General features: G+C 36.5%; 1 protein-coding gene and 1 pseudogene across 3 annotated transcripts; one reads left to right on the top strand and one right to left on the bottom strand.

Moving 5' to 3' along the window:
- Positions 1–62,826: 62,826 nt before the first annotated feature.
- On the bottom strand, positions 62,827–135,455 carry MTX2 (metaxin 2). Of its 2 annotated transcripts, NM_001261122.1 has the most exon segments (10): positions 62,834–63,263; positions 73,109–73,185; positions 74,549–74,674; positions 75,036–75,074; positions 75,568–75,660; positions 77,060–77,136; positions 80,482–80,554; positions 106,338–106,384; positions 107,329–107,376; positions 135,232–135,409. In NM_001261122.1, coding segments are annotated over 10 exon segments (792 nt in total). In that variant the 5' UTR covers positions 135,272–135,409; the 3' UTR covers positions 62,834–63,091.
- LOC144333316 (small ribosomal subunit protein eS17 pseudogene) lies at positions 128,455–129,756 on the top strand (annotated as a pseudogene). Its single transcript, XR_013401884.1, has one exon. The product of XR_013401884.1 is annotated as a small ribosomal subunit protein eS17 pseudogene (transcript).
- Positions 135,456–144,179: the final 8,724 nt, after the last annotated feature.

Genomic DNA, 144,179 nt, shown 5'->3' with positions numbered 1-144,179 from the left:
GGCAAGTGACTTAACCTCTCTGTTGCTCTGTTTTCCTATATGTAAACAACAATAGTAACCTAACTCAGAGGCAGTGAGATGAAATGATGCTGTATATGTAAAACACTTATAACAGCATCTGTCCTGATATAATTGTTCAAATATCCACCATTTTATTGTCTATAAGCAATAGGATTAAATGATATACTTTCTAAAGTCCCTTTTGACTCTAAAGCCGAGATAGCAATGTTGCTCTTCGATTTTATGACACTCAAAGTTGCTACCTGGTAATTACATGGCAACATTAGTAGACATTATATCACCTTAGGAGTAAATTTACTTCATCCCATTTGCAATTACCTGGTTTTTTATACTATAGAGCACCAAATGGATTGAGTTATTCTATCCATCACATTCTCAGGGCATCCTGAAATACTTTTGTATCAGTTCTTCCTAAAATACCTATGGTATTATACTGTGGAGGCTATACCACTCAAGCTAAGATATACACAGTGTAACATAGTTTGCCCTAAAGCACAGGTAAGGTGTTTTCATATTGTTTTGTGCCGTGTTTCTATATTATACTATAAAAATATTTTTTCTTTTGTTCTTGTAATATCCAACGTTATATTCTGGTTAGAGGAAAATAATAATATATTTTGTGCTTCTATTAAGGAAACTAAGCATTCTATGATTCATAAATAACCAGAGCACCATGGAAGTCCCTTTCATTTAGAAAATCAAGCACTCAGAGACACTATCATCTCAATTACAAATACTTAATGAAAGTAGTTTGCAATAAAATTGGTGGTTAAGTAACATGACAGACAAATCATGGATTGGAGAGGTAAGAAACTGAAACTATCAGAAGGCATGACCTGAAAACTGCAATCACAGGGGATGCTTGCTAAAAATATAAATTCCCAGATTTTTCTTTGGAGATCTTGGATGGGGCCAAGGAATCTGTATTTTAGTGAGTTCTCCAGGCTATCCTTATAACCAGGCAGGTTTAGAAAACACGGCAATAGTCCAAGGACTAGATTATTGCAACCAACCTGCTATAATGTGAATGTGTCCCCCAAAGTTCATGTGTTGGAAACTTAGTCTTCAATGCAATGGTGTTGAAAGGTAGAACCTTTAAGAGGTGATTAGGTCATGAGGGTTCTGTCCTTATGAATGGATTAGTTTTTGCAGGAGCGAATTCCTGATAAAAACGTGAGTCCAGGCTCCTTCTCTCTCCTCCCCCTTCCCCTCCCCTTTGTCTTCCACCTTCCATCATGGAATGATAAGAAAAAAGACCCTCACCAGGTGTGGGTCACTTAATCTTGGACTATCCAGTCTCCGGAACTGTAAGAAATAAATCTCTATTCTTTATAAATTACTCAGTCTTAGGTTTTCTGTTATAATGGCACAAAATGGACTAAGACACAGCCCCAGAGAGTGGTAGAGAGGATGAAAAAGAGGCGGGTAGAGATCATTTACACTTAGACATTAGAATCGCTATGAGCATTGGTGATAACATTTATATTGCTATGTATTTTACTACAGTACCATTACTTTAAAAAGGGCTTAAAACATATGTAAAGGCCACTTTAGAAACACCGTAAATTCCTAATGAATGCTCTTTCATTAAAAAAGAAAAATAGTTTTATTTCCGGAATCCTTAAAAGGGGAAACTCCCTTGACTCATTTTAGAAATCTTTAATTTTATAGGAACAAAGCAATGGTACATTAAGTATCATTAATTGTCCAGAAAATTTAATTCAACAAATATTTTAAAGTATTTTTAAGAAACCATGTGATGTGCTGCTGGAAATACAAAGATGGAGTCCTCGGCTTCAATAAAATTTCAATCTAGCAGGAAAGAGAAGATAAAATCCCAAATAACTCTAAAGAAGAAACACATAGAAAAGAAATGGGAAAGAAAGACAGAAACTGCCATGGAGACTCAGAGAAGGGAGAAATTCTATATTGTTCCGATATTAAGAAAACTCCTGATCAGAAGGTATTATTTGAAATAGAAAGGAAAAAATACATATGGAGGGAAGACATTTCAGTAAAAACAAAATGCATGAAGAAAACCCAGGGGAAGGAAGGCATGGTGTGGACATGAGACATTATGACTTGTCCAGTCTGATAGAGAGCAGAACCCATACAGGATGGTAGCGAATTCCAGTGCTGGAGAGGAGGCTAGACCACTCAAGCTAAGATAGTTAGGCTTAACTCGAGGGCAGCAGAGAGTCAGTAAATGTGTCCCTGGGAGTGATATAATTGGAATTTTCTTTTTTGAAGGTACCTAATGATCACAAGGATGAATTGCAAGAAAAGAACCCAAGCTAGGGAGTTTCAACTTCACCAAAGAATTCATGTTTTCTCAATATTCAAGGGGATTCCTTTCATAAAATCGAAATTTGCAAATAGTTAAAGGCACTTGTTCCCAAACTTCAGCTTAATCAAAACCATCTGGAAAGCTTGTTCGAATACGTATTACCACAATTACAGTTAGAGACTTCATCACCCCTCTGAGCAACTGATAGAATCACTAGACAGAAAATCAGCAAAGATATAGGAGAACAGAAGAACACTATGAACCAAGAGGATCTAAACGATATTTCTATCAACAGCAGCAGGAACACATTCTTTTCAGAAGGCTGTGGAACATAGGCCAAGGTGGACCATATGCTGGGTCGTAACACAAACCTCAATGACTTCATAAAAATTGAAGTGATATATGTTCTATGACAATCATGAAATCAAATTGGAAACTAACAACAGAAAGACAACAGCTAAATCTCCAAACACTTGAAAATAAGACAACACAGTCCAAATAATCTATAGTGAAAGAGAAAAATCTCAAAAGAATTTTTAAAAATTCATAGAACTAAATTGAAAGTGAAAATATGACATAATAAAGTTGTAGAATGCAAATAAAGCAGTGCTGAGAAGGAAACACATGTTTATATTAGCAAATAGAAAAGTCTTGAATCAATAATCTAAGTTCCTATCTTAAAAAAACAGAAAAAGTTCTCCACTCCCAATGCTCCACTTGACTAGCCTAAAACAAAACAAAACAAAACAAAAAAACAGAAAAAGATCAAAATAAACCCAAAACAAGCAGAAGGAAGGAAATAATAAAGACAAGAAAATAATGAAATTGAAAACAGGAAAACAATAGAGCAAATCAATAAACAAACAGCTGTTTCTTTAAAAAAAAAAAAAAAAAAAAGCCATGAAGTTGATTAACTTCTAGCGAGACTATCAAGGACAAAGAGAAAACACAAATCACCCAACTCAGGAATAAAATAAGAGATTTCAGTATAGTTCCTGCAGAGGGTTTCAATACAGATAATAAGGGGATACTACAAACAACTTTACATTCATAATTTGACAACTTAGAAGAAATAGACCAAATCCTGGAAAATAACAAACTACTAAGTCTCAACCAAGATGAAATAAATAATCTGAATTGTCCTATAACCATTACAGAAATTGCACGTGTAATTTAAAAGTTTCCAGAAAAGAAATTTCTGGGCCTGGTTAGTTTCATCGGAGAATTCTACCTTAGATTTTTAAAATTCGCATTAATTTTATATCACCTTTTTCAGAGCATAGAAGAGGAGGGAACACCTCATTTTATGACACCAACATTAACCTAACACCAAAAGCAGACAAGTAGCAAAAAAAAAAAAAAAGCAACTTATGGATAAAAATCTCTCATGAACTTAGACACAAAATCAACAAAATTTTAGCAAATTGGATCCAGCAATATATTATTTAAATTGTGTATCACAAGGAGGTGAGATTTATTCCAAGTACGTAAGGCTAGTTCATTATTCAAAAATCAAACAATGTAATCCAACAAATCGACCAGCTAAAGAAGAAAAACACATGATCTTATCAATTTATGTAAAAAAAAAAAAAAGCATTTGACAAAATTCAACACCCATTTGTGACAAAAATTTAGCAAACTGAAAATAGAGGAGAAGTTTATCTATATCCCTTTTCATATAGACAAGTATCAGTTCAGATAAAATGTCTTTCAACTCCAGCACAAGGCTACTCAACCTGGTCCTAGAAAAAGAAAGAACAAAATAAAATAAAATTCACTTGTAAAGGGAGATATCTCCATCTTATCTATATCTTAAAATGAATCAACTCTTCTGAAACAGCAGGCAAAAAGCAGCCATTGTGAAAATCTCCTGCTTGACCAGTGCTTGGTGATGCAGAGCTTCATATTTTTCTATCTACCACCCAAAAGAAGGGCCCCCATACAATCTCATGGAGATAGAGGTTGACTGTAGTGCAATGAATAAAATGTTATTTTCTTTTTCAGTTCCTTGCTCAGTCACATTTCATGCCCTCTTCTCTGAATGTTTATCACCACCAAGAGTCATATTTCTGTTTGAGTATCTGGCAAGTGACTCCCTGCTGAACAGGGAGAAGAGAAGCCCCATAAATCAGAGTCCTGCAGTCCACATGCAGCCTTCCTGGCCAGTAGTGGGACCCCTGAATATTCTTCAAAACTAAGTACTTCAGAGCAGCACTCTTAAAAATAAAGATCCAATTACTCAGAGCTGGATGGCATTAGAAATGCCCCAAATCCCCAAATGAGCAGGATCTGAAGGGGCTGAGAAGTGCTCCCTTGGCTTCCTGAGAGCCCTGATCAGCTGCTGACCCACTGAGTTCAAAGAAAACTGGCCTGTCTGCAATGCCAGCCTTCTCCAATATGAGACAAGGCACCCCCTAGGCCACTAGGAGTTGGAAATAAAGGGCAAAATCGTGGGCCTATAATTACCAGTAAGAGATTGAGACAATTCAGACCAGTGCAGTGGCTCACGCCTGTAATCCCAGCACTTTGAGAGGCTGAGCGGGGGTGCGGGGGTGGATCACTTGAGGTCAGGAGTTCGAAACCAGCCTGGCCAACATGGTGAAACCCTGTCTCTACTAAAAATACAAAAAAAATTAGCCAGGTGTGGTGGTGGGCACCTGTAATCCCAGCTACTGAGGAGGTAGGAACATCACTTGAACCCAGGAGGCAGAGGTTGCAGTGAGCCAATAGCATGCCACTGCACTCCAGCCTGGGCGACAGGGCCAGGCTCTGTTCCAAAAAAAAAGGACAACGCAACATACAGAAACTTGGCAACCTGCCACACTTTTATTCTTAAAAAGAATACTTTGAAACATGAATACATTTTTCTGAATATTCCGAAGTCCTTACTATTCCGGGTGTGTTCCTTAGATAAGCAGCATTGGCCTCACGTGCGAGCTTTTGCAAAATGCAACTTTCTAGACCCACCCAGAACCAGATCCACCCTTCCAGATCCACCCAGAACCACCCAATCAGAATCTGTATGTATACAAAATCCCAGTGATTCCTAGGTACATAAAATTGGAGCAGCCTTGCTGTAAGGACAAAAGTAGTATATACCTGTTAATTATAGTCAGGAAGCTGCCGAGAAAAGAGTGAATGTAGAGATGGTATCTCATGACGACTGGATAATCACCACAAACACTGCAAGACCAAGCTGGATAATTAAATAGTGTGGAGTCCAGGCCTGAACAATTAGGAAAACAGCCATAATCTGTTGACTCTTCCCCATCGGGAAAATCTATTTCCTGATTCCCCACTAGGAAAATCTGTTTCCCCATTCGGAATATCTGTTGACTCTTCCACATTAGGAAAACAGCCATCATCTGTTGACTCTTCCCCATCAAATGTCCATGAAGGCCAGAAAGCTCTGAGACTCTGCCCTAAATTTAGATCCCACATATACCCAAAGAAGTGCTAATTCAACCCCATTTGCCAATTCCTAATTGAATTTCTCATTTCCCAAATAACTGGTAGTTTGATATTGTTGTTGGAATACCTGAACAAATTACTTGTTCAGGAATTCTGGAAAGACCAAAAATGTATTAGCACATTATCATGATTGTTCCTTGTTCTTCCTTGGCTTTTAAACTTATTGTTTTTAGTGATGAAACCATAGGCATTCACCAAGTTAAAAGGGAAGGAGGAGGGAAAGAAGCTGGGAAGTGGTAATGGGCTATTGAGACTTTATTGGGGTCAGTACATTCTATAAGGTTGAGCTTGGCAATGTTTAGAAAGTTTCTTGGTGTCTTATATTATATAAGCCTTTATGGAAAACACAGCCTTCTAATAATCATAGTAACAAGAGACATATTTTGAATAACTAAAGTTTAAGTGTTACAGACAGTTTCGGCACTCAGTTTTAAACATTTTATCTAATTGTACAAATATTTTAAAAATACATGCTGAATGATAATTCCCACCGGATTGGGGTAACCCTGCAACATCCTCTTCTTTGGAAACGATATATTTTGGTAAGAAGATAAATTAGTCCTTCTTTCTCATGGATAACTATCATGTAAAATATTGGAGGAGATTTTCTTGCTTGTTAAGGAGAATTTGGAAACCTGCTATTTGCTTAAAACTCTGCAAGAAGCCATATTCACATGTGCATCCTGCCTTTCAGGTGCTTACTCTCTAGGGGAGGAGGCAGACATACAAACATGAGATGGATTTTACAGGAAAAATTGATCGAACTTTAAATCAGAGTATCGGGAGCAGGTAAAGGAGATCCATGAATCTGGCTTAGAGATTAGAAGTGTCACTGACAGAAACTAGAATGATAGGTGAGAAAAGGAGAAGTGAGTTGTGAGTGGGAAGATGATGGACTTGGCTCTGGCCCAGTGAGTGGAAGATGGTCGTAAGGCATGGAATAGCACAAGTCAGCGTAAAATTAAGTGTGAAATGGACAATTAGTACCAGAGGAACTGAAAGGAGGAAACTAAACAGACTAGTCAGTGAAGGAATGAATAGTGACTCAAAGCTTCACGAAGGAGTTATGACTTGTATTGAACCTTAAAGAAAGATGAATTTGTTCAAGGTGAAGTAGAGTCGGGTAATGGAGGGCTTTGAAAGTCTAGTAGGCACGGTAGATTTGAATGGGGAGGAAGTGGACACAGGTTTCTAGGAGGGAGGTGATGAAAACAGTGTGTAGGAAATTTTAAAGCAGGGAAAGTTTCTGTTCAAGGCTTCCAGAGTTAAAATCTCTGTTGGAAGTAATTAGAAAAACCATGAAAAGGACAGAACAGATAAAAGACAGACTTTTTTGTTTGTTCGTTTGAGACAGGGTCTCACTCTGTTGCCCAGGTTGGATTGCAATGGCACGATCTCAGCTCACTGCAACCTCAGCCTCCTGGGTTCCAGCGATTCTCCCACCTCAGCCTCCCAAGTAGCTGGGACTACAGGCATGCGCTACCACACATGGCTAATTTTTGTGTTTTTCGTAGAGACAGGATTTCACCATTTGGGCCAGGCTGCTCTCAAACTCCTGACATTGAATGATCTGCCCACCTTGGCCTCCCAAAATGCTGGGATTACAGGCATGTGCCACTGCGCCCAGCCAAGACATACTTTAAAGGGAAAATAGGTAAAACTTAGAATTGGAATATCAGAACATTGGAAAAGGAGATAAATGAATCTGACAGGGAGAATGGCAATGCTATTGAAAACAACCAGAAATAGAGGTGGGGAAGAAAGGAAGAATTGTGAATAGAAAAATAGTGAAGTTGGTTTTAGACAATGACATGGTTTGGATCTGCATCCCCACCAAATCTCATGTCAAACTGTAATCCCCAGTGTTGGAGGCAGGGTCTGGTGGGAGGTGATTGGATCATGGGAGTGGATCCTACATGAGTGGTTTAGCACCATCCTCTTGTTGCTTATCATAAGTCAGTGAATTCTCACAAGATCTTGTTGTTTAAAAGTCTGTGTTACCTCCTCACTCTCTCCTGTTCCTGCTCCTGCCATGTCAAATGACCACTCCCCTTTCACCTTCTGCCATTATTGTAAGTTTTCTGAGGCTTCTCCAGAAGCCAAGCAGATGCTGCTATGCTTCTTGTATAGCCCGCAGAACCATGAAACAGTTTAACCTCTTTTCTTCAAATTACCCAGTCTCAGGTATTTCTTTATAGCAATGCAAGAATGGATTAATACAGACATAATGAATTGGAGGTGACATTGTGATAGCCAAAATGTGGCTATGTAGGAGGCAGCAGGACTGGGATTAGGGTGGGGAGGGTAAAAAGCCCAGGATGCCAAACTCAAGAAGGTGCTGACTCTCAGGGTCTCAGGGGGCACAGCCCTGAGAGAGGACCTCCTTAAACTTTGCCCCTGGGACCACAATTCTTTCCCCCTAGTCCCTGCACTACTGGGCAGATGGAAATATGGAACTTGAGGTTAGATGAAAAATAAGATTGAGGATACAGTCTTTAAAGAAGTAGCATAAGAAAGATTATTGTTATTTATGAGGTCTTCAAAGTAGACACCAAAGAGAAAGAAGTACAAAGGGCTGAGCTTTAAGGAAGTCTCCTTTGAAAACCTGAAAAGAAACAGGAACGAGCAAGTCTAACATAAAAAGGACAACCAAAGAGTTAGGAAAAAGGATGTTTCTGTTTAAACATGGTAGATGTAACAGATGCTGTCACTGATGCATTTATTTCCTCCAAATCACCACTTCAGTGTAATTAAATAATTTTTTAAAAAGTATTCACTCACACCTGGGCGACAGAGAGAGACTCTGTCTCAAAAAAAAAAAAAAAAGTATTCACTCACAAGGATTAAGAGAATAAGCGAGGAGATAACAGTAATAAAATTTTGGAAGCAAGTAGAGAAGTTATAACTCTCTAGGCAGAGTCAGAAAACAGAAACTGAAGCCAGCAGTGGGAGAAAGTCCGGGAGCAAATATAGTTGCACTACAGAACTCTAAAAGGCTTAGGAAATGGAGCAGTTGATACCTCTGGAGGTGGGGTTTTGGGGGAACTGAAAACAAATGGATTGGTTAAAAATTTATACAGAGTGTATTCTATGGCAGTTATATACAACAGATCTCCTTCTCCAGCCACCATGGTTAGGCAATATACTATCACTAACCTGGTAGAATTACAGAGATTTATTCTCTGGAAAGTTGAATTCGAGTGACTTTGGACACAAGAACACAAGTCACAGCTAAGCATAGGATTTCCTTACGAGAAACAGAAGGACTAACTGAAAGTCTACACACAGAACAGTACCCTTCCCCAGTGGAATGCAAGAATGCTGGGGAATGGTTCCCAGTAAGTATTTCTCTCTGAGAACAACTGACCAAGCTAAAGAAAAGACCAATACATACAAACAGCTTGGACATTCCCCTAATAGAAGAATACTGTTGGGTCACCCAAGAGTGAAGCCTAGTGGGAACTTGGGCACACACATGCACCTGCACACAGCTTCCAGATCACATGACAGAGACTCATCCCACAAATGGACAGACAGCCAAGGATCATTAGACATGTGAGAAATGCTTCTAACATATAAAAATAGAAAAGAAGGAAGGGAAGGGAAGGGAAGGGAAGGGAAGGGAAGGGAAGGGAAGGGAAGGGAAGGGAAGGGAAGGGAAGGGAAGGGAAGGGAAGGGAAGGGAAGGGAAGGGAAGGGAAGGGAGGGGAAGGGAAGGGAAGGGAAGGGAAGGGAAGGGAAAGGAAAGGAAAGGAAAGGAAAGGAAAGGAAAGGAAAGGAAAGGAAAGGAAAGGAAAGGAAAGGAAAGGAAAGGAAAGGAGGGAAAGAAGGAAGGAAGGAAGGAGGAAGGGAGGGAAGGAGGAAGGGAGGGAGGGAGGAAAGCGGGAAGGGAGGGAGGGGGAAGGAAGAAAGGGAAGGGCAGGGAAGGGAAGGCAAGAAGAAAGAAGGAGGAAGGAGGGAAGGGAGGGAGGGAAGATCAGACTTGGAGAAAACAGAAACAATGTATGATCAGAAAAGAAAATTAAAAATAAGAATCTCAAAATTATGCTATTTTAAAATATTCAAAGAACAGTAAAGAGTTCTTGGAAATTATGATCATAGAAAAAAATACACTGTTTGGAATATAAAGTTGAGAAAAAATCCCAGAAACCAAAATAAAAATGATAAATACATGAACATGAGAGAAATAAGATGAAAATTTTAAGTAATCTGTTTAGGAAGTCCAGCTTCTGAATGATAGATAGTACCTTTACAAAGGAAGACTAGGGCAAGAGGTGGAAAGGAAATCATCGAAGAAATAACACCAGAAAAGAATACTCAGAAGAAAATGACATGCTTTTATGTATTAAGAGGGCTCAAGTACCCAGCAAAGCAAATGAAAAAAGTCTAATACCAAAGCTCATGATCATGAAATTTCAAAACTCTGGAAACAAAGAGGAAATCCAGGAAGCTTTGTAACAGGTGCATACAAAGGAAAGCATAGGAAATCTTAATGACAAAATCAGAAACTGGAAGACAACGGAGCAATGCCTTCAAAATACTGAGGAAAAATTACTTACATAGTAGAATTCTATTCTCAGCCAAACTACTGATCAAATATTAGGATAGCATAACATCATTTTTGTAAATGCAAAGACAAAAAAAGTATCTTCTCTGCATTTTTTTATTTTGAAAGATAATAGAATAGAGGCTTACTATCCAAAAGGATGGAAAAACAAGAACCTGAAAGGTATGGGATCCAGGAAACAAAGGATCCAACGTAGAGAAAGGCAAATGGAATCTACAAGATGATAGTAAAAGAAGCTTCTAGGACAATAAACAGCACACAGCTTAGTCTAGACTAGAGCAAGGTGAAAAGAGATTCTGGAGGGATGTACCTAAGAACACAGTTACCTAGTTTGTTTAACTGAAATCAGAGAAAATGTACCACTCTGTCCAAGACTTGGGGATAAGCTAGAACAAAAACAGAAAACTAAGCCAATGAAAAAGAGGAGAGTTACCAATTCCAGGGAGAAGAATAAAGTATGCAATAAAGGAAATAGTATCATATTATATGGCTCAGCTGTGAAAAATATTTACATAGTCATAAACTTTGAATATTGGTCTAAGCAAAATGAAGATGGAGGGAGGAAGGATGTGGTAGAAAACTGACCCTCATCATCACAAGTAGGAAACTAATAGATGATACCTAAAGCTGAAAAGAAGGATTTTTAATAGTGGCGTAAGGATGTTTCTCAAAATAATGATCACAAATACTAGAAGAACAAGCTGGAAGAGCTAAAAGTGGTTTCCATTGAAAAGGACTCAGAGGAGGGGAAATTTGAGTCAGAGGCTATTGTTATTCATTGTAACCCTTAACCCTTTAAAATGATTTGCCTTGTAAATTGTACAAGGCAATTCATAAAAATTTTTTAAATAAAGGGACAAAAAATTAATAGAATCAATATATCAAAATAAATCAATATTTTAGAATCAACTACAGTTATGATAGCTAATGCATATTCCAAATTTAATGATAAAACTTATTAAACATTCAAGTTCTTTTGCTCTGACAACTAAACTTATTAAACAATATTTCAAGTTTTACAATTTCAAACTAATATACTTTTTTGAAGAAAAAAATCAGATGATTATGATGTGCCTACAATCTTAAGTATTTTCTGTTCTTCTTTATAACATGTATCATTCTTTACCAAGTTCATTCTTGCATCTGGAAACAACACTGGGCAGATGACATATAAATACAATACCCCCACTGCTCAGAGGTTAAAAAAATTCATTTCTCATGTTTTCCAGATGTCTATCTGGTAGAACCCTTCACTGATTTTTTTTTTTTCACTTCACTATTTGAATAGTTTTTCCCATGTGTAGATGCATCTCCAAACAGTGGCTCACAGCACATTTGACTTAAACACATAAACATTTCAGCGGGACAGAAAACTGCACTTTATTCAGACAACAGATTAGAGATGAAACAGTGGTTTTCACGTTGTTTTTGACATTTTAAAAGGGCTGAAGTATTTTTATCCCTTTGCTGTCTGTTCTTCCGCTAGATACCTAATAACTTTGAAGAGAAGATCCCAACATATTATATATACTGAAATGCTGTCCAATGCAAAGTGATATTTTCCTTTCTATTTTTCATTTCTGGATGCTGGCTCTAGTAACCAATATAATCATTTTCTTTTATTGGTTTTCTTATAAAATTTATCCTTGTTAGATTCATTGATGACTATATATTACTGAGGCATTTGATAAAATTTCATTGTGATATTACCACTGCATAGGAAATCCTTTTTGCTGGATGAAAATAACTAGTTTTCAAGGTGAAAATGAAACCAGATATGATGCAGAATTGCAGAGAATGGCGTCCTTATTTGAAAACTAATCATCAAGAACTCCCAACCCTCAAATCAATGTTATTCTGTGCTGAGAAGACGTACTCTAGATTGACTGCAGTTTTCCAATTAAAAAAAAAAAAAAGAGTTTTCCCACTTTCAACACTTCACAATTTAAAACTTTAGCTCTTTAAAAGAATTCTGATTCTCTCATGACTGGCCTGAGCAGTACATCTCCTAAATCCTTCTAGACAATCTTTGGTGGCCTAGATCTGATTAACGTGAATTAATTTGGACCAGAAGATTTGTTAAAACAATTTAAGTCAATTAGTGACTCTGCATTTGCAGGATTGTATGATTATATAGCCCCTAGCTATTTTTCCATTTTTATTTGAGGGTATTATAATAAAGTATAATATCACTGGATTCTCCTTCTTACTGAGAAATATTGAGCTGGTCTCTGTCATTTTACCTAAACTCCTAAAGCACCACACTGATTTAAAAAGCAACAAAGGACATAGTTTTAAAGTTTTTTCAAGGGTTTGGGATTATTCCTGGAATATCTAACTAAAAAGGACATAAGATGTTAAACCTATCACTTAAAGATTTGATACAGCCCATTCCTAGAAGATAATTTACTTTTCAGTTAAATGTTATCTTTGCCTGGGCTGCTTCTAATGACATGGCTCATGGAGATACAGTTTAAAAAATAAAGTTAAATCTTCCTCTTGGTGGAAAATGGTTTTTAAAAAGCAGTTTCCTACTTAAAGTTAGAATGATTGTTAATTTTAAATAATAAAAGTATTCCAAACCCCACAAATATTAAATGACAGCAAATTTATGAACAAAGCTAATTTTTAAAATTAGGACAAGCAGCAAAGAGTTCTTGCTACATGAACTTCATTCAGTCTAATCTGAATTAGAGAATGTTTTAAATCAATGTAGTTTCATTTCTGTAAACCATACATAACTCATACAGCTAGCAAGGCACTGCTTGTAACAGATAACTTAGGGATCTGGTTAACAAATAGAGAAATAATTCATAATTAGCATGCCAATTATACATGACTGGTTGCTTTCCTGGACTTAAAATAGCATATACACTAAACTTTCTTTCTTTGTGGATTATTAATTTGCTTGGCAAATCCTTCCCAGTCTAGAAGTAAGAGCCCACTTCTTGTCTTGCTGACCAGAGCTCTTCTAAGGAGATTTCACTATAGTTCATAAGCAACACAGTGGCTAGCTTTCCAAGTTACCTGTGTTCCTCATTGCCCCACTGCCTTTGGCTTACCCTGCAGCAAGTCATTTGCATATATGCAGACCTTAATTTCCCTATTTGAAAAGTGGGGCTGAAGGTCTGTACAAGTTCAAGTGAATCAATTGCTAAAATCCAATTTGATCCTAAGAAAGATGACCAGGCAGATAGCACTGTCCTTCATGAATCACTGTGAGGGAGTCTGACCACAATCGCATCTCTCTTGGCCTCTGCAGTGAATGTGTGCAAACAAAACTACTGTTTTAGCCATTCTAAAAAAAATATGCACATAGGGACTTATAAACAGCATATTTTTACTCAATAAGTCATTTTTAAAATAGGCTGTGAATGACAACTTAAAAGTGCTTAAGAAAATATTATTCATTCTGCAAAAGAGTTACTATGGCCTAGAAGGCAAACTGGTCATTTGGGACTATTTTAAAAGTACAAGCCAGAGGAGGCCCTCCTCCCTCTAAGAAGCCCAGTCTCCTGAGACTTGGCCCATTCACTCCAAAGCTGGGTTGGGCCATCATTGTTTGGAGCTTTTGCAGCATGGACATGAGCAAGATTTTTTATTTGAACAAGGCAGAAAATCACAAAACTTAAAACAAATTTGCAGTAAAGAAAAAGAGTGTGCTTTTTGTTCCAGATTTTATTTTAAAACATTTATTCAGGCATCTCTATGATTTCAAGCCTCTCAGCCCAGAGGCATTAAACTGTATTGAAGCTTAATGGCCTGAAAAGTTTCCTTTTGAATTAAAGCACATCCAGTTACAAAAGTGGGATGAGGAGAAGGAAGGGAGAACCTGCAACTAATCTGAAAATTCCGTCTTTGATCCTGAACTTTGAGAACATAAAAATAGCCAGCATAATACTTTCAAATCACATCGGGGAGAAACACATTTCTGGAAGCTGTTTCTATCCCAGTGTCTAATTAAAGGAATTTTCCATTAGTGAAGGATGATCTATAATACAGAGAGGACTCGATGGGTGTTGAGAAGGAAAAAAGATAATTTACATAAGCTTCTCCAGACCCGTTATTCTCATCAAGTGCTTCACTTGCTGTAAAGGCAAATTCTAGGACCTTTCATTTCATGGATGAAAATGGTACCTTCTTTCCAGACCAGTGGACTCCAGAATGGAATGATATACTTGGGTACAGATAGAAAATTTAAATTTTTTATTTATGGGTACTATTTAGATCATTGTTAATTTTCTGTTTGGTTTATGTAATGTACATGTGACATAAAGTAATAGTGTATATACAGCCCCTAAATAAATGAATGTACTTATGTTGGGGTATTCAATCATGGAAATCCAGAGACAACTTCTCTGGGAACTATACCTGAGTCATAGCTTAGACTGCCTGGCAAGATGAGGGGGCGCTGAAACTGGAAGTTGTCCTAACTCTTAGTCCATAAAGGAATCCCTTGGTTGCTGCAGGCATAGACGCCCCTCCCCCAGCCTAGAGAATCGGATCAACAGTAGTTCTACCCAGCTGGACTTTCTGTGATTGTGTCCCACTCTTTTTTCTTTTGTTTGTTTTTCATTTTTTAAGTGTAACTGTGCATTAGTAACAATGGGACTATAACAAAAGTACAGATAGCTTGGTCCTGTTTGAATCTTTATTGTCATCTCCCACTACAAAACATGCATATTTGTGTTGGTGCAAATCAGAGCAACTTGAACCTAATCATGTCCCATTCGATGCCCTATTTACTAGGTAATCTCATGCAAAGAGATACAGAAGTGCTCACTGTCAAGGTGCATATTTTTAACATCCACTTCAATCTGCTATTTTTTAAGACTGATTTTTTGTCTCTGTGCAAACAGGATATCAAGTTCAACTTTCTCTTGTTAATTAATTATCAGTGTTTCCTCTGTTGAGTGTATGTTCCCTGAATGGTTGTTCAGTGAAAGGAGGCCGTGGTGGTCTTTGAGAAATACAAATTCTGTGTCTAAGCTTCAGGATGTTTAAAGGAAGAAAAAGTAACACAAATTGCCATTTAAGAATTTGAGTGGCTCATGCCTGTCATCCCAGCACTTTGAGAGACTGGAGCATGAGGATCACTTGAGCCTGGGAGGTCAAGGCTGCAGTGAGCCGAGATCACGTCACTGCACTCCAGTCTGGGCAACACAGCAAGACTCTATTTGAAAACATAAAAATAAAAAATAAAAAAGGTATAGTATAGGTATTGAAATGGAAAGATATTAATGGCCTAGCAATAGTGGAAAAGGGCAGTTTTCGAACACTGTATGTTATGATTCTGTTTATGTAAATATATGTTTACATATGCATTAAAATGTGACGGATTTTCTTTAATAGTGGTTTTCTGTAGAAGGTAGAATTCTGAGGAAACTTTGATTCCTCCATTTTGTTAAATTTTTATCAAACATATCAGAAAACCGGCCGGGCGCGGTGGCTCAAGCCTGTAATCCCAGCACTTTGGGAGGCCGAGACGGGTGGATCACGAGGTCAGGAGATCGAGACCATCCTGGCTAACATGGTGAAACCCCGTCTCTACTAAAAAATACAAAAAACTAGCCGGGTGAGGTGGTGGGCGCCTGTAGTCCCAGTTACTCGGGAGGCTGAGGCGGGAGAATGGCATGAACCCGGGAGGCGGAGCTTGCTGTGAGCTGAGATCCGGCCACTGCACTCCAGCCTGGGCGACAGAGCGAGACTCCGTCTCAAAAAAAAACAAAAAACAAAACAAAAAAAAATATCAGAAAACCAAAGATAATTTCTACTTAGAAAATAAAATGTTACAGGTATTATAAATAATACGACCTTTTTTTCTTCTTCTTTTTTTAGAAGGAATCTCGCTCTGTCGCCCAGGCTGGATGCCACCATGCCTGGCTAATTTTTTATATTTTTTAGTAAAGACAGGGTTTCGTCATGTTAGCCAGGATAGTCTATCTCCTGACCTCGTGATCCTCCTGCCTCAGCCTCCCAAAGCACTGGGATTACAGGTGTGAGCCACCATGCCCGGCCCTTTTTCTTAATTATAATCTTATAGCACAGAAGTACCAGACATCTGAGGAACTTTTGTAATATAAAGGATAGAAATCTAGGTGGAGGGAGGAAAGGATCTTAGAGGTAAGAGAAACAATGCAAAGGGCAGAAGAAAACATCCCCCAAACCACAATTACTATTCTCAGCAGGATAAAAGAAAATATTGCATGAAATAAGAGGAAGCTCTAAAAAGGGAACAAGCAAATTCATTTGATCTTCATTGATCAAAATTTATTTGATCTTCATTGTTGGCACTTGTAAAGAGCAGATTTAATAAGGAACATGAAAAATTCCAAGAAGAAAAATTTGATAGCCAAAAAAAAAAAAAAAAAAAGATTGCAATAAAAGGATCTAAGAAAATCTCTTAAGGAAATAGACAATGAGAGAAAAATAAAGAGTCAAAAGAAACCCCCCAAAAATGAAAATTAGAGTATCAATCCAGGATATGGAATAGCTGATAAATAGATTGACAAAAAAAAAAAAAAAAAAGGAAAAGAGAAAATGGTTGGGAGAAAATGATCAAATAAATAATATAAGAAAGATTCCCAGAACAGAAATATGTATTTCTGAAGAATGAAAGTCCCTGTGAGAGCCTGGCATAATTAATGAAATATGTCCACATCAGGAAATTTTAGAACACTGGGGAGAAAGAGAAATTGTAATAACTTTTAAATGGGAGAATGGAAGACAGGGTACATATGAAGGATCAGGAATAAGAATGGCATTAGACTTCTCAGAAGCTACATTGGGACCTAGAAGACAATTAAGTTCATTTTCAGTTTGAATCCTGTAACCAAACTATCATTTCAATGTGAGGGAAGAATACAGATATTTTAAGAGATACAGAATACCAAAATAATTACCTCCCCTGCCCTTTTTTCTCAGGAGTGCTTTTTTTTTTCCCCCTCACAAAATAAGATAGTGAAACAAGAAAGGAAATAGGTGCTTCAAGAAAATAAGAGGTAAATGTAGGAAAGGGGCAAGGAAAGAAACCAGGACCACGAGCCTCCAGGGCAGCTGGGTCTGATTGGAGCAGGAAGACCCAGGATCCAGAGAGGTTTCCAGGGAGAAAAAACGCCAGGGGGACAGGCAGAGAGGGAGACTGATAGAGTATAAGATGGGTTATCATGAGGGAAATGGTACTGGGAGACCATTAGGAAGTATGCAAAGACATATTAATGGGCACAAAGCAAACAAATCCAATGAAACTCAAGGGAATGAGTCATTCCAAGGAAAGTGAAAGTGCCATGGCTAGAGGAAAGGTAATCGTGGGATACTGCCTGGCTCAGCCAACCATGTCGATAGTCACGATGTTATTAACTTTGAAATGCTGATTTAACCAACAATAATGGGGAAAGTCTGGAGAGTGGCATAAGAGAGCTACATCCTCTTAACCACAGTGGCTATGCAATAGGTTGTCAGTAAAACCGATGGCTCAAGAGTCGCATGCATTTACCTGGGAATATGGAAGTCATACCAGAAGAAACAATTGGAAGAGTTTGGAGCAGTTGAAGGATAAGGGGCAAAGTTTCCTTATATAGTGAATGAGAGAATCTCTCTTCACAGAAGACTTTTCTATTAATAGCTTTTGCCTATAGACGAATATGAGTTCTGATAATCTAGTACAAAATGCCTTAATTCTATACTTTAAAAAGTCAGTTATTATGTCCTTGTTAAACATTTAATGTCAAGAGGCAAAGAAATTCCTCCCACCCTTCCCCTTTCATCACAGGCCTGCAAAGTCCTCTATGAAGATGAATGGGGTCAGACTAGAGACTCCCTTGGCCTGAACAACGCGGACTGTCTGTAGAGAGTCTCCAATTTGCACATGGATTTGTTTCAGAAATTCCTGGGCCAGTTTGGAACATGGGAATGTTTTTCCTTCTCCTCTCCCATCCCAGGAGAAAGGTCTTAGATGATTACTCATCACAGAGTTCTAGATGATTACCTCCTCAGGGGGTGGAGCCAGGGTGAAAGAATGAGAGGAACCGTAAGTTAGGTGTAGGTTATTTTTTAAATCCGAGCTTTCCTGCTGAATGGTGGGTTCATCATTATATATTACTTCATAAAATTATATTAATAAACAAGTAAACAAAAAAACTATGAGAGTGTGTCATAAACCAAAAATTATCAATCCATTTCTATGTACCTGAAGCCAATGGAGGAAAAAACAGCTCAGAATCCTGTTTATCTGATGATACAACAGATGTTACATGTGCCCTTATATTCAGTAATTGCATGCAATAAATATATATATATTTTTTTGAGACAGAGACTCACTCTGTGGCCCAGGCTCAAGTGCGGTGGCATGATCTCAGTTCACTGCAAGCTCCACCTCCTGGGTCCACGCCATTCTCCTGCCTCCGCCTCCTGAGTAGCTGGTGCTACAGGCACGCACCACCACGCCCAGCTACTGTTTTTATATTTTTGGTAGAGTCAGGGTTTCACCGTGTTAGCCAGTATGGTCTCGATCTCCTGACCTCGTGATCTGCCTTCCTTGGCCTCCCAAAGTGTTGGGATTACAGGTGTGAGCCACCACGCCCAGCCTGCAATAAATATTTATTAAGCCTCTCCTAGAATAAGGCACTGAGCAAGTTCTATAGTTACAGTAATTAAGAGAAACAAGGTCCAAGATCTGTGGCTATTGGAAAATCATCTTGGTCTTTCAGAATTCAGAAATTTTATTTAAGTATATGGGCCATCTCAAAATGTTTTAAAAACATACACAGTAGTTTTCTCACGCATCCCATAACTAGTCACCAAATAAAAGTGACAGACGACAGTAAGATGGATTAGGAATAGCATATTTATTTGATCTTCATTGTTGGCACTTGTAAAGAGCAGATTTAATTAGGAACATGAAGAGTTCCAAGAAGGTCTGAGCAGGCTCTGTAAGGGATTCCGGGACACTGCAGAGCCCTGTAGGAGCTGGTGGTGCTGGCCCTTCTGTCTCATTGACACACACATCTTTAAGGACTGCTTTAAGCTTATTAGTCAAGATAGGGAAATGTTTGGGTCACAAATATAGTGAGTATGTGTTGCTAATACTGAGAAGGTTAACTAAGGTCTCTAAATTTCCTTCAAAACCAATTTTCCCTTTATTTATTGAGTGTTCCTGTCTTTCACAGATCTTATTTTCCAGTTTCTCTCTAGTTCCCTTGAGTTGCTCTCTCTCATTCTAAAAATATCTCTGTCTTGAATACAAAATGTTTTATCCCGGAGAAATTCCAGTTTACCACCATACCCCACACCTCACAGACCATGCACAGGCACTCAGCCCCCACACACCTCACAGCTCCCATAGTCAGCAGGGCCCTATGCTCGGTAGACCTAGACCCAAAGTTCACAGTGAGACTTCAGGGCCAAGGCTTTACAGGGGCTCATGGAGGGAAAATGTACTAATCCTGCAGTCACACCTTTGCCAGGGGCTGGGAACTGCAGGCAGCTGATGCTTATTTCCTGGCAAGGCATTTGAAGGGGAGAGATTTCTCATTATTTCAGTAACATTTACAGGGCAGTTACTCTACCTGGCCTGTTCTAAGTGCTTTACAACTATTAAGAGACTGAACCCTCACTGCAAACCTGCGAGGTAGACACCATATTCCCATTGAAAGATGAAAAAGTGGAGGCCATAGAGGTCAAGTAACTTATCTAACATCACACAGCTAAAAGCAATGGAGTTGGGATTTGACCTAAGTAGTCTTGTCCCAGGGTCTGTGGTTTTAATTATGACTCAGACAACCTCCTTAAAGCCTGAGATAAGAAGACTCCTCTCCAGCCTTCTAACCCCCAAAATTAGTAAGCTGTTGTTCCTATCAGAAGGTATGGAGAGTGTGGGTGGGAAAGTGCTGGGGATAAACCCAGACGTTACCTTTCCAGTGAAGCAGAGGGGCTGAAGCTGGAACACAGGAGTCAGGGAAGGCGGGTCCCCGAGAAGAATGACTTCAGACAGTGAAAATCAGGTACTTCCTGACCAGGACACAGATGGGGACAGAAAATGCTGGTGTCCATAGAAGGGACGCCAGGTCCAGAGGCCACTCAAAAATAGGAAATAAGCCAGAAATGTAGGTTGCAGGCTGCCTGGACTGGTAGGAGCACACGCTGGTTATCTGTGGATATAGCACTTTGGAAAATGAAGCCAAATAGCTTGTCAGGGAAGCATATAAATAGCATTTGCAGACCTTGGCTGCCTTTCCTATTCCCCTCAGTTACTGTTCACCAAAGATACGCTATGAGAAAAGAGTAGCATGCCACTGAGTGAAGTCAGGAAACAAGATGGACTTTTCTCATCCCTACAAAGTCATTCCATTTAACTTGGTTGTAGGCTTGGTACACTTGAGACGTTTGGTGGCGACCTCAGCACCAAGGGCCCCTTGAGGGCATCTGAGGGCACTGTCTGCAAGACCGAAAGCAGCAGGGCCTCTCGGAGGCACCACCAGTGGGAGCATAAATAAATAAATGAGGAGAAAACAGAAGAGTTTAGCCAAGATAAAAGAAATCCACAGGAGGAAGTTCAGCCACTCTAAGAATAACTGTCCTGCAAAACAAAACCAGGCCAAATATAACATCTCCTACCTCAACCAAAATCATCCTCCTTTTGAAGTCAGTGTTATGTTCCAGTCTTTTTTTCTCTTCTTTATTCCCTATAGGTTCCTCTAAGGTAGGCCATTTTCTGTGAGAGGATATATGTGAGCAAGGTTTCATTTGACATCTGTTTTGGAACTATTACTTTTGAGATGGTTATTTTTAGAACACATGATAGTTTAAGAAATAATTAGGTGTCTGTGATGCAGGCTAGATGGTAGCCAATGTTCTAATGATTATGTCTAAAAAATTCAAACTGACTAAAAAGTAGGGAAAAATCACATAGATTTAAAGTTCATTAAAAGGATCTCTTTTTTTTTTTTTTTTTTTTTGAGACAGAGTCTCGCTCTGTCGCCCAGGCTGGAGTGCAGTGGCGGGATCTCGGCTCACTGCAAGCTCCGCCTCCCGGGTTTACGCCATTCTCCTGCCTCAGCCTCCCGAGTAGCTGGGATTACAGGCGCCCGCCACCTCGCCCGGCTAGTTTTTTGTATTTTTTAGTAGAGATGGGGTTTCACCGGGTTAGCCACATTAAAAGGATCTTTAAAACAAAAATCCAGCAATATAATGTACCCGTACCTCAGTTTCCTCATTTGCATACCATGCTGTTGTTTGCAAATATTACTCCCTGGACCCCTCCCAGCCCTCAGTCTGTGAGGCTGGCATAATCGTTGGGTTTCCAGTAGTGGTGATGGATTTCCTCTAATCCACCCTCATCCTTTCACCCGTTTCCGCTTGTGATGAATGGACACCATTACAAAATGGTGACAGGGTGAGGAGTGCAGCCTGGGGGAGCTCACCCCCACAAAGGAATCCAACGCCGGACTGTGGCCTCTTCTGTGTGATGCTTTAACCTGCTGAACTAATAAGCCACAGTGAAATAAGGATGCTTGTCACCGATTTGCCAAATAGAAGTGCTGTGAGAATATGTTTTTTTTTTCTTAAGAAAAAAAAAAGGAAGAGAAAGATTTTAGAAGCTTTGCTTCCATAGTAAGACAGCTATTTAAATACCAACTAATATTATTATAAGTCAGGAACAGAAGCAGTAGCAATAAAACTGTTTCTCTAAGTCAACAACTGACTAGAGACTACATGTGATTATAAAATGAGTTTCATAAGACTGTGCTTATTTTAGAAACATCAATACTAAAACAGCAGTAACAGAAAGTGTTTTTCTCCTTAGTTTAAGCACTGCTTAGATATGCATTATATTCAGCCAAGTAATAACTGAACAAATTCCTCTCTTAAATTTCCCCAAGTTCAAGTATATGGCTTTGAGCATGCCACAGCTTTATGAAACAGCCTAGCTGTAAGTATGCAATAATCACTCATTTCCTGGCCATTAATTCAGACATCACGCAATCACCCAAAGGCATCCATTTTCCTTTGCTGCTATTTTGGGGACTGCTGTCCTATTGTCATCCCTGCCTCAGACCTCTGACTTAGGCGTCTTTTAATTAGAGCCAGTGAGAACGACAGGCAGTCAGCCCGCTGAGGTGATCCATCACACAGCTCTCTTTGCTCCCTGGCCTCTTAGATGACTGTTTATAAGCAGGACATCTTGGATATCAAGATAGCTGCTTAATGAAACAGAAGAATAAATGGTGACCATCTTGTAAGCTACTTTCCTGAGATTATAAACTCTAGGGCTGTATTTACTAACACGGTATGTAGGTTAAATACCCAAATAAACTTTTCCAGTGATCATTCTTTGGAAGATGTTTCATATCTGAGCTTGCCCTCAAATGAACTGATGCCATAATCTAAGAGTTGCCCAAGGTATTAACTGATACATTTACAATTTAACAGTCGGGACTATTTTTAATAGACCAGCATATTTTAGCTAAATCCTTTCCCAGTTCTGGAAAAGACAAAAAAATCAACTCAACCTTGGTAGGCTTGTTTCATTGTCATTACTGAAAGCACTGCAGAGTATTTACTATTTGCTATTATTTTTCTGGTCAACTAAAGGACTGATTTATGCCTGCTGAGATCTAAACCTATTATCTCAGGGAGAAGATGTATAAGATCCAAAGGTCTATGAGACTGTAACTCAAATCTAAAACTACATGGTAAGCTGGCACATGTGCAGGTGCAGGAGTTACAGACACTAGCCCCTGCCCTGAGATGCGTAGGAGATGGAGGGAGTGGTGCTAGTGAGACTGATGCGCACAGCACCGTGCAAGCAGAGGCAGTAGGCACAGTTTGGACAATGCTAAGGCAGAGCAGTTGGCTGAGATTTGACCCTCAGCTCCTTCACCACCAGCAGTGTGGCCTTGGGCAGTTCACTGAAACCATCTGCATCTCTGTTTCATTTTTATTTCAGCTTGTTTCTTTCCATTTCTTTCCAATCCTCCACAGTAAAGTTGAAATCATTTTTTTGCATATTTATATCATATTTATACACTTCGTACCTCAGAAGCATTTTCTCATAGTAAGATTATTTTTTCATGACTGTATAAGGCTATAATGTATGGATATATATTAGCTTATTAAGCAAATCTTAATTGTTGGACACCTGTATTATTTCCACTTTTCACCATAATAAATTGTGATGAATATTTTCCTTATCTCATAAAAGATCTTAATAACACTGAAATGAAATAGTCCATGAAAAACTTTGAAATCTCAATAGTGAAATTGTCTAGAACTCAATAGTTTAGGAGTTAATTATTCTGTAACTTTTTACTTTTCCTTAAGTACAATTTCATTTTTGTAATAATACAGATTTTACAAATACTATATGATAGAAATTAAATTCAATATTGAATGACAAATATTCATTGATCTCGTAGTCTGTTGCCAGATACTGGACTAAGTCCTGAAGATACAGAGTGAACAAGACAGACAAGCCTCAGCCTTTCTGGAGTTTACCTTCAAGTAGGGGAGACAGACAAAACAATCACAAATACACGGAACGTACCTCAGAAGGTGATGACTGCTTTAGAGAAAAATAAAGCCCGAGAGGGAGCTAGTGCCAGACAGGATGGGGGAGGTGGGTTTTATATAGCGTATCCAAAGGAAAACTCACTGAGAAGGTGATATTTCAGCAGAGATTGAAGGAAAACAGGTGGGAAAATTATTCAGGCTGAGTGAACAAGAAAGCACAGAGGCTCTTTTGGCTAGAGCCAAGTGGGCAAGAGGAATTTGGTGGGAGATGAGTTCAGAGAAGTAGCAAGGGTCAGACCACATAGGACCTAATAGGCCTTTAGAAGGACTTTGAGTTGAGTTGGCTGACATGTATTCTTAATAGACATTTTCATGCACATTGTGAAAGTATCCATTTCTTTTTAAAATATGGTTCTCGGCTGGGTGCAGTGACTCATGCCTGTAATCCCAGCACTGTGGGAGGCTGAGGCAGGTGGATCACTTGAGGCCAGGAGTTAGAAACCAACCTGGCCAACATGGTGAAACCCTGTCTCTACTAAGAAATACAAAAATTAGCGGGGCATGGTGGTACATGCCTGTAATTCCAGCTACTCAGGAGGCTGAGGCATGAGAATCACTTGAACCTCGGAGGCAGAGGTTGCAGGGAGCCAAAATCATGCCACTGCACTCCAGCCTGGGCGACAGAGCGAGACTCTGTCTCAATAAATACATTTAATTAATTAATTAATGTAATTAAAATAAAATAAAATATGGTTCCCAAAATAATGTTATTTGGTATGAGTCCCAGTCCGTATATTTTTATAGACTTTTCTCCCATTCCAATCCGACAAAATATGTCCTATTTGTAACCATTCATATCCAAATGGCTCTTAATGAATTTGAGGGCTCTATTCTTAAAAGCCTGTTGTTTTATCAAAGAAAGAGAAGAGCTAAAAACAAAAAGAAAATAGAAATAAACATCTTTCTTGGTAAAAAAAAAAAAAAAAAAAGTGAGTTTCCATAGAGATCAGAATTGGGGCCATCTGATGTTTCATAAGTATTCTACAAGAGAACAGAGAGAAAGCTCCCAGAATACAGATGGTGCCAAGACACCAACTATGTGAAGCACTGAAAGGGACAAAACAGGGGAAAGGTATCTCACAACTGTGATTTGATATAAGTTGGAAGATGAGTGTCAACATTTAGGAGAGGCCATACAAAATGTTCTTGTGAAACTGCAGGATCTGGGCTTTCAGCTGTGCTGGACTTCAAGGACTTTTTTTGAAGACATTACCCCTGCCATGTTCCTGCAAACAAAGAAGCACATGAATGTTGGATGACATCAGAAAATGTAACAAATAAACATTCATTCTTTCAACAAATGTGTACTGAGCACAGACTATGTGCCATGCACTATGCTTGCTGTTGGAAATACAAAGCTTATAGTTTAACAAGGTGACAAATAAATTGATGGAATGTGACAAATTCTCTTCTAGACATAACCACATGATGCCATATGGAAAAAGAACACATATCCAGATGATTGGGCTCAAGTAAGCTAAAAGAAGTGGTGGGATGGCCAAGTGCAATGACTCACACCTGTAGTCCCAGAACTTTAGGAGGCCGAGGTGGGCAGATCACTTGAGGTCAGGAGTTCAAGACCAGCCTGGCCAACATGGTGAAACCCCATCTCTACTAAAAATACAAAAATTAGCTGGATGTGGTGATGTGTGCCTGTAGTTGCAGCTAGTCAGGAAACTGAGGTAGGAGAATCGCTTGAACCCAGGAGGCCAAGGTTGAAGTGAGCCAAGATCACACCACTGCACCCCAGCCTGGGAGAAAAAGCAAGACTCCATCTCAAAAACAAAAACATACAACAAAAAAAGTGGTGGGAGTTTGGTAGATGTAGATAGGTTGAAAGGATTTGATGTTGCACAAAGGAAGAAAAAAAGACCTGTGGGCAGCCCATGGAGTGCTAAGGAGGCTGTTCCATGTGGTTGGAATGCAGAGATGAAGAGATGCAGTCTGGAAGTGGTGAAGGGAGAGAGGTGAAAACTTGTTCTTACCCTCCTGAACACAATGGTAAGTAATACATCAACATCTGAAAAACTGCATGCAATTCTGGTCCTCACACTCAATATCCAGATATGGCTGGAGACATGTGGGTGAAGCAGTTTTCACAGGAAGAAAGACTTAAAAGATTTGGACTCCCACCTAATAAGGGCTAAAAGGGAAATGTACCAAAGTCTATCAAATTAAGAAAAACAATAAACAAGGTAACGTAATGTACTTACTCTTTGAATCCTAGACATCAAATTCTGGGCAAAATCCAGCCAACCAGGGCATTTTATACATTAATCCCATCTAAAGTAAATGTCTCCTAAATTTGATGATCATAAAGATCTCCGGGTGAGGTGCTTGTTAAAAATACAGATCCTCAGACCTCATCCCACCACTCGCCACCCTGCCTCACTCTCCTACCAACCTCCTGAATCAGAATCTCCAAGAGACAGGCCTGCGAATTTGTATGTTAACAAATGACTCAGATGGTTCTTATGCTTTGGAAAAAATTTTGGAAACATTGTTCTAAAAGGATAGGTTGAAACTCCTGTAGTCGATAGTATTCTTACAAAAAGGTGCACCTAGCCAACAGTGGGTCTTGCACATACCTATTATCAGTTCCCCAGATAGCTTGGATCCCTTTGAAGGGTGATGTGGATAAAAACTACAGAAGATGTTCAATCAATTGGGATTTCCCATGATGGCCAGGGCTATTTGTAAGTTACATTACTCATCTCAGACCACTGGTGTCACCAGCCTGTGGAGAGTTTAAAAGAGTTTAAGTAACATTATGTATACGTATATATATATACACACACACACACGTATATATGTGTGTGTGTATATATGTGGCCAGCTCAGTATTCCAAGGGCCTATGCAAAACTGCAGCCTCCTTCAAATTGTCCCCTGCTGTATATATGTGTATATACATATGTGTGTATACACACACACACACACACACACACACAGAGTCTTGCTCCATTGCCCAGGCTGGAATGCAGTGGTACAATCACGGTTCACCGTAACCTCCACCTCCCGGGCTCAAGCGATTTTCCCACTTCAGCCTCCTGGGTAGCTGGGACCACAGCCACGTGCCATCACGCCTGGCTAATGTTTGTATCTTTTGTAGAGATGGGGCTTTGCCGTGCTGCCCAGGCTGGTCTCAAACTCCTGGGCTCAAGTGATCCTCCCACCTCGCCTTCCCAAATTGCTGGGATTACAGGTGTGAGCCACCATGTCCAGCCAGCATTACTATTTGATTGTGGCCAGCTCAGTATTCCAAGGGCCTATGCAAAACTGCAGCCTCCTTCAAATTGTCCCCTGCTGTCTCCTCAGTTTCTGCCACTAGAAACAAGTTTGTTCAAGGTCTTTCACTCAAGAATCATGCCAGAAGCTGGCAACTAGCAGCCATTCAAGAGAGTCACCACATGGTGGCTGCAGCTCCTGCTGTCCCCCTGCATCCTCTTCCTGTCTCCCTCCAAATCCCCTTCTCTAAAGCCTCTTCCTTCCTTCAGCCCTCACGACCATAAATAGCTAGAGGAAGGGATGGAAACTTGCACTGCATTCCCATTCCTGTCTTTAACTTACCCAGGACTTTGCTGATACAAGACAACCCCCCTAAAAAGGCATGATCTTCGCCTGCTTGCCTCAGAAATTGATTCTCACATTCCTGACTCTCATTTTAGATAGCATCCCAAGCACATCAAACAGAGAGTTTTAAAAAATTTGTCTAGAATAGAAATTGTTTTGCCAAAATTCAACTTGATGGCATTTGAAATACTTAACATCAGAATCAATAAAATTATGGGACTTCAGCATCCTAGGAACCACTACAAGTTCTGGGAAGGAGAATGCCTTCCCTGAATTTGCATAAGTCACTGGCATGTGGAAGACACATGCAGCTTAATAAATATAGTACACAGATGCTTCTAAAATGCACTTGCATTTCAATAGTGTGTAATAAGTGAAAGCATTCCAAGTAAGAGCTCAATTAACTAGATTCATAAATACAACTGTTTCACAACCCCAATCCAAACTCCAGAGGCTTAGGACAAGGGTAAGATTTTTATTAGTCTGAGTCAAATTTGATCCCGTGCTTTTTGGTCATTTTGCTGCTTGCTAAAACCTTCAACAAAAGGCAGAGAAAAGATCACAAATCAATCAATAACAGATGTTGATTCCCTATGTAGTCCACTGTCTGAAACATCTGGATGTGGAAGGACCTCTTTCTGGATGATATAGAAGACTAAGAGAATGTTCTTCTGGACAAAAATTTTTCATATGCTAAACAAGGGCGACAATTGTAGAAATTATGTTTGCAATTCAGTAAAGGTGACCAGCAGTTTGGTCAAGACCAAAATCAGCCTACTATAGCCAAGTGACCTCTTAGAATAATTATATGAATTTCACAGACCGGTATGAAGCCGCCACTAAGCAGAGGCACTCCTGTGCACAACTCGCCACTTTAAAAACACATATTGCCTTCATGTGATAAGTGTGTAGGCCTTTGACAATGGTAATTCTCCTACTCAGATGCTGGCCCAAGAATGGGATATGTTCACTCTATCATTTCTGTTTCCTCATGTTATTAAGGACTGACCACTTGTAGATGTGGACCCTTATTTGGAAAAAGGGATCGTGTTCTAGAGGACATGTCAGACTTATTTATAGATATCAACCTCTTTACATTATTTAACATTTTGTATTCCAAGCCTCTTTTCTTTTTTTCTTTTTTTCAAGCCTCTTTTCAAAATATATTATAAGCTAACATACTTGTTCATTGGGCATGTTTGTAGACCCTAGACACACATCAGTATTAGTTTCTTACTTCCCCTTCAATTCACTGGATAATAGATCTTAGTGCTGAAATGCTTCTTTCAATTAAACTTGCAGTAGATCTAAAGATTCGGATTGTAAGCTCATTACAATGGGAGCAACATAGGAGAACAATACCATTGCTGGTGGCCCTGGATGCCCAGACTTAAGGGGGAGAATTCCTCACAAGTTTCAGATTGAATCTTTGTGTGAGTGGATTTAATTCTTATGGAAGAGACAGAATCAGACATCAATATTCAATAAAAGGAAACTCTGGGCATGAAAAATCAGTAGTTATAAAATATTTAACAAAAGCCAAATATTGAACTTGGACTTACAACTTTGTTCCTATTGTGACCTGTTGGAGGTGAAATGGAAACACCCAGTCTCATGCTGAGCCAGACAACAGAAAGTGGCCCTGTAATCCAGCTCAGAGTGACTGACTCCCTATGGACTGGGGGCGACAGAAAGGAAAGCAGCCTGGGGGTGTTTTCATTCCCAGAATAGTTTCTCTTATTTCATTATTCCAAAGGTTCTAATGCTGAACAGGTACGATGTACCAAGGCCTCTAGTCAGGGTTTACCTATTGATGTGCTAAAACACTTGTCCTAAAACAAACACACAGGTTAGTACAGATTAGACATACTTCTGTACTAAACATCATAGGTATGTACACACATTGTGAGAATGTTCTCTTTCCAAGAAGTCAAACAACTAGGGTTGCTAGATTTAGGAAATAAAATTATAGAACATCTTCAGTTAGACAGGAGAAATGAGGGTTTTTTTTTTTTGAGGTCTATTTCACAGCATGATGACTACAGTTATTAATTGTTTGTTGTATATCTCAAAATTAATAAGAAAGTAAATGTCAAATGTTCTCACCACAAAAAATGATAAGTATTTAAGGCAATGGGTATGTTAATTAGCTTGATTTAATTATTCCACTTTTTATGCATATATCATAATATCACTTTTACCCCATAAATATATATGGTCATAACTTGTCAATTTATAATACAGTTTTTAATTTATAATTTACAATACAATTTAATTACAAAATAATTAAATTGTAATATAATTTACAATATAATTTTACAATATAATTTACAATATAATTTTTTATAATTATATTTTAGCTTATAATTTACAATATAATTTTTTTAGTTAGTTACAATAAAAAATACAGAACATCAGTTACATTTGAATTTCAGATAAAGAGTGAAGTTTTTTAGTATAAGTATGCCTCATGCAATACTTGGGATATACTTATACTAAAAATATATTCATCCTTTATCTAAAATTCAAATTTAACTGTGCATCTTATATTTTATCTGTTAACTCTACCAGCTCACATCATAAAGGGAGACCACAACTGAATCTACAGATGTAAAAACTAAATTTGAAATAATTCATCTGTTCAGTGTCACTGAGACCACTAGTGCTTAGGTAGACAGCAGTAGATCTGATACAGTGGGAAAAGCACAATGATAATCTTGCTCTTGCCTAAAGTAGAAAGACATTGCATGTGAATTGATGTTTTTATTTTTGTTAAATTCCCGAGTCAATATAATGCAAAACGATGATACTTCACATTTTGTAGTAACTTGTGTGAACCAGGAAGAAAGACACCTTTATGGGAATCTAGATGCATTTCTAACAAGACTACAATGACAAGGGGCTAAGTACACACCTTACTTATATTTAACATAGGGAAAGAAGAGATTGTCAATAAGGCTCTTATGCTTAAAGATGGAAAATTTTGAGTGGATTTATTTGCTGTGTGGTGTTTGGTGTTAGGTGTTTCTGTTAACATGTATGTTTGAGGGTTTTACTCCTCACAATAGAGTAAATCTCAGAAAGGCACGGAATATTGCACTGATCTGAACAAATTATTTTTAAAGCCATCAATTAAAATAATAAAATTATAAATAATTGGGGGAATGCAGAATATGTATATATCTTTTTATACATCGTTACCTCTGAAGGGCACAGAACACCTCTGGTTAAGCATTTCTTTAAATTAAGAAATTAATTTATAGTAAAAATGCCAAGAGGAATTAATAAAAAATTATCATGTATAATTCATTTCCAAATCATGGAATATCTTTGCAGCTAAGGAAATTATTTGGTTATCTACTATATTTCTTGGACATTCTGAGGGTTTTTAGTATACCTTGAATCCTATTATTTCCCATTATGCATCAGGAAATCAGAAACTGATTTCAAAATAAAATTGAGATTTAACTTCTAGTCTCCCCCTAATTATCTAGAAATCACATAACCACAAGAACTTCACTGGAATTGGTTTTTATATCCCTACAGTCTGGCAGTGCCTGACTCACACAATAGGTACTCAGAAAGCTGTGTTAAATTTGCCGGGCATGGTGGCAGGTGCCTGTAGTCCCAGTTACTTCGGAGGCTGAGGCAGAAGAATTGCTTGAACCCAGGAGGCGGAGGTTGCAGTGAGCCGAGATTGTGCCACTGCACTCCAGCCTGGGCAACAGAGTGAGACTGCACCTCAAAAAAAAAAAAAAAAACACGCCAAGACCACATCTGTGATTCCTGGATGTGTCAATTGGCATTAAAGACCAAAGAAAAATAGATAACAATGAGAGAAGAGAGAATACTACTGTTTATGTTACACTTAACCAGCTCAGCACCTCTGAGATAAACATTAGTATGTTCTTTATACAAACGAGGAAATTGACTTCCCCAAGTCATATGACTGGGAAGCAGTGGTGCTGAGATTTGAGCCCAGAACTGATTAATTTCAAAGGCTGAGCTTTTGCTAAGGCATTGTGATCCACCTCCATCCCCTGCCCCACCCACTACACCAAAGGCAGATGGCTTACAGCAGGCCATCACTGCTAGTGGCTACTCAGTCCAGTGCACATATCTGACTAAGACTGGATCAGGTGGGTCTTTTCCTGTATGAAAGGGCATCAGACAATCCTGTCCTTTTATGTGATAGAAAATGCCAAAGTTAGGAAAAATCAACTCTAAAAATTGCAATGGGGCACATAAAATCAGGTTAACACAAAAAGAATAAGATATATTATTATTTGTTTCCTTGTTATTTTTGGATTTCTGTTCTCCGTGTTTTTTCTAAGTAGTTTCCTAAAACATCAATGTCTCTGTCTGGTTCCAACTTCCCAAATGACTTTATCCCAATGACTCCTCCCTGCCACACCTGCTTCAGAAAACTTAATCTTCAAAATGCTCCTGAAATGGAACTTTCTCTATAGACTTTTACCCTCTGAATAATGAGTATCTCCCACTCATCCTCCACTCCTTTCTGGAGTTAAGCAAGTTGATTATAAAGTTCATTTTGAAAGAACAAATAAACCAAAATACCCAGGAAATCAAAGAGCAACAGTGAGGAGTCTAGTCCTGCCTGGTATAACACATACCATAGAGCCTCAGCTACCACAACAGTGCTTAATACACAGAACAATCAAACAAAATGTAAAACCCTGGAGCAGACCCAATTGCATATGGAAACCTAGTATATGATAAAGGCAGCATGTCAAGTCTGTGAAGAAAAAGATGGACATTTTAGCAAGTAGCATTGGAATAACTAGGGAGTTATATATAAAAAGATAAATGTGGGTGAAGTGGATGGATGTATTCCTCATGCTACGCATCAGAACAATTTCCAGGTAAATAGATTGTACATGTAAGAATTGAAGCTACCCAAGTACTAGAGGAAAACATGGATGAATTCCTCCATAATGTGGATGGGTTTGATTGGTAAAATTTTATTTTATATAAATGTATATATATTTGAACAAATATTTTCATGTTTGTTCACATGGCAAGCAATACCATACAAAAATAAAGATACAAATGACAAAGTGGAAAAAAGTAGACAGAGAGAAATGTTCGAAAACATAATTTTAAATGGGCTAGTTAAAAAAAACACCCAAAAGCAAATTACCCTTAACCATATGAAAAAGTATCAAATCTCACTAATAATAAAAGAAATAAAAATTAAAAGTACAATAAGGGAAGGACTTCTTGCTCCTGATCATAAGAGATGAATTGGTACCAGATGTGTCTTCCCACTATAAACAACTAGAAAACTGAATAAAATATATGAAACTACTGTTTTCAGATATTAGCCAACAAGCAGCACATGAATGTGATCATAGATAGAAGGGAGATAATAAGATAAGCCCTACAATCACAGTGTTTTGCCTGAGGGCACCTAGTGGACCATATTATAGGGAGGGGGAAGCCAAGCAAAGCAGATTGGTCTCACCAGGTTAAAACAAAAACTGAAGATCAGAAAGGATAAGGTGTCAAAAATTTGTGGTGTATAGTGCTACGAAGGAGAGAACTCTGCAGAGAAAGTTTCAAAATTTGCACAAGGGTTCCCTTGAATCTTTGGCTATATGCTAAGTACACATGAGAAGGGTAAAATATCCAAGCAAAAAACTAATAGAAAACTGTAAGCTAGATACGTGCTAGAATTTCAAAAGGGCTAAGAGATTCAAAATCTGACCAACAGAATTTAAAACCTTGTTAAAATTTCAGGTTGTTCAGTAAAAACTCCAAAGGATCACGCTTTAAGAGTAAGTCTAAACTAGCCATAGAGTAAAGACTATCTCTAGAACTACCCTAAGAAAGTTTAAAAACAAGACTCAAAGGATCAAGCTGATCTTGAAGTAACTTAGCTAACTGCAAAATCAAATTTTAATACTCCTTAAAGGTAGACAACAAAATCCAGACACTTAGTAATGTAATATTCAAAACATTCAACATTTTATCAAAATTTTAAGGAGGTGGAAAGAATCAGGAAAATCTGACCCATAACCAAAAGAAAAATCAGCCACTAGAAATAGATCGTTAAATAACAGAAATGGTGGAATTAGTTAAAAAAACTTTAAAGCACCTCTTATAAATATCTCAAAAATTTAAAGAAAGCCATTAAAATAATGAGGAAGAAAATAAAAAACTTTTTTTTAAAAAAGAGCCAGGTAAATGTCTAAAGCTTAAAAATATAATACCTGAAGTGAAAAATTAATTCGTAAGATGGGATAATTAGGAAATTAAACACTGAAAACATCAATGAACTTAAAGATGTGGCAATAGAAGCTATCCAAATTGAAGTATGGAAAGAAAAAAATGATTAAATAAAAGTTTAACACAGGGTCTTGCTGACATCTGGGACAATAACAAGCAATCCAGCATACATGTATTTGTATTTCCAGGGATTAAAGAGGGGAAAAACAGAAAATAGTATTTGAAGAAAAACAATGCCTACAAATTTTCCAAACTTGAAAAAAACTATAACTCCAGAGATTCCAGAAGTTTAACAAACCTAGCAAGAAAAAGAACACATACACATGTGCACACATGCACACACATGCACACACACACACACACAAAACACAATCCACAACAAGGCACATTATGAGCAAATTGCTGAAAACTAGGAAAAAAATAGAAAATCTTATACAGCCAGAGAAAAAAAAGACATTACAAAAATAGAAACAACAACAACAAAAGAATGAGCACAGATTTCACATCCAAAACCATATAACACGATGGTAAAACAGTATCCTTAAAATGTTTAAAGAAAGAATTGCCAAGTTAAAATTCTATACCTAAGAAAATATTGTTTAAAATGATAGCATACAGATACTTTTAGGGACAAATAAAAGCTAACATAATTTGTCATCAATACACCTGCCCTCCAAGAAGGGTTTAATGGAAGTTCCTCAGACTGAAATAATGAAAAACCTGAAATAAAAAATATGTGGATATATATGAAAGATTTTTTGCTCATTTATTAATTTTATTAAAAGATAAATGACTCTTCAATGCAAAAATAATAACAGCATATTGTGAGGTTTATAATATATGTATCAATAAAATGAATGACAATAAGAACCAAAAGACTGGATGGGGAAAGGGAAAATATACCATTGTAAGGTCCTTACATGAATCAGGAAGTGGTATATTATTATTTAAAGTTAGATTGTGACAAGATAAAGATGCTTATTGCAAAGCCTATATCAACCACTAAAAATATAACAATAATAAGAGACACTTAACTAAAAAGCCAATAGTAATATTCAATTGAAATATGAAAAAAATTCACTTAATCCCAAATGAGGAAGGGATAAAGGAAAAAGGAGCAAAGAACAGATATGATTAATATAAAACAAAAAGGAATATGGTAGACTTAAACCCAAACACATCAATGATTACATTAAATGTAAATGGAATAAAGACTCCAATTAAAAGTTAGAGATTTTCACATTGAATAATTTAAAAAGTAATATCCAACTATATGCTATTTAAATAAATATGCATTCAGTTAAAAAGAAAAGGATGAGGACAATATACCATGCAAACCGTAATTATAAGAAAAGTGTAATGGCTACATTAATATCAGACATCAGAACAAGGAGTATAACCAAGAGTAAAGAGAAACTTTCTTTTTTTCTTTTTTCTTTTTTTTTTTAGACAGAGTCTTACTCTGTCACCCAGGCTGGAGTACAGTGGCACGATCTCAGCTCACTGCAACCTCCGCCTCCTGGGTTCAAGCAATTCTTCTGCCTCAGCCTCCCAAGTAGCTGGGATTACAGGTGCCTGCCACTGTGCCTGGCTAATTTTTTGTATTTTTAGTAGAGACAGCATTTCACCATCTTGGCCAGGCTGGTCTTGAACTCCTGACCTCATGATCCACCCGCCTCAGCCTCCCAAAGTGCTGGGATTACAGGTGTGAGCCACCATGCCTGGCCTAAGAGAAACATTTTATAATGACAAAATGAAAAAGGTGAATGTATCAAGAAAATTTAACAATTTTAAATGTGCATTCACTTACTAATAAAGCTTCAAAATACAGAAAGCAAGAATTAGCAGATGTGAAAGGTGAATACGCAATCTATAATTATGGTTGGAGATTTTAATGCTCATCTCCTAGTAATCGATAGAATGATTAGATAGAAAATCATTAAGAATATTAAAGACTTGAACAACATTGTAACCAACTTGACCTGACACTTACAGAACACTCCAGACAGGAACAGTAGAATGCACATTTTTTCAAGGGCACACTCAACATTCACCAAGATAGACCTCATGCTAGACAATAAACAAGTCCTGATAAATGTAAAAGTAATAAAATAACACGGAGCATGTTCTCTGACTGTAATGACTTAAATTAGAACCAGTAACAAAAACATATGTAGAAAATCCTCAAGTATTTTAAAATAATACACTTCTAAATAACACATTGATATAAGAAGAAATTGCAGAGGAAATTATAAGATATTTTGAACTGAAGGCTACAGAAAAGATGACATAAAGATAAAAGCAGTGTCACAAAAGAAATTCAGTGCTTAGTATTTTTATATTGGTAAACAGATGCCTAAAAGTATCTGTGCTTGCACCTTAAGGAGGTAAAAAAAATAAGAATAAATTAAACCTGAAGTGAGTAAAGGGAAGGAAATAATAAAGATGACTCTGGAGACTATCTTGGAATAATGTATAAAAGAGCTACTGGTACTTATAAATGAACTTAGCAAAGTTGTAATAAACAAACACAACATATAAAACTTAATTAAATTTCTGTACACTAATAATGAATAATTGGAAAATAAAATTTTAAAACAATACCAATTACAATAGTATCAAAAACATGGAATACTTAGGGATTAAATTTAACAAATTATGTGAAAGAACTGTATTGCCAACAAAAGCCTTACTGAGGTTAGCAATAAGATAATATTTGATAAGACCTGTTTGGTAAGAAATAAATGAATAAATAAATAATAGGAATATAAGAAGACCAGGAGGTCCCTGGAGCAGGAAGAAGAAAGCAGCTCATGGGCCATGAGGAAACATGCACCCAGCTAGAGCAGAGGGCAAAAACAGGAGGCCTCAGTCTGGAGGGAACAATAAGCAAGATGTAAGAGAAGAATGTTGACAGTCTGAAACTAGGGAAATAGCAACAGAATGAAGATGAGGAGATGAATTCTAGAGATGACTTGAGAACTTGAGAACAATTGACAGTACATGATGAAATGCGGATGAAGAGGAAAAGAGAGCCAAAGATGATTCAATTTAATTCACCAGAAATTTACTGAGCATCTGTGTGCCTACAAAGTCTCAAAGACTCAACAGTTTCTTCGCAGAGATAAATAATTAAAACAATTAACTACAATGTATGCAAGTTTTTTATAACAGAAATTAGCATGAAAGTTGTAGGGGAATACAAAGAAGCAACTGATTTGATTTTAACAGAGTTGGGGAAACTACTGGAGGAGAAGTAGTTTAGAAAAGACTGGTAGAGTTTGAGGTACTTCTGAGACATCCAGTTAAACAGATTCCATAGGAGGTTAGACATAGAGGTATAGAGCTCATATCGGCAAGTAGGCAACAACTCCCAAAATAAAATGACTAGTTAAGTTTGTTGGAAGAAAGTAAAGAATGATTGCCTTTTTTTTTTTTTTTTTTTGAGACGGAGTCTCGCTCTGTCGCCCAGGCTGGAGAGCAGTGGCCGGATCTCAGCTCACTGCAAGCCCCGCCTCCCGGGTTTACGCCATTCTCCTGCCTCAGCCTCCCGAGTAGCTGGGACTACAGGCGCCGGCCACCTTGCCCGGCTAGTTTTTTGTATTTTTTAGTAGAGACGGGATTTCACCGTGTTAGCCAGGATGGTCTCGATCTCCTGACCTCGTGATCCACCCGTCTCGGCCTCCCAAAGTGCTGGGATTACAGGCTTGAGCCACCGCGCCCAGCCAGAATGATTGCCATTTTTACACGTTAGTCCTATAAATACAATATTTGATTTTATCAGTATCTTCATCAAATTTAAATTTTTATTTATTTAATTTTTTCCTTGGTGCTAAGTAAAGAATATCTTTATTTAATGCTACTATAAGGATTTTCTTGAAATCCTCTGCACCTAATATGCACCTAATGTGAAATCATCTGCAATGCCAAATCTCTGATGTACCATTTAAGTGCATCACGTAAGATAGATTAAAACAATCTATTTGTAAATGCTTGCCTCACTGCACTTATCAGTATAGATATAAAATAGCATAGTGATAATGGTCACCTTCAGTGAGAAAAGATGTTATTTCAAAGATGGAAATGTAATAAATCTTTGTTTTAAGGACTACATAATGACAGAAGGCAGATGCAGCTCTGTTAATAGAACTCAATGGAAGTAACTTTTTCAAATGAAAACAGATCATATTTCTCTTTTGAAATTTTTGTACTCAATTTCTAAATGCCCTGTTTTAGAATTTATTGTTTTCTTAGAAACTGGGAAATTGAGAAACTGTCTCTAAAGTCCATTTATCAATTGGTCCAAATATACGCGATACAGCAATGACTCAGAAGCATTTACAGCATTTGCTATGTATGGTTAAACTGTAAAACACAGCTTTCAACATCAATTGGCATCAAGAGCTCAATAAGTAAAATATGCCATATGGCATTAAGTTCATACACTAGAAACAGGGACAACACCATCTGCTATTTAATCACCATTTACAGTCATTTTCTGGGGGAATTGAGAAAGAAATCCAATAATACCATATATAAATTTTAAAAGTGTCTATATCATTGAACATTGCACATTAACTTCTTAAATTAGAAAATATACTTAAGAAAAATCCTTATCATAGATCATTTTCATCTTCTACACATTCTATATGGCTTTATAATGAGAAAGCAAACTTAAGATTCTCAGAAATGACCTCACTAACTTGAAAAGGGAACTAAAGTTGAGTGATGGTATAGATGGGGAATTTTGTTTATCACCTCACAGAGATATGTAATGGAAGATTGCCTCAAGATCTTCCACCCCATGGAATGTACTTTTTTATTTTTATCTAAGCAATGTGCATGATAGAGTATATGACTAAACATAATCCAATTTGATTTGTGTTGCAGCAGTTCTCCAATGAACAAATCTGTAAAATTACAACATGTGAAAGCTTAACACAGTGATATAAAATGGCAGTGGCACGGTTCATATCTTAAACTGACAGACTGATGGTGATTATTGCAAGGACAATGCCCTGCGTATGTCAAACGATTTGCAAATAATTTATGTCACCTTCTCCTCCATTATTGTTTTTGCAGAGGACATAAACTGTGTCACCAATATTAAACTATCTGCAAAAAGAGCCGAGCTCAGCTTTCTCCTCTCTGAGAATGCAGAGCCATCTGCAGCCAGACAAACATGCATATGGCCATCATTTGTCCAACATCTTACACAGTGTGAAGGTTTTTTACTTGAAATGCCAACCTGTGTGGCAGATGATGTATGTGTTTCCTCAGCCCCATGATTACCAGGCCGGCGCCACTGTGCTGCGCTCTCACCTCATCAGTTCCACAAGCCGCACTCCAAGGTGTGTGAAGCATTTGCAGCAATATGGCTTCTGACACGCAGGGAGGTGGAGGTGTTCCGGTGTGAATATCTGACTCCAGATTTTGTTCCAATCAGGGTCAAAGTCTGACCCACAGAAATTAGTGTGGGTAGAGATTTAGGACTCAAAAACAGCAATTTGAAAACTGGAATGAATATATTTTGATAAAGGGAAAAGCAAAGGGCACCCTTGCTGTCCCTGGTTGACTGCTGTGCCAAATGCCTTAGAAATGACCTGCATTTTATTCCTTTGGAAGAGAATGTAGTGTAAGGCATATTTGTCGTCACCAGTTGTAAACAGAAAAGGTTACACCTGCAACTAGGTATAATTAGTTTTAGGGATTTGCCATTAATACAGACCAGGGAACTGTGATCCCTGCAAAATCACATTACGAGGTAGCTCTTCTTTAGATCTGAAGTTTTAGGAATACTTAAATTGGATTTTTCTTATATATATCTATGCACACATAGATATATATATATATAGATATATGCATGCACACACATGCATACACACTCATAGGAGAGAAGAGGGAGATTCTAAAACATCATTTCTAAACTATTGAGATAGCATTTGTTTGTTGGTTGTTTTTAAGAGCTCTACAAAATCTAGACATTTGGTTCAAGCAGAGTACATTATAATGCACTCTTATTATTAAAGGAGAGGGAGCAATTGAGGATGATAACTACATTTAAAGATTTTCCCAAAGGGATCTTTTTAGACATCAAATAGCTTCTATAAAGCCCTACATTTTGATGAGTTAAGTGTAAATTCATCAGAAACATATGGGTTTGTTTTCCTATAAAATCCACATGGACATAAAAATATCTCCCCAATCTCCCTTTTTAAACTATGAGTGGGTTGGAGGCCTCAAAGAAGACATGTGATGTTGAGTTCTTGTCCTCTACCATTTGCCGTCTTCAGACAGAAACAAAACCTCTTCCAAACACAGACTTTGAAAATCTGACCAAAGTTACCTATTTTGAATAAAAAGCAATGTGTGAATTTTGAATAATTCCTCAAAATTACTTTAGAAAACTAAAGTGCATGAACTTACCAAAATGAAAATGTGTTCCATTTAGGCCCAGTTAATGCTTACGGGAATAAGCAAAACTGAACCTATCAAGCCCATCTTAGTAGTGACTCAACATGAGTTCCAGAAATGGAATACCCTCAATTGAAAATAACAGGTAGTTAACAGAATTTCCATAAATATTCACCACTTCTGATTACCTGTAATTCTTTCTATTAATGAAAAGAGGAAAGAAAATGGAAATATACATATGTTAATAATAAAATTACAGAAAAACAAACATGATGGATTTTGTGAATTTATAGTTGGAGAGTTTTTAAGATGTGGCCAGCAGCCCCATAGGGGTTTATCCTGACAAGTTTAATTTACATGTTTTTAAATGAGCATTGTCAAAGTTGGTAGAGCTAAATTACACTCAGTTTATTCCTCCCCAATTTCCAGGCTTTTTGTTCTCTTATACCCTAAAAATACAACAACATGGTTATTAAAGATCTCTCTTATGTCACAGAAGATTATTTGGGAGATTTATTAAATTAGATTGTGAAAATTCATGCCTTTTAAAACTGTCTACAGCAGAGGTCCCCAACCTTTTTGGCACCAGAGACTGGTTTCATGGAAGACAATTTTTCCATAGAGGGGGATGTGGGGGTGGTTAGAGAGGGATGGTTTGGGATGATTCAAGTGCATTACATTTATTGTGCACTTTATTTCTATTATTATTACATTAAAGATATAATGAAATAATTATACAACTTACCATAATGTAGAATCAGTAAGAGCCCTGAGCTTGTTTTCCTACAACTAGATGATCCCTTCTGGGAGTGATGGGAGACAGTGACAGATCATCGGGCATTAGATTTTCATAAGAAGTACACAACCTAGATTCCTTGCATGTGCAGTTCACAATAGGGTTCATGCTCCTATGAGAATCTAATGCCACTGCTGATCTGACAGGAGGTGGAGATCAGATGGTAATATGAGCAATGGGGAGTGGCTGTAAATACAAATGAAGCTTCCATCACTTGTGTGCTGCTAACTTCCTGCTGTGCAGCCTGGTTCCAAATAGGCCACAGACCAGTACTGGATCCGTTGGGGACCCGTGGTCTAATGGACACTTCCATTTGGATGTCCAACTCAATATGTCCAAAACTGGCCTCCACACTGTCAACCCCTCATCAATTTCCTTTTCTTCCAACTATACCTTTCAGCTGTTGAGGCTCAAGATCTTGGACCCTACCTTTTCATTCACCACACCCAATCTGCTCTCATTCATTAGCTTTTCCTTACAAATTTTCTCAGATCTGCCCCTCTGTTTCCTCTTTGTGACCTTCCTAATCCAGATACTCATTACATAAACTTAAATTAATGAAATGACCTTCCATTTTTTACTCCTAGCTACAGGAGGCATACTACACATCACTTCCTGATCAATTGCTCAACGGCCAATTTAATCATATCACACTCTTCTCTCCAGTGAAAATAACACGCGGGGTTTGTGGAATGCTTCATAATCTACAAAGCACTTTCACATTAATTAACTTGTTTGATCTTCACAGCAAACCTGTGAGGTGGGCAGAACAGGTACTAACATTTCCATTTTGTAAGTGAGGAAGCTCAGATTTGGAGAGGAGGTGACTTGCCTGAGACCATGTACACAGCCACAAACTGCAGTCAGGAGTCCAAGCCCAGAGCAGTTTTCATTGCACATTCCATCTATGATAACTGCATGTTGCCTAAATGTCCAAATTACTGATAAGCCCTCAAGGCCCCTTGTAATCTAGTTCAGATTTGTATTTAAAACTTTATCTTTCATGGCCATTCTACAGAAACCTTCTGATCCAATCACATTGATTTACCTACTGTCTATTAACTTGCTAGGCAATTTTAACTCATAGAGTGACCTCTAAAAGCCTTTCCCTGTTCAGACTACCTATCTACCTTTTAAATGCAGTTGTTTACCTTCTCCATGAAGATTTCTACAACCATTTCATTAAATGTCAGTAATTTTTCACATGTTTAAACTCAGCATCATTTTTTATGTGGCCTATGTTCCTTCTTGAATTGTTTTATTGAACTCTAATTTAAATATTTACATATTTTGGGGTATCTACCCATTATATATTGTGACTTCTTGAGAGTAGAGGCTTTATCTATCTTTGCATGCCTTTCAGAATCTAAGAAATGCAGTATAAAAGATATTCAGTAAATATTTGTTTGCAATGAATTCATTTTGATTGAGTTTTGTTAGTGGATGGCTTTTATATTTGAAATTTTCATTCTGGCCTTATAATAGAAGACCATATACAAATATCCTGACTACCCTCAATTGGGTGCTCTGAATATAATTTGATATGTATTATTTAACAAATTTGTAACTCTCTTTAAATACTATATATTATTAATTATTGTCAAAGGACGAGTTTAAGTAACCTTTTCTCTTGGACTGTTTTAGAAGTCAAGTTTTCATTTGGCACATTATTTTCTGATTAGGTGTATACAGAGATGATGTTCACTAACTCCTGTTAGAAAACCACTTGAAGCAGAAATGTCTCATTAATCAATAGTAATTATTAAAGATATTATGAAGCTTTGACAGCATACTAAATGAAAAGAATATAGACCTACGCTTTGTTTTTTCCTTTATATATACACATATATAAATATAAATTACCTTAAGATAATTTCTAACACAGCATAAATATAATACTCAGCATTTTTAATTCAGGATAATTCCCTTTTCCTATTTTTTGAAAATACAATGACAAATTTTTTCCCAAGCCTTTGTATACTTACTGAAATGCATCTTCTGAAAAGTTAATCATACTAATCCTGGCTTTTTTGCATTTATTCAGTCCTTAGCACACTTTCAAAGTTCCAGTAATATCAATATACCTAGAATAATTCTTTAGATAGCATTCCCTTGTCTACCTTCTTGAACATATGAAATATATTATATAATAGCTGTTTTAACATCCTTGTCTACTAATCTGTGTCATCTGTGTCATTTCTGGGTCTATTTCTACTGATTGATTTTTCTCTTCCTGCTTCTTTGCACACCTGATAATGTTGTCTTGGGTCCCAGACATTGTGAATTTTACATTAATAGGTGCTGGAGATTTTTGTGTTCCTTAACTATTTTAAGTTTTTTTTCTGGAAAGCAGTCTTGGAACTAATTCTATTGATTGATTGATTGATTGAGACAGAGTCTCACTCTGTTGCCCAGGCTGGAGTGCAGTGGCACCAGCCATCTTGGCTCACTGCAACCTCTCCCTCTGGTTTCAAGCGATTCTCCTGTCTCATCCTCCAGAGTAGCTGGGATTACATGCATGCACCACCATGCCTGGCTAATTTTTGTATTTTTAGTAGAGACAAGGTTTCACCATGTTGATTTTGATGCTTGCTTTTAAGCTTTGTTAGGTAGTTCTAGACAACCATTAGTCTAGGTCTAATTGGGCCCCAATACTGAGGGCATACCCTTCTGAGAACTTCCATACCACATGTATTAGATGGTCTTCTCACTCTAAGGAGAATACAAACTATTTTCAGCCCTCTCTGAACTCTGCTTGCTCTTTTCCAATAGTTCTTTCCCAGCCTTAGTCAAGTTTCTTCATAAGCATGTGATGATCAACACTCAGTTGAAGACTAGAACCTTCTACAGATCTCCAGAGTTCTGTCTCTCTGTGCAGTTATCTTCTCTTCAGTAGTCTGCTTTGTGAATTCTACCTACTGTGGCCTTCTTGGCCTGGAACTCTTGTATTCTCAACTCAGGGAGACTGCCGGGCTCTGCTTGGGTTCTCCTCTTTCCTGTGAGGCAGCCTAGAAATGCCTTCTAAGCAGAAGCTGGGCAATTGAAGGGCTTATTTTGTTTCTTTTCATGCAGGCATCACTGTCCTAAACTAACTGTTGTTTCATGTTTTAAACCATTGTTTTATATATTTGGTCTGATTTCTATAATTATTGAAAGTAGGAGGATACATCCAGTCCTTGTTCCTCTCCATCATGACTAGAAGTAGAAGTTCTTGGATAGCATTATGAAAGACAAAAATTGCTCTAAGGGTCGGAGTGAAAATGAGTTTTTCTTATTCAGAATTGCCAAAGAAAAAAAAATAGAAATGAAAATTTACCCTTTCTAAAACAAGCCCTTTGGCAATAGTATCCAATTCAAAATAGAAAAAGAAAAATACATTGACTCTTTAGAGTAAAAATTTTAATTTATATACATATGAGAAGATAATTCAACAAATTAAAGGTAACCTACTTGTCCTATTTCAAAATTACTTTAAATTCTTAAAGTCACTAAAAACATTGTTTCGATAGCCAGAAATATTTTCTGATGTAAAATATAAGGTATTTCTTCATTTCTATTTGGTAACAAAACAAAAAATTGTGTGACTGCAACACAAATCTGTGCAGTCAAAAAGAGAAAGAAAGAAAGAAAGGAATGAAATAAACAGAAAAATTGGCCTGAGCAAGCTGGGACTTTTCTTCTTACATGTCCCACTTTGTATTGGTAAGACCAGATAATGAGTAGCACTTTTTCTTTGTAACAATTCATTAATCAGAGAAATGATCCTTGCTAGTGTTTAGATGTTTTACTTAATTTGGTACCTCTGGCCTGCTGTCCCACTCATGCCAAAATTATTATTTCTCACCCAGCATGTGATAAATAACAACTTCAGTTGTGATTAATACCATGAATCCTTCAACCTGACGAATGCAAAAAAACTTGAGACCTACAGGACAAGTGGGTGATAATTGTTGTGAGAACTGTTGAAGCTCTGCTCAGCTTGTGAGGGAAGAAATCCACAGGAAATGAAGCATTTGCTAGCAGTCCAACTGATCCTAAGAGGCTTCATTAAGCCCATCTCAGCAACATTCACCATCTGAATACCAGTCCTAGCTTTTCTCCCTCCCAATACTAAGTTTCAAGTATCTTCAGAGAAAAGAAATCATGAACTCATTTTTGCATGCATTTAAATATTTATTGAATGTATGAATAAATGAATAATAAACGAGAAAACAGAATTTTCACCCAAGTACTAGACATTATAATGTGGGCCATTTGAGAGCTACATATGGTTATCTCTTGTCATTTCTCTAATAACGCAATTGTGCACAAGTGTAGTTTTGCTAAAATCCATAGCAAAATTAACATTCTCTGCTGGCAAAAAGAAAACTGTTAGCAATGGCCAGTAACTAAAGCCACATGGTGCCATCAACTTGATCATTATTATTTAGCTCTAGATACCAACATAGTATACCAGTGGTCCTCAATTAGGCAGATGGTAAAGGGATTGCGTGTTATTTGAAAAAGCTTCCCAAGATATTCCTTGCCTCCTCATTGAGAAAGTGCTTTAAATGGTGGTATATATATATATATATATTTTTTTTTTTTTTTTTTTTTTTTTGAGACGGAGTCTCGCTCTATCGCCCAGGCTGGGGTGCAGTGGCCAGATCTCAGCTCACTGCAAGCTCCGCCTCCCGGGTTCCCGCCATTCTCCTGCCTCAGCCTCCTGAGTAGCTGGGACTACAGGCGCCTGCCACCTCGCCCGGCTAGTTTTTTGTACCTTTTAGTAGAGACGGGGTTTCACCGTGTTAGCCAGGATGGTCTTGATCTCCTGACCTCGTGATCCGCCCGTCTCGGCCTCCCAAAGTGCTGGGATTACAGGCTTGAGCCACCGCACCCGGCCGTAAATGGTGGTATATATTTTAAGTCACAAGTCAATGAACGCATAATGATGGTCAACAAGTTGAATACTGCCTACAGACATTTTGGTTTGGCAGGCAAGTTGTTTTAATTATTTTACTTTAATGCCTTAAGGTAGAGGGATGCATTATACACTCTGGCACAGCCCCTACTATGCCTTTTGTCTAATACCTAGTCTGTTTCATTCTATTCATTACATATCTGGCTTCTGAACTGAGTTTGTGATCCCTGGCTGAATGGAGAGGTACTAAACAATAACAACCAAAAAAAAAAAAAAACAAAAAAGTAAAAGAATAACTTGGCTTACAATGTTTATCTTATATAAATTTCAGGGAACAGAAGAAGGTGTCACCCAATTCATTTCTCTAAATCAACTTTATTATAATTATATACAATAAAATGCAGTTTGGTGAGTTTTGACAAATATGCACATCTTATAAACATCAAAACCAATATATAGAATCTTCCATTACCTCCCAAAGTGCCTTATACATTCAATACAAAAGGAAAAACAAAAACAAAAATCTGACCTCAGATAACCCTTGATCTGCTGTCATTATAGATTAACTTTGTGTATTGTAAAATTTATATATGCATAGAGTATGTACTTTTCATGTCTGCCCTCTTACCCGCAGCCTATGTAATGGTTTAGGGATTCACCCAGATTGTTACAAGTAATAGTTGTTCGTTACTTTTTTTTATTGAGTAGTATTCTATTGTTTAAAGGTACCATAATTTATCTGTTCACCTACAAATGGACTTTTGGACTTTCTTCTAATTGTGGGATACTATGAATTAAGCTACTGTGAACACCCAGGCATTAATCTTTGTATGGACATGGCTTCATTCCTCTGGGGTACTTAGCTGTAGAATTACTGAATCATATAGTAAATATATGTTTAAGAAACAGGGAGTTTCCTAAAGTGCTTGCACCAATTTGCACTCCCACTAGCAGTGAATGAGAATTTCAATTGTTTCATGTCCTTCTCAACACATATTATCAAACTTTTCGATTTTAGTCATTTCAATAGGTGTGTGATGACATTTCATTATGATTTAATTTACATTTCCCTGATGACTAATATCATTAAGCTTTTTAAAATGTATTTATTGGTCGTTCATGCTTTTTTTTTTGGGGGGTAAAATGCCTAAGTCTTTTGCTTATCTTTTAACCTTGTATTTTTAGTTGGCTTTTTATTAATTTCTGAGTTCTTTGTTGTTCTGGATACAAGACCTTTATCAGCTATATTATTGCGAAACTTTTCCCCTATGGTAAGCCTTTTTAAATTTATTGTCTTTGGAAGAGCAAAAGTTTTAAATTTTGATTAAGTCCAATTTTCAAAGTTTTTCGTAAATATTTCTGTATCCTACATAGAAAACCTTTTCCTACTCCAAGGTCATAAAAAGTTTCTTCCCAATATTTTACTTTCTTCCTTTTCTTCCTTTCTTTTCCTCTTCTTTCTCCTTTCTTTCCTTTCCTTTCCTTCCTTTTTCCTTTTCTTTTTCTTTTTTTTTGAGATGGAGTTTCACTCTTGCCCAGTGCAATGGCACAATCTCAACTCACCGCAACCTCCGCCTCCCAGGTTCAAACAATTCTCCTGCCTCAGCCTCAGGAGTAGCTGGGATTACAGGCAGGTACCACCACACCCAGCTAATTTTGTATTTTTAGTAGAGATGGGGTTTCTCTATGTTGGTCAGGCTGGTCTCAAACTCCCAACCTCAGGTGATCCGCCTGCCTCAGCCTCCCAAAGTACTGGGATTACAGGGGTGAGCCACTGTGCCCAGCTCCAGTATTTTCTTTTAGAAGCTTTAGAGTTTTAACTTTTGCATTTAGATCTATAATACATTTTAATTTTTGTGTATAGCTAAGAGTTTTTTCCACAATGATGTTGTTCCATAACCACCTGCCTAAAAGTCTATTTATCTCCCACCATCCACTATCTTGGAATTATCTAGAGTTTTATTAATTTTCTCTATTGTGTCCCTCTTTTCTATGCCATTTGGGGTTTTATTTTCTCTCTTGCTTATCCACTTCCCGTTTTATTGATTTCCACTTTTTAATTATTTCCTTCATAGTACTTAGAGTTTAATTGCTCTTCTTTTTCCAGATTATAAAAGTAGAAGCTGAGATCATTGACTATAGACTGTTCTTTTCTTTTCTAATATAAGCATTTAACACTGTAATTTTCTCTGTAGGTTTTGCTTTAGTTGAATCCCATAAATTTGGATATACAGTTGACCCTTGAACAACATGGGTTTGAACATCACAGGCCCACTTACTTATGGATTTTCTTCTGCCTCTGCCACCCTTGAGACACCAAAACCAAACCCTCATTTCCTTCCTCCTCAGCCTACTCAACATGAAGACAAGAATGAAGATCATTATGATGATCCACTTCCTCATAATGAATAGTAAATAATTTTTTCTTCCTTATGATTTTCTTAATACCATTTTCTTTTTCTTTACTGTAAGAATACAGTATGTAATACACATAACATGCAGGATACATGTTAATCTACTGTTTACATTATTGGCAAGGCTTCTAGTCAACAGCAGCCTATTAGTAGTTAAGTTTTGGGGGATTACAAAGTTATGTGTAGATTTTTGACTATACACTGAACAATCCCACACTGTTCAAGGTCAACTGTATGGTATTTTCACAACTTCTAAATTCAAAATATTTTCTAATTTATTTTGTGATTTTTGTCTTTGACCCTGGACTATTTTGAAGTGTGTTGTTTAATTTCACAATATTTGGGGATTTTTCCATGGCCTAAGTTCACTCATTAACTATTTGTCAAGCACTTACCATATGCTCAACAAGTAGGCTCCTGCAGCTACAGGGCAGTGAACTAGTCAGCAGTTCTTTATCCAGAGTACTTACCTGGCACAGTCCCTGGAAAATAAATGGTGTTTATTGAATGAATGAAAATAAGCACTTTGGAGAATGTAAACATGAAACCTGATTAGAACTTAACTGTCAAGTGTATTATTCTAGTGATGAAATAAGAATATGATACTGCGAAATAAAGACTATATGGGTATTGAACAACTTGCTAAAATAATGCTTCCTATGCTGTCCAATGAAAATGCAGCACTTCTAAATTCTCCAAGGGAACAAATAATGGAAACCTACTCAGTTAGAAAAAACTATTAACATCATGTCAAATGAATGATTCAGTGGACTTACATTATATGAATATGCGTTAGTGTTTACACAATGATGGCCTTTTATTCTAGAATATATCATAGGCTGTTAACTAATTTTCCAGTCTATTGAAAACATCAACTATTTATCATGATAAACATCTAGACAGAGTAATTTTTTCCATTTAAAAGCCTATATGTTTAAAAAAATGCATTAATTGCCTAAATTTCATTAACTTTCACTTTGAGATTACACGTGTGGTCAATAAAGAGATTCTCTCATATGTTTTTTCTAGATAGCATTTCCATCTTGTCTTTCAGATTCTCTGTTTGTTGTACAAGATCCCAATAGCATCCTTAAGTACATCATTTACTTGTTCAATAGAAACAAGTAAATAGGACCAGGAGTTCAAACTAAATGTGTATAACAAAAAGTAAGAAACAAAAACAAAACAACAACAACAAAAAACACCTCAATGTCTTATTTTTAATTATCTCTAGTTTTATAGGAGTGAAACATTGCACTGATGAAAGTGTATTACATTAAACTTGGTAAGCCAACATTTCTGAATTAAAGAAAAAAATCACCATAAAATTAGTTTTCTGGTTTAACTTATATTGAGGGTTTTTTTTTAACATATTATTTTTAAAACAACTTTTGTTAAGTTTAGTTTTAAACCTTAGGTAATGAGAAAACAATAAGGAGTTAATCCTCCAGAAACAACTGTGAATGGTATTTTCTTTGAATGTATGATTAAACCAAAATAAAATTACGTGTTCAACATTAACAAACTACACACCTTATTTGGGAGCAGAGAGATGTAAATATGCTCTCCCCTCTGGAACCCACACATTTCTACTCAATAATCATTGAAATTTCACATATTAAATATGTGGGTGTGAAAACCAGAAAAGCACTGAATAATGTACTCAGGATATTACACCAGAGCAACTTAGGATATTGCTCTAAATATTTGGTATAAATTAATCCATCACCTAAATTAATATCTTAGTAATTTGATATATTTGGTAAAGTTTTCAAATTACTTAGTATATTCGAAGGTTTTGTTGGTTTCTTTTTGTTGTTGTTGTTTGTTTTTTTTAAGGTATTGTCTTTGACTATTCTTCACTAATGGGGAGTGAAGGTAGGACTCAGGGGGAAGAAACACTGTTTTTCAAAATGAAATCAATAATACTTTTTCCTCCAATACACTCTCATCAGTATGTATGTGAGAATAAAGTGAATATTATATATCTTTAGTGTTTAAATGGAATGTAAACAAATCAAATAAACTGTTTCAGAGCTTTACACATTAACATTTACATAATTATTTAAAGATATATATTCAAGAATGTTCATTATACCTTATACACACTGTACACCACTTAAATATTTTATTAATAATGGCTGGTTAATGAGTTAGAGTGTATCATCATATAATGAAACATTATATAATTGAACATGTGTCTACATCTCCTTATACCTATGTCAGAAAAGATAAACATGTTTGAAAGAGTATGTCCATAGTCACAATGGGAAACAAACCAAAAAAATTGCTAACAGACTGGCAGAAATTGTGACAAACTCGACTTTAAAAAAGCACACAGATCTATATAGAAATAAGTTTGGAGGAAATCAAGTAGTAGCAGAAACTTATCATAAAAATGGCAATAGAGGCTGGGTGCGGTGGCTCACGACTATAATCCCAGTCCAGCACTTTGGGAGGCCAAGGCAGGCGGATCACGAGGTCAGGAGACAGAGCCCATCCTGGCTAACACGGTGAAACCCCGTCTCTACTAAAAATACAAAAAATTAGCCGGGCGTGGTGGCGGACGCGTGTAGCCCCCGCTACTCGGGAGGCTGAGACAGGAGAATGGCGTGAACCTGGGAGGCAGAGTTTGCAGTGAGCCGAGATGACACCACTGCACTCCAGCCTGGGCGACAGTGTGAGATTCTGTCTCAAAAAGGCAATAGAGTCCAACTCCAGAAGTCAGTGACATCGTATACAAAGTACATGAGGAGATCCCAGGCATTCAGGTGAAAATTAATTCAGAGCAGCCGGGCTGATGGGACATTTCCTCAATTCCCAGCTTTTGCTTAGGAGCAAGGGGCCAACAGCAGTATTCGCTCTCAGGATGCTGTGGGGAGTGCCCAAGTAACAACTAACCTCAAGAAGGATGAGGAACATCACACCCAGAAGACAAACCGCCACCAAACTCTACTTAGATTCTCATCACAGACAATGAGAAGAAGCAGGGTAAGTAATGTAACTAGTATCCCCAGAGAAATGTATACTAATTCTCAAATGCAAAGAAACATAAGCAGACAACTAAGAACTGTCCAACATGTAAAGAAAACCCCACGCCCATGAGAGAAAGACCCCAAACTCAACAAATTATCATCAAAAAAAAGAGTCAATTATACAACCAAAAATAAATTTAAATAATATCTTCAGAGATTCCTGGGTATCCTGTACACATGAAACAGAAAATAAATAGAAATCTTAGAAACTTAAAATGTTATTGGAATTTCAGTTTCAGCTAAGATGGAGTCATAGAGACTGGTATTTTTAGGTATTTCGGGTGACTAGATATTAGTATTCCATTAGTATTTAATTCTAGCCTACCTGAAATACCTAAAAATCCAGACAAAATACATGGAACAATGGTTTCAAGAAATGGAGGCTGAAAAGTCCCACTGCAGATATACTATCTGCAAACTAGATAACCAGGAAAGTCAGTATTGCAACTCAGCCTGAGTCTGAAGGCCTAGAGGGTTGAGATTGTCTCTGAGTTCGTCGACACTGAAGATTTGTTGGTGGTGGTGGTGGTCTCCCTTTCTTCTAGTCTTTCTTTCCTTTTATGCATATAGTTTGGATAGTTTTGGATAGGGACTAGTTAAGTGTCAGAGTCCAAAGGCCTGAAAACCTGGAACACTGATGTCTGAGGGCAGGAGAAAATTGATGCATCAGCTCCAGAAGGGAGACCTAATTTACCTTGTCCCTACCTTTTTGTTCTATCCAGGCCCTAGGTAGGTTGGATGATGCCCACCTACATGGGTGAGGGTGGATCTTCTTTGTTACTGAATCCAATACTAATATCTTCTGGCCATGCTGTCACAGACACACCCAGAAATAATGTCTTATCACCTATGTAGTATCCCTTAACCCAGTCAAATTGACACAAAAAGTTAACTAACATCACACCAGGAGAGGGCATAGGGGAAGGGAACCCAAGTAGGGCCTGGTAGACTCCCTCTAAGTTGAAGAAGTAGAGGGGAAAGTCCAGGGAGACAAAGGCAGCTAGAGTTTGCAGGGCAGAGTAGTGAGGATGAACTCCACAAATCGGCAGTTGGTGCCCCCTGGGAATCAGGACTATCAGTGCATGAATATGAGAAAACTATCTGAGGCCAGGAAAACGACACCTAAAAGGATTAAAGGGAGTAATACTGAGAGATCACACAAGGGCAAGAATGGTACTTGTTTGCACCAGTGAGATTGAGAAATTTCTTAATTCACAAGGTGTTAAATAGAATACAGAAGGTCCCATTTTACTATGGTTCAATTTAAGATTTTTCAACTTTAGGATGGTATGAAAGTGATACTCATTCGCTATACTCCTCAATTTAGGACAGGGTTACATGCCAATAACTACATCAAGAAGCATCTGTGTTTAAAAGGGTCTTGTCTCAAAAGAGAAATAAATTAGCTCTAGACTAAATATTATTCTGCTTCTAACACATTTTAAAAGACCCAAAAGGATTAAAGTGTTTTCTAGAAACTTAACTGCATTTCAACACAAAGTTAAATAATATTTGTAGGAATAGAAAAATATACAGCCCCCACAAGAAGAAAAAAAATCACAATATCTGGCATAAAATAAAAAATTATCAGGCATGCAAATAAGCAGGAAAAACTTGTAATAAGGAGAAAAATCAATCAACAGAAACCAATCCAGAACCAACACAAATGTTAGAATAAGCACACAAGGACAATAAAACTGTTGTTATAACTACATCCAAATGTTTAAAATGTGAGAGGAAAGAACATGTTAAATAGAGACACAAAAGTTCTTGACAAATTTCTTTTTTTTTTTTTTTTTTTTTGAGACGGAGTCTCGCTGTGTCTCCCAGGCTGGAGTGCAGTGGCGTGATCTCGGCTCACTGCAAGCTCCGCCTCCCGGGTTCACGCCGTTCTCCCGCCTCAGCCTCCCAAGTAGCTGAGACTACAGGCGCCCGCCACCACGCCCGGCTAGTTTTTTGTATTTTTAGTAGAGACGGGGTTTCACCATGTTAGCCAGGATAGTCTCGATCTCCTGACCTCGTGATCCACCCGCCTCGGCCTCCCAAAGTGCTGGGATTACAGGCTTGAGCCACCGCGCCTGGCCGACAAATTTCTAGATACAAAAGTATAATGTCTGAGATGAAGAATATACAAAATGAGGTTAATGACAGATAAGACACTGCAGAAAAAAAGATAGGTGAACTTAATGACATAGCAATAGAAATTATCCAAACTAAACACAAAAGGGAAAAAGGACTAGAAGGAGGAGGAGGAAAACAGTAACAACAACAATACATTATCAATGAACTGTAAGGCAATTCCAAATGGTTTAATATATGTGTAATGTGAGTCTCTGAAGCAGGGAAGAGGAGATCAGAAAAAAATATTTAAAGAAATACTGGCTGAAATTTTTCCAAAATTAGTGAATAGTGTAAATCGAGAAATCCAAGATCAACAAACCCTAATCACAAGAGAAAAAATTCACTAAACAACAACACAATCATATTGCTCAAATCCGGGGATACAGAAAAAATTGTAAAAGCATCTAGAGGGGGAAAAATGTTACATACAGAGAAACCAAGATAAGGATGATGTTTTCTCATCAGAAATAATGGAAGAGAAAAGGCAGTAGGGCAGATGGCTTAAACTGCTGAAAGGGGAAAAAGAAACTGTCAACCTAGAATTTGATACTTAAGTATCTTTCAAAAGTGAAAGTGAAATACTTTTTCAAATATACAAAATACAAAAGTATTCATCACCAGTAAAGCCATACTACAAAAAAATGATTAAGAAAGTCCTTTCGACCGAAGAAAAATTTTACCAGATGGAAATATATATCTATACAAAGAAACAAAGGATATCTTTACAAAATAATTGACCATTTAAACAAAAATAGTAATGTATTGTGGAGGATATAACATAAGTAGGAGTAAAATAATAGCACAAAAACCGAAAGGAGAGAAATGAAAATAAACTTCTGTAAACCTCTTATATGTGAGATGGTATAATATCACTTGATGGTAGGACATTATAAGTCATAGATACATACTAGAAACGCTAAAACAGGGGTGTGCGATCTTTTGGCTTTCCTATGCCACACTGGAAGAGGAATTGTCGTGGGCCACACATAAAATACACTAACTATAGCTAATGAGCTAAACAAACAAAAAAAAAGTTGCAAAAAAAATCATAATGTTTTAAGAAAGTTTACAAATTTATGTTGGGCCACATTCAAAGCCATCCTGGGCAATATGCGGTCCACGGGCAATGGGTTAGACAAGCTTGTCCTAAAACAATCACTAAATAACAAAATGAAGAGTTATAGTTAGTGAACCAACAAAAAATGTTGAGATAAAAAATAAACATTTAAAACAAAAGCAGGCAGAAAAACAGAAAAGGAAACAGAAACAGATGGGGCAAACAGAAAACATAGCAAGAGAGTATATTCAAATTTCATTATATCAATAATCGCATTAGGTGTAAATGGTCTAAACACTCCAATAAAAAGGTAGATATTGTAAGATTATGACAAAGAACTACTTGCTGCTTCCAAGAAACTCACTGTGAAATATAAAGACACAAATAGGTTACATGTAAAAAAATGGACAAAGATATATCATACTACTACTGATTCAAAGAAAGCTAGAGGATTTATGCTATCACAGTACATTTCAGAACAAAGACTTTTATGGAAAAAAAGTCATTTCATAATAATAAAGAGGTCAGCTAATCAAGAGGAAAGAACAATCCTAGATATCTATGCTCCTAATATGAGAGCTTTAAAATACATGAAGCAAAAACTGATAGAACAGCAAGGAGAAACAGATGAACCCACCAGTACAGCCAGATATTTTAATATCCCCGTGTCAATACTTGACAGAACATGTAGGCAGAAAAATCAGCTACATTATCAACCAACTTGATATCATCCAACACTTTCACTAATTGATACTGATAGAATATTCCATGCAACAACAGCAAAATAAACTTTCTTTTCTATTGCACATGGAACATTTAATAAGACTGACCATATTCTGGGCCACAAAAAAGTCTCAAATGTAAAACTATTCATGTTATACTAAGACAATTCTTTGACAATGAAATTACATTACGAATCAGTAACAATCAGTTTACTTTCCCTTCAGCAAAAGAAACAATCAAGAGAATGAAGAGACAACCTGCAGACTGGAAAAAAAAAATTTGCAAACTGTTCATCCAACAAGAGACTAATATCCAGAATATACAAGGAAATCAAAGCAAGTCAATAGCAAAAAAAAAAAAAAAAAAAGAGAGAGAGAGAGAAATCTCCAAATATGTGGAAACTAAAGCATACACTTCTGAATAACATGGGGTTCAAAGAAGAAATCAAAAGGGAAATTAGAAAGCATTTTGAACTTAATGAAATATACCTGAAACATAATATACCAAACTGAAACACAATATACAAAAATGTGTGGGATATTGCTAAAGCTGTACTTACAGAAAATTACTTACAGCACTAAATGTCTGTATTACAAAAGTAGAAAGGGTGAACATTTCCCCCATAAGATTAGTAACAAGGCAAGGATGTACTCTCTCATCAGTTCTGTTGATGTTATACTAGAGGTTCTAGGGGAAAAATAAATAAATAAAATCAGTCAAATTGAAAATAAACAAGTAAAATTTTTTGTTTGCAGACATTATCATGTAGGTAGAAAATTTGACTGAATCTACAAAGAAGCTATAGTTATACAGTAACTGGTCTAGTTATACTAGAATAAGTAAGTTTACCAAAATGGCAGGATACAAGAGCTATAATATATAAAAATTATATTTCTATATACTAGCAACAAACAAATGGAAATTGAAATTTGTGACACCACCTATCTAAAATAGCGTCAAAAATGTCAAATATTTAGGGATAACTCATCACTATATAGCCTATGTATGAGTTCTCACCCAGGTTTGTGCATTCTGGAGAAGATGCAGAAGAGGTGGTATGATGTTCAATACTTAATTTTTTAAATTTATCTATCTTATTGTGTTGTCTATGTCTTGAAAAGTTGTTGCAGTTATTTTTGATTGGTTCATTTAAAAAATTTTTTTATTTCAGTAGGTTTTTGGGGAACAGGTGGTGTTTGGTTACATGAGTAAGTTCCTTAGTGGTCATTCTGAGATTTTAGTGCACCCATCACCTGAGCAGTGTACACTGTACCCAATGTGTACTCTTTTATCCCTCTCCACCCCCCACTCTTTTCCCCAAGTCCCCAGAGTCAAGAACCCAAAAGTAAATGCAACAAAACCAAAGATAAATACATGGGACTTAATTAAACCAAAAAGCTTCTGCACAGCAAAATAAATAATCAGCAGCATTAACAGACAACCCACAGAGTGGAAGAAAATCTTCACAATCTGTACATCCGACAAAGGATTAATAGCCTGAATCTACAAAGAACAAAGAACTCAAACAAATCTGCAAGAAAAAAGTATCCCATCAAAAAGTGGGCTAAGGACATCAACAGACAATTCTCAAAAGAAGATACACAAATGGCCAACAAGCATATGGAAAAATGCTCAACATCACTAATTATCAGGGAAATGCAAATCAAAACCACAATGCGATACCACCTCACTCCTGCAAGAATGGCCATAATCAAAAAATAATAGATGTTGGCGGGGATGCAGTGAAAAGGGAACACTTTTACACTGTGGGTAGGAATGTAAACTAGTACAACCACTATGGAAAACAGTGTTGAGATTCCTTAAAGAACTAAAAGCAGATCTATTGCTTGATCCAGCAATCCCACTACTAGGTATCTAACGAAAGGAAAAGAAATCATTATATGAAGAAGATACTTGCACACCCAGGTTTATAGCAGCACAATTTGCAACTGCAAAAAGATGGAACCAGCCAAGTGTCCATCAATCAATGAGTGGATAAATAAAATGTGATATATATAAATACACACACACACACACAACCACACACATACATACCATCAAATACTACTCAGTCATAAAAAGGGGAAAAAAATGGCATTTCCAGTGACCTGGATGGAATTGGAGACTATTATTCTAAGTGAAGTAACTCAGGAATGGAAAACCAAACATCACCTATTCTCACTCATAGCTCAGCTATGAGGATGCAAAGGCAATGCTTAATTTTTTATTGCTGGTGTGACAGGTTAGGTATTTGAGATAACTGGGGAAGGCACTTTTTAAACACAGCTTACACTCAGTTGGCTCAAGATTACATTGTCTTATTAGTGCCTTTACACCCCTAATAAACAAGTTCCATCTACTGCTTACGAGTTATGTTTTACATAAGCATATTTAAAATTTTAGAGGTTTACATCTTCAGTACATAGCAGATGCTTATTTTTACAAATGAAGCATTCTTATCTTTAGATAGCCTATACTCACAAACATATGTATCAATTTTAATTAATAGCAACATGTTTATACAAAATATGGTTTAGGAAGCACACACACACACACACACAGAAAGTAAACTGGTAGGATGAGGCATCCTCTACAAAGTTTTTCAAATAACACATTATCTTCTAGGAAATTGTGGATTATTCAAATAGATTCAAGAAGTAGAAAGCTTGCATGTACAATACCCAAAGGATGAAAAAGCCAACTAACTGCACCTAGAAAATAGCAAATCAGGCTTTCCAAAAAACTCTAAGAGTGGAAAAATAAGTTTTATGGACAAGTTCTATTGAACTTCAAAGAACAGGACTCTATATTCTGTAAGAACTGTTCCAGAGCATAGAAAAAGATGGACAGTTTCCTACCATTGCAAAACGCTCACAAAACTTGAGAGACAAAACTAGAGCAGACATACACACAAACTCTAAACTAAGCAGTCCATGAACAATATGCAAAAATCCAAAAATAACCAATTAAGAAGCTTCAGCAAAGGAAACCATCAACAGAGTAGAAGAGACAACCTACAGAATGGAAGAAAATATTTGCAAACTATTCATCCAGCAAGAGACTAATATTCAGAATATACAAGGAATTCAAAGCACTCAACAGCACAAGAGCAAAAAAACAAATAATCCAATTTAAGAACAGGTAAAGAACCTGAATAGACACTTCTCAAAAGACATGCAAATGGCCAAGTATATGAAAAAACGCTCAATGTCACTCATCACCAGGGAAATGTCCATCAAAACTACAATGTGGTATTGTCTCACCCCAGTCAGAATGGCTGTTATCAAAAAGACAAAAAATAACAAACGCTAAAGACACCAAGAAAAGGGAACTCTTATACATTGTTAGTGGAAATGTAAATTAGTACAACCATTAGAAAACACAGTATGAAGGTTTCTCAAGAAACTAAAAACAGAACGACCATATGATTCAGCAATTGCACTATGAGTATTTATCCAAAGGAAAGGAAATCAGTATACCTATGAAATATCTATACCCCCATCTTTAATGCAACACTATTCACAATAGCCAAGATACAGAATTGACCTAAATGTTCATCAACAGATAAAGGGATGAAGAAAGTGTGGTATACATACATAGTGAAATACTATTCAGCCACAAAAAGAATGAAACTCACAGCAACATGGATACAACTGGAGAACATTATGTTAAGTGAAATAAGTCAACCATTTCTATGTAGATAAATACTGCATGTTCTCACTCATAAGTAGGAGCTAAAAAAAAAAAAAAAAAACCCTGAGCTCATAGAAGTGAGGAGTAGAATTATAGTTATTAGAGGCTGTGAAGGATTGGGGAAAGGAAAATCAGGAAAGGTTGGTTAATGGATACAAAATTACAGCTAGATAGGAGAAATAAGTTCTATTGTTCTAAAGCACTGCTGGGTGATTATAGCTAACAATATTATATGCTTTTAAATAGCTAGAAGAGAGGGCTATGAATGTTTCCAGCACAAAGAAATGTAAAATGTTTGAGGTGATGGATATGCTAATTACTCTGAATTGATCATCACACACTGCATACATGAAGTATCACTCTGTACCCCATAAATATGTAAAATTATGTGTCAACTAAAAATAAAAACTCCCAATATTAAATTATTAAATAACAACTGACAATAATTAAAATAGTAAATAAAATAGGAGAATCTTTTAATCATCCATAAATACTCTAAAAGTATTTTTAAGTGTTTGATAGAATTTCATTTCCATTCTTGACTTAAGCACACTGACACATAATATTCCAAAACAAAAACTTTACAATTAGAAGGAAATTTCCTTAATCTGATGAAAGGACGTTTACTCAAAACCTACTGATACACCATACTGAATGGTGAAATACCAGAAGCATTTCCATTATTACTGGGAACAGGATGTCTGCTATCACTATCTTTCAATAGCGCACCAAGATCTCGCCCCTGCAGTAAAAGAAAAAAAAGAAGGAAAGAAAAAGGAAGAGAAGGAGAAGGGGAAGGAAGAGACATAACATTGAAAGGAAAAAGACTTATTCCTCATTAGAAAATCCAAAAGTAACAAAAGCAAAATAATGAAAGCGATCAGTTAGGTGGCTTGATTAAAGACCAGCATGTAAAAACCAAAGCTTTCTGATTCACCAGCAATGATTAACTTAAAAATAAATGAAAAAAAAAAAAAAGATTTAATTGCTAATATTCCCTCAAAACCATAAAACAAGTAGGCAAAAAATTTAAAAAATGTTAAGATCTATCTATAAGGCTTCAGTGAAGTACACAAAAAACTTAAACAAATTTACCATGTTTTAAGAGAAAAAAAAATTTTTTTTAATGTTGATTCCTATCTAAGAAAAGGATCTTTCTTGGGAGGCCGAGGTAGGCAGATCATAAGGTCAGGAGTTCGAGACCAGCCTGGCCAATATTGTGAAACTCCATCTCTACTAAAAATACAAAAATTAGCCAGGTGCAGTGGTGTGTGCCTGTAGTCCCAGCTACTCAGGAGGCTGAGGTAGGAAAATCACTTGAACCCGGGTTGCAGTGAGCTGAGATCATGCCAATACACTCCAGCCTAGGTGACAGAGTGAGACACAGGAAAGAGAGGAGAGGAGAGGGGAGGGGAGGAAAGGGGAGGGGAGGGGAGGAAAGGGGAGGGGAGGGAAGGAGAGGGGAGGGGAGGGGAGGGGAGAGGAGAGGGAAGAGAGGAGAAAAAGAGAGAGAAAATAAAGAAAAGGATCTTTCGTTTTTATTTAGCATTAACTTAGAAGTCCTACTAACCACAATAAGAAAACAAAAATTTTAAAGATTAAAAAGAAACAAAACTGCCATTATCTAGGGTTTATACCTTTTATCCATGGAAAACTACAAAGGATCCTTAGAAAGATCATTAGAATAAGAGAGCTCAAAAAGATTTTACTAGATGGATTCCACACATGAGAACATTTTTTACAGCAAAAATCTTAAATTTCAATTAAATATCATTTATAATAAATAGAAATGGAGAGAATAGGCACGCAGGAACATAATCAACAAAAGATGGTCAAGAGCTCCATGGAGATAATTATGAAACTTTAATGAAGGACATTAGAAAAAGCCTAAACATGGTAGCATGACACATTTATGGACATAAAGACTTAATTTTGTAAAAATAATGATTCTTTCTAAAACAACCCTGAAATTCAATGTAAATCCAATATTAGCTCAGGAAAGCTACTAAGAGCACTATTGTCCAAAGACAGTACTCAAAGTTTACATGCGATTTAGACTAAGGCAAACTTAATAAATCCTTTACATGGTATAACCCTCTATCTTAAAATAAAAAAAAAAGCATGGTGATGAGAAGTCAAACTCAGCCAGGCACCATGGCTCATGCCTGTAATCCCAACATAGGCATGAGCCTTGGGAGGTCAAGGTGGGTGGATCACTTGAGCCCAGGAGTTCCACAACATGGTGCAATCCTGTTTCTACAAAAAAATACAAAAATTAGGCAAGGTGGCACACCTTGACTCCCAGCTACATGGAGGCTGAGGCAGGAGATCAACTGAGCCCAGGGGAAGGTCAAGGCTGCAATTAGTCATGAGCATGCCACTGCACACCAGCCTGGGTGACACACTGAGACCTTGTCTCAAAAAAAAAAAAAAAAAAAAAAAACCTTTAAAAAAAAAAGCCAAACTGATGCCATGACTCATGGGTGTGAATTCCAACTCTACCATTTACTAACTTTATGACCCTGGACAAGGTATTTTTTGTGTCTCCATTTCCTCATCTGTAAACTGGGAATAATAACCTTCATGGTGTTTTGTCTTTGTTGTTAGGTTTTTATTTTATAATCATAAACTTAACCATTCAATCTAGCTAGATGTAGAAGGGAATAAGGAAAATATGGAACCCAAAGTACTACAGTGAGAGCGAAAAGATTATGGGATACTACAAACAAGTGGAGTGGAAGATTGCTCTCCTGAGCTACAGAAGGAATAGTCTAGTAGTTAACACAAAATTCAAATTTATTAGAGTTGTCCACAGTTGGCAATGGTGATCTTCTTGCTGATCTTGCCATTCTTGGACCCAAAGCACTCCATGGCTTCCATGACAGTCATACCCTCTCTCTCACCTTTCCTAAGACCACATGCCTACTATCTAAGCCTTCAGTCTTTGCACTACAGATAAAAAATTGGAAACCATTTGTGTTGGGTCCACCATTTGCCATGGGCAAGATGCCAGGACCTGCATGCTTCAGGATGAAGTTCTCATCAGACTTTTCCCCATAGATGGTCATGCCACCAGTGCCATTGTGGCATGAAGTCACCACTCTGCCATATAAACCCTGAAATAATTCTGTGAAAGCTAGAACTCTTAAACCAAATCCTTTCTCTCCAGTGCTCAGGACACAAAAGTTTTCTGCTGTCTTTAGAACTTTGCCTGCAAACAGCCCAAAGGAGATGTGGAGCTCCTACTTGACAGCTATGTGGGAGAACATGGAGCTGATAATGGCTGACGGCAGGCGCCTCCAGATAGTAGCAGTGTCTGCAAAGCCATACTATTTTTATAAAGATTAAATGAGATAAAATTTCCTGGTACATAAAAATAAAGTATAAAAGTACTATTATTCTAGCCATTTTTAAGAAATCATTTTTTACATCTGTCTCTAGAGCATCCCTGGTTTTATACAACATAAACTATGAGAAAATTGGAAAAGGACACAACATACAATCCTTAATGTTTACATAAAAATTCCTGTTAATACTTATGTGGAAACTATCTTCCCTTCCCCGCAAAGGAATAAAAGAGCATTATTAAAATGTTCTTGTCTCAAAAAAATTAGGTTCCTCAACCTTTTCCTTTATCAAATGTAAATCACAACTGCTCTGATGAAATGTTTTTAAATTAAGTCTCTATATAAAGAACGTTCTTAAATGTCAAATCTGTACCAAGATTTAATTACCTTAAAACAATCCATATCTTCTAAGTGCACACTTGTTAAGAACGTTTATTCCCATTATCTGCTTCACCATGTATCTAGCAAGGGAATCTTGGGAGTATGTAACACAAATTACTTGCCTTAGAAAAGACACTGTTTATTCCACATGTGTAAACTTCAGTGAATGACTTTCAGAAAAATCAAAAGAAAGTAAATGTAATATCCATATAGTTGTTTAAGCTTTATTTTTATATGCATGCATGTTTCAAGGAAACAAAAATTTCAAGATACAGAATATGACATATCAGATGAAATAATTCAGATTTTAATGTATACACAAATAACAATATAAAGCACATATATAAGATACATTATATAATTTGTTTTGAGGTTTCAAAAAGCAGTAATTTGGTTTTAAAATTCTGACATCAATATCTAACATTCAAGTAAAACATCTTTCAAAAGTTAAGACTTCTGAGACTAACACATAACTCTATGACAGCCTGCCTTTACCACGATCTTCAAAATAGTGCTGTTCAATTCTCCTACAGAAAGCAAGGAGGTTGCTATAGTTTTTCACCTTCTCAGAAAGTTCATCATTTGTCAACTGTGTAGTAAGAATGGTGTACAGATGGCCAAATACCAGTGCATCAAGTTCAGTAGGCCTAAAAGTAGAAACGGGAGTAATGTGAGTAAGTAGCATTTAACTTTTACAACAGAAAACACAGTTGGCCCTCTTCACCCACAGGTCCCATATTCGCAGGTTCAACCAACCTCAGATCCAAAATATTTTAAACAATTAGAAATAACAACACAGGCCAAGCATGGTGGCTCATGCCTGTAATCCCAGCACTTTGGGAGGCTAAGGTGGGTGGACTGTTTGAACTCAGGAATTCACAACCAGCCTGAACAACGTGGCAAAAACCTCATCTCTACAAAAAATACAAAACTTAGCCAGGCATGGTGGTGCTTGGCTATAGTCCTAGCTACTCAGGAGGCTGGGGTGGTAGGATGGCTTACGCCCAGGAGGTGGAGGTTGCAGTAAGCTGAGATCACACTACTGCATATCATTTAGATTGTGTGTATTGGGTACTATAAGTAATCTAGAGATGATTTAAAATATACGGGAGGATGTACATAGGTTACAAGCAGACACTGTACCATTTTTTCTTTCTTTCTCAATACATTAAATTTACATAAGCAATTATGCCATTTTATATAAGAGACTTGAACTCTGCAGATTTTAGTATCTGTGGGGGTCCTGGAACAAATGTTCTGTAGATACACGAAAGACCCCCGTGGATATGTTTTTAAAAATCATTTTATTCATCAATTTAAAAGAAAAAAGCCACATAAGAAAGAAATCCTACCACAACTTGACATAACTTTACTTGGAGTTTCTGCTATATGAAAAAAAATATGATTTGCTAGTTGTGTGACTTGCTTTCTTTAGTAACAACATTTAAGTGTGTTAAAATAATATAGATGTAATGATCATATTCATTTAATTCGTTACTTTTGTCACTAAATAAATACAGCAGATCTCCAATGTGCCAGAAACTATACCAAATGTGAGGCATAAAAATAAGAAAAATACTCTACGACATGTACATGAAACATAAATTATAAAGTTGTTTTAATAAATACAATTTAAGTATTTTAATAGATGCATAAACAAAGTGCTGTCAAAGCACAAAGGATTTCGCTGTGATGACAGGACCAAAAAAATGATACCCAATCACAAATCAGTAACAAGATACAACTTTAATTTTACCACTTTTAAAGTAACTTAGATTTCTGAAGGAGATAAAATCTTAAGGATGGCTTCAACATAAAAATTTCTAGGGTTTTTTTTCTCATTAATTATATATTACTAACAACAAAATGAAATCTATCCCACTACTAATGATCTATAAATGGGGCATCACCAATTTACATTATATTAAAATAATTACTAATGCAATATTACTAAAACAAGAAAATGTCATAATTACGAGCTAATTATTACTCTGAGTCCCATAGTGATAAAGGTTTTGAGAAAACATGTGCTAGCCTACATAAACGTGTGCTGCGGGAAGTCAGGGACCCCGAACGGAGGGACTGGCTGAAGCCGCGGCAGAAGAACATAAATTATGAAGACTTCATGGACATTTATGGGTTCCATAAATTAATACTTTTATAATATCTTACGCCTGTGTTTACTGCAATCTCTGAACATAAATTGTGAAGATTCCATGGACACTTATCACTTCCCCAATCAATACCCTTGTGATTTCCTATGCCTGTCTTTACTTTAATCTCTTAATCCCATCATCTTCGTAAGCTGAGGAAGATGTATGTTGCCTCAGGACCCTGTGATGATTGCATTAACTGCACAAATTGTTTGCAGAGCATGTGTGTTTGAACAATATGAAATCTAGGCACCTTGAAAAAAGAAGAAGATAACAGCAATGTTCAGGGAACAAGGAAGATAAATCTTTGGACTCTGACTGCCGGTGAGCCAGATGGAACAGAGCCACATTTCTCTTCTTTCAAAGGCAAATAGGAGAAATAATCGCTGAATTCTTTTTCTCAGCAAGGAACATCCCTGAGAAAGAGAATGCGCCCTGAGGGTAGGCCTATAAACAGCCCCCTGGGGGCGGCTGTCTTTTACAGTGGAAGCCGCAGGGATGTCTCCTGTAGCGCTCACAGGCTTATTAGGAAGAGGAAATTCCCGCCTAATAAATTTTGGTCAGACAGGTTGTCTGCTCTCAAACTCCGTCTCCTGATAAGATGTTATCAATGACAATGCATGCCGAAACTTCATTAGCAATTTTAATTTTGCCCCTTCCTGTGGTCCTGTGATCTGGCCCTGCCTCAATTTGCTTTATGGTATTTTATTACCTTGTGAAGCATGAGATCTCTGTGACCCACACCCTATTCGTGCACTCCCTCCCCTTTTGAAAATCACTAACAAAAACTTGCTGGTTTTACGGCTCAGGGAGCATCACGGAACCTGCCGACATGTGATATCTCCCCCGGACACTCAGCTTTAAAATTTCTCTCTCGTACTCTTTCTGTTTATTTCTTAGACCAGCCGAGACACTTAGGGAAATAGAAAAGAACCCACGTTAAATATCAAGGGTGGGGTTTCCCCCGATAAACGTGAAAATATGTTGCAGTAATCTGGTTTGGCAGAATAAATTTGGGGGTTGGTAAAAATCTAAATTTGAACCCCAATACTGTCACTAGCTATGTGGCCTTGACTGCTATTGATAAGTAATATCCTAGAGATGCACAGCTTTAAATACCATCTTGATGCCACTGACTCCTAAATATTTATTTCTGGTCTTAATGTCTCCCCTGAGCTCTGGATTCATACATTCAAATGCCTACATAACGTCTCCACTTCAATGTGGAATATCTGTGGAGCAGGATGTGGAGCCTCTTGACTAAGATGTGTGGGATATTTTATTTTCTCAATAGCAGTAATTTACAGTATCTCAAACCTGCTTGTCCCCCAAACTTCCCAAAATAAAGGCACCACTATCCAACCAGCTGTTCAGGCCAAAAATCTAGGAGCTACTCTTGAGTCCTTTCTTTCACCCTCCTATATCCATTAGCAAGTCTGGTGAGACACTACCTCCAAAATATGCCCTGAATACCACCACTTACTTATTCATTATGATCTCACAGTGTAACCTACCATCATCTGTCACTGAGATAGCCTCCTAAAGTGTCTTACTGCTTCTACTCATTCTCCATACCATAGTCAGAATGACTAATGTCAGCAGATCATACAAACTCCAAGCACAAAATATTCAAATGGATTTCTGTTCTACTTATACTAAAATGCCAAACTCCTTACACTAAGCACACAGAGCCTTGATAATCTGGCCTCTGCCTACCTCTTTAGCCTCATATCCTACCATTCATAGCACACAACCCAAACTGGCCCTGCTTCTTGCATTTGAACGTAACAAACTCAAGCCAGTTAGGGAGCCTTGACTACAACTATTCCTGCTGCCTAAAATACACTCTTCCTCTGACTTCACACTGGCTCCTTATTTTTTAGAATAAGGTAAATGGCACATCTTAAAGTCTCCTCAGACCACCCAAACTGAAGTAGACATATAGTCACTCCTTATCATGTGGTCCTTTTTTAATGCTACATTTGGTAATTAATACCATATAATTTTTTTTTTTCTTATTGTGCATCTCCTCTACCAGAAAGTCCTGTAGAGAAAGGACCTCACCTGCTTGGTTCCTGCTGTATCCCCAATACCTAGAACAATTCCTTGCACAAAGCAAGTTCTCAATAAATTTGTGTTGAATGAACCAATAAAAAGGTGACACACTTCTCATACCATATTATAACTGTGTTCACTTAACTGTTTCCCTCACTACACTCCAAGCTATTTAAAGGCAATGATGCATGTATGTTTATATTCCCAGTTCTTAGCACAGTGTCTAAGGAACTGAAATAGCACTTGCTGAATAAATACATGGATTAAAAAAGAAAGCATCTTAAGATGTGTGGAATATTTTATTTTCTCAATAGCAGTGACTTACATTCTTTGAAAGCCTTCCACTCTTTTGACACATTCATGAAGTGTTAATCAAAGTCAAATGTACAATCTGTGGCCATGTTTAAATGGGTAGCCAACAGTACAGTTTTTTAAAAAAAAAATATCTCAAGGTCCTTAGACTCAACAGCACCATAATCTTACCAGCACAGGGATGAATCAATAATGAATAGATCCCTGCAAAAAACCAAGGATGCAGAGTGGATAAATGTGGAGCTGAGCTGAGGCACCTGGTGAGAATAATACAAACACCAACTCTTCCACATCCCTAAACATATTTCTTAGGAGGTACATCTTATCTTACCAATTTAGAACTTATTTTCCTAATCCTTGTTTACTGCCAGCTACCCTATGCTTCTTGTACTAGAGCCTAAAAAAGGTGAATATATTCCCTGTTGCAACTTCCAGTAATATAGATGGGCACCCTTTATCAATAAATGAACGCTCTGAAAGAGTTCAACTATCAATGTATGCTCAAATGACAGTGCTCCAGAAGTACCCCTGAAGTGGCCAAAATGTTATTTGCTGCAAATATATATCCACGTAACTCCAGAGGTACTGAATTATATATGGGCATGAGCATATAAAAATTGATGTGATTTTACATAAAGATAGCAACTTTTTGGCAAGTTACTTTAGAAAATGGCCATACTGCCCAAGGTAATTTATAGATTCAATGCCATCCCCATTAAGCTACCAATGACTTTCTTCACAGAATTGGAAAAAACTGCTTTAAAGTTCATATGGAACCAAAAAAGATCCCACATTGCCAAGACAATCCTAAGCAAAAAGAACAAACCTGGAGGCATCATGCTACCTGACTTCAAACTATACTACAAGACTACAGTAACCAAAACAGCATGGTACTGGTATCAAACAGAGATACAGACCAATGGAACAGAACAGAGGCCTCAGAAATAATACCACACATCTACAGCCATGTGATCTTTGACAAACCTGACAAAAACAAGAAATAGGGAAAGGATTTCCTATTTAATAAATGGTGCTGGGAAAATTGGCTAGCCATAAGTAGAAAGCTGAAACTGGATCCTTGCCTTACTCCTTATACGAAAAATAATTCAAGATGGATTAGAGACTTAAATGTTAGACCTAAAACCATAAAAACCCTAGAAGAAAACCTAGGTAATACCATTCAGGACATAGGCATGGGCAAGGACTTCATGTCTAAAACACCAAAAGCAATGGCAACAAAAGTCAAAATTGACAAATGGGATCTAATTAAACTAAAGAGCTTCTGCACAGCAAAAGAAACTACCATCAGAGTGAACAGGCAACCTACAGCATGGGACAAAATTTTTGCAATCTACTCATCTGACAAAGGGATAATAACTAGAACCTACAAAGAACTCAAACAAATTTACAAGAAAAAAACAAACAACCCCATCAAAAAGTGGGCAAAGGATATGAACAGATACTTCTCAAAAGAAGACATTCATACAGCCAACAGACACATGAAAAAATGCTCATCATCACTCGCCATCACAGAAATGCAAATCAACACCACAATGAGATACCATCTCACACCAGTTAGAATGGCAATCATTAAAAATCAGGAAATAACAGGTGCTGGAGAGGATGTGGAGAAATAGGAACACTTTTACACTGTTGGTGGGACTGTAAACTAGTTAACCATTGTGGAAAACAGTGTGGCAATTCCTCAAGGATCTAGAACTAGAAATACCATTTGACCCAGCCATCCCATTACTGGGGATATACCCAAAGGATTATAAGTCATGCTGCTATAAAGACATATGCACACATATCGTTTACTGTGGCACTATTCACAATAGCAAAGACTTGGAATCAACCCAAATGTCCATCAGTGACAGACTGGATTAAGAAAATGTGGCACATACACACCATGGAATACTATGCAGCCATAAAAAAGGATGAGTTCATGTCCTTTGTGGAGACATGGATGCAGCTGGAAACCGTCATTCTCAGCAAACTATTGCAAGAACAGAAAACCAAATACCATATGTTCTCATTCATAGGTGGGAAATGAACAATGAGATCACCTGGACACAGGAAGGGGAACATCACACACCGGGCCCTATTGTGGGGAGGGGGTAGGTGGGAGAGATAGCATTAGGAGATATACCTAATGTAAATGACGAGTTGATGGGTGCAGCACACCAACATGGCACATGTATACATATGTAACAAACCTGCACGTTGTGCACATGTACGCTAGAACTTAAAGTATAATAAAAAAAAAAAACAAAGAATATCAACAAAAGTATAACTCAATAGATTAAACCAAAGCACATATAATTGTGTGTTACTTAACAGGAATACATTCTGAGAAATGCACTGTTTGGCAATTTTCTTGCTGTGTCAACATCAGAGTCTACTCACACAAACCTAGATGGTGCTATATACCTACACTATATGGTACAGCCTATTGCTCCTAGGCTACAAACCTGTACAGAACATTTCCATACTGAATACTGCAGGCAACTGTAACACAGTGATAACGTGTATTTATGGTACACAAATACTTGTGTATTTAAACATATCTAAACATAGGCAAGGTATAGTAAAATAGAAAAGGTATAGTAAAAATATATTACAATCTTTTTTTTTTTTTTTTTTTTTGAGACTGAGTCTGGCTCTGTTGCCCAGGCTGGAGTGCAGTGGCCGGATCTCAGCTCACTGCAAGCTCCGCCTCCCGGGTTTACGCCATTCTCCTGCCTCAGCCTCCGGAGTAGCTGGGACCACAGGCGCCCGCCATCTCGCCCAGCTAGTTTTTTGTATTTTTTAGTAGAGACGGGGTTTCACCGTGTTAGCCAGGATGGTCTCGATCTCCTGACCTTGTGATCCGCCCGTCTCAGCCTCCCAAAGTGCTGGGATTACAGGCTTGAGCCACCGTGCCCAGCAATATATTACAATCTTAAGGGACCATCTTCATATATTTGGTCCATCACACACTGAAAGGTTGCCATACAGGGCATAACTGTATATATCCACAAACATTTAACCTTTAAAGCATATTTTTTGTAACTTTTCCGAATTTGAGCAACTCTTTATACTGACTCTGACATATATAAATTACTGATTCCAACAAGTCTTTCTTTTTAAAAAGTACAATTAATATTTTAGTTGATAGGTGACAGTTATACAACTGTATGCCTTTGTTAAAATTCATAGAACTACACACATAAAAGTGCCAATTTTACTAGATGTAAATTACACATCAATAAACATGACTTACTTAATAAAAAGAGAAGTAACAAATTCAGAAAAATATTTCCAACTCACATGGAAGACAAGAACAAAAAAATATTTTATCCAGTATTTCTACTGAACTGTTTAATCAAGTCAAGATCTTCATATATCTCCAATTTTAATTATCTTGCTATATTATGTGAAAACGTTAACTTTCCACCATTCTGCTTACCAAATAGTTTGTGATTATAATTCAAATACAGATAGCAATTCCCCACCTGTGAGCTCTAAGATGTTTCGTATATTATTGGATTTATCTTTATAGACTTTTTATTAGAAAAATATTCCAGGGTAACAAATATATTTCTAAGGTCCTAAGAAATCTGATGCCTTCTTATATTATTATTCTTTCCACATTCATGTTGGTTATCTACTGTTTTGCCATTTGAATATCAAAATAAAAACAGTAAAATTCAACATTTTCCTAACATTTTCCATTTAAGATTTTTCTGGCACTCATCTTTTTTGCTTTGCTTATTCATTATTTCACATTTATTTCTGATACCTTCAAAGTACCATCTAGTTTCAAAAGCATTAATTTTGTCTGGGTGTTTCCTAATTGTTCTTTCCCATTATTAACTTTTCATCTCTTTAAAGTACTAGAAATGATCTCAATATCTTTTCTTTACATCCCAATCACTTATCTTTAGGACTGTCACTCAAGTTTTGTAAATCAAGCCCCTTGCTTTTTGGCCTCTTTTCCCAATTACTATTCTTTCTGTAAGATCTCTCTTAACTACCCTTTTCCTTTTCTGTCATCAAGTACAGGTATTTGGTTTCTTTCATGAGTCCTCCCAACATCCCCAGTGGTTGAGCTAGAAGGAAAGTTAATTCTAATTTTAGGGGATTAATTCTAATTGTAGGGGGTTAATTCTAATTTTAGGACTGGAGTATACCTAGAGAAATTAGAGTAACTCAGAGATATGTCAGAGCCAAGAATAGAATTCAGACCCTCTGTCTTGCAGTATAATACTGTGTATCCTGACTTAAGCCACAGCTCTATTCAGCATAGTATCTCACAAAGTAATGACTCCTGCTACAGATAAAGGAATGAGAAAAATGTTGGCACAGAAAGTGAAATACCAGTTACTTTTTTCTAAATGTACTTTATTTGCATTTTAATATTAATTAAATGATTGAATAAAATTAAAAATTAAATCTCTTCTATCTTTAATCTTATTTTTAGGGAAAATGTTTATCTAAGTATCATGTAAAGGAAAATTATGTCAAAACTGTACATCATAGCATCAGTTAAATAGTTCCGCAAAAGCAAGCCTTTGGTGTTTGAACTGTTGTAAGTTTTCATCACAAGATTAAATGTAATTGTGCCCTTATGAAGAAAAATATCTTGATGTTTCCACTGAGTCACATGCCAACCTCTGGTTACTGACACAATGACAATGAGTTTAACTGAGAAGAAAAGTAAGTTAGATCTATTCTCCTGGCCTCCTCTAAACACAGAGTGCATAACAAAACTAAAATAGAATAACGTATTTCAATAAAACACACTCCTTCTGAGCTTTTCAATTCCTAAGAATTCCTGTGTCAGAAAGAAAAGAAACCACATAATACTGACATTTGGATACGTTTCTCTTGTGCTAGGGACTGAAAAATAGAATCTGCATAGCAAATATCACTAGAAATAGGAACAGAGTCCTAGAAGCTTTACCTACTAGAATTTCACGGTTTGAATTCTGTGACTTTTCTGCTTCAAAGAGCAACAGACCCTAGATTTTATTTTAATATCAATTATATATAGTATATATTACTTGTGTTACAGATTAATATAACTTAAATTTCCAAACTATCATCATCGTCATTTTTACTACAAATGTTATCTTTACCCAAATATGTTTGATATGGTTATAGAAGAGGAATGCTTATGATGATATAACAAATAGCAAATAAAGCCTTTTAGAAATTATTAATCTAAAAATCAAATAATTTTTATTAAAATGCCAAGAAAAGGTTAGACTTTCTAGGGAAAGTTTTAATATTAAAATGCTTTAAGCCCATCTTACACTGGATCACAGGACAGCTGATTTTGATATATTAAAATTATAATTTTTTAACAAAGAAAAATTCATTCTTTGCCTTCATTAGATTCTTTTCAAAACTGCAAAAGTAAATCTGCCAATGAAACATTATTCAACTTACATACATACACATATATTTAACCTACATCCTTTATATTAATTTCTGTGTTTTACAAATATTTTCATTAACATTTAAAAGTTCATAATAGTGCTTGTCCATCAAACAATATTTTTTAATATTTAGTTTTATTGACTCTTCTAGTCCTCCAGGTATCATTCTACATAGAAAACTACAGTTACATTAATAGTAATTTACTTTTCTTCATGTTTAATAGTACTTTACAAGTTTAGAATTTTGTTAAGATTTTGTAGTTCCATATATAGCACCTTGAACTACCTCATTAAAACCTTATCATACAATGATTGATTTATATGACTGCCTTTAAGAGAAATTCTTAATAAGGACCATATTTTAGAAATCTTAAGTCTCCTAGAGCCTAGCACTGTGCCTGAGAGTAAAGAAGTGTCACAAAAATATTTGAGTACAAAAATTATAAAAATAGCTAAATCTCTTCTTGAAAAAGCAATTCTTTTATGAAAAAAAGAAATTTGCAACCTAACAGTACAGAAAATTAACTTTAAAAAAGTAAAATTTCTTACTGCTTATTGAAGAAATATGGTTGTGTTCCCAGTCTTTGAGAGAGAGCTTGACAGCATTGATCTACATCCTCTAAGACCTAACACAGGCAATGAACCCCAAAGAAAAGTATATCAGTTAGCAAAACAATAAAAAACATAACTTGTATCACAGTTTATAACAAAAATATAAATTTAGGTTAACCTTTTATAATATATTTTAATAAGACTATAGACCACATACATACATAATACTTTCTATATAAGAAATAGGAAGAAAATTTCAGTGAATTTCCTTCAAACTACAAGTACATTTAAGTTACTTATAAGGATTTTGTCAAGAACAAAAGTGTCTTCCTGAATCCATATATTCAAATGGCTTTGCATATACTGAAAAATCTGCTTAATAAAGGTAACACCATTGACCCACCATGAGTAAAAGCATTTGAGTTGTTTTCCCACTAGTGGAGATAGATTTTTATTTATTCTATCCCTATTCATTTACTGAAACCCCCTTGTGGCCAATGGCACACATCAGTGAGATGGTTGGCTAGTATTAAGGGTAGCCTTGGAAAAGACGGGCATTAATTAACTTAATGATGCTTGTGGACAAGATTAAGTATTTTTAAGTTTTGCTACTTTAGTAGCAAAAATATAGACAGATAGATAGATAGATGCAGATAAATATAGATATATTAAGTACTGTGTTTAACAGGGCTTTTTTTTTTTTTTAAAGCCCGATGCTGCAGATCTATAGTTACATAAAAGGTATCCACATGTATTGCTCAAAAAAAAAAAAAAAAAAAAAAAAGGCCGGGCGCGGTGGCTCAAGCCTGTAATCCCAGCACTTTGGGAGGCCGAGACGGGCGGATCACGAGGTCAGGAGATCGAGACCATCCTGGCTAACACAATGAAACCCCGTCTCTACTAAAAATACAAAAAAAATTAGCCGGGCGTGGTGGCGGCACCTGTAGTCCCAGCTACTCGGGAGGCTGAGGCAGGAGAATGGCGGGAACCTGGGAGGCGGAGCTTGCAGTGAGCCGAGATCGCGCCACTGCACTCCAGCCTGGGCGACAGAGCAAGACTCGGCCTCAAAAAAAAAAAAAAAAAAACCCTCAGGTTATACAGTAGCAGGCATAATGATCCCATTTGAGAAAATGTTACTAAGAAACATCTAGAAGAAGGCTCTCCAAATAGTTAAGGGTGGCAATTTCTAGGTGATGAGATTTCAGGCAAGTTTCACTGCTTTTTTACACATATCTGCATTGTATTGTTTGCTTTACATCAAGCATGTACGAATTTTTAGAAATAAAATTACTTCATGTTAGTGAAAATAACAGCAAATGGTTTTCTTGCAAATCTTATATTATAAAAAAAATTTTTTTTTAAAGGAGTACCAATATAAAGAATGATTCTTTTAATGCACAAAAGTTGAGGGTTTTGTCAACTTCAACCTGAACTGACCTGGTCCAGAGTCTTCTTTCCCCATCCAATAGCTTTCATCTTACGCTTGACTTCCCACTGTTTCTGATAGGCCAAAATATGATTCAGAGGCCAAGGGTAAGGAGATCCATACCTAGCATGAGTGATCTAAAGCAAAAAGATTTTGTAAAAAAGGTGATCCTTCCTAAAAACAATGCCCGTTTTTACAAATAGAATTCTAAAAGAAATATATTTTCAAAGAACATAAATAGAGCATCTAAAAAATTAAAATTTTAAGCCATTCTCTTTAAAAATATATAAACTTTTATGTACTTTGCAACCCGTTATATCAAACAATGACACACAGCTTCCCTAAAATGTATGTGCAAGCAAAATTAAAGTAAGTGAAAAACTGTATCACTAATGGTATAAACCACAATGTTTCATTTATGAGCAGGGACTTGCGATTCTGAGCAAAAGTGTTTTCTCATTAAATTTTAATTAAGATAAATGTTACAGAACCACTCACCTCCCCTACTGTGGCTTCATCACACCACTGAAGATACAGCTAGGAACAAAAGAACAGTCACTAAACTTTAGGATACCAAAGAGGAAAAGGATAAAGAAAGTAATTTTTTGCCAAGGCAATTTTTTATAAGCTAATTTCATAAGTCACATACGTAGGAGTTTGTTTTCCTTAGCTGCTATCCAGAATTATTAAATGTAATGATGGTACGATATAAAAATATTTTTTATTCACACAATACGTGTCTAAACACCATTAAAGTGTTTTACAGATATTATTTAAGTAAATTTCAAAAGGCCAAAGTAAAATAATGAGTAGGCAAGAATCACCCCTTTTTATAAACACAAAAACTAGAACTGAAAATGTCAGGTAACTTGTTCAAAGGTAATAATTAAATAATTTAGGTAGCCATCTCAGCTCTAGAATTACTTGACTATTTTCCCATTTCTCAATAACTTTAACCCATTAGAAAGATTATATTTTATGAGCATGAGAGAAAAAGCTTATTTTCAAGCCATATCATCTAGTATTTTACCTCTGCAGTCAACAGCATATTGTTGACTAATTCCATGTAAGCTTTCATTTCTGCTTTTTGGACTTCACCCAGCCCATCACTAAGAGAATGGCCCTAAAGGGAATTTAAAAAAATTTAAAAGACCATCATATTAAATATACAAAAACTTTCAGTTATCTTACTAACAAATAATATAACATGCAACTATACCATGAATTAAACTTCCAAAATGCCCCCCAAAAATTATGTTATATAAAAGCATATTTAACACTCTGCTATCACCACAAAATATTAGTATGTACTTATTTGTCATTATACAAACGTATCTTTCAATAGAGAAAATTACATTATCAACTACTTCGCAAAAGAAGAAAACAGAATGGTCAGCAAACCTTGTTTAAGAGATTAATTAACCTTATTAGAAATAAAGGAAATATCAAAAGACTGACATGTGCTGTTTATAAAGTGGTCAAAGATGAAAAAAATACTGTTAGTAAAGATATGGGGAAAAAACTTCACTCATTTTAAAATTCTAATACACTATAGTAACTAGGAGATACATAAAATGGTATAATCGTTAGTTCAATCTGGCAATCTATTACAAGATTTAAAAAGTACATAACCTATGACATCCTAATACCACTCTTAGGAATTTATTCTAAGGTAACAATACCATTCTTAGGAATTTATACAAAGATGTACATACAAGAAAATTTATCTTAGTACTCTATAAAAACAAAAAATTGGCCATGATCTACATGCCCATCAATAAACTTGAGTAAATAAAATTCTAATTTATCTAATACGGGGGGGACGTGTTAAAGGAAAAAAAAAAAAAAAATATATATATATATATATATATCCAATACAGTAGAATACTATACACCAATGTGAAAGGATGATATATATCTACAGCTATTAATATGGAAGAATTTCCAAACATATTTATGATTTTAAAAGGTATGTTGCAAAATAATACATACTAGTATGATCTAGGTTTTTCTAGATATGCAAAAAGAAAAGTCTGGAATGATTTTTCAGAAACACTAATGGGAGTTGTTCCTTAATAACTATTAAAATCTAAACTGAATAAATGAAAAGCAGCATCATTCAAATGGATAAATACATTCAACTTCGAACATCTCCTGTATCTCCCTTTTCAAAGGTCAGCCAGACACTTCAAAACCTAATAGCTTTTCATTTCTGACCACAGTTCTCATAAGCATAAGTTAGAAAATTATCTACCATTTTGTAAAGATCAAACCATCTCTTTTGACTAGATATTAAAATTACATACCTTTAATAAATTTGACATTAATAAAGAAAAATAAAGCTACCTCTTTCGCCATTATATCATGAAAAAATACTAACTTACGCTTCAGAAATATTTTCCAGTAGTTTGCATTGGCATTTTATAAAACTAGGTTGAAATCAATGTAAATGTTAAGACACATTAAAGAATGATGAATGACTTAGTAACTGTGATCAAATACATTTAATATCTTTTTATTACCTTGGCTTTAACAAATTGGACTATTGGACCAAGTTCTGATACTACTTGATTTCCCACATGAATAAAAGGTACTTTACCTGTTGAGAGAAAAAAAAGTATTTATAAAAATACTTCCAGTATGTTAAAGTTTGTGATAATTAAAGAAAAATTAACACAAAACTCAGATATTTACAAACAGGGATTTCATAAAACTGTAACTTCTGAAAATGTTTGTCAGATGTGTATATTAAATTCTGTAAGTTTTTAAACTGATTACTAACCAACTTTAGAAAAAAGAACACGTAAATTCATTTCTAGAGTTCTCACTTAGATATAATAACAGATCACATAACATTCTCTTTTCAGAGCCAACACGAACATACCACCATACAGCAGCAAACACTAATTATCCAAATTACATGAACCAAGCCAGGACATTGGTACATGACCACTAATATATTTCAAAGAAATTTAGCTAAGCTTTCTTTTGAGAGTACAGTGAATCAATCTATATTGTAAACTACATTTAAAAAATATTTTTACCTCTTTTATGTCTTTGATACTGAGATCAACATTTTAAGCAAGTAATTGTACAGTAATCTCTTTGACTCAAAATAGCAAGAATTAAAAGAATTAACAATCTTTGAAGGCATGCTAGTTGGTGGGTTGTAATACAGAGTAATGTTCCCAACATGTGGGAAAAAATAATAGTATGTTTATAAAAACTAGCTTCTATAGACAAATGTCACATTAAAAAAGAAATATTTCACTTTAACAAATACTAATACTTGATGGAATTATTAGAGATGAGAGAACAAAATAATCTCCAAATAGCAAGAAGGGTCTACTCCAAATGCTAAAGAATGAAACCTGCTGTCAGACCTAGTTCAAACAGAGTTCACACTACCAGCAGGCTTCTTCCTGTTCCTTTTCAATAGATTCACTCCTCTCTGGCTCAGTCAGCCTGGGGGTAATGGATGAAGTACACAGGCCTAACAAAAGCTTCAACTGCATCCATAGGACAACATGCATTACAAAGAGAAGGCAGGCCTTTTGGAACACGACTCAATAGATGTATTGAGAAGATATTTCCCTGTTGCCAATTCTGCATTCCTTCCTTCTACTGCTTTATAAATCTTGCAAAAAAAAAAAAAAAAAAAAATTATCTGGTTAAGCATTAGGCCATATTGTTTTCTTAACTTGGGATAAAATCTTTGTAACTACTATACTACGAGAATTATTACAGGTCCCCTGAGATCAAATGATCTGAGAATGAAAACTATTTAGTACCTAGACTAAAGAGTATTTGGGGGTATAATATTTTTAGAGCAAAGCATATTCCTCATTTTTAATGACCAGTTTCAGGTTCTTGGAAAACAGGGTATGTATTTTTATTTTTCTTAAAAATACACTGAGTACTGTCAATTCTGAAGCAAAAAGAAGTGTGGATAGTCAACTGAGTATTCATCTTATATATCTCTAAATATAGAGATATATAAAAACAAAGACAACAAATTAGAATTGAATAATGTTTTCTGTCACTAGCCTGCTTAATGAAAATGGAGCCAATGTTATATCCTTATTATTGCAGGTATTAGGCAAAAACACAGTAAGACAGTTATTTTCTGGTACCAATCAAAGGTCATATAAGAAAAGTGAGGGCTTTGTTTACCGTCTTAGACAGAATAATCACTTCTAAAATTTCTATTCTAAAGAAAGCAAGAATATGTTGCCAAACAAGTTGGCAGATTCAAAGAATGCAAGAAATAGGACATTGGATGTCATCTAATCCGACTACCTTATATTACAGATAAAGTCACTGAGGCTCAGAGAAGTGAAATTTCTCAAGGAAATAGTTAATATGTGACAAAGTCACAGAGGGATTAGTTGAAGATTTCCTACCTCTTTAGGAAATAAGAGTTTAAGTCAACTGGTCTTCTGACTATTCCATGCTCTCTGCTTTAAAAATCTGCCACAAGATCAAAGAAGCAAATACAATAAAAAACATTTCCCTGATCACCTCAAATCATTAAATGAAAGAGAATACCAGTCTGAGATATAAAATTTAAACATCTTAGTAGAAAGTGCCATTTTCATCTACCTATAGGCGACTCCTATGAAAGAATGTATATTTTTGTATGTCTCTAAAACATTTATCTGTCTTTCACACAGTCTAATAAAAAGAAAATACATTATCTACTTAAGTGACAGTAAGTATAGTAATTTTAGGAAACAGGTGGATAAACTATATGATTTCTCACTTGCCAAAGATCTGAACTTTAGTATTAGATTACTAACCTTTTTACATAAATATACAAACTCTTTTTGTATGACTACATAGAGGAAAAGGATGCACAGAATACAATATAACTTATTTCACCAGAATTCTGTAGTTCCTAATATCTGTGTATAAAACCAACACAAAATGAGTCAATGAATGCCCTCCAAGAATCTAAAATATGTTTACATTTACAAGCCTAGAAATTATTTTATGGAAGTGTTTTCTAAATGTATATTCATAAACCTCTAAAACCAGGTATTTATATAAAAGAATATTCAGTATGTACAGAAGGGGTGTCTTCATACCTTTTAACAATTTCTGCCACCCTTAAAAACTTAAGGTGGAAAAAAAAAAGTTTAACACAAGTCACTCCTAAATTATCATACCAAAATGAAAAATGTTTCCCTAAAAAGCAATGTTACACACTTATATCAATCAGTTATCCTTAATAATTTATTCAAAAAGGAGTAATTCTACTTATTGCTCCAACAAAACCATAATTACAATAATCATCCATAATTACATATAACATTTATTTATCAGCTTTGTAGCACATTTTTACATTAAAAATTCTTTGAATCATTTATTTAAAACTACTTTAATCTACTGACATAAAGATAATACTGATTTTTAAAAATAGGAAAGCTAATGCATCTCAAAACCTGTTAAAATTAAGCATTAAAAAAAAAACCTAGAAACCAAAAACATTCAGTGATGACTTCAAGATCTAATGACAAATTAATTTGTCTACAATCTCTCTTCTTCCACCTGTATTACGGGAGAATATAATTTAGACGTGTTGAATAATAAATGGATTCATTATGACTAAAATTTGTTTTCTCAACAGGAAAGTCTTATGTACATTAAGACTAGGGAAATCTGAGATCATGTATTTCCTTAACATTTACTATTTAAAATAATTCCCTTACTATTAAAACCATTTCCACAAGTCAGTAACCATCTCTGATCACAGTTGAAATGAATAGATATGCCAACCCCAAGATTGTCAAATTTGCAATTGTTACTTTCTAAAACCATGGAAAGATTCTTCAAAGGGTAAACAAAAAAATCAGACATTTTAACATGTAGATACAAACTGGACTATCACTATAATTTTATCACTCCATAATATTAACAGAGAAGAAAAAAAAAACACACTTACCAGATGGAGACATATATTCTGCATTTGCCCTACAAACTACTTTGATAGGCAAGTTACACATTTGCAAAAAGGCCTGTAAATCAAGATACATACAATAAGCCCAGTAAAAGCATATGCATAATTGAACAGAAATTTGTATGCATTTCTTTTCTAAACTGAATAGTTTCATACTACAAAACTCTATTAGAAAACAATGAACCAATTGAAAGTGAAGGATTTGTTTTCCAAACAAAAAAAAAATTGTCATTTCACTATTTAAAAATCAGTATGATTTAGACATCAGTAAATATATGAAACTTAAAGTATGTATGTATACCTAAGGAATAAAATGTAAATTATCCACATTTATGTTATTGTATTAGTTTATGTAAACCAGCGATACTATATATTGCCTTAATTTTCTTAAGTAGATGACTAAAGTCCAAATTTTATAAGCTATTAATTGCTTCATTCCACTATTTTCTATAGGATCATCATCTTCCTCATTTTAGAGTAAAACTCAAAATACTATCTCGCTACCTCAAAGTTCTCTCCAGTAATACTCTATATTCCAACAGGTAGCTTCTGTGCTCACTAATTCACTTTTTAAAGACTTAAATTGTTTATCTTTGTTCATAGTTACAAAAATGTTATAAGCAATTTAAATGTCTAATAATAAGGGTATGGGGTAAATCATTATAGTAAATCCAAACTATGGAATGCTATACAACCAATTTTAAAACTCATGCTTTAGAAAAAATTTTTACCACAAGAAAAAATGTGCTGTAGAAAAATTTTTACAAGAAAAAATGTACACATTATAATATTAAGTAAAAAAAATGCAAAACTCTATTACTAGATCACACTAATTCATTTTTAAATGTTTTTAAGACACCAGTGAACTCTGCCAAGCCCACTGTTTTTTACAATACTCAACGTTCACTCCCCTTGTTCTCTCTTCTATGACTCCTTGGCTTCTTTTTCTCTATTCACAAAATTTACTATGCTATTTCTATAAAATCATTCAGTTATTCAATTGGGAAGTCATAAGTTGCAATGGTTCTAATTACCACATACAGATTGGAAGACAAACCTTTTATCTATTTTGAAATTGAAAGTACTATAAATAGATGTCAAAAGATAAGATAAATTAATAAATTAACAAGGATATTATTTATCATTTTACTCACAGAGATTTCTCATAGGTTTATTATAATTCCTTCCTCAGCTCTAGATTAGAAATAAGTATTAAGACTCTTGTTAAGTGTTAAGGGTACAATACAGTGATTAATTTCTTCTACAAAGAACTCCTTTTACCCAAAAGTATGTCAATTCTCTTCTGTTTTCTCAAAACTCCAGTCCTTTAGAGATGCCTGCCTCCAAAAATAAATCCCACATGAGTCTGATTCCCCCCCTAATTACATCCTCTGATTCTTACATTGCTCTGTAACTTATGTATGCATGTCTGATCTCCCCAAGTAAATGGAATCTCTTAGAAAACCAAGCGGGAGATTTTTAATTTTTTTTTTTGCAATTCTGTTCTCCTCCCCCCAGTCTCCCTCATTTTCCCACAATTAACCTTTCATAGTGCACTACTTATAATAAGCAATACTGTTTACTGATTGAGCCATTCAAAGCTCCCAAGAGCTCATCATGGCAGAGGCTGTTATTCCTGCCACATATGTTCTCCCCTTTCCCTACAGTGATAGAAACTACATCTGCAAACAAGGCTGCCTAAAATAAAAACTTATTTTCTGGGCTCCCTTATAACTGGGTATGGCCAAATAGACTAAAAGTTCTGGACAACTGCTGGGAAGTTTCTTTAAAAGGGGAAAATATCTCCTCTTTTTCCTCCCTGTTGACTAGAATGTAAAAAGGATGGCTATAGCTATAGCAGCCAAACAGAACCAGGAAGTAGCAGTTGAGTGTTGGAAATGGTAGAGCAACGAGAGTAAAGGGGCCTAGGTTCCTGATAATCATGTAGTCACCAAACCTGGATTACCCATGTTTGTACGAGAAGTGAACTATCTTTTTAAGCTACCACTATATTGGGTTTCTGTCACTCACTGCCAAACCTCATCTTAATTAATTCACCTACAGTCATGATTTCTAAGTTTAAACACCATCCTGCCCCACCAGAAGTTGATTCTTCTGTGTCTAAGTGGAAACTAAGAGTCCTCTAAAACCTATAACCAGTGATTCCAATTCATAGCGATAATAGTGAGCTTCCGGACTGACCCACAAAGATAGGGTAGGGTGGTGATTCTCAAACTTCAGCATGCATCAAAATCATGTCAAAGCATGGCTTGTAAGGAAAGAATTAGAGAAAATGAACATAAACAGTTCTTTCAAAAAGCCTGGATCAGGAAAAAAGGAAGAAGGAAGGAGAAGGGTTCTATTACATATTACATATGAAGAAGAGCGGAGCTTATTAAAACACAAAGAAAAAAAATAATGGAGATAGGCTGAAATTACATAAAACAAGTGAAATAACTGATATACAAGATCCATGTGGCCAGGAGCAGTGGCTCACACCTATAATCTCAGCACTTTTGGGGAGGCCAAGGCAAAAGGATCACTTGAGGCCAGGAGTTCAAGACCAGCTTAGAAAACATAGGGAGAATCCATTCCTACAAAAAAGTTTAAAAAATTGGCTGGGCATGGTGGTGTACACCTTTAGTCTCAGTTACTCAAGAGGCTGAGGTGGGAGGATTGCTTGAACCTGGGAGGTCAAGGCTGCAGTAAGCCATGATCACACCACTGCACTCCAGCCTGTGCAATACAATGAGACCCTGTCTCAAAAAAAAAAAAAAAAAAAAAAAAAAAAGAATAGGTAAAAAGGGAGGAAATAAGATCTTAGCTGGAGAGATCTGTTTTTGTCAGAATAAGAAACTTTTTCCACTGTAATGCAAGAGGTGGTGGGGAATCAGTGATGATGACTGCAAGTTGATACGAAAGAACAAGAATGTGAGTGCTCATATTTTATGAAATGGAAGGAGAAATCACTTGCTGAGAATGAGAAACTAAGAAGGGATTCAGGCCTTCAGTAGAACAAAAAAAGAGTTTGAAATAACTGTTTAATATATCTTCTCAAAGGCCTGAATAATATTCAACTGTTAACAATAATAATACTGTATAAAATAGTAAATATAGTATATTTTGCTAAACTACATGCATAGTGGTAACTATGCTAATTAATATTCCAAAAATATTGTATTTCACTTAAAATAAAAGCAGAATTGTAATGTTCTGCAATCAAACCTATGCTTCTTTTTTTTGAGACAGAATTTCACTCTGTCGCCCAGGCTGGAGTGTAGTTGCACAATCTCAGCTCAATGCAACCTTCAACTCCCAAAACCCATGCTTCTTGGTCCCATGCTTTTTATTTTTGTATAAAAACTAACTGACAATTTTACCAATTAAATGACACTCAACTTACTACAGACCTCAACTGATAACATAATTCTAGTTAACCAATTAATCTGCAGTTCACAAAAAAGTTTGATGTCACAAAGCATTTTCATCCAAACTTTAAAAATGCAAAAACAGGCGAGTCCCAGTGCTTCCAGAGGCTGAGGAGGGAGGATTCCTTGAGGCTGAGAGTTCAAGACCAGTCTGGGAAACATAGTGAGAGTTTCTCTCTACAAAAATTTTTTTTAATTAGCAGCACAGGCCGGGCGCAGTGGCTTATGCCTATAATTCCGGGAGGCCGAGGCGGGAGGATCATGAGGTCAGGAGTTTGAGACCAGCCTGGCCAACATGGTGAAACCCTGACTCTACTAACAATACAAAAATTAGCCGGGCGTGCATGCCTATAGTCCCAGCTACTCAGAAGGTTGAGGCAGGAGAATCACTTGAACCCGGGAGGCAGAGGTTGCAGTGACCTGAGGTCGTACCACTGCACTCCAGCCTGGGTGACAGAGCAAGACTCCGTCTCAAAACAAAACAAACAAAACAAAACAAACAAACAAAAAAATTAGCAGCATTGTGGTGGCAGGCACCTATAGTCCCAGCTACTTGTGGAAGCTATGGTAGGAGGATAGCTTGAGCCCAGTAATTCAAGGTGAGCTATGATCATGCAAAAAAAAAAAAAAAAGCAAAACCAAAACATTACCATGACTATTTTCAATAATATGAAAACTTTAAAACAATAGCAAGGTTTGGTTCAAACAGTATTTCCCCCTTTCTCTTGAAAGATGGAAGAAAACACTGGAGAGGCTCACTTTCACCTTCCGCTTTGACTTTCAATATCTTATCAGCACACAAAAATACTCCAAATAACTGGCATGGCACACTCACCTAAACATATCCTCTTTTCAATTCAGAAATAGCAATCTGCATATTTTTATTCTTATGGAAGTCAAAGAAAAATGTATTTCAAATTATAATAATGAATAATGAACTTGGAACAACTCAGCTAACTCTTATTCCTCCGTTGAATACTTTATTCCAAACTAATTTAAATGAATAACAGCATAAAATAATTTGAATAAAACACTTAGCACATCCTATTAGAGTAACATTTTATAACTATGCTGTCCAATATGGCAGCCACTAGTCACATGTGGCGCCTTAATTGTTTGAATAAAATTTTAAATTCAGTTCCCTAGTCACACTAGCCACATTTCCAGTGCTCAACAGGCACATGTGGCTAGTGGCTACTGTATTTATTGAACAGTCCAGATTCAGAACACTTCCATCATCACAGTGTGATGTGATGATGTCTATCAGATAGCATGGATATATAACAACAGTAATCAGTACATAAAGGAGACCTTAGCAAGAGAAGCTGACATCATCTGAAAGTGATTATACCAAACATATTTTTAAAAAGCTGCATGATAGCACAGAGTCCAAAAATCCTGCAAGTGATACAATCAACTTTTGATGATGGTGACACATTAAATACCGTATTTCCAATTTCTGAGAGAATATAAAGATTACTCATTTGCTGAGCAACTCAAATTGTTAAAATGATGAGGCAAATGTATTAATATGTGAAAACTAAGAACTGAAGAATGCATTAAAACTGCACCCATATTTTATATATAGTGAGTACCTGGTAGGAAATTTCTTAAATGCACACATATGTATATGCACACAGAACATAACTGCCTGTATCTGATTTCTAAGACCCTGAAATTTAATCAGCTTGATGTAGTTTCAACATATTGAATACATTAATTCATAACATCTAAAAATTCACTTGAAAGGGTAGGGTGTCAGGGGCAGGGTTTTTTACTGTAAAAAAATTGAAAGAAAAAAAAACTATTACCAGATCATCAATAACTGGTTAAATATGAAGGACTAAACTTACACATTTATCTCTGCAACCTTTAAAAAAACTCTATTAAAATAACAATGAAGAAACAGAAAAGGTATACACCCAGAAAAACATAAAGAATAGCAGAGGAGACAAAAGCAGACCAAAGATGTCAACCCATTTTTCTAAGATGGAAGGCAGACTTAGCAGGGCAGAGGAAGCTGAAACTTAAGAGTTTGCACAGTAGAAAATCAATACATTTGCATCACAGAAACTAGGAAGATTCCAAAATTGGAAGCACCAAGTAACACAGAAGGCAGAGGTGAGATATAGGACAGCAAATAAAGGATTGGATGAAAGTCTAACTAAGCATCAGACAATTAGCCCTCCCCCAGTCTGGCAGAAGAGAAAGATTTATTCTTTGGAGAAACTGAAATAGAGGGACCCAAACAGCAGAGGGCACTGGGTGAGGTGTCACTCTGAAAGAGGCAAAGTTAAAGGTAAGTATACATACTGAACAAGATTCACACAGGATCCCTCTCCCCTCTCAGCTCCCAAACATAGGATATCACTACAGGATATCTCTCTAGAGAAAAGAAATCTACATATTGATGGTTTTATTGGGGGTGGGATGGGCTAGGAATAGTGAGTAACAAAAATGACCTCTCAATATGTAATCAACCTACAGTGACAGCCACATGTCAAAAAGTCCCTCATCTCCTTAGCCTTACTCTTAACTATAAATTGTTAGCAGAGATCAACAGATACTTGAGGAAAGCCTCAAACAAAATATAGAGCCAAAACAAACCACAGAAAAAGGAACTGGCAAACAAAACTGCAAAGAGCAAGACAACTTCACAGAAAAATTATAATGGCGAATATTTACTGAGCACTTACTATATGCCAAGTACTTGCACAAGAACTTTACCCTATAAGGTATGTACAAGTATCACTATCTTAAGATGAGAAAAAAGAACAGAGATCAGGGTGTAGAGGGAGGGAGGGAGGGAGAGAAAAAAGGAAGAGGGAAAAAAGGAAGGAAAGAAGTTATGTGCCTCGTACATAACAGGCAGATGATGACTACCAGATGAATAAGTAAATGAACATATGAAAATGTAAACAATAACGTCTAGTTTTAGTCATGTGAATTTTTGAAAACAAAGCAACAGAAACTTCTGAAAATAAAAGTTTTTTTTTTTTTTTAAAAAGACACTTAAGTCAAAATCCAAAACACCATTCATAGTCAACCACTGGTTGTAATATACAATCAATGTGACCTTTTGAGAGCACTCTGGTAAGGTCTACCAAAATTCTATATGTACATATCCTTTGAACTAGAAATGTTATTGCTATAAGTATATAATATGAACATATATGTAAAAAATTATACAAGATATGTGTAAGGATATTCACACTTAAGCTCTATTTATAACAGCAAAATAATAACAACAGCTTGATACCTATCAATAAAAGACTGGTTAAAACAAATTGTGACGCATCCATCAACGGAATATTTATAGCCTTCAAAAGAGAATAAGATTGGCTGGGCAAGGTGGCTCACACCAGTAATCCCAGCACTTTGGGAGACTAAAGCAGGCTGATCACTTGAGTCCAGGAGTTCAATCAAGACCAGCCTGGGCAACATGGCAAAATCCCATCTCAACTAAAAACACAAAAAAATGGACAAGCATGATGGTGTGTGCCTGTAGTCCCAGCTACTTGGGAGGCTGAGGTGGGAGAATCACCTAAGCCCAGGAGGTTGAGGCTGTAGTAAGCCATGATCACACCACTGCACTCTAGCCTGGGTGATAGGCATAAGACCTTGTCAAAACAAAAATCAAACAAACAAACAAAAACTCAAAAAATAAAGAGTAAGGTTGCTCCTCAACTGGATTTCTTACACTAAATTCCAAGACATTTCTCCTCTGGAATCTCTAATAAGGGCTACTGAATTACATAAGATGACATAACGCCAAATGCAAAAATGCTTTTCATGACGCTGTTTCTTCTAACCACCTAGAGCAAAACATTAAAGCATAGTTCAAAAAGGCCTACAAAGGCTATCTGGTCCACTATGAAACTTCCTGGTGAGCTAACTTGCCAGAAAGACATAACTTTGAGTACCTACAAAAATAAATTTGATACATATATACTGAGCACCTACTATGTATCAAGGACTGCCCTAGCTACTGGGACAACATAAAGTCTCAGTGCTTATGGAGTTTACATCACAATGGAGACAGATAACAAGCAAATAAACCAGAAAATATGCATGGTAATTCCTGCTACTTAGAAATACAAAGCAGTGTAAAGGTATGGCTATTAAATATAGGGTAGTCAGATAAGGGCTAATAAGGAAACATTTGACCATAAACCTAAGAAAGTTAGGGAGCAAGCCATGCAGATATCTAAGGGGAGAATAGTCCAAGTTTAAAGGCCTGAAGCAGGCTTGTGTTTCATCTATGTTTCACCAACAGTTAACAAGACCAGTATGACTATGTGGGAGTAAGGAAGTGAGTACTAAGAGATGAGATCAGAGAGGCAACCAAAAATATCATGTAGGACGTTATAGGTAATTGTGAGATCTTTGGCTTCTACTGAGTGAGACAAGAAATCATTAGAAGGTGTTGAGCTGGGGATTGCCGTAATCTAACTGAACACTTCAAAGGACACAACTATAGAGAGATTAGACTGTTGAGAGCAGAACCACTGAAGCAGGAGAACGAATTAGGAAGCTTTTGTAATGATCCAGGCAAGATATGATGGTGGCCTGGACCAGGGTGGGAGTGATGAAAGTGATACGTCAGATTCTAGCTATATTTTTTTTTTTGAGACGGAGTCTCGCTCTGTCACCCAAGCTGGAGTGCAGTGGCCGGATCTCAGCTCACTGCAAGCTCCACCTCCCGGGTTGACGCCATTCTCCTGCCTCAGCCTCCCGAGTAGCTGGGACTACAGGCATCCACCACCTCGCCCGGCTAGTTTTTTGTATTTTTTTAGTAGAGACGGGGTTTCACTGTGTTAGCCAGGATGGTCTCGATCTCCTGACCTTGTGATCCGCCCGTCTCGGCCTCCCAAAGTGCTGGGATTACAGGCTTGAGCCACCGCGCCCGGCCGATTCTAGCTATATTTTTAAGGGAGGATCAAGAAGTTTTGCTGATAACGCAATGTGGATATAGGAAAAAGATCTCCAAAAATGACTAAAAGTTTCTGGCATAAACAACTAGAAAGATGGAACTGGTATGTACCAAGGAAAAACTTGAGGTGAGCAGGTTTGGTGGAAGGAAGGGGACCTACAAGTCTTTAGATCGTCGTCTCTAATTATCACTTTTTGGATAGACTTCTGACGAGAAATGAATAGCAGACAACTCTACTCTTTTTTCAAAGGCCTAGAATTGCTAAGAGTACAGCCATGTGCTTTGAAAACCAGATAAGCAAGTTCTATTAAAAATTTGAGAAGCCCAATCCTCAAGGCCACCCAACCTCTTTTGTGCACACAACTGACAGACGTGCCTACAAATGTATATAATACATCTGTTAGCACTTCCTGCAGGTATGATACTTATCAAGGTGTTAAGAAATAAGAAGAACTACAGATGTCAGGCAGAATAAAAATATAATCAAGGATTGTCTTCATCTCTGGTCTTTTCTGCTTCCTGCATCTATAGCCTACCAAGTTTAAAAACTGAAAAGTCAATTTAACGTCTTGGTTAAATGAGAAGCTTTAAGAAGCTAAGAAGTCCCATAAGAACAGTATGATCTTCTGAAAATTTACTGAGAAGTTACACATGAAGGAACCACTGTTCGCTTGAATCGTTTAAAATCTCAGTAACTATGGCCCAATCTTCGGGATGTCAAAAGTAAGCATGCAGGTCTTATGATAAAGAAAATCAGGTAAACAGAATAACATTAATGTGCAAATCAACAAAACATCTTAAATATTACACATATCTAATTTCAAGTCTTCAATCCCAAATATACTAATAATATCCCGGAAAGAAATGTTGCAGGAAATCAGTGAAACTAAATGTAAAGCCAAAAAGTAACCCAATTCGTTTACAGAAAAAAGTAAATATATTGGTTTTGGTTTTTTGTTGTTCTTTTTTTTCTGAGACAGAGTCTCGCTCTGTCACCCAGGCTGGAGTGCAGCAGTGCGATCTCGGCTCACCATAACCTCTGCCTCCCAGGCTCAAGCAATTCTCATGCCTCAGCCTCCCAAGTAGGTAGGACTACAGGCATGTACCACTACACCCAGCTAATTTTTTGTATTTTTAGTAGAGACGGGGTTTTGCCATGTTGGCCAGGCTGGTGGTGAACTCTTGGCCTCAAGCAATCTGCCCGTCTTGGCATTCCAAAGGGCTGGGATTAGAGGCGTGAGCCACCACATCCAGCCCTAAATATGATGGTTTCTGACAGCAGTAAGGGAACAGACTCTACAACACTTTTTAAAATATCAAATATCCTTTATTTTAACTGCATTAAAATAAAAATTAAAAAAGGCAATACATAGTTCAGAAAATGGTAAAAAGGGTTCAACGTGGTTGAATGGAAACAGTCAGCCTTGGTGGCTATTGTGCACAGAAATGATGCTGCCTCACTGAGATTGCTGTCCTTACCATCCTTTATTCTTACTTTCTTTTGCTGAGTCATAAACCCTACCACTCATGACTGGGCAACTACCAACACATTTTACTGATTAAGTACCCTAGCAGAACCTAATGGATCGTAACAGAGTACAGATTTTAAAAGCAAGTTACCTAAGTGAAAAAAAGACTAGAGTGAACATACATTTAAAAGAAGGAAATCCTCTGCATCAGTCTTAATAATCAGTATAGAACAGTAAGGCCAGGCACAGTGGCTCACGCCTATAATCCCAGCACCTTGGGAGGTCAAGGCGGGTGGATTATTTGAAGTCAGGAGTTCAAGATCAGCTGGCCAAAAAGGTGAAACCCCATCTCTATTAAAAATACAAAAATTAGTTGGGTGGTGGTGGTGCACACCTGTAATCTCAGCTACTTGGGAGGCTGAGGTGAGAGAATCACTTGAGCCTGGGAGATGGAGGTTGCAGTGAGCCAAGACTGCACCACTGCACTCCAGTCTGGGTAACAGAGTGAGACCCTATCTCCTTTAAAAAAAAAAAAAAAAAAAAAAAAAGAATCAGTCTAGAACAATAAGAAGTTAATGAGCAGAATATCAGAGAGAGCTCTCTGGGTAGAATCCTGGGAAATGTTAGCTTGAGAAAGTACCTTTACCTCAGAAGTTTTCTCATTTCTAAATTAGACAATCAGGCAGATTAACTGAAGTTCTATATGTAAAACACTTTATACACTATCTGACACAGAGTAATTCAAAAAATATAAGGTACTATTATTAATAGTAGTAACAGCATTCATAATAATAAATATTCATTTGTTCATCTGCAAAGGAAGGAAGACCACTTAACCTCGGTGACTTCAAAAGAAAGCTGGCTTCATTTATTTTATTACCTTTTCCTATGTCTCCTTATGAGAAAAATTAAAATAATTATTACATACTATAATTTAATTGCATTTACTTCTATAAAATCAAAATACCTAGAGTGTGTACTGAGATAAAAATTTCTAGAAAGATGTTAAAAGAATAAAGAAAAATAACCAAAAGTACTTTTCTTTTTTTTTTTTTTTGAGATGGCGTTTCACTACCGTCGCCTGGGCTGGAGTGCAATGGTGCGATCTCAGCTCACTGAAACCTCCGCCTCACAGATTCAAGCGATTCTCTCACCTCAGCCTCACAAGCAGTTGGGATTACGGGCATGCACCACCACCCCCGGCTAATTTTCTGTATTTAGTAGAGTTGGGGTTTCACCAGGTTGGACATGCTGGTCTCAAACTCCTGACCTTAGGTGATCCACCCGCCTCAGCCTCCCAAAGTGCTGGGATTACAGGCGTGAGTCACCACGCCTGGCCCAATAGAACTTTTCAAAAGAATAATGAATATATGCTTTATGTTTTCAATATATATAATTATATAATATAATCTTTTCTAACAAAGCAAAAATGAGATATCTTAATATTGATATAAATGTTTATGAATAATTTTTAGAGTCATACACACTGATAAAACTGATAAATGAACTGACAGAAGGACTCCATCCCCCAAGTATATATGGTTCATTAATATACATAGACAATGTCTATCTTGTTTACTACTTTAGTCCTCGGCATACAATAAAGTCTCAATAAACATCTGCTTAATGAACAAGCCATAGATATTCCTAAAAATAAATGCAAACATACCTAAGTTCATAGAAAGCTAGTAAACTATAGCAAAAATTAGCATTTTGTAATTTTATGGGTTCAGAATTCACTGTTTTAAAAAGTTAGATGTAACTCGTTAAGTTCAGAGATATTTTAAAAAATCAATAGTTACAAATATCAGTAAGTTGATATTGCTTTAGAAAACAGTAACAGGAATTCAACTTAAAAACAATAATGATCTGGCCCACAGCCACAAAATGGCCAAACAGGAACAGCTCCAGTCTGCAGCTCCCAGCATGATCAACGCAGAAGACGGCTGATTTCTCCATTTCCAACTGAGGTACCTGGTTCATCTCATTGGGACTGGTTGGACAATGGGCGCAGCTCATGGAGGGCAAGCAGAAGCAGGGCGGGGCGTCACCTCACCCAGGAAGCGCAAAGGGTCGGGGAATTTCCCCTTCCTAGCCAAGGGAAGTCGTGACAGACTACCTGGAAAAACAGGACACTCCTGCCCAAATACTGTGCTCTTCCCAAGGTCTTAGCAACTAGCAGACAAGGTGATTCTCTCCCAGGCCTGGCTCGGTGGCTCCCACACCCACAGAACGTTGCTCACTGCTAGTGCAGCAGTCTGAGATCGATCTGTGTTAGACAGCCCCCTGGCTAGGGGAGGGTCGTCTGCCATTGCTGAGGCTTGAGTAGGTAAACAAAGCCATCTGGAAGCTCGAACTTGCCAGAGCCCACCACAGCTCAAGGAGGCCTACTGCCTCTACGCTCCACCTCTGTGGGCAGGGCATAGCTGAACAAAAGGCAGCAGACAACTTCTGCAGACTTCAACATCCCTGTCTGACAGCTCTGAAGAGAGCAGTGCTTCTCCTAGCACAGTGTCTGAGCTCTGAAAATGGACAGACTGCCTCCTTAAGTGGGTCCCTGACCCCCGTGTAGCCTAACTCAGAGACACCTCCCTGTAGGGGCTGAAAGACACCTTATATACATGGATGCCCCTCTGGGATGAAGATTCCAGAGGAAAGATCAGGCAGTAATATTTGCCGTGCTGCAGCCTCCTCTGGTGATACCCAAGCAAACAGGGTCTGGAGTGGACCTCTAGCAAACTCCAACAGATCTGCAGCTGAGGGACCTGACTGTTAGAAGGAAAACTAACAAACAGAAAGGAATAGCATCAACATCAACGAAAAAGTTATCTATGCCAAAACCCCATCTATAGGTCACCAACATCAAAGACCAAAGGTAGATAAAACCACAAAGATGGTGAGAAATCAGACCAGAAAAGCTGAAAATTCTAAAAATCAGAGCACCTCTCCTCCTCCAAAGGATCACAGCTCCTCGCCAGCAATGGAACAAAGCTGGATGGAGAATGACTTTCACGAGCTGACAGAAGTAGGCTTCAGAAGGTCAGTAATAACAAACTTCTCCGAGCTAAAAGAGGATGTTCAAACCCATCTCAAGGAAGCTAAAAACCTTGAAAAAAGGTTAGACGAATGGCTAACTAGAATAAACAGTGTAGAGAAGACCTCAAATGAACTGATGGAGCTGAAAACCATGGCATGAGAACTTCGTGACGCATGCACAAGCTTCAACAGCCGACTCGATCACGGAGAAGAAAGGGTATCAGTGATTGAAGATTAAATTAATGAAATAAAGCAAGAAGACAAGGTTAGAGAAAAAAGTGTAAAAAGAAATGACCAAAGCCTCCAAGAAATGTGGGTCTATATGAAAAAACCAAATCTATGTTTGACTGGTGTACCTGAAAGTGATGCGGAGAATGGAACCAAGCTGGAAAACACTCTTCAGGATATTACCCAGGAGAACTTCCCCAACCTAGCAAGGCAGGCCAACATTCAAATTCAGGAAATACAGAGAATGCCACAAAGATACTCCTCAAGAAGAGTAACTCCAAGACACATAACTGTCAGATTCGCCAAAGTTGAAATGAAGGAAAAAATGTTAAGAGAAGCCAGAGAGAAAGGTTGGGTTACCCACAAAGGGAAGCCCATCAGACTAACAGCAGATCTCTTGGCAGAAACTCTACAAGCCAGAAGACAGTGGGCACCAATATTCCACATTCTTAAAGAAAAGAATTTTCAACGCAGAATTTCATATCCAGCCAAACGAAGTTTCATAAATGAAGGAGAAATAAAATCCTTTACAGACAAGCAAAGGCTGAGAGATTTTGTCACCACCAGGCCTGTCCTACAAGAGCTCCTGAAGGAAGCACTAAACATGGAAAGGAACAACCGGTACCAGCCATTGCAAAAACATGCCGAAATGTAAAGACCATCGATGCCAGGAACAAACTGCATCAACTAACGAGCAAAATAACCAGCTAACATCATAATGACAGGATCAAGTTCACACATAACAATATTAACCTTAAATGTAAATGGGCTAAATGCTCCAATTAAAAGACAAAGACTGGCAAATTGGATGAAGAGTCAAGACCCATTCATTTGCTGTATTTAGGATACCCATCTCACGTGCAGAGACACACATAGGCTCAAAATAAAGGGATGGAGGAAGATCTACCAAGCAAATGGAAAACAAAAAAAGGCAGGGGTTGCAATCCTAGTCTTTGACAAAACAGACTTTAAACCAACAGTTAAAAGAGACAAAGAAGGCCATCACATAATGGTAAAGGGATTAATTCAACAAGAAGAGCTAACTATGCTAAATATATATGCGCCCAATACAGAAGTACACAGATTCATAAAGCAAGTCTTCAGAGACCTACAAGGAAACTTAGACTCCCACACAATAATAATGGGAGACTTTAACACCCCACTGTCAATATCAGACAGATCAATGAGACAGAAGGTTAACAAGGATATCCAGGACCTAAACTCAGCTCTGCAACAAGCAGACCTAATAGACACCTACAGAACTCTCCACTCTAATTCAACAGAATATACATTCTTCTCAGCACCACATTGCACTTATTCTAAAATTGACCACATAATTGGAAGTAAAGCACTCCTCATCAAATGTAAAAGAACTGAAATCACAACAAACGGTCTCTCAGACCACAGTGCAATCAAATTAGAACTCAGGATTAAGAAACTCACTCAAAATCGCACAACTACATGGAAACGGAACAACTTGCTCCTGAATGACTACTGGGTAAATAAAAGAATGAAGGCAGAAATAAAGATGTTCTTTGAAACCAATAAGAACAAAGACACAATGTACTAGAATCTCTGGGACACATTTAGAGCAGTGTGTAAAGGGAAATTTACAGCACTAAATGCCCACAAGAGAAAGCAGGAAAGATCTAAAATTGACACCCTAACATCACAATTAAAAGAACTAGAGAAGCAAGAGCAAACAAATTCAAAAGCTAGTACAAGACAAGAAATAACTAAGATCAGAGCAGAACTGAAAGAGATAGAGACACAAAAAACCCTTCAAAACATCAATGAATCTAGGAACTGGTTTTGGGCAAAACTAATAAAGAAGAAAAGAGAGTAGAATCAAATAGACGCAATAAAGAAATGATAAAGGGGATTATCACCAACGATCTCAAAGAAATACAAACTATCATCAGAGAATACTATAAACACCTCTACTCAAATAAACTAGAAAATCTAGAAGAAACGGATAAATTGCTGGACACATACACCCTTCCAACACTAAACCAGGAAGAAGTTGAATCTCCGAATAGAGTGATAACAGGCTCTGAAATTGAGGCAATAATAAATAGTCTACCAACCAAAAAAAGTCCAGGACCAGACAGATTCACAGCCGAATTCTACCAGAGCTACGAAGAGGAGCTGGTACCATTGCTTCTGAGACTATTCCAAACAGGGAATCCTCCCTAACTGATTTTATGAGGCCAACATCATCCTGATACCAAAGCCTGGCAGAGACACTACAAAAACAGAGAATTTTAGACCAATATTCCTGATGAACATCAATGCGAAAAATCCTCAATAAAATACTGGCAAACCGAATCCAGCAGCAGCACATCAAAAACCTTATCCACCATAATCAAGTCGGCTTCATCCCTGGGATGCAAGGCTGGTTCAATATACGCAAATCAATAAACGTAATCCATCACATAAACAGAACCAACAACAAAAACCACGATTATCTCAATAGATACAGAAAAGGCCTTTGACAAAATTCAACAGCCCTTCACAATAAAAAGTCTCAATAAACTAGGTATTGATGGAACGTATCTCAAAATAATAAGAGTTATTTATGACAAACCCACAGCCAATACCATACCAAATGGGCAAAAACTGAAAGCATCCCCTTTGAAAATTGGCACAAGACAAGGATGCCCTCTCTCACCACTTCTATTCAACATAGTGTTGGAAATTCTAGCCAGGGCAATCAGACAAGAGAAAGAAATTAAGGGTATTCAATTAGAAAATGAGGAAGTCAAATTGTCCCTGTTTGCAGATTACATGATTGTATATTTAGAAAACCCTATTGTCTCAGCCCAAAATCTCAAGCTGATAAGCAACTTCTGCAAAGTCTCAGGATACAAAATCAATGTGCAAAAATCACAAGCATTCCCATACACCATTAATAGACAAACAGAGAGCCAAATCATGAGTGAACTCCCATTCCCAATTGCTACAAAGAGAATAAAATACCTAGGAATCCAACTTACAAGGGATGTGAAGGACCTCTTCAAGGAGAACTACAAACCACGGCTCAATGAAATAAAAGAGGACACAAACAAATGGAAGAATATTCCATGTTCATGGATAGGAAAAATCATTATCATGAAAATGGCAATACTGCCTAAAGTAATTTATAGATTCAATGCCATCCCCATCAAGCTACCAATGACTTTCTTCACAGAATTGGAAAAAACTAAAGTTCATATGGAACCAAAAGAGTCCACATTGCCAAGACAATCCTAAGCAAAAAGAACGAAGCTGGAGGCATCATGCTACCTGACTTCAAACCATACTACAAGACTACAGTAACCAAAACAGTATGGTACTGGTACCAAAACAGAGATATAGACCAATGGAACAGAACAGAGGCCTCAGAAAAAACACCACACATCTACAACCATTTGATCTTTGACAAATCTGACAAAAACAAGAAATGGGGAAAGGACTCCCTATTTAATAAATGGTGCTGGGAAAACTGGCTAGCCATATGTAGAAAGCTGCAGATGGATCCCTACCTTACACCTTATACAAAACTTAATTCAAGATGGATTAAAGACCTAAATGTTAGACCTAAAATCATAAAAAACCTGGAAGAAAACCTAGGCAATACCATTCAGGACATAGGCATGGGCAAGGACTTCATGACTAAAACACCAAAAGCAATGGCAACAAAACCCCAAATAGACAAATGGGATCTAATTAAACTAAAGAGCTTCTGCACAGCAAAAGAAACTGCCATCAGAGTGAACAGGCAACCTACAGAATGGGAGAAGATTTTTGCAATCTACCCATCTGACAAAGGGCTAATATCAGAAGCTACAAAGAACTCAAACAAATTTACAAAAAAAAAAAAAAAAAAAAAAAAAAAAAAAAAACCATCAAAAACTGGGCAAAGGATATGAACAGACACTTCTCAAAAGAAGACATCTATGAAGCCAATAGACACATGAAAAAATGCTCATCATCACTGGTCATCAAAGAAATGCAAATCAAAACCAAAATGAGGTATCATCTCACGCCAGTTAGAATGGCAATCATTAAAAAGTCAGATGCTGGAGAGGATGTGGAGAAATAGGAATGCTTTTACACTGTTCGTGGGAGTGAAAATTAGTTCAACCATTGTGAAAGACTGTGTGGCGATTCCTCAAGGATCCAGAACTAGAATTACCATTTGACCCAGCAACCCGATTACTGGGTATATACCCAAAGGATTACGAATCATGCTACTATAAAAACACATGCACACATATGTTTACTGCAGCACTGTTCACATAGCAAAGACCTGGAACCAACCCAAATGTCCATCAATGATAGACTGGATTAAGAAAATGTGGCACATATACACCATGGAATACTATGCAGCCATAAAAAAGGATGAGTTCATGTCCTTTGCAGGGACATGGATGCAGCTGGAAACCATCATTCTCAGCAAACTATCACAAGGACAGAAAACCAAACACCACATGTTCTCACTCTTAGGTGGGAACTGAACAATGAGATCACTTGGACACAGGGCAGGACATCACATACCAGGGCCTGTCAGGGGGTGGGGGCCTGGGGGAGGGATAGCATTAGGAGAAATACCTAATGTAAATGATGAGTTGATGGGTGCAGCAAACCAACATGGCACATGTATACCTATATATCAAATCTGCACCTTGTGCACATGTACTCTAGAACTTAAAGTACAAATAATAATAATAATAATTATTATTATCTATGTAGAAAACAGAAACCACAATTCAATAAGCATAAAAAGCTTTAAAGAGAGTGAATTTGTTACCAAAAAATATGAAATGTTATTTGAGAGCACATTTGAAGATATATCACTTCATAGACTGACCTTCCTTAATAAAACTCTCACCTAGAAACTACTCCTGGAATATCTAAGTCAATTTTAGATACATCAACATCTGACAGCTATAGAAAAAAATCAGGTTATTTCCGAAAGCAACAAAAAAGACAACTAGAATAGAGAAAGATACAAGCTTTCCCTGTGAGAATTACATATAACTAACACACTGATAAAACCGATAAATGAACTGATAAAAGCCCCTCCTCCCAAGAATATAAGCTTCATTAGTACATACAGACCATGTCTATCTTGTTTACTACTTTCATAAAGTTGTAGGGTCAAAATTAAGCAAGAGTTATAAAATAGTCAAAGGTACAGAAAGAACAATTCTTGTAACCCAAGGAACCTAACACCATAGCAGTTACATAGTTGCCACTGAATGAACAGTTGGGGAGAAAAGGAAAAAATATATATATTCTTTTTCTGAGTTCCTATAATGAATGCTTTAAAATTTTGTTACTTAGAAAAAAATTCCCAACTGAGAAAAATAATAACAAAAAAAATTAAAGTTCTTAGGATGAACTAGCAGATGGCAGGAACATAAAATATACTCATTTCTCTTTAATTAACTAATAGTAACTCAGTATTGAAACACTTGCCAATGACCAGCACCAATGTCTTCTTTCCTCTTCTCTATTCCAAAGACAAAATGAACATTTGTCTTTCAAGTTAGATACACAGCACACTCTCTTTAGTTGCACCTAAGCAATAAAATCAGGATTGCTTGCCAATAAAAATATAAAAGTAAATCAAAACTTTAAAGAATTGCCTTTAATAACCTTTTAAAGATTAGATACTTTACACTGATTAATATCATGGGATTCGAGGGGTTATAAACACAGCTTCTAAATTTATGTAAGTCACATGAACAAAGTTATTCAAATTCTAGACAGGTAGCAATCCATTTTCAGTCCAACCAGGTAAAGCTATCCTTAGACAGCAGACATCAAGTTTTTCTTCTTTAAGACAAAGCTTCTATTCATTTCCTAATTAAATTTGAAATATTTTATGTAAGAATTCACTAAGGACTATTCTCAAGCATGCAACGCCATTTTCAGGACACAAAATAAAAATGGTTGTGAATTTTAATTCATATCCTTTTTCAACCAGACACAAAGGAAAATTTGTGACAACTGAAGAATTATTTTCTACCTTACTGAAGAGGCATGATTTAAAATTAAAAACCATGAACAAATCTATCTATAAAATAATTCATTTTTATATCAAACAGCTGCAGACCCTGTAATTGAAATAAAGTATCTAAGGTTATAAATGAAAAGTGTTAGGTATCATTCTTGAAGTGACAGATTAAGTTCCTAATCCAGTTACCATAATAGCCATATTTGTAGTTTAACATAAATTAAGACCTTAATTATATTTATGACTATTTTAAACAAAATAACAAATTCCTTTGTACCTGTGAATGTAATTTATAGCAAAGCCAGGTTCATTTTCCAAACCAATCTATTTCACACTGCAGAAGTACTCTGGTATAATGGTATAATGTAATTCTTGTTGTAGAATGTTGAAAGAATAGATTCACTAAAAGCACAGAAGGGGTCTGAAGATAAATGAAGATGCTATTCATTCAAGGGTAATTTCATCTTAGAACTATATGAAAGATGTTTCACTCACACAGGGTAGTGTATGGCTTCAAATTTAAGTATATTTTCAGCTCAAATATAATGTTGCTAGATTGAATATGTTGATATTGTATATCTAATAATGAAGAATTCTAGCCTTTTTCTGTTTTTAAAAAAAGGCTGTTGTTTTTCCATCTTACTACTGTATCTTTATTGTTCTGTTTAATAGCAACAAATTATAAAGTCCTGCTTGCTATTTACTTTTTAAACAAAAAAGTATACAGTTGTTATTCTAAGTTGCAATCTCTCAGAACTGCAGGAGTGTGAATTTTGTTAAGTTAAATATATATTTATATTAGCAAACCATTACCCTTTATAACCATTTCACATTATTTCACGAATTACTAAAAACAACAACTCCTATTTCTATTTGGAATATACTTCATTTCCACAAATTCTACACTGACCAATTTTAATGTTTTTTATACGCCATGCCATTTAAGTGCTGAGAAACTAATATTGAGATTTGTTTTTTAAACTGCTAAACTCTATTTGCAATTTCAGTTCACAATTATCTTGATAAAGATCACATTTTATATACTGAAATAATCCAAGGTCTTATAAGCATAAATCACCAAAATGCTTTAACATTTCTGGCACACAAACTATAATAATGTAATGTAAGACAATCAGTCTGAAGAATTTAAACTCACTGATATCAAACAAACATCTGCAGACTCCATTTTGCTTGTTTGGAATACTGAAAAGGATTTTACAAGTCTCTGTATCTCATAAATGTACACTAAGTTATATTTATCCCTTAGCTTTCCTTTCCTTCACCTAACCCTGAAAGTGAATTCAGAAGCCTCATCTGACAGAGGACAATCAAATTAAGAGGAATGTACAAATTTTAAAAACCTAAAATTTTATACTTTGAGGCTTTAATAAAGTTTTGTCAATTTGTTAAAGGTTTTTCATAGAATATTATATTATTTATTAAAATACATATACTAATGTCCATCCTAGTTCTATTTACATCAGGTTTAAACTGACCCTTTAAAATGGCATAAAACCCTGAACAACTCGTTTAAAACAAAATGTATCCAACCAAACTGAAAATTCAAAATCATTTCCTCTAAAATTCTGCAGGTAGCTATCTACTATGGCCATTTAAATGACACGACAAATTTACAGCAGCTGTATTTTCACACTCAAAGTTTTGTCTCTAAGGCAGTAATCAACCTGCAGCCTCAAAAGACAGACAGATATTCCTCTCTCCTGCTCTTTCCCAAACACTACATTTGGATATTATCATTTAACCAATAATTAATCCATCCTTCTAGAAAGCTTCATTTGCTAAAAGAAGGAAAATGCAAGGGTCAGCTAAGCATTTATCATCAAATCTGAAATGTGAGTGTTTATGTCCCAGCATTAACGGGGCCTATAAAAATGCTGACTTTTGATCAGGTGTGGTGGCTCACACCTGTAATCCCAGCACTTTGGGAGGCTGAGGCAGGTGGATCATTTGAGGTCAGGAGTTCAAGACCAGCCTGACCAACAAGGTGAAACCCCGTCTCTACTAAAAATACAAAAAAATCAGCTGGGCTTGGTGGTGCATCCCTGCAATCCCAGCTACTCAGAAGGCTGAGGTGGGAGAATCACTTGAACCTGGGAAATGGAGGTTGCAGTGAGTGGAGATCACGCCAGCAGTGAGCTGAGATCACACCACTGCACTCCAGCCTGGGCGACAGAGCTAGACTCCTTCTCAAAAAAGCAAAACAAAACAAAATGCTGACTTTCAAATTATATACTATATTCAACAGAAAGAAAATAGTTTTTTTCTGTTGTCTTCCCTTTCACTTTTAGAGAAAAGCATTTATTAACAAACAATAAGAAAAAGTAAAAATATTAAATGGAACAAGGACACCTGAGCTTAAATGCTATTCTTAACTTGAAGTAAAAAGTAAGGAAAAAGATTACTTGTTCATGCAATATTCTAATAATGATCATCAGTTTGAGACACTCCAAAAAAAACTTCAAATTTTTATAATACGTAGATTAAGCCATACAAAAAAAAACCCCAGATTTTTAAAACTGGCTTCACATACATAAAGCAAAATTCTTTCTAAAACTTACTAGAAAATCTCTGTTGCACAATGGATAGCACATTAGACTTCTAAAACTTATTGGAAAGTAACATTTTATTATATAAAGACACTCACAAAATAAGTACATAAATCTTTACAGTCAAAATAGGCACTAATTCTGTATTCAACATCTTACATTCCTATTCCTTTCACTTTTTTCAAAAGAATTTCCCATTTATTACCTACCTTGAGCTTCATAATATTATAGAGGTAAGATTATCTTTATCCCATTTCAAAGATACAAAAGCTAAGACATTTTCTTTTACTCCTTAATGTAAACGATTAATCATAAGACATAATTTACTAAGAAATGTCAGAAATAATTTGTGATTAAATGATCACTTATTGTTAGGTAAAACTTCAAGATCTGTATCACTGGACTAGACCAATATGCAGCCAAGTATTATGAGTGTGGACTGTCGATCCAGACTTTCTAGGTCTGCATTCCAGCTCTGCCAAGCACTATTTATTTAACTTTGAGCTCACTGTTTAACCTCTCTGCCTTACTTTCCTAATCTGTAGAAAAATAGGAATAATAATAGTACCTACCTCATAGGGTAGCTGTGTGAAAGAATTATTTATGATACCTACCCTATACAGCACTTACCTCATACAGTTGTTATAAGGATTAAATGGGTTAGTATGAATTAAGAGCTCAGCACAGTGACAAGTACAGGTGGCACTCAGCCAATGTTGTTGTTGTTTTCTGTTTATCTCCACAATTTGTGGGTTCTATGAATGTGGGCGAAGCATCTTTGAGCTTCAGTTTCCACATCTTTAAAATGAGGATAATAATACTACTGTGCACTAGGGTCATGGGAAGGACTGAACGCAATGCTGCACATAAAAGCTTTTAATAGAGTGTCTTATGCAATAAAAGTATTCAATAAATAGTTTTAAAACATATTATTCAGTATTAATAAAATTGTTTGCATTAAAGCATTCAATATTAATTTTTAGATAAAGAATGATTACAAAAATTAATGTTCACACAAACACAAGCATGTCCAAACAAGATTCTTCTTACACATAACATTTATTTTCAATTACTCTAGTGTTTTCAGGTACTATCAAGCCTGCAAGCTTCCATTCCTCTTACTGACACTGAATATGTGTATTTCTTTCAAAGAATTAGGAGAGAAAAACGTAACAACCAGCATTCATTGCATATTTACAATATGCCAGGTACTTTTCTAAGTGATTTACATATGTTAACATATTCAATTCTCATATTCAATGTTAACATATTCAATCCTATCCTACCCAACAGGATAGCTTCTATTATATCTCTATTTTATATTTGAGCAAACTTGAAACAAAGAGCTCTATTTAGGGTTTGCTGTTTTTCAAACAGATACCAATTGGAATCTTCTATAAAAGACAGCATCTACTCAGTCAATAGACATAAACTTCTTAAACAAAACAATTTTCGCCAAAACCTTGGAGAGTATATTATGTCTTGCTCATATTGTATTCTATTATTAATAACAGTGTCTAACACAAAAGCCACTAGCTACACGAGACTACTGGGCATTTGAAATCTGGCTAGCATAAATTGAGAAGTACCGTAAGTGTAAAACACACTTCAGATTTTGAACTTAATATAAAAAATATCCCATTAATAAATTATGTATTGGTTACATATTAAAATAATATTTGGATATACTGGGTAAAATAATGCATATTATTAAAATACATTCTGCCTATTTCTTTTTACTTTTTTAAAATGAGGCTTCTAGAAAATTTCAAATCACAAATGTGACCAATGCTATGTATTTATTAGATGGCTGGTTTGGACTTGGGGGTAAGAGAGAATAGTAACAGAGAATTATTATCAAAGTTATTGTTTCTAATCAGTATAAGCTTAAGTCCTTCAAAGCACAAGTACAGAATGGAAGATATCTCTCTGTCTCTCTAGCGTGTGCATGTGTGTATAATACTGCATATATACACATGTGGCTCAAGGGACCAGAGAAACATGCTATGCTACTACTTCACTATACTCAACATACAAGAGTGAAGGATAGAAAATCTAAGGGGAAATACCTACAGGAAAAAAACATTTATTTTTAAACTGAAATCATAAAAGTTCCTAGAGTCCAAAAAGACCTAACCACTTAGTTTCAGGGGCATAACAAACACTAAGTGTATATGTTAAGTAAAATTTAAATTTCCTAATGGCCTAACTGGCAGACTATTAAAATACCTGATGTTTGATATCTGGTATCTTCTAGAAAATAATCCAGTTTGTGGATACCTGTCACATTGTTTTGATCAATTTTATACATCAAATGTAGGCCTTTAACTGATTCTTCTAAACGAATGCTGGCCCACTATATAGAAGAAAATTACTCCATAAAGTTTACATCAGATATCTGGAAAAGTCACATTTATAGTCATGGCTACTATCAGCTGTCAAGCCAAAGAATATTGAAGAAAACCAAGAAATTTTAATATATGCTGCTTAATTTATCATCGAAGTGACATATGTAGGATAAAAACATTGAAATGGTTAAGGAAAATTCTACATTGTAAAAGGTCCTTTTTTCTGGTTTTATTTTTAATTGCAACTATGATTTGAGAAACCATAAGAAAGCAAATTAATAGAAATCATAAAAATAGAATTAACAAATAAAATACACACTAAGATTTATTTTTTCCTCCCTTCTCTGGATTATTTAAAACGTTAATTTTTTTAAATGGTAATATAATGGTATTTTGGTTTGTACTGAAAACTGGCTAACTCATCTATTCCAGGGTTTGTCAACCTTGACAAATCTATTTACGTTTGGGGCTGGATAATTCTTTGTTGTGCAGGGACTACTCTGTACATTTTAGGATTTTAGCAGCACCTCTGGCATCTAACCAATAGATGAGAATAGCACTCTACCCTTCAACAGTTTTGACAAGCAAAAACACTTAAATATTGTCAAATGTCACAGGATGGCAGTAGGGGGAGTACTAAAGAGCTGCCCAGTTGAAAAACACTGTATATTCCTAACCAAAATACCTTTCTATTTGATGAAAATTATTTCAGCACTTCCTAAACTACTATTATGTAGTTTCAGGGGCTCTTCCTAGGGGATCCAGATAGCTTCAGCAGGAAACCTACTGAAACCACATGCAGAATAGCCTGGGTATATTTTCTGGAAAAATGTTCTACAGCTTTTGTCAGATCCTGAAAGGGTTATCCCCAAAATAGCAATTTTAAAAGGGTTAAGAATCAGTGCTTCAACTAAAATATTCACAGTGCCTTGAAACTATCTTTCCAAAGATATAAAGATTGAAAATATTATTTTATACACAGCAAATCATTTACTTTTACATTTGTTATCAAGGCATGACTACTTTCACCACACTTATAAACTATTCATACAACAGACATTTAGTGGATACAGTCTACATGCTCAGTCCTATGTTAAACTACACAAGCTAAGCAAATAGCAGCTAAATATGCAAAATGATTGGATAACTATAATTCCATAACCTACATCATAAACATTGTTTTTTAAGCAAAACATCTGCAAGTATCCTATTTTTCCTATAATGCAGCTTAAAGTTTACAGGGGCACTAATTTTTTTTGGATTATACAAATGGTATATACAACTTGAAGAACTATTACATTTCATAAATGGTTTTGGGAATAATAAACACTCATGTAATCAATAAATATATCAGGAGTGGCTAGAGAACCAGAACACTGCTACAAGATTACCAAACAGATTAAAGTTAGAGGCCAATGAGTGCAATGAGCAAAACAATGCTTAAAAATATGTGATACATAAATCTTAAAAAATTAATTAGGAAATAATTGTGAGTCCACAAATGAACATATTACCCCAAATAATCAACACCATCATATCCAGCCAAAAGCAAACCAACTGCTGAGACACAGAATGTGCCTACCACATCAAAGTGATTTCTAAAAAAAAAAAAATTTGTTTATTTTATATACTGACAATTAACTGAATATTACATAATAAAATTATTCTTCACAAACAAGCAATGTTATATAGATAATGGTAAATCATACAGGAAAAAATCTAAACATATAGTATCAGACTTTTTGGAAGGGGAAAAATATAATTGCAATGAAAAATGATGCAAATCACGTAGGGGGTGAAAAACATATTATATTATTTACATATTTACCTGCACTGCAAGAGAAGCTGCATTGTCAGAAAGTAAAATTTGCTCCCCTGTGGAAATACAATGAAGCATAACTTAACCAAATAGAATATAATATTTTTATTTTTAAAAAGTATTTATATTTTTTCAAAGGTATTGCCTACCACTAAATTCAAAAGTTTTATATCAATGTTATTATATAATTATAATTTTGATTAAATTATCACAAATAATGATAAACTAGGACAGTTCCCTCTAAAATTATTTGATCACTTATCTCATTTTATCAGCAATGTAATTAAAATTGTTCACTTAAAATCAAACTCATTTTTCGTTTTCAAGAAATGTTTCTCTTCATTAAAATTAAGTAAAATCTGCTGAAACCTTTCTAGTTAAAAGTAAAAGCACTCACAATAATATAAAACCAGCTTGCAGTTAATATTGCACAGTGTATCTAGGTCTGTCACACAAAAGAAAGATGACAAGTTTGCTGCAATAAAAATTCCATGCTTAGAAGACTAGGGCTGCTGCCTATTAGTCTTCATTACTTTGCAGTCTTCTGACAACTGTAGCAGGCTGCTAAGCCCCAAATGGGGTCCATAATGTGATCTGATGATATATGAAGAGCTGCTAAAGGGAGCCTGAACCATCCTAGCCTATACATTTTAACAGTTCCTTTTTACTGAGAGCCCACTTTACCACAGGACTTCAAAAATCTGCTGTCTCAGCTATTGGTGCAGTAAATCTGCCAACTTCTCCTGCAACCACATCATTTTACACCGCCTACAGCAGCCAATATAACAAGTCAATAATAAACTAAGGACCTTATAGGCCATGAATAGTTGGTTTACACTGGCAGATACAAGTTTAGGTAAAACCTCCTAGACAAATTATACAAGGGAATCCCTTCTTTTACATGTTATATTCTCTTTGCAGTAAATTGTATTACTGAGGATTTTTTTGTAATACACACAGCTTGATACAAAGCCATTTTTAATTGTGAACAAGAATTTACCTTTCAATTGCTGATATAACGTAGCATTTTCAGGCCAAGGTTCTGCAGCTATGGAAACAAGGCAGTGATAATTAGGCACATAGAGCAAAAACGTATCAATAACAAACCAAATTAATAATCATGTACATTTGCCTAGAGCATTTAAAGTCAATTGCTAAGGTTGACATATACACGGCAACTAATCACACTATCTTAGATTCTATGGTAACCAGTATAAGTAGGTCAGAAAACTTGTTTTAAAAGCATGTTTGGTTTATCGTTTCCTGATTTTTTTTTTAGTGGGGAGGAGGGGAAGATACCTTGCCCAATCCAAAATGAGAATTAAAAAAACAAAATAGCCCATATGCTACAATTCCGTTAGCTTCTTTCAAACACAGACATATTCTAAATATTACTCATATGTATAAAAAGATACTGATGTCTAATTTACTACAAAAAAATGTAGTGAAATAATATTTTTAATATTTTACAGTAAACTTTTAACAAAGTAAACTTTCAAGCGGACATTATATGAAAGAATCAAATATATCTGTATCAAACTGTCCATCTTTCCCCACAATCTGGCAGTATTTAAAAATACAGAGGAATCCTGTTGTATTCCAGAAGATTTCATTGCCTTGACCCTACCAACACCACCCCACAAACACAATTAGAGCAAAGTTGCGTGATGAAGCATTACGTAACTACAATGTGAAATAATGCCAGTAAAGATAATTTTAGGCCTGAAATGAAACTTGACTTGACCCTTAATCTCTCATCTAGAGAAGACTGCAGCTACAAAGAGAATATTACCAATCTCCCAGTGTTTGGGAAAAGCACTAGATTTGAACTTTGTCTAATCAACTGCACTTAAGAAGCAATGGCTCCACTGACAGAATACATAGGATATCAGGATATCACTTGTTGGATTCTTCTTTGTAAAAGTCACAAAACATCAGAATCACCCATTTTAATAACGTAACTACATTTGCTCTCAGCAACTAAATATATGAGATTTGATAATAATTGTTATATTTCTAATTGTGTTTATACTAATTTAGTCTCTGTGACATAGCAACAAATAACTTTAATAATAATTCTGGCTGATTTTTAAAAATAAATTTATACATGTGAAGCATTTTTTTTTTAAAGACTGATCATTTAAAATGTTCTAAAGCAATCCCTGGAATGGGAAAAAGGAACTCCTTAATTTGCTTTTACTTATACTTTAGAATAAAAAGAAAAACACAGTATTACAATAAATAACAAATGTGACTTTTAGGTTTAGTTTGGTTTGGGCTACACAAAATTAAACTCATATTTAGAGATAATGCCATGAAAACATCAAGTAAATAATGAACTACACATAATTTTGTATGCCGTTACCCACAATATTACACATATATATAAGGGCTACTGAATTTCAACGCATATACCAACACAGCAATGAAACAAAATACTTTGCTGTCACAACTTTAACAAAGTAAAATTTCATTAAGAACCAATTAACTTGTATAACAGTTTTTAAAATAAAAGGAAACAAAAACAAGCTGACATCAGCAAATTACTCAAAAAAATAACCTTTTCGGATAAATTGTATAGTCAGCACACCTATATTGCTTACATCTATACTAAAAACAATACAATGAGATTCGTTTGTTATAAAATTCTAAATCATCAAAGATTCAATCATATGCATTATATTAATCTTACTAGCAATAAAGCATAGGAATAAAATTCACAACATTTCGAAGAGTAAATATTGAAATCAAGTTCCTTGGAGACACAGATGTGTCATATGCATCTGTGAACCATACACTGTACTATGCTTTGCATACAGTTGATGTTAATTGTCTGTAAAAAGAAAGAAGATATCTGATTAAACCTACCATTTAATTCCCTAAACATGCTGGCTAAATAAAGTTTTACTCAACTTAATATTACCATCTATGTTAAGGTAACAGGACATTCTAATTTAAAATTGTGGTAATTTTAACTCTTGGTTAGCTATTTTGTGCACATACTAGGCATGCATTACAAATTTTTAAAACAATGAAGTATTAGGTTGCTGCAAAAGTAATGCAGTTTTTGCCCAGAAACTGTATTAAACCTGTATTACTGTGTTAAAATTGGTGATTCTGATATTTTATGGCTTTTACAAAGAAGAATCCAACATATGATATGCCAAAAACTGCAATTATTTTTGCAACAACCTTTACATACACTAGTATTAAACATATGCTGAATATAATCTAAGTATTCTCTGATAAATCAGAAGCTACTTCACTACTCTGTAACATAACAGAGTTCTTATATGAACAGCAATTTATGTGGTCAGTAATTTCAGTTAAAAGTTAACTCATCAGCCGGGTGTGGTGGCTCATGCCTGTAATCTCAACACTTTGGGAGGCCAAGGCGGGTGGATCACAAGCTTAGGAGTTCAAGACCAGCCTGGCCAAGATGGCCATCTCCACTAAAAATACAAAAATTAGCCAGGAGTGGTGGCTGGCGCCTGTAATCCCAGCTACTCAGGGGGCTGAGGAAGAGAACTGCCTGAACCCCAGAGGCAGAGGTTGCAGTGAGCCAAGATCGCACCACTGCACTCCAGCCTGGGCAACAGAGTGAGACTGTGTCTCAAAAAAAAAAAAAAAAAAAGTTAATTCATCATCACCCCCATGGATTCTCCAGATCTCATCCAAAAGACAAACATGAAAGTAACAGAAAGTTTGCAACATACTACTTCACTGCAAATAAGATCAAAGAAGCTGCCTACAAATACCAAAAGCTCTGTTATTAAGACTCTAAAGCTGGAAATAGGTGAAAAGGGTGAATATTTTACTCAATCTAAGACATAAACTCTGTTTCAACTCAGAAATCATTATTGAAAATAAATTCTCAGAAGGTAACTCTACCAAAACATCCAGTGTTTTCATCACAAATAGAATTTATGACTTAAAAAGAGAAGGCAAATAGACTGATATAAACCCATATAGCCAGCAGCCAGGAATTGCAATTTATCATGCAGTAGACAGGAAATGGTAGAGTATACAAAGAATGACCAGGTGCCTATCTTACCCATGAGCAGCTCAGAGAATATAAATATCACTGACTTAAGTGCATCACCTTACATGATTCTGTTAGGCTGTTGGTATTGTTGTAAAGAAATATCTGAGGTTGGGTAATTTATAAAGAAAAGAAGTTTGTTTTGGCTCATAGTTCTGCAGACTGTACAAGAAGCACAGTGCCAGCATCTGCTTCTGGTGAGAGCTGCAGGAAGCTTACATGGACAGAAGGCAAAGGGGGAGCAGGTGTCACACATAGCAAGAGCAGGAGCAAGAGAAGGCGGGGAGATGCCACTCTCTTTTAAACAACCAGATCTCGTGTGAACTCAAAGAGAGAACTCACTATCAAGGATAGCACTGAGCCATTCATGAAGGATCCACCCCCATGATCCAAACACCTCCACCAGGACCCACCTCCAACAATGGGGATTAAATCTCAACAGGAGATTTGCAGGGAACAAACATCCAAACCGTATCAGTGACAGAGCTCATATAATTACATGTAAAGCATGACACGAGAGAAAAAAAAATCTCTAGTTTGTTATTCCCTAAGAGTGCCAAAAGTGAAAATCCTAAACTGGGCAATGGATCTACAAATCAATCACACAGGTACCATTCTAGGAAATGAGCTCTATAACTGTCTTCATACGTAAACCTATGAATCATGAAAATTATTATCCACACCTAGCAGAAAGCAAGCTTATGTGTTGGTTTGGGAATACCTATTATGCAAAAGACAAAGTCCAAAAAGACAACTTCTTCCCTACGCTTCTCTTTCCCAAGGTCAGACAAAGTCAGTAATCACCCCTTGTTCCTCAGCATGTGTAAAAGAGAGATTAAGGATTTAAAATCATGGCGCTGACAATATACATCTTAAAAATCTGTGGCATTTTAAAAGAAAAATCATTTTAAAACAATAATAAAACATTTTTATATTTTACTAGTTTTTCTTCAGTTGACCTGAAACGCTTTAGACCACAAACTACAATAGTAAATAAAATGTCATGACTCGCCTACTCTACCTATTTTCAGTTTCTAACACCAAAAGCACCTCTGGTGTGAAGTGCCATTTTAAACACACCTAAATGAAGGGACAGCCTTAGAAAAAACATAGAAGGTGAGACAAAGTTTCTAAAAAGGGGGTTGGCAAGAAATGGAGGCTGAGGAAGAAAGTTGTCCAATGCAGTCAAAGTGCAAGTTACTTGTTTTCTTACCACATCAAAAGTAAATCTTACATTTAAGACACATCAATAGTTACATGTGGTTCTTGGAATAAAGACCAAAATCCTCAACATGGCCTACAGGGCTCTACTTGGTCTCTGAAGTTACCCTCTCTACCAGCCTACCTCATCACACACACATTCCCCACCTTGACTCTGCACTCCAGCCACACTGGCCTTCATCCAGTTTCTGAATGCACCACTTTCCCCCCTGCAGTTTCTTCTGCCTGGAACAATTTTATCCTCCTATGATACTGGCACATCTCAGCTCGAAAATCACTTCCTCAGGTACAGCCAGGTTCATGAGCGTATAGCCCGTGCAGTTGCATAGGGCCTGCAGTTGGAAGGGCCCCCTGCTTGGTTTAATGTTCTGCTGTCTCAGTCTTGAAAATGAGTAATTTTTGAACATTTTCATTTTGCACTAAGCCTAAAAATTATGTAGCCAGTCCTATCCTCAGGGAAGTCTTCGCTGACCTCCTTTAATAGTTCAAACACTCCTTTTACAAGCTCTTATAGCATGCACTCCCGTCTGTATTTTTACATTTAAGTAGTTGATTGTTTACCTTCTCCATGAGAAAATACGCACCATGAATCCACCATTCACGTCTGATTTTTGCTTACCACTTCATCCCTAGAACCTAGCACATAGCAGGTTATCAGTAAATGCCGGCTGAATAAACATTTGTTTTCATTATTAGCAGTATCATCATTGTTGTTATTACTCTGTACTATGCAGGCTAAGAATGTAGCAGGGAAGATAACAAAAATTCATGGCAAAACATAAAAAATAAAATAAACTTTACTCAAACAACTTCAATACTACAACCAATAACACAACTCAAAAAAATATTACATAGCTGCCTAAAATTCCTGGAATTCGAATTTTTATCTTTTCTAACTCTACTTTCTTTTTTAGTATATGTTTTATAATTTGCATGATATATCGGCTCAGCAATTAACAATTTTATGATTTCTAAATTCAGGCCTGCATGCTCAAATTTTTATTGATAAGGACATGAAATTTTCATAAATGGTGATTCTTGGGTTAGAGTCATAGGAAATGGAAAGGGGAACAGTGAGATTGCCAGGTAAGTTGAACTGAGGAGTGATACAGCAGTAACATCTGATGTAAACTATATATTTAATAAAAAACATTGTATAGAAAGAGATTTCCAGTTTTAGGGTTAGTGCAAAGGTAAGTAATATGTAGTTAATTTATATGTTTTTCTTCCTGTATTTCAAAGGATTGTCTTGCACATACATTACATGTAAAGCATGACATGAAAGGAAAAAAAAAAAAAAAAAAACTAGTTATTCCCTAGGAGTGCCCAAAGTGGAAATCCTAAACTGGGCAATGAATCTACAAATCAACCACGTAGCTATCATTCTAGGAAACGAGCTCTATAATTGTCTTCATATGTAAATATATGAATCATGAAAATTATTATCCACACCTTATAAAAAGCTGATCTCTTGGTTTGGGAAAAGACAAAATCCAAAAGGACAACTTCTTCTCTACTCTTCTCTTTCCCAAGGTCAGACAAAGTCAGTAATCACCCCTTGCTCTTACATACATCTCATCCAACATTAGAGAACACCGTTCTAATTAAATAACAACTTATTTGAAGTTTCTGCAGGAAACCCAGTCATTCATGTACTCTGGAGCAAGGAAGAGTCTTGCTCTCTTCTGATAAAATCATCCTTTTTGACCAAGGAGAAAGCTTGCAGGGGGAACACACATGAATTAGTGAGGAGAATGGGGATCCCTGCCTACTACCTCCCTAACATGACCCTTGTATCAACCAGAGTACTTCAAATTTCCCCCACAAACTTCATACTTTCTCATCTTTGTGACTTTGCTCAAATTGTTCCCCTTAAGTTCAGAATACTCCTTCACTGCCATATACCCAAATCCTATACCTTTTTCTCAACCAAGTTTAAATGCCACATCCATCAAAAAGGCTTTTAGGACTAAGCAAATCTAATTTCTCCTTTATCTACACTGTCCACAGCAGTTTGCATTTTTCTTATATATCATTTTCTACTCTATCATACTGTTATGTCAATATCTTTTCTCTCTTTCTAGGAGGTAAATTCCTAGAATGTGAAAAATTCTTGTGGTCCCGAGGTTATTAATTAAAATCTTGGCTTCTCAACTGCTCCAAACTGAAGATGACTTCTACAATAATACATGCCAAAATATGAAATTTAAATTAACAACGATTAAATTTTATATAGGCATCATTTAAGCTAATATCTTTATTATAAGAGTTCTAAATTAAACTACCCACCTTTTAGAAATTAATTATTTCATGATAAAGAAATTCCTGTACCACTTTCATACTAAAGCAGTAACTTACTCTAAGGTACTCCTAGTGACCTACATTAATTCACTCTTTAAAATTAGAATTACTATTCTAATAGTATTCTCTAACAAAAGATCCATTAAATTTTTATCATTTTTATAAAGAAACATATCCCTATATTGCAGACAAAAAGAATACCTAGAAATAAAGCAAATATCAGAGCACCTCATAACTAAGTGCATATCCAATTAGTTATTAAAAGTCCAGTTAGTTCTTTACCTATTTCCCAATTTTGCCCAGGCCCTGATTATGCTACATTTAGTGTCTTCTTTACCAGGAGCAAAAGAGATGCTGCTTAAGGTTTCAGGCTTTAGTGGGAGAGTTTTTTTGCAAATTAATATTTCTTAAAGAAGCTCATGAGTATTTACGTTGGAGAACAAAGTAAAATCAAAAAGAAGTGACACATATTCTTGAACTTTTGAATGCCATAAAATAAATAATGCATAAATGTTAGAAATGCACACATGATAAAGCAACACCCACAACCCCCAAAAACAGTATTTGCTTCTCGTTCATTTTAATTACCTTTAAGTTACCTATTTTTAAGCTTTATCAACCAATACAACAAAAAATCAATATTCTTTACTACTAATCCATTATCATTTTTAATGAAATGACTGCTAACCAATAAATTCACATATGTATGGCCATAAGTCTCTTAAAGACTTTATATATTACTTGTAGTATTCTCTTAAATATTAGGTTAGGATTAAATATCTATTTATTCCATTCAAATCAAGGTATTTCAAAGTATGAAAGTGCTATGACCTAAAAAAAATTAGTCTAATTCTGAAATCCATCTCTCAATGATCTAATGTAAGAGGATAAGAGAAGTGCCATGAAAGAGATGTCCTCTGTTGTTTGTTTCTTTTTTTTTTAAGTTCTGCACTCTCGATGTACATGACTCCTCTGCCATATGAATGTAGGTGAAGACATAATTTGTAGAATAATAGGCACTAATATTACATGCTGCTTCAGTTCTGTCATATTTCCAATCCATCAAATTGATTAATGCTATAATAACTCTACACAAACCTATCATTTGTGCACTAATGAAGTCAAACTCAGTTTATCCTTAGGCAACTAGATTCCGAAACCTCATAGATGTCATCTCTTCAGCACAGCAAGACTATTTAGACAGTGTTATATAAAAGAAGCAAGAAACATGTGTAGCCTATCTCCAAATTTGGATGGCTTCCTGCCAACGTTGTAAATGCAAATACTGCTAATAGAACAAAATGTTCAAAGAGCATTCGGCAGCTCTTAAACATGGACAAGTTACTGCAAGACACACAGAGAAAAGAAGGAAATTTGTTAATTTGACATAAATATTATACTAATTATATCAGTGATATCAACATAGACACCATGTTCAAAACCCATCAAGTTTTAGGCAATATATGAAGGTTTAATTTAAAATAGATTTTTAAGATGTTTAGACTTAAAATATGATGATATGGGACTTTATCAAAACTGGAATTTTAAGGGCTATGTATTAAATTCAAAAGAAAATCAAAATGCAAACTATAGTGCAAGTCAAAAATAACACTATATAATGATGATCATGAAATTATTAAATAGTAATGCCCCTTAGATAGTGTTTCATAGGGAATGTTTAATAATATGATACAGGATGTGTAAGCAGAAGTGACTCTTCCCACAAAAGGTGTTTAAAACCATTTTCCCATTATCTCAATAGTCAGAGATTAGTGTTTATGTCAGAAATGGCTTGTGTTGGAGAACAGGAAAGTGCAGCGTCACACTGTCATTTCCATAAACGTTAAAAAAAAAAAAAAAAAGCAGGCAGTATTGTGTAGCACAGTGGTAAGGCTACTTAAAAAACACACTTGCAAGCAGGTGTAGATACAAAGATATAGACTACCATCAACTAAAATAGAAATCCTGAAGCAGAAAGCAAACATTCTAGGACAAAATACATAAGTATTAGACACAAATACAAAAGTAGTCCTAGATTCCAGAAGATTCTTCTAGAAGAAGATTCAGACCAGAACTATTCCTTTGGCTACCTATCATCATAAGTTTTTAGGAAAAAAAAACTTACTGACTGACATAAGAGTCTATTGTATATCCATTATCGCTTGTTGCATACAGGTTGAGTATCCCCTATCCAAAATTCCTGACACTAGAAGTGTTTCAAATTTTGGATTTTTCTCACATTTTGGAATACTTGCATTATATACTTACCAGCTATGCAACCCTAACCCAAAAATCAAAAATCCAAAACACTTCAATAAGTATTTCCTTTGAGCATCATGTTGGCACTCAAAAAAATTTGGATTTTGGAGCATTTTCAGATTTTGGACTTTCAAATTGGGGATACTCAGTGTATATAAATATGTATAGTAAATTATACATATATCTTATTTCAGAAAGTAAATTTAGCCACAGCTACAAATCAGTTTTACCATTCATTCAATAAATACATTGAATGCATATAAAGTGTCAGGCACTATTCTAAGAGCTAAAGGCAAAATTATAAAGAAAACCAAGTAACTGCCCATAAGGCACTTCTATTTTAGAGGCACATGTGGCCTGTCTCCTTATGTGTACCTTTACAACGCCTGAAGTTAAAAACACTAAAAAATACTGAAGTCTACCTCATTATGACAATATTATCTGGTATACATATAACAAGGCTTAATTCTGTTTGGGCTACACATTACACAAAAACCAAGGAAAAAAACATACACGACAGTGTATAATCTCCAAAATACCAAATGAATTCCAATTTACTGAACTATGGCAAATAACTCAAATAATATTCCACAAATAACTATCTCCAGGAACCCATTCATTTGGAACAAGGTAGTAAGCAAAAGACTAAAATGACCCAGAGTGGGCTGGGTGCGGTGGCTCACGCCTGTAATCCCAGCACTTTGGGAGGCCGAGGTGGGTGGATCACCTGAGGTCAGGAGTTCGAGATCAGCCTGGCTAACATGGTGAAACCTCATCTCTACTAAAAATACAAAATACAAAATTAGCCGGGCATGGTGGTGCATACCTGTAATCCCAGCTACTTGGGAAGCTGAGAGGCAGGAGAATCGCTTGAACCTGGGAGACGGAGGTTGCAGTGAGCTAAGATCACACCACTGCACTCCAGCCTGGGCAACCAGAGTGAAACTCCATCTCGAGAATAAATAAAAAAAAAAAAAAAAGGGGGCCGGGCGCGGTGGCTCAAGCCTGTAATCCCAGCACTTTGGGAGGCCGAGACGGGCGGATCACGAGGTCAGGAGATCAAGACCATCCTGGCTAATACGGTGAAACCCCGTCTCTACTAAAAAATACAAAAAACTAGCCGGGCGAGGTGGCGGGCGCCTGTAGTCCCAGCTACACGGGAGGCTGAGGTAGGAGAATGGCGTGAACCCGGGAGGCGGAGCTTGCAGTGAGCCGAGATCCCGCCACTGCACTCCAGCCCGGGCAACAGAGCGAGACTCCGTCTCACAAAAAAAAAAAAAAAAAAAAAAAAAAAAAGACTCAGAATGAGTAATAATGAATGAATGAGGACAGTCAAATACCCAAGGCAGATGGGTCTTAATACCCTGCCATTCTAGAAGCACAAGATGAAAAGCAACAAAGATTGAAAACACAGAAAAATGAAGGCAGAACTTCCCTCTCACAACCAAAGTTGGAGCCCAATAAAACCAGAGAATAACTAGAATCTATCTCCCGGCCAGATACAAACTAGACTTCTATTTAGGCAGATGATGATTATGATAATGATAGCAATTAAGATTCCGCAAAACTCACACAGCATATATCCAAAATATGTAAGAAACTCTTACAACCCTATAATAAAAAGACAACATAATCCAACTTTTAAAATTGAGCAAGGAATGTGAATAGCCATTTTTCCAAAGGAGATATACAAACCGCCAAAAAGCACAGGAAAAGATACTCACCATCATTAGTCATTAGGGAAATACAAATAAAAACCACCATGAGATGCCACTTCACACCCAATAAGAAGGTTATAATCAACAAGACAGACAATAACAAATGTTTTGCAAATGTGGAGAAATCGAAAATTCTCACATGTTGCTTGGTGGGACCATGAAAAGTTTGGCAGTTTCTCAAAATGTTAAACACAGAAATTTACCATATGACCCAACAATTACACTCCTATGTATTCACCCAGGGGAAATAAAAATAAATATCCACATAAAGACATATATACAAACGTTCATAGCAGCATTATTCACAATAGTCAAAAAGGAAAGCAACTCAAACGTTCATTAACTGGTGAATCGACAGACAAAATGCAGTACATCCATATGATGGAATACTTTTTGGCAATAAGAAAGAACCAAGTAAGTACTGATACATGCTACAACATGAATACATGGATGAACCTCAAAAACCATTATGTCCAATGAAAAAAAAAAAGCCAGACACAAAAGAAAACATATGATTCCATTTATATGACATGTCCAGAAGAGGCAAATCTACAGAAACAGAGTAGACCAATGGTTGACTCAAGCTGGTGGTGGCAATGAGGAGTGGCTGCAAATGGGCAAGGAGTTTCTTTTGGAGGTGATGGAAACCTACTGTTAGACTGTGGTAACTGGAGAGGTGAGTGGAAAATTAAAAAAAAAAAAAAAAAAAAGATTGTGGTAATAGTCACATAATTATGTAAATATGCTAAAAATCACTGAATTATAAATTTAAAATGGTATGTAAATTATATCTCAAGAAAGCTGAATAGAAAATCTTAAAAGACTTATTGTACTTACTGTACATGTAAGTGCTTGACATATATTAAACACCCCACAACTTTATGAGGTAGATACTATTATTATTTTCCCAATTTTACAATAAGAAAACTGAGGCACAAGCATAAGTAATTTGTCCAAAGTCACAATGCTAGTAAGTGACAGCAGCCAGGATTTGAACTCAAGTAGTATTACTCTACGGTGAACACACAACTAAATTAGCTAACCTCCTGCAGAGCTCACAAATAAACATTCTTGGGTAATAATTATCAGAATTAAAGCAATTATAATTATCTTACAACAGTAGTTCTCAACTCTTCCTGTACACTTGAGGAACTTGATACAGTTATGTATTTCCTAAACTCAAATTCTGATACTGTAGAGATGAGGACCAAAAATCTGCATCTTTAACAAGCACTCCTGGTAAATCTGATGCAGATGGTCTGTGAACACCACAACAAAGACTATCCTAGAGACACAGATGGCACTTGAGATAAGATTACATCTCTTTCATTCGTTTATCTCAGAGAAAATGGTAGTAAGGATGTATGTAGATAAATTTTTTTCAAGAAGATTTTTGACTATCTTTTTCTCCTTAAGCATTGTGGCTATGGCTTAAAGCCATGTTTTAAAACATGCCTTAGTAACATGTTGCTATTTTACAATGTTCAAGAAAAAGCCTTTAAGATAAATGAACTCAGGCCACACTTACTTTGGAATCAAAGTGGTAACATGATAGTTTTTCCATTATAAGTATTAGATAAGGAAAGTAAAAATAAGTTAGGAATTATGAACATCAGTTGTGATATCTATCTATTTGTAACTAGAGATCAATTTCAAAATGGTATTCAAGGACCAATTTCGTAAACCCGACAAACTTCTAGAGGTTAACAAGGGTCAAGAAAACAAATTCACAACACCAACAAGCCAATAACTCAGGGTAAAGTAAATAAATACAAGTCAAATTTAAAACCTTCCATTCTTTCTTAATAAGTATGTATGTGTCATGTTCTCAAATGGTTATGTTTAGACTTTGATCCATTATAAAAATAATCCATCATAGCTGGACATGGTGGTGTACACCTGTAATACCAGCTACCTGGGAGGCTGAAGCAGGAGGATCCCTTAAGCCCAGAAGTTTGAGGCACGCCTGGGCAACATAACAAGACTCCATCACAAAAAGAAAAAAAAAAAAATCCATTATTTTTCATGAATTTCCAATAAAAAGCAGGCCAACTGCATATGATTATGATAAATTAACAGAGAAGAGTCTTGTAGTTGGTACTCAAACTTTTAATTTTCATTTTCAAAATGGTAATCTGAAATTTAAAATGACTGAGCTTTTCACAGAACTAAAAATGAGTATGAGATCAACAGCAGAACTATAGAAAAACAGCTGGTTAAGAGTAAAGGTCCAATCCATCTGGCCAAAAAACAGATACAAAAACAGCCCCACACAACTATCAGACCTCAATAACATTAACCTTCACAGTGCAATAGTTTAATGGTTCTCTAAATCTAACTCTAGAGATAGAAAACAAATATCCTTCAAACTAAGTAGTTCTTCCCATCTAAACCAAATACAGTCACTGTAATGACAGCACCTATTTTTTTTAAGTATCTACTACGTGATTATGGTTCCAGGTACTGTACATATACTTCGCTATCTCATATCAAGCTAGTTAACCAAAAAACTATTGCTCTTCCTTCATTACTCCCAGCTAGTTATAGAACAAATTATCCCCCACAGAGAATCTGACTTATTAGTATACTGCCTGAAATGTTAACAAAACTGCAAGATTCTCCAAGAAGAAGAAAACAGGAAATGAGGTAATAGTCTTTCCATCAAAGACTTTCCCTATGAATATGAGAACACAGTAGAAAATGCTCAGAGGATTCCCCCTAAAAAATATTAAAAGCATTTAAATGAACAAACAGGTGATAAACATCCAAAATGTACTCAAAACTATAATACAAAGACAAAGATGAATATAAAACTGTTATTGCCCTCTAGGATCTAATTTTGTTGAGCAAGTGAAGAACAAAGAGGGAGTTGGGATTAGGGGTGACTAAGGTACACATAACCATTTAAAATACATTAAGCAAATACAGGTGGTGTAGGGAAAAAACATACATTTCAGAGTCACACATACCTGGCTTCCCCTCCCAATTCTACAACTTATTGTATGAGTTATCTTGGCCAAACTGGTTAACCTATTCTTGTCTCAATTACCTCACTGTAAAAGAGGGAAATATTAATTATCTTGTTAGGTTATTGGAAGAATAAAACTAGATTGGCCAGGCATGATGGCTCATGCCTGTAATCCCAGCACTTTGAGAGGCCAAGGTGGCCAGATCAAAAGGTCAGGAGTTTGAGACCAGCCTGACCAACATGGTGAAACCCCTTCTCTACTAAAAATACAAAAATTAGCCAGGCGTGGTGGTGCGCGCCTATAATTCCAGCTACTCAGGGGGCTGAGGCAGGAGAATCGCTTGAACCCAGGAGACGGAGGTTGCAGTGAGCTGAGATCGTGCCACTGCACTCTAGTCTGGGCAAAGAGCAAGATTCCATCTCAAAAAAAAAAAAAGTAGATAAACTATGTAAGTACCCTATAAAGTCTCCAGCTCACAGTATATTTTCAATCAATAATTCTTAATATCCACATTAGAACAAAAGTGTGTATAAAGCCCTATAGAAATATTCATGAAGAAATAACTAAATCTGCCTGAGGAAAACAGGAAAGAATTCACAAAAGGAGATGAAATCTGAATTGGATCCAAAAAAAGAATCCAAAACATGCCAGATAGAAGGTAGGGGGCATGAAGACGAGTTTAGATATTTACCAAAAACCTAACACCCCCAACGCAGTTTGAGGAAAGGGAGGCAAAATGTTCAGCAAAGCCTAACTAAACTAGATACCTCTGTGCAGATTTCTACTATAGGATATAGCTCTTCATGTTAAAATGATCTATTTCTGCAAAAGAATATAAGTTCAAGAAAGGCAAGAATTGTTACTTATTTTTACACCCCCAACACCTGGCAGAGCACCTAGCTCAAATTAGATACTCAATGAACATATTCTGCAGAAAATACAAGCAGGTCTTTTGCTATCTAAAGCCTGAAAGGTATCTGACAGCAAAAAACAAAAACAAAAACAAAAACAAAAAACACTGCTAAAACTCTAAAAATAAAATCATTGAACCAATTTAAGGAATGATAACATCTCAACAATGGGTACCAAATTCAACAGTGTAAACTCAAGAATTCACTTTCTCTCCAAATCATTCAGTGATTCCTAACCAAAGACACATAGAGTATTTGAAAACTATACTTTTCTTAACTCCATCCTCAATTTTTCCATATAATAGGCCTTTGGTGAGAATAAAGGAGTATTTGTATATGCATGCATGTTTAGGCAGGCATCACTAGCTTCAGAGCGTTCCACAGGTAACTAATTATAATGTACAAGACCACCCACACTACTCACCCCCAACTCCCCATCTATCCCCATCCTTCTTTAGAACCTCTATTCAGTCATGAGTGTGCTTTGTCAGTTCCCAGATCTAACGAAAACAGGCAGTACCACCTTGGTTACTGTGGCAAAGTATATGTCTTAAATACGTCCACAACAGTAATTCCTGTCCTACAATTCCCCTTCCCTTGAATCTGGGCCGGCTTGTAGCTCCACTGTAACCCACAGAATATTGTGGAAGTGATGCTGCAGGACAATTGAGAGTAGGTTATAAAAGGTGGTGCAACTTCTACCTTGCTAGCTTAGGCACTTGTATGTGGTATACTGAGTCACTACATAAAAAGTCTGACTACTCTCAGGCCACCAAGCTGTGAGGAAGCCAAGCCACATGAAGCCACATGTAAGCATTCCAGAAAACAACCCCAGCAGAAGTCCTAGCCAGAATCAATTGTCAGATATGTAAGTGACGATGCTTCCAGATGTTTCCAACCCTCAACCACTGGATCATTCCCAGCCTTTGAGTCTTTTCAGACCCAGACATCATGAGTGAGAGACAAACCATCTTTCCTGTGCTGTATACAGCACCCTATACATAAGTAACCCTATCTTAGAAAAAGACTCCACCTTACATTTAAAAAGGCATCATGCCAACCGGGACCACATGTTCATCTAATCAACAGAGACTACACGTACCAACCAGATAAAGACATAACCAGACACACTTTTTACTATCAGTCCTCACCAGAAGATTTGAGGGCCATAAAAAGAGCAGAACTCCACCAACTCAAGATGGCCATCTTAAGACACTGTCTGGCAGTCACTCAAGATCAGCACCCAGCATCTGCTGCCAAATGCTCTGCCCAAATCAAGAACTCTTCCTTGCAAGACACTGACAACTGTCCAGATCAGCCCAGGACACTCCTTGTCCACGACGCTCTCCTTAAACTGGTTCATTACATCTTTTCTTGTCCCCTTTTCTCTTGATGTTAAATGTTACCGTTTGATGTGGAAATTTTAATCCATAACATTTATATATTAAGTATACTACTACGTGTGGTTTACAATATTGACTGACTTGTGGATTGGTTTAGTCTATGTGCCACAGCTCTGACTACTGAGTCAACAGGTAGTACTAAGGAGAATTGCCTCCTTAAGCAACTCGATATTTCTTATTGCTTTTATGACTGAATAAGCATCAAAAGTCTGACCTTGTGGAAAGACACAAATGTGTGTGGATATGGTTATGTCTCACCTTGTGCCACTCGCAACATGTGCCCTGTCTGGATTACTGACCCACAGGATCCATGAACATAAGAAAGTGGCTGTTACACACCTCTAAATTTAGGGTGGTTTGTTACACCGCAAAAGTAACTTGACAGTTAAGACTTTTGATAGTTACTATTAATCACACAAAACGTTGACTCATCTGAAGCCTCAGAATTCCCTGTTTATCTAAAACTATTAATCACACAAAACGTCGACTCATCTGAAGCCTCAGAATTCCCTGTTTATCTAAATCAGTTACCAAGCTGACTCCTGACATTGTTTATAAATTCCACTTTACTGCTTCAGACATAGATTTTGACACTTGCACTTTCCCTCCAGTCAGTTTCACTTTATTAATCCAATATCTTCAATCTTTGCCTTCCTGAAATCTCACTGTATCTCCAATTTGCTGACCGCATCACCATGACTCCCTAACCTCCAGGATTTGGTACCCAGTGACTAGAATGGCTTACATCCATCTTTAAAAACTGACCTGAATGGCAGTTGCTGTATTATTCACAGATTGAGGAAACAAAAGAGACTCCAAGAGAGAAACAACTCTAGCTAAAGTCAAATCTAACTATATCTTTTCATAGAAGTCAGACCAATAGTCATTTACCTATGATACAAAGATAATACAAAACAGTAAATAATGAAAGCATACTTTATATTTGCCTTTAATTTGCACTCTGTAATTTCTCACACATTAGCACCTTTTCTAAATATTTATTTTAATATTAAAATTATTTTATATTTTCCAAACAGCCACCAAATGCTAGTATGAGAAAATCAGTGCAAGTAGATGGCAAAAAGGAGAACACTGCTTAGGGAGAAAATACATCAAAAATAATTCACAATCTCAATGTAATAACAAATGTCAATTATCACTTAAAAAGTTAACATTATGTAACTAGTTCTCCTGGACTAGCCAAATTAGAATCTTAAATCGATGAACAGTAATAACAGTAATAGTAAAAATAACAATGATAGCATCTAATGAAAACTAGATAGCAACTTTTATTTTCATGTTATTTCTTATAAAGACACATAATCTTTCTTTAAATGTATAAAATAAGAAAGTTAGAAACATTACTTGTAAGTCATGATGCCAAAACATTTTTCTATAACATAAAAGCTAACAATCAAAAGAAATGGAGATCAAAAAATGGCTAGATCATTGAAGAGTCAGCCGCCAATATTACTTTACAGAAATAAACAGTTTGAATAATAATGGCCTCTTCATGTTATAAAAATGACACAATTTATTCATATAAAGTTCTAATTAGTGCTCTAAATTGACCAGGTAATAAAATATGACCACGTGGGGGTAAATACCATTGTAATACTCAAAGATACTGTATCCACTGGAAAAAATATACACAATCAAAAGTCTATTTTTTTCCATCTAAAGACAGATTAAGTTATGAAGAAATTCTTTGGCTTATACAAGTTCTTAGAGATAAAATATATAATCAGCAAAAAAACATAGCTAAGTGCATAAAAACAGTGAAATGCATTTTATGGTTTCTATTTTGCCAACACAGTTACAGTTAATGAGAATTGTCATGACAAAATGATTGTTTTTATGAAAAGAAGCTTCTTTATTACTAACCAATCAAATTTCATTTTTATTACTGATGTAAAAAAGTTCAAAGCCATCATTCATTTATAGAGCATATAAAAATAAGAAAAGTGTTCAAGAATAGAGGAGAGGCTCATTTACAAAGCAACAAAAAATTAAAGCATGCATTTCTCTTACTGGCAAGGCAAATACTTCTCTTCTACATATAAATGTCTATTCCTGGATTTTCTGAATATTATAACTTCTGTCTTTGAACAAAAAAAAGAGAAGCCTGAATTTTCAATATCTCATCTGTATTTGATATCTTCAGTTCATCTGATAACTGCTTATCAAGACATTTCAAAAATGTTTGAAAAATATTAAGAAGTTTGGTGGCATTTTCTTTCAATTTTCACCAAAATATGGCAAGTTTGGGCTAACATTAACAACTCAAAAGTCTTCAAGAAAGACTGACAAATTTTATGGGGCACCCATCACCAGTTTTAAGTTAACAACTAAAAATCATGTAATTTCAGAGTATAATATGTTAATAAATCACATTAAGAAAATTAAAACTCAAATTATAGCCTATGAACTATTCCATTAACAGAAAACAAGCCTTTGAAGGGATCTTATTATCCAAGTTTTCAAAAATTTACATAACACTGCTCTTAAGAATTTAGTTTTGGCCAGGTGGGGTGGCTCACACCTGTAATCCCAGCACTTTGGGAGGCTGACGCAGGCAGATCACATAAGGTCAGCGGTTCGAGACCAGCCTGGCCAACATGGTGAAATCCCGTCTTTACTGAAAATACAAAAATTAGCGAGGTGTGGTGTTGGGTACCTATAATCCCAGCTACTTGGGAGGCTGAGGCAGGAGAACACTTGAACCTGGGAGGCAGAGGTTGCAGTGAGCTGAGATTACCCCACTGTACTTCAGCCTGGGCAACAGAGCAAGACTCCATCTCAAAAAAAAAAAAAAAATTAGTTTCAATCTACTCAGGAATATGGTATAATAAAGTACAGGATCCACTGCTGTCAATAAACTATAGCTTGCCTCTAGTCTGAAGTATAACCTATTTTATCACTGTTTTGCTTTACCATCTGCACCATTCAATCTCAGCTTCGTATCTCCAAAGTCATAAGCACAACTGTGCAAAATTATTCATATGACTAATATGATTTTTTTTTAATTCTCTGAAACTTGACGGTCAGTTCAATAACTTTTTAGTAATTCCTCAGTGCCTTCCTCAATACTGGAAAATCCCCAAAATACTACGTAAAAATAACAAAACATCTTTATTTTCAAGAGCAAAAGATTTAAGGCTGGGCACGGTGGCTCACACCTGTAATCACAGCACTTTTGGGAGGCCGAGGTGGGCAGATCACCTGAGGTTGGGAGTTCGAGACCAGCCTGACCAATGTGGAGAAACCAGGCCTCTACTAAAAATACAAAATTAGCCAGGTGTGGTGGCACATCCCTGTAATCCCAGCTACTCAGGAGTATGAAGCAGGAGAATCACTTGAACCCAGAAGGCGGAGGTTGTGGTGAGCCAAGATCGTGCCATTGCACTCCAGCCTGGGCAACAAGAGCAAAACTCCATCTCAAAAAAAAGAATTTAATGCATTGTATTTTTTCAATTACCTGTTGCACCTGCCATCACTAAAATATTCTGATACATGCATGTACAAGCCTTTACCATCATTTTCTTCACTGTGAGCAATAGCATCACTTCTATATCACAAAAGCCTTTAAACCTATATTTTGTACTTCCTTTAGCCTCTGGAACTCTTCTGAATGCTTTTACAGTCCAGATTCCCCAGTACTCATGTGAGGAGAGACGGAATGAAAGCACTTTATTACCAATATAAAAACAAATTTTTAAGAACATACCCGTTTTGATCACACTTACTTTCAAGATGCTTACATATGGGTTCCATGGAACCCTGCAAAACTACTTTCCTAGCTCATACTATAAATTAATGCTACTGCTTAAATGAAGTTATTAATCAATTTAAATAATTAAGCACCCAAATGCCCACAATGAGATAAATGGAATATTCCGACCATTCTTTTTTCATCCTTTATATAGTTTACTGAGCTTCTAAATAAAGAACAGAACAGATATCATGCTTATTTCAAAAGATTAATAAATTATAGTATGATGAAACTAACTGATGTGCTTAAAATATGGCAAGGCACCAGTGGAGTAATAAATCAGAAAAGATGGTATATGACTAAAGAAAAATAAGAATACTTTGGGCATTTTCTTCTGTCCAAAATGGTAATGGGATACCAGATGTTAAGAGTTAATATCCTCAAAGGACCCCTTACTATAAGGTGAAAGGCTTTTGGGCAATAAAAGTAACAATAGAAAGTAACATGTACTGAACATTTATTATCAACCACCCTATACTAGACACTTAACATACATTGTAAAATCTATTATCCCCTTTTACAAATGAGGAAACTGAGGACTAGAAAGGCTTGTCCAAGATCACAGAACAAGAAGCAGGATTGAGCTTAGAACTCAGCTCTTACTCCAATGATCTTACTCCTAACCTTTATACTGAGTTTCAGTATTCATATCCACAAAATACCTATCTAACAAGACCAAATTGTTACTATTAGCAATTACATACATAAATCATTTAACACGGTAGCTCAAAAGCTTACTCTTATTATCAGTAACCAGCTATGGCAATTCTAATTAACAGACCACCAATATGACTTATACCAAGATTCAATTTTATAATGAAGATAAACATGGCTGAAGCATATATCTTGAAATAAATATCCTGGAATAACAAAGTATTCTAGGATACATTCCTAAGTAATTTTAATAATGGCAATAACTATGTAGATGCTTCCTATTATTGAATTATACGTTATTCACAAATAACTTTTTAAAGCTTTACCAAAATTGTATCTTTAAAGTAACATATTATTATTTTCACCATTTTACAAATGAGAAATCTCAGACTTAAACAGGCAGTTAATTTGCCCAAGTTCACACAGCTAGGAAGTAGCTGAATAAGAACCCAGGTTAGACTTTTCACTTCAAAATCCAAAGAAAGTGTAAAAGCAAGGTGAAGGAAGCAATCCACACTGCAGCCAATTTCCGCTGTTTAGTGCTCTACACCTCTCTCCCTTCTTTTGTGTATCTGGTGGCACTATGGAGCCCTAATACCTGGAGCCACTACTGGCACAGGGATGGGCAAGTGAGTTAGGCCTGTCCACCCAAGTATTCTACCCTTTTAGCTGCTCCAAATGTGGTCATGTAGCCCAAATGGGATTACACAATCCTCCCCTATGATATATTCATACCCAACTGACTGTAAGAACGAAATTTAAAAAAAAAAAAATGTGAGTAAAGTATTGAAAAATCTTGCCATTAAAAAAAATGAAAACTTAAATATACAGGTTATAAAATATTTTTAAACTATTTTTTAATAACATCCAGGTCCGACCAAGGACCCGCCAACATGGGCCGCGTTCGCACCAAAACCGTGAAGAAGGCGGCCCGGGTTATCATAGAGAAGTATTACACGCGCCTGGGCAACGACTTCCACATGAACAAGCGCGTGTGCGAGGAGATCGCCATTATCCCCAGCAAGAAGCTCCGCAACAAGATAGCAGGCTATGTCACCCATCTGATGAAGCGGATTCAGAGAGGCCCTGTAAGAGGTATCTCCATCAGGCTACAGGAGGAGGAGAGAGAAAGGAGAGACAATTACGTTCCCGAGGTCTCAGCCCTGGATCAGGAGATAACTGAAGTAGATCCTGACACTAAGGAAATGCTGAAGCTTTTGGACTTCGGCAGTCTGTCCAACCTGCAGGTCACTCAGCCTACAGTTGGGATGAATTTCAAAACGCCTCGGGGACCTGTTTGAATTTTTTCTGCAGTGCTATATTATTTTCAATAAATCTGGGACAACAGCAAAAAAAAAAAAAAAAAAAAAAAAAAAAAAAAAAAAAAAAAAAATCCAGGTCCATTTTTATCCTTCTTTTAAAATTCTAGGCCAGGCGCAGTGGCTCACACCTGTAATCCCAGAACTTTGGGAGGCTAAAGTAGGCGGATCACTTGAGGCCAGCAGTTCAAGACAAGCCTGGCCAACATGGTGAAATCCCATCTCTACTAAAAACATAAAAATTAGCTGGGCATGGTGGCAGACACCTGTAATCCCAGCTACTCAGAAGGCTGAGGCAGGAGAATCACTTGAACCCGGGAGGTAGAGGTTGCAGTGAGCCAAGATTGTGCCACTGCCCTCCAGCCTGGGTGACAAGGGCAAAACGCCATCTCAAAAAAAAAAAAAAAAAAAAAAAAAAAAAAAAAATTCTAAATCCAGCACATCATCATGTAGAGAAACAACTATTCATTCAAAAAGATAACTTACCATTTCTTTCCATATTAAGCTAAAAGAAAAATTCAAAATTATCTTCCACTTTAACAAATATACAGGCCGGGCGTGGTGGCTCAAGCCTGTAATCCCAGCACTTTGGGAGGCCGAGACGCGTGGATCACGAGGTCAGGAGATCGAGACCATCCTGGCTAACACGGTGAAACCCCATCTCTACTAAAAAATACAAAAAACTAGCCGGGCAAGGTGGCGAGCGCCTGTAGTCCCAGCTACTCGGGAGGCTGAGGCAGGAGAATGGCGTGAACCCGGGAGGCGGAGCTTGCAGTGAGCTGAGATCCGGCCACTGCACTCCAGCCTGGGCAACAGAGCGAGACTCCGTCTCAAAAAAAAAAAAAAGAAAGAAAAAAAAAAAAAACAAATATATTCCAAAACACGACTGAACAGATGCAAAAATATGTTTATGTAAGCACTGCTTACAACAGACCAAAATCACACACACACATGTGATGGCTTTGGGACACATCAGCTTACCTACACTGAACACACTTCCCAAAATTCCCTTTCTACTACGTCTCCAGTTAAAGTGGGCTACAAGGGATATTCTTCGCCAGGTGCCGGGAAGAGAAGCGAGGCAATAGTCATTTTGTAGCAGACACACACTTCCTCCTAGCTTTTCTAACCCTAATCTAGGTGATGCCATAAAGGGATTCTGCTGATATAACTGAAGTCCTTACTTAGTTAGCTTTACATTAATCAAAAGGGAGAGTATCCCAAGTGGCCTGATTTCATCAGTTGAATGCCCTTTTAAAAAGGGTCTAAGTCCTCCCTGGGATCAGACACTCCAAGCAGTACCTGTTCTTGCCAGTGCTCTCTTAGTCCTGGATCTCCCCATCCTGACTGCCTGCCTTGCATGCTTTGCACTTACTTTGCCAGCCCCCACATTAAGAGCCAATTCTTTGCATGTGTTTGTGTATGCACATGCATGTGTGTGTGTGTGGCTAAAGAGAGAAACAGATATCCTGGTACATCTGCTTCTCTGGTTGAACTGACTGATAACAACTCCCTAAATACCCATCTAAGTAATACTACATTAATAAATTTTGGCTTCTTCATTACAATGAAATACTATATAACCATTTTAAAATGATGATGTGTAATTCCATTCACAGATATGAAAAGAGATCCCAATATATGACAAAACAGGTTACAAAAAATTATGCATATTATATATTACGTCGTTTTTTTAATTCAGGGAAAGAGAATGAAATAGCTTTGTTCATCAAAGTTTTAATGCTGAGGATGGAATTCTAAAGTCTTCATCTGGGTGGTATGATTTCAGGTAATTTTTACTTTATCTCTGGATTGTTTTCATTTTCCATAATGGCAACATATCATTATCATTATTAGGAAAAAAACTCAACAACAAACCTTTCTGATTTGACAGGAAAAAAACGTCAAGTAGACTTACATTAAATGGTTAAAATGGTGCCCAGAGTCTTAAAGGATGAACAGGAGTTATTCAAGCAAAGTGGACATCTCAGGCAAGGGGCAAGGAAAGAAGTGACAAGACATGAGGCTGTTCTACTGACAATGGGAAACCAACAAAATGTTAAAACAAGAGGAGGTTTTTTTTTTGTTGTTTTTAAAGAAAATTAAAACAAACAAAAAACCCACGAGGCTTGCAGTGTATGGACTCTACTGGAAGGAAGCCAGACTGGAAGCAGAGAAATCATTTCAGACACTACTACAGTTATCTAAGCAAAAAATGACAAAGCGTTGAACTAAGGTAACAGCAGTAGAAATGGATAGAACAAGTACTATTTAGGAATAATAACTGAAAAAAATTGGCAAGGGAAATACTGGTAGTAAGGAGGCAGAAGCAGTTCACTTAAACTGGGGAGTTCAGAGAAGACTTCTAAAAAGATATCCTTATGAATAAGGATCTCAAAGAAGTCACTTCAAGAATACCACAGAGAGATGCCAGATATCGTTAAACATTTCCAAAAGAAATACTCAGTGTTAGCTCATGTCCACAGGAAGGAAGGGTAATAAGCAAAGTGTTAGATACACTATAAATTAGAGCTCTCAATTACAAAAACAGATTCATAATTACTTAAGTTATAATAGGTCTACATAGACACATATCTCTAACCTGTACTATCAGAAACAGAATATTGAGAACAGTTGCTGGATTTGAGTCACATTTGTAAGTCATTTACAAGTCAAACATAGTGTTTCTGATAAATTATTACTTTAACCACTGCTATAGTCTGAATATCCCCTCCACAACTCATGCTGAAATGGAATTGCCACTCTGACAGTATTAAGAGGTGGGATTGTTCAGAGGTGATTAGGTCATGAGGGCTCCACCCTCATGAATGGATTCATCTCTTTATCCCAAGAGTAGGTTGTTATAAAAGCAAGTTCAGCCCTCTCAGTCCCTGGCTCTTGCCCTCCCTGGCATTTTCACCTTCTGCCACAGGATAATGCAGCACAAAGGCTCGCATCAGATACTGGCACCTTGAAGCTGGAGTTCATTGCCTCCAGAAATGTGAGACTTAAATTTTTTTTCTTTATAACTTACCTAGTCTGTGGTATTCCATTATAGCAACACAAAACAGATTAAGACAGCCTCCTTATCCATAATGTAATGCCACTTCTTGACAAAATATAATCTTAAAAATTTTAACAATTACAATCATTTAAATTACAAAACTATGCACACTATAGTAATTCAAACAATTCAGAAATGAAGTTCCTCCACCCTCTACCAACACTCTATTTTTATTATCTCAATCGCTACTTAAAATTAGTTGAATATTCTTAACATATATAAATATACGTATGTTTATATAGATTTCATGAGTTCATACAAAATATATAACTTTTTACTTAATATAACCATAGCTTTCAAGACAATGTGTTTAACAAATACACCTCTTCATTTTCGGATCTGTAAAAATGTGACCATATCATAATTTTTGTACGTTTTTGACAAATAATAACTGTGTATATTTAGGAGGTACAACGTGGTATTTTGATCTAAAGAATAAATCAAAGAATAGAATAAATCAATCAAGCTAATTAATATGTCCATCACCACACCAACTTAAATTTTTGTGGTGAGAATATTATAAATCTAAGCCTTTAGCAATTTTGAAATATATAATACATTATTATTAACCGTGGTCACCTTGCAGTGCAACAGATCACTAGAATTTTTTCTTCTAGTCAAACATACTTTGTTCCCTTTGATCAACATCTCCTCTTCTCCATTCCTCTTCCCCATCTCCCACCTCTGTCCCCTCAGCCTCTGGTAACCACCTTTGTACTCTGTTTCTAGGAGATCAACTTTCTTAGATTTCCCTAAAAAGATTAGATTTTAGATCACTACTTGTCTTTCTGTCTAGCTTATTTCATTTAGCATAATGTCCTCCAGATCCATCCATTCTATCACAAATGATAGGGTTTCCTTCTTTTTTAAGGCTGAATAGTATTCCATTGTATCTTATATACATTTTCTTTATCCATTCATCCACTGATAAACACCTGGGTGGCTTCCATATCTTGGCTATTGTAAATACTGCTGCAATGAACATGGGAGTGCACATACCTCTTAGACAATTTCAATCCCTTTGGATACATGACCATAAGTGGAATTGCTGGACTGGTACACAATAATTTGACATATATTGAAAATATTTCTAATTTTTCGCTATTACAAATAATGCTGCAATTAATATCATTGTATATTTCTTTAAGTACTGGTCTTTACATTTCTATCAGATAAACCCCCATAAGCAGAATTTTCAGGAGAGAGAATGTCATTTTAATAAATATTGCTACATTAAGTCCCCAAAAAGTAATACTAACTTACAGAACCAAAAGTTTGAGAGTAACTGTTTTCCCCATGCCCTATTAGTACTAGAAATCATATTCACTTTTGTCCATCTGATGGGGGGGCGGGAGGATGCTATACATTTTTAGTGACACAGAACATCTTTTCATCTGTTCACTGTCCATCTATATTTCACCCTTTTGTGAAATGCCTGTTCCAATCCTTTGTCCTTGATTCTGTTGGTTTGTCTTCTTCTTATTTGTACTAACTTAAGATGTCTTTCACCAAAGTTTTTAAATTCTTTCTGCAATCAAATCTGCCAATTTTTTCTCTTATGGATTATGAATTCTTAAGTTTTGCTTAGACCTCTTCTGCTATCCAAGAATTATTAAAATAATCTATGTTTTCCCCTAATTATTTTATTACAATTTTGTTGTTTTATATTTAGATCTTTAATCTATCTGGAATTTATTCATGTGGTGTAATGACTTAGGAGTTGTTCCAACACCATTTATTGAATTATCCATCTTTCAATGCTTTCTCCTAGAGTAACAGATCACTACAAATAGCTAAGACGGCAGACAGACAAAATGCCTAGAAATTTTTAAACGTCACTACTTAAAGCAGTATCAAAAGTTTATTAAAAGACATTCATCATCTTCTCATTAAAAGAAATCACACATTAGGACACATGCAGCCAGTGAACCACTCTCAACATACACTGTGAAGTGTTTTTTTTTTTTTAACATAGTAGCAAACTAAATTAAATCGCTGATCTAACTATATAAGCCTGATTTTGTTTTCAATATGAATGGTAAAAATGGAAATAATCATTCCTTGAAATCTCAAGATTAGTCATTGATTTGGGTTACAAATACTTACTGAGCACCAACTGACTATGAATACAATGGGGAATAAAATAAGTTTGATCCCTACTTTAAAGAAGCTTGCAATCTAGTAGGAGCTTCTCTCTTCTAGAAAATAATATTTTCAAGTGAAGAAGGAAAAAAAAGAAATGTATGTTTACACAAACGCAAAGCAGTAAAAAACATTCCAGCAAATTTTATGACACATTCTGTACTTCCCATTTCCAAAATACTATCTTATTACTTCAAATGTACCTATTTATTGTGGTGACTGTCTTCATTACTGTACTCATGTTGAAAACACTGCTAGGGAGTTATGACTAATTCTATCAGCCTGTATCTCAAAGTACCTATGTTTGGTCTCCTCACTTTCTCAACAATATTTATTCTTTCATGGCAATAAATAAGAACCTCAATAAGAGAAATCAGAAATCTATATACATCAGTCGTTTTCAATGCACCGACTCTAAGGTATTTCTTTAAAGTACATGCAGATTTAAAAATATCTCAATGAATCCGCGCAGACGTGGTGGCTGGTGCCCATAATCCCAACTACTCAGGAGGCTAAGGTAGGAGAATTGCTTGAACCAGGGAAGCGGAGGTTGCAGGGAGCCACGTCGTGCCACTGCACTCCAACCTCGGTGACAAAAGAGAAACTCCGTCTCACAAAATAAATAAATAAACAACTCCTAGAGTCTTAGCAAATGGCACTACTGTGTCGCTGGGAGAGGAAGCAAGAAGTCTGATGTTCCCTCAACAACAATAGGTAACAACTGATTAGTGACAGTCACCTTAAACTTTGGGTACCAAGACCCAGAAACTGCCCCTACTCTTAGACTGAAGCGTTCAGATGTTTGCCCCTGTGGTCACGCCCCCCACCTCAATCCCAATCCAAGGCCTCCTCCTCATACTCCAGCACCTCCCAACAGAATGGGGAGGTGGGACAAAGTACCGCCCAAGGGAAGGAGACGCGACTCCAGCTCCTGCGGAGTGACCTTGGCCAAGTGTCTCCTTAGTTTTTCCATACGTGAGATAAGGTTGGTAGTCCGTGCCTGCCTCCACCCTCCGGGCTGGGTTCAGCGTATAATGCCACAACGGTGGAGGAATGCTCCACCCTGTACCCCACGCGACTCCCCGAGACCGCGCCGCCACCTTCTGGGTCTACGGCCACCCGCGCTACCTGCAATCTGGGAGACGAAGGCTTCCGCCACTAGAGACATGTCGGCTGGGAGCCCCTGCGCCCGTGTGCCTGCCCCCCACGGGCCTCAGCGTCCTCCACCGCAAACCTGGCAACTCTCGGCAGTTAACTAGCTTAGCCCCGCCGAGGTTCAGACCCGCAAAGCCCACTGCAGCAGCAGCGGCAGCTACAGCGACGCCCCGAAGGTTACCGCCAGGCCCGGCTAGGAACTTCCGGCGCAGCCGAAACGACACTCGAGCGCTTCCGCCGGCCCCGCCCCCGCGCCGTCCTACCGGGCGCAGGCGCTGCGAGCTGCATCCCGCCAATTCCAGGCTCTGCGTAGGGTCTTCGCAGAGGGAAGCGAAGTACCCGGCTAGTCTCTCACCCAGGGGACTGGCAGGGGGATCTGGGAGATTTTTTAGCGTGCTTTCTGTAAGCCAGAGTTTTGTAAGCAAGTAACATTTGTAAACGCCCACTGGATAGTAGGCACTTATATACATATATCTACACAAACTTATATACATATATACACATATATGCATATATGCACACATATACATATATACACATGTATACATATATATACATATATTCTATTTGACTTCGTCCTCTCAACAACCCATTAAAGTAATAATATCGCCATTTTACGGATAAGAATATAGGCTTAAGGAGTTTAAACCGCCTGCCCAGGCAGTCCTCTGAGGCCCAGATTCAAGGCTGCGTGAATTCCCTCTTTTGCATTATATTGCTGGGTTGATTAGTCCATGGGTACACATTGGTGTTCATTTTTTTATTTTTTCAAACATGCTTGGCAGAAAGGAGGCTTGAGCAGCACCTAAGCCAGAAGATAATTTGTGCTTCAACTACATACACCCGAAATGATGCTCAGCTTGGAGAATAAGATACTTTAGTTTCACACACTTCTCACCTTCGGGGGTGAACGGGACAGATAGAGGAGAAACTAAATACCCTGAGTGACTTTCTCTTAACCTAATAGCTTCTTAAATTACACAATTAAAGAAAAATCATATGCATTACAGATTGGTGGTATTACAAGTGGGACAGGCTTCAGAGCTGGTAACCCAAAGCCCCCTTCACTGATGAGAAACAGGTTCAGAGAGGTGAGGTAACTCGTTTTAAATCACACAGTAAATCAAAATGTCAGACAGCTTACTAGATTTTTGCAGAGGAAACCTGTATTCTAAGAATTACTGTCCACGACATTTAGAAAGCTATATTTCCATTCTTTTTATCCATAGATCTCTATTACTGTTCGTTCTGCCTCCCTAACTAGTGTGTTGGTTTCCCAGAGCTGCCAGATTACCACAAACTGGTTGGCTAAACAACAGAAATTCATTCTCACAATTCTGGAGGCTAGAAGTCTGAAATCAAGGTGTCAGCAGGGCTATCTGATGTCTTGTAAGGCTCCAGAGAAGGGAGTTGCCGGCAATCTTCCATGTACCTTGCCTTGTAGATACATCACTCCAATTTCTGCCACCACATCACATGGCATTCCCCCTGCATGTCAATGTGTTCAGATTTCTCTCTTCTTGAGAAATAACACCAGTCATTATGTTAGGGACCCCCACTCTAATCCAGTAGGACCTTGTCTTACCATGATTTCTTTTTTTTTTTTTTTTTTTTTTTTTTTGAGACAGAGTCTTGCTCTGTCACCTAGGCTGGAGTGCGGTGGCGTGATCTCGGCCCACTGCAACCTCCACTTTCCAGGTTCAAGCGATTCTCCTGCCTCGGCCGCCCAAATAGCTGAGATTACAGGCGCGTGCCACCATGCCCGGCTAATTTTTGTATTTTTAGTAGAGACCAGGTTTCACTGTGTTGGCCAGGCTGGTTTCGAACTCCTGACCTCATGATCCACCCACCTTGGCTTCCCAAAGTGCTGGAATTACAGGTGTGAGCCACCATGCCCGGCCCCATAATATTTTTTAAGGTTAAGTCATATTTTCATTTCCCTCAGCAAAAGGAAGTTTCTTAAACTGCATTTAAATTTACCCAATAATTTACACTGACATGAACACAGCAGTGTCTTAGGAAGTAGTGTCTTCTCTATAGCTGAAATTCAGAGTTGACAAACAGCTGTGAATAGTAGAAATACAGGGAAGGTAATATTAGGTTTTTCTTGTTTGTGCAGAGAGAGGTAACACTGATGGTAATGAATACATGAGATTCAATTTCCTCCTCATCCCGTAGGTATTATTGACCAAGAGAAATGAGCTGTTCCAGATACTTTGTTATCAATCAAAAGAAAAGCTTTCTGGCCCTGTCCGTTCTCCTCACAGTGGAGAATTATGTATAACTGTAATAACGAAGAAGACATATCATCACTTTAAGTTATATTATCAATTTTGGTTTGTCGTTTTTATAAAGCTGAAGACACAATATTTTGACTACTTTTTGACAGATTTGAAGTTTAAGATTTCTCCATATCATAGGGCCTGTGTGGGAACTGAAGCCAAAGTCCCTGGAGAGTAATGAAGATTCAACTGGGGAAACCAAAATCAAACATATCCAAAGGGTAGAAGTGAGCCCCAAAATGGAAGAGACTGGAAAGAGCCAGAGACTAGACACAGATGCAAGAGAAACAGAGCAAGATTAGAGGCAAAATAGAATGTGCCCTTAAAATTTAAGTTAAGTACCCATGGCTTGATACATGGTACATGCATGAACTGAGCTGGCTCAAAGGTACTGGTCTGGAACTGACACCAATCTTCTTTATTATGGCAAGTGCCTTAGTCCATTAGGGCTGCTCCAACAAAATATCTTAGTCTGGATAATTTATAAACAGAAATGTACTGCCCTCACTTTTGGAGGTTGGAAAGTCCACGATCAAGGCACCAGTAGATTGAATGTCTTGGGGGTCCCAGTTCTCATAGATAGCACCTTGGACATGTCCTCACATGGCAGAAGGCAAAAGGGGCAAATAAACTCCCTTGGGCCTCTTTTATAATGACACTAATCCCATACACAAGGGCAGAGCCCTCTTGACCTAATTACCTCCTAAATTCCCCATCTCTTCTTAATACTATCACATTGGCAATTAAGTTTCAACATATGAGTTGTCGAGGGACACAAACATTCAAACCATAGCAGCATGCTTTTTAGAAAAAAAAAAAAACAGAGATGTGCTGGGGGCATTGTCTATACTCAACTCTTTCTTCATTTAAGCCAGGGAAGTAGAATCATGAGCACCATATGGATTCACTTTTTCCCCCGACTGATGGTTCTTTTGCTTCCCACACAGACACATTTAGGCTGGAAAGAATCTGTAATGTGGGAGGTCTTTGTTACCAAAAATTAAGTCCAATAACATGCAGATGTCTGTATGTTGCCCACAAATAAACTGTCTTTGTAATAAATAGGCAACTGGAGAAAATATATTTACGCATCTGTATTAGAATGAATGGCAGATTTAAAACTCAAGATCTGTTTAAGATCACCACAATTGAGGGAAATACAAGAAAACAAGCCACCAGAATTTTAAAAAATGAGTTATAAAACAAAAGTGCTGGGGAATCCATATGTTACTAAAAAAATAATTACACAATTTTTAAAATAAAATATCAATGCATGGCATTAACAGTCTTGTTGCTAGCCCTAAAAAAATCACTTTCTTGCAAAACTATTATAGAATATTTTCATGTCCCTAATCTAGACTTTCATGTTGCTGTATTAAATATAAGAAAATAAACAGTTATTATGATGAATATACACTTTATTAAGATTGAAATGCTAAGATATTTTATCTACATTTTAATTTTCTCTGACAGAATGTTAATATTTTAAGGTAAATATTTTATTTTTAAAAAGGTGTCAGCAAGATAACATTTTTGTCTATGATTCCTTTAAAATTACTATTTACTTAAGAACAATATATAAATCCAGACCTTTTTATCAAATTACTCCCTCATACCCCATCAACAGAATTAACTATGGTTAAATCAATCAACCCAAATAGAGTGTTAATATAGTTAAAAACACTGAAGTAACTGTATTAGTTCATTCTCACACTGCTATAAAGAACTACCTGAGACTGGGTAATTTATAAAGAAAAGAGGTTTCATTGATTCACAGTCTGCAGTCTGAACAGGAAGCATGACTGGGAGGCCTCAGGAAACTTACAATCATGGTGGAAGGCAAAGGGGAAGCAAGCATGTCTTACCATGGTGGAGCAGGAGGAAGAGAGAGAGAAGGGAGAAGTGCCCCACACCTTCAAAGGATCAGATCTCACGAAAACTCACTATCACAAGAATAGCAAGGGGGAAATCTGCCCCCATGATCCAATCACCTCCCACCAGGCCTCTCCTCCAATTGTACAGGAGATTTGAGCAGGGATGCAAATCCAAACCATATCAGTAACAATGTTATGCTTCAATGCCTTAAGTTCCTCTGTTAATACTCTTTACTGCTGTAGAAACAAGCTGTAGACAACTATAAGCAATCTAATATATAAGGTTTACAAAGATATTTTTAAAAGGGTAGATAAATGTGACAGTCATTCATCCTTATATCCCTCAACTCCTTTTCTCCATTTATAATTCCTAAGAAATTATAACCAACTCAGGACTGTTACATTATTACCTTTTTATCGCTTTCTGTTCTTACCCCCTGTTTTAGGCTAGCACACTCTCACATAAACTATGGCATATTTGACCATGCTGTGGGAAATATCTACAATATTGATTGTAGTGGACCTAGATTCTTCAAATATTAACTGCTTTTCAAAATACATTAAGATGCTACATTTCCAAAATATTCTTCCACCTTGAGCCTATATGTTGCCTCATTTTCATAGCTTTACCATATTATAAGGAGCTGAATCTTTTTACTCTATTGACTGCTCTTTGCTGGTGGTGGTAATGTCTTATCTACAGTTACAGGAGCTGTATTAGTTAGGACTTTTCTGGTTGTAAGTTATAAAAAAAAATACACACACAAACTCAGCTTAAGAAAGTTTAATTTTATTGCCTCATAGTGGAAGAAAAGATACAGAAATTATTCACAGAACAGAATGGAGGGTTCTAGGAACCAATAGCTTAGTCCTCCAGCTCTCTATCTCTCATCTCTGTTCAGCTTTATTATTTTTAACTGAAGACATGTCTTCTCTCAGATGGCAGAAAAAATAGCAGCCAGCAGCACCAACTTGACATCTTCCAGGCTTGGCAACCCAAGAGTAAAGAGAGTTACTCTCTTCCAACTTCCTAATGCTGTATTCATTTCAGGGAAGAATTTTAATTGTCCTTGCTTGCGTGGTCTCACTCTGGATTAATTACTTTGTCCAAGTGAACGGGCTGAGTGATTTACCAGGCCAGGGGGAAATGCGACCTGCGACAAGAAGGAAAATGGGAGAAAATATGCTTGAGGTTGGGTGAGGTGGCTCACGCCTGTCATCCCTGCACTTTGGGAGGTTGAGGCAGGTTCCAGACCAGCCTGGGCAACATACTGAAACCCCATCTTTATAAAAAATGTCAAAATTAGCCTGGTGTGGTGGTATGCACCTGACGGTAGGATCTGCTTGAGGCTGCAGTGAGCTGTGATTGCTCACTGCATTCCAGCTGGGATGACAGAGTGAGACCCTGTCTCAAAATACACACACACACACACACACACACACGTATATATATGTACATGTATATATACACACGTATATATATATGTATATATACACACGTATATATATATGTATATATACAAGAATTATAGTGCTGTACTATGGATACTGTTGTTTTAAAACTTGGACAAGTCATCTAAACCTTTTAATATTTTTCATTTCTATGAAAGAAGTAGTAAAATCTAATGATGCATTAATTACAACCCCTGGGGTGGGCAGGAGGGGGAATTCAGATAATTGGGTTAATCAAGAGGAACAAAACTGAAGATGCCTTCAATAGAAGTATTATATACCTGTGAAAATAACTACCTTCTTTCATAAATATAATTAACCCTAAACAACACTAACAAAAACAGTCAACACCAAATCACCTTAGCAATACATTTTAACATTTTTAAGATAAAGCAAAAAACACACATACAATTGCCTTATCCTTTGGTGTATATTGTGCTTCCAGACCTGGCTAACAAGGATATACTTTCTTTCTGAAGCTATAATTAATATGTATGAAATCCATGTAATAGCATGAAAAATGTAAATGATGCAATGTTAAGGAAAAACAGCAGAATGCAAAATGTATTTTCTTGTGAATACAAGTATGCAAAAAGCATGTATATAAAGAAATTGGATGGGATTTCTCAAATGTAGTAACACTGTTCTATCAAGGCAACATGGGATTTTTATTTTTATTTTTGCTGCCTTCTAAACTTCCTGGAATACTTTTATGCCACTTTTACCATTTGGGGAAAAAAGGCGTTTTGTCACACTGGGTAGAACTTCTTTAAAAGTGACTAATATAGCAAGTGCTCTAACCTGTCTGCATCTAGGTCTTGCATAATAGACAGCCTATTAATTTTACTGCTGACAGGCTATTTCTAACCAGCTCCATGTTTGATGTTCCATGGCAGAGATTCACTCTTATGGTAATAATGAGAGAATATGTGCAGACAGAACAACCAAATACATTATTGTTTGATTATTCTTATTTGAGACTCTATACCGGCCGGGCGCTGTGGCTCACACCTGTAATCCCAGCACTTTGGGAGGCCGAGGCAGGCGGATCACGAGGTCAGGAGATCAAGACCATCCTGGCTAACACGATGAAACCCCATCTCTACTAAAAATACAAAAAATTAGCCAGGCGTGGTGGTGGGCGCCTGTAGTCCCAGCTACTCGGGAGGCTGAGACAGGAGAATGGCGTGAACCTGGGAGGCAGAGTTTGTGGTGAGCAGAGATCATGCCACTGCACTCCAGCCTGGGCAACAGAAGGAGACTCTATCTCAAAAAAAAAAAAAAAAAAAAAAAAAAAAAAAAAAAAAAAAGACTGTATACAAATTGGCAAGACACATCAGGATATGTGATTTCTATTGTTGAATACTAGATAATGTGTTAAGCAGGGGAAAATTGGCAAACTTCGTAGATTAGTTATAGACCCTTTTGTTAATTTGACATTGGTTTTAAACCGTATTTGAGTCATTACATTTTACCTCATAGCCCCTAAACAAAGCTGAAAGGATGGCAATGAGGCTTAAGGAACCCTGAAGCAAGAGCATTGGCAAATAACTGGTAAAGAGTTTACCCTAAGAAAGCAGAAATTTGAAAGGACTCCTGAATACTTGGAACTACTTTGAGGAAGAGGCTACCATGATGGAGAAATAGGTCCCTCTAACACAAAGCTGGCATCTAGAAGGTAATGCAAAACAGCATGGTCATCACCATTTTCCTTTGCCTTCTGTTCGAATCAGAATCTATAGTAGAGAATGAGATTCATTCACTCATTCATTCTTCAGGTAATTATTGAATCTCATTTTGGAGTGTTGGGTCCTCAATGTCTAGAGATACATGGTGAATGGAAGTCAATGTCTGCTCTCCAGGGATTTACCATCCAATTGAGAAGATGGTCAAGCAAACAGGCCATTTCAACACAGTGTAATACATGCTACTGAAAGAGTATGCAAACACATTCAAAGTTACAGGCAATGTTATCTAAGAGAGGTTTTATATTGCCATGTTGCACAGCTACTACACTCTTCAGGGTGAGTGATATGTCCTTGCCAGGATACCAAATGACTTTCCAAAATTTGGATATCTGAAAAATAACTAACTGGGCTAATGGAAAATGCACCTTCAGTAATTTCAGATATTTGAAACCTCATTAAATATCTCAGCGTTCACAAGAATAATGACCAACCTTGTTTTGGCACATGTTTGAACCTCACAGTTCCTCAGAGGCACAACATGCTTTGTTCATAGCAATTTCTTCCTTTCTACATAAAATGAAAACATCACACCATATAACTCTTCAACATTATTGAAAGCAACCATTTTAAGCTGCTGGTTAGTATGAAATATTTGGTATCTTGCCAACTTCCTTTTTCTTTTTCTTAACAGTATCCCAGAAATAAAGCACAGAAACTCAAAAGGAATAAAAACGACTAATATCAGATAGTAGTTCCTCCTGCCAATCACAGCAATCGTTTCCATTTTTTCTCTGGATTTTTTTAATTGACTGAATATTCTTCTCTTCCCTGTTGAACCCAGTTATTCACATGAATCCACATGAACTTTATCTTCTATTTAGTTTTGTCTGCATTTTACTGCAAGTAAAGAACCTAATTCCAAGTATTAAAAATCCTATCTGCCTCTGCTTTGTTTAAAGTTGTATTTAAAATGCCGGTAGTGCTGTCAGGCTACGCCTCCAGTTCAGGAAAAAAAAAGGATATTTTTTGTATGGAGCACTCCAAGCACATTAGTTGCATCTACACTGCAATCTAAGGCTGAAGTATTAAAAACTCAAGAAGGCCTTTCACTAGCTTAGGAAAGGATCAGATAATTCAATTTCTCCACACAACTCCCTCATCCAGTTTTCTCCAGGGGATTTGTAACTAGATCACTACACAGCTGAGAAAAGAGAGCTAGCTTATATATCTAGGAGTATAGTTGTGCACATACAAAAATGCAAATATGGAAAGCAATTTTAGTGTCTTAAAATGAAAAGAAGTCAGGGTAAACAAAGATAATACTTTACTTTTTAAAAATAATAAATTTACTTTGGTCTCTAACAACAATTTAAAGGTCATTTAAGTAACCTATATATTTTTCTTATATCTCTCAACTTTTCCTTAATGCCCATTATCATGTTGAACCATGTGTTAACAGCAAGACGCAAGATTTTAGGAAAAAATGGGCATACTAGAAAACATATTAAGCTTACCAGCCCTGCCAAATTATGTTGTCATAAGAAAATACTTTATGGGCCCGGCATGCTTCTACTGTGCTACTCAGCTACATAGAAAATACTTTAAAGAAAATGTAAATTGGATTA

This window comes from Macaca mulatta, chromosome 12, assembly GCF_049350105.2.
Source record: "Macaca mulatta isolate MMU2019108-1 chromosome 12, T2T-MMU8v2.0, whole genome shotgun sequence".
NCBI classification, from domain to species: domain Eukaryota; kingdom Metazoa; phylum Chordata; class Mammalia; order Primates; family Cercopithecidae; genus Macaca; species Macaca mulatta.
The sequence above is the reverse complement of the archived record's forward strand: the minus strand, read 5'-3'. Positions and strand labels throughout refer to the sequence as shown.

Coding starts and splice junctions, on each gene's coding strand:
- MTX2 (XM_077956362.1), bottom strand. CDS start 135,271: ATGTCTCTAGTGGCGGAAGCCTTCGTCTCCCAGATTGCAG. Junction 106,385..107,328: donor GTTATATCAGCAATTGAAAG/GTAAATTCTTGT, acceptor GTATTTCCACAG/GGGAGCAAATTTTACTTTCT. Junction 75,661..77,059: donor TCCAATTTGTTAAAGCCAAG/GTAATAAAAAGA, acceptor AATTCCCTTTAG/GGCCATTCTCTTAGTGATGG.